The sequence below is a fragment of the Rhipicephalus sanguineus genome, chromosome 5 (assembly GCF_013339695.2).
Source record: "Rhipicephalus sanguineus isolate Rsan-2018 chromosome 5, BIME_Rsan_1.4, whole genome shotgun sequence".
NCBI classification, from domain to species: domain Eukaryota; kingdom Metazoa; phylum Arthropoda; class Arachnida; order Ixodida; family Ixodidae; genus Rhipicephalus; species Rhipicephalus sanguineus.
Genome location: NC_051180.1, coordinates 140262290 through 140406468, shown reverse-complemented (window position 1 = coordinate 140406468; position 144179 = coordinate 140262290). Strand labels below are relative to the sequence as shown.

General features: G+C 44.3%; 1 long non-coding RNA gene across 1 annotated transcript; it reads right to left on the bottom strand.

Annotated features, from left to right (window-relative positions):
• Positions 1-42420: 42420 nt before the first annotated feature.
• LOC119394282 (uncharacterized) lies at positions 42421-128326 on the bottom strand. Its single transcript, XR_005184092.2, has 3 exons — positions 128216-128326; positions 42833-43164; positions 42421-42730 (listed from the first exon to the last, which is right to left on the bottom strand). It is a non-coding gene; the product is annotated as an uncharacterized LOC119394282 (long non-coding RNA).
• Positions 128327-144179: the final 15853 nt, after the last annotated feature.

Sequence of the window (144179 nt, the reverse complement as noted above, 5' to 3'; positions counted from 1 at the left end):
ACAGGGGACACAAATGCCTAGTATAAACAAAGGTTAAAATTCCAAAGGGAGGTGTTGGTCACAACCCCAGTTATTACCTTTGTTCATTGTTTTTCAGGTAAAGTGTATAACTTTCTGGTAATGAATGACACTATAATTGGAACCGCACTTGAAAAGTCGCACGCTGCGTTTTTTATTATATGACTAGAAAAATAGAACGTTACGTATATTACCGTTAATACGTTTATTACCGGCAGGAGAAACAGATAGATATTTATACACTCGAACGCGCTTACTCTAACAATGAACCTTCGCTTCCAGTACCGTCAAATATTTGTCGGACGCAAAGACATATAGAAACACTGCGAATTCAGCAATTAGGAGAAGCGCACCAAATTTAAAAACAAATGTAAAAGTAGGACACGAAGACGTGTTTCAATGATTCATTGGTTTTACTAGAAGCTTTCCTGACTCTGAGGCAGGCATGAATGCGCATATAATCCGCACTCTGCCTCAGCTTATCTCTGGCTAGTCAGTATATGGAACCAGATTCATAAGAGCGTCATCTCACCGCACTTCTCTTCTCAGGCGAACGAAATAAAGTTTTGTAAACAAAGTTGTCTAATTTGCTAACGTTAGGCGCGTCATTATTGCCCCCCGTCTCAGTTCAATATATATTTTTTGGTTAAAAGTGCGCTGATTCTTGTATAATAGAGAGAATATTACTTCGTGGCACCATTGCATTGTGAGCGTTTCTGCATTTACGCTAGGTTTATCAAAGCTCTCTTCATTTTGAACGAAATATTGGGCACGCGCTGTCGATTGTGTTCTCCGCTATTACTCTACATGCGCAGAGAAAACAGCACGCTACAGCTCTGTGATACCGTACACTTAGGAAAAGTAAGTAAGCGTAACTTACTATCATTAAGAGCCAAGGGCAAGTCGATAAGCTTCGCGCTACGATGTTAAGTGGAAAGATTTTGAGTGACTCGGTTCAAAGGGTGACGGTGAGCTGAAGAGAATGCAGAGACAAGGGCCAAGGTTAATGTGACAGCTTTATTATATTGGTCAATTTTTCTGCTTACATCATGCACACGACATCTCACGCGCTTCCAACTTTGCTCCCAGCGATCTTTTGTGATATTTACAACAAAGCTGTTATGGGCGAGGTTTGCCGTGTGTCGTAGATAGAAAATTATCATCATCATGAACCGGCACGCGCTCAATGACCGCCCAAGCATTCTGTACAAATGGTTAACATGAGAAGCTGAGAAGCTGAAACGTAGGTTCGAATCCAGGGTCGAGCGCTTCGCAAAGTTTTTCGACTTGATGCAACCGCTAATTCACGAACCATATCTATTCTAACTTCCGTTCCTGTTATTTATTGCACGGACTCAACAGGCAAACTAAATAGAAAGTAGAATTGTTCGCAGAGACGCTTGCTTTATTGAGTACGCAATACGATGCTCACTCTTTCCTCTTAGTTAAGTGATGTTCAATGCATCATGTATGCTGTGCTGAGCTGTATACATCACAATTCTGCTTATAGCGCGGGAAACTCAAAGCATGGCCAATAATGGCGCCCTTGACTGACTTCATACAATGAGTTTTCAGTTGTAAATATTCAGCAATTAATTAATAGTAATAAATTATAAATTAGTACTAAGCGTAACTCAAGAAAGTTTATTCTTTTTTTGTAAAGATGGACTCTCCATAGCCAGTAATAAAAATAAACATTGAGCTCAATTTTTCTTCATGTTGAGCTGCGTTTGGGATTTGGTGGGTTGACGTGTGTAGAGACATGAAAGCCATTATGCAGCCGACTGCCATAAGTTCATATATGATGCTCGTCGTGTTGTGTTCACAGCTGCGCGGGAACTCTGAAATTATTTGTTTGCGAAAACGTCGTCTCAAAACAATGCCTACACGAGCAGCGCACAAAGGAGAAGCCAGTCGCCAGGAGAGACAACCAAGAGACACGTGGGACACCTTTGGAGTTGACACACAGAACGCGTGACTAACGTGCACGAGGCGCGAAACCGCGGTGTATCTACGACGGTCACGTTTCTGACGCGCTCTTAATTTTCTCGGCCACAAAGCCTCAACGTCTAAGACCCCACCGCGTTGACAGTTGTGACACGCACTGCCAAGCTTCGGGTGCCAAGCGAGAAGGAACACGCGCACACAAACACAACGCAGTTGAAGAAGCCAGTGCCCTCGGAAACACTGGAATAATAGGAAGGAGAAAAGACTTGGCTGCTGGTCGCGGCGGTAGCAGCAGTAGTAGAAGTACGGGCAGCTAGACGCGCGTCCGCGCTGACATAAATAGGCCCCGGAGAGAAGTAATTAGGTGCGCGAGCTCGCTACTTGGATGGGCGTTGGGCCAAAAAACTTCATCCTCAGCGCCGGAAACCCTGTTCGCCGCCGGCGCCCACGGCCGCGCTCTGCAGCTACCAAGTGACGAATCATGTCCCTGATAAATGGCTGGCCGCGAGAAAACACGATTCTGCCCTTAGGCTGCTGCCCTCGCGCCCCCTCCCGCGCCTTTCATCAGCGTGCTGTGTAGTTCGAGAGGGCGCGCCGGACGGCGCTGCGCTCGCTAGCGACGCCGAAGTTCTTGTTCCGCACTAATCCCGCCACATTAGTGCGGTGCAGCGCTTGGAGAGCTAAAGCGCAGGTCGACCCGCTGAGAAGGGCAACCCCAGCTTGAGCTGCCCGCCATTCAGCAAAGCTTGTGCTTACTCGATGCTACAGTTCCACGGCCAGTCGCGATTGGCACAAACAGGTAAACCAAAAAGGGCCCAATCGCAACTAATTTATGTACACGGCCGGCTTGGCGAATCGGGCTGGCGGTTAGCAGAGCCCAGCTGCAACCTCCGTAGCACTGCACCGTTTTACCAAGAACGTAGAGCCCTCCCAGGGCCGTGGACGATGTAGCCAAAGCAGCACCGGTGTGGCCGTAAGAGTGCACACACACTGAGGGCACGGAGAAACAGAAGGGAAGGGCCCTTCGCCCCGCTAATTGAACCCCAGTGTCAGCCAGGCCATTAGTCTGACCAACAGAGCGGCGCATGCGCGCTTCTCACTTCCTCACCATCTACGAGATTAAAAAGTGCGCGTCCCGCGTGCGTCAGCTAGAATGCTCTCTTCCCCTACACTGAACTCTAAACTCTCTCCTACAGGAAAGAGGGTACAGTTCAGTATATACAAAGCCCTGCGGGTCACGCACTTTCTCAACTAACTTGACGTGCAACGGCACTTTCCTGCTTTCAAATTTCTTTAGTGCTTCTTCATTTCTTTAACCTTGTTTCAAGCTTTCGCTTCTTTAACCTTTTGTGTAGAGGACACCAAGCCATCATTATTTACCTACCGCTCACTATGGGCGTGCTGTCCTGTTACTATACTCCGCCTTGTTACATTCAGGGTTGCTTATGCTTAAAAGAAGCGCCGCACAGTTTCCCTATGATGAAGTTTTTGACCAACGTCAATAGAAGCAGCAAGCTCGGCTCCTTTAAACGGGACACTGCGTAGACGCAGACCTCAAGTGCTTCGTATTACATCATCCTTAGTCCTTGGTGATGTACATTTACAATTACTTTATTGAAAAATTTGTGCAGCCTATTCCCATGTAAAAGTTTAAAAGCCTTTGCTGTTGTTAATGAAAAAATTTCTCAACACGTTTAGTACGGCTTAAGATTTTGGAATACTGCAATTGACCGCAACTTTTTGTCTTTGATCTCTTCAACCAATCTGTAGCCCGCTACCTCGTGTAATGCTTCAGCATATCAAGACCTATCAAGTAAATCAATACCCATTGGCCGCAGTAAGATGTTTTATATTCTGCTGCCGGCGTTTTTGAAGCTACGCCAGTGGATTATTGTATCGAAGAGAGTTCACACATTTCATCATGCGTCGGGTCAGCCCCGAACTACAAATACAAGTTTCCCGAAGTGACGAATGCGCGAGTGCACGTTATGCGCATTGAGCGAAACCCCTTCCCAACTCTTTCCACATAAGGTCCCTCGATTCACCCTGCGCATGCTCAAACAGTAGCGCCAGTTTCGCAAAGTCACACGCCGGCCATGTATCGGAATGCAAGGGAGCGAAACCTGGTGCATATACACTCCGCAGAGACTTTTCGTACAGACAAGCTCAGTTCGCGATTGCATTGCGGCTCGTGATTCACATTGTCCGAGCCAGAGCACGCGCGCAGAAAAGTGCGACGCGTGCAGATTCTGACTGCGCAACCTAATTGTTATACACGGGCACGGAACGAGTATAACACCGAGCGCAAACAGTGCAGCCAGCACCGTGCAGCCACGGTTCGTGACCTATCGCTGCTCCACAGGAGCCAGGGCCCGGCCGCCTCGACCGTCGTTATGTAAACAGCCCAAATCTGCAGCGGAGTTATCGAGTTTGCATAAATGGACCCTCAGCGGAGCCATCAATTCTGCGTGACTTATGCACGGCGCACTGTGTAACGACGCGCAGTGTCAGCCGTGCCAACGTCGGCCGCGCAACAGTCAGTGTGCGTGTAGGCGAAGAAATTGTAGTGTGGGCTTCGGGCCAGATTACAGACTGAATTTGTTTAAACCGCAGAGCGTAGCGTTCTGCCTTTCTTCAATGTTTTAATTGTAAAAAGTTACACTGGGAGTATAGTGACATATCTTCTCCTTCGAAGGACGAAAGAAAAGAATCGTGTACATGCTTACGAATAACATGAACCGTTATCGTAAGCCACGGGTGGTGAGAAAATTACGTTTTTGAAACTTGGTTGATGAGACGATGATCTTGCGTAACGAAATTTATCTTTCCAAGAAATAAGTTGAGGAGATGCGTTGAAACAAAGGGAGGTGGTGATCCTATACGCGTAACAGTAGTGTAAACATGCGAGTAGGCGGTTTACAGACAAAACAACATTTAAAACATGACCGATTGTATAAACAGCTCATTTGAAAAAAAAATAATTATAAAAATAAAGATTAAATGCAAGAAAGAGCAGCCCCCAAGTAAACGCAATTTACAGAGTTCCTCCATTTCTCTGATGTACGTTTACTTGAATATAGGGCAACCTTCATGGAGTTGACGTACGTATATACCGCGCTGCAGTTTCTATGACAGCACTGTTAATGATGCCGTACGCCCATGGCGGTATCGCAATTCTCTGTGCGTCAAGATCTGCATACTTGAGCAGGCATCGAGTCGAAGTGTTAATGCACATCATCCACTATGCCATGAACACGAACAGCTAAAGAGAGCACAATAGAGAATAGAGCTAGGGTAGTTCTCTCTGATAGGCGGAATAGTCGTACGCAGGTTGTGTCCTCTAACCTGGCAGCTTTTACAAACAAAAAGATCATGAAAAAAGAAAAGAACAAGACACACTAAATATCACGGCAGACAGTAAAGCGTGTACACAAATCCATGTCTCAGCAACCCATTCACGGTTGTCGAACACCCCTTAAAGATAGAAGAAACAGCAAGATGGAATGGCGATTTGGTTTCCTTACTCGAAAAGGAAACGATCTGCGTTTTTCACCTTGATAATCCATTTCAAATTTTTTAAAGCGCTATCATTGCTTTGTTCATGGCAAAATGTTGCAGCAAGATCACGTGAAGTGGTCAAGAAAGATGAAAACAAAGAAAAAGCTTCAAGTTTACTGCCAGTTTCCCTTCGTCTGTCACCCCGAGTTAACGAGTGTTTTTCACGCTACAGACATTTACTACCAAAAATAAATACTAATTACGGCCGTCGAACTTCGGAATTTAGAGAAAGTCCAATTTGGAATAGCCTTACTACTAACCTAAAGACAGCCCCGTCTCTTCACTCTTTCCTAGCACAACTAAAAAATTCGCTTCATATCAATTCATAATGCAATAGTCATTTGTATAGTTATTTTCAGATATGTTCTTATTCGCACTTATACATATTACAGAACGAATTCCTGTTGCTTTAATTACATCGCATTATCGTGTCAGTCATGTTTTTATTCTTTAGTAACGGTGACCATTGCCTATGAAACCATATTCTGTCTTGATATCTATGTTTTCTTGTGCTTTTGATAACTAAATATTCCCTTCTGATGCTGTTGCCGTTTAGAGTTTTTGATGTTATAATGCCGTTAGGGACCATTTAACAATTTTGTTGGGTCCCTAAAAGTGTAAATACATGTGCCACAAAAATAATGCTTCAAACTTCAAACTTCAAAAAGCAGAACGCGATAGTGTAATCGGGTTCCGTGCGCATCGCCTTCTCAATCGCTAACCTCGCTTTGCTCCGTGGATACCTAAACCGTGTCTCAAGGAAAGGAACGTCTGTGCGCGTAACATTGACCGTTTCAAATGATGCTATAGAATATGTGCTGCCAGTACAGTTGCGAAGTGCCCTACGACACAGTTCTTTTTTTTTTTTTGAATTGGTGAAGTATACCCGCTACGCCTCCGGGTAAAGTGCCACGCGCACCTGCACTGCTGCACACTTTGTCGATGCCATTGCTGATCTTGATAATTAATTATGCCTGAGCGCTTTGTAATGGTCGAACAGCTTTAAACCACCTAATCGTTGCGTAATTCACATTTTTCACACCTGGCGCGATTCTACGATTCTGCTACGATATATAGTATACACGCGTTAAGGAGACTCTTCCGCCTACATGACATTCGTATAGGTTTTTTTTTTTTTTCCCCGAAACAGATTCAAGCTCTGGCGTGGCTCTGTGTTAGAACACCTGCTTGCCGCGGAGAAGGTCTGGCTTCGATTCTCACTCGAACCGAAGATTTTTATTATTTATTTATTTGCATCTATCTCGAATTTTCGCTCAAAATCAACGTCGATTTTTCGCTCACAACCAACGCCGCCGCCGCCGCCGACGCCGGAATTTCTACGAAACGAGCTCTTTATCCCGTTAAAAATGTAGAGATTAAACAAGCTCATTATTGGGTTGGCGACTCTGCACCAAGGAAAGGGCAAGGGCAGATTATGGTTTTCTAATATAATGTTTGGTCATTTTTCCTTCCCGGTTTGTATAGATAAAAAACGAAATCCGTGTTTCTGTGCGTCTGCGCCCTTCGTTATGTTTACATAACGCTCATCAGTGAATAATGAAGCGAGACCTCGGATGCTACCCTCCGTGCATCAGAAGATTTAATCAGCAAAATGACGCCATATGCGCATGTTAAAATAACGTTGTTGTAGCGAGAGACTCAGATGAAGGCAAATTGGATATATTATTTCTGCGCATACAAGGGAAATGACTATGCTATGCTTTATAGGGAACAATCTGGACAACACAATGCGATTTTGCTGCGAAATTTTAGCAAGTGTGAACCGCGGTATACACGAAATATTTTTTGCTTTTTAAGTTGCAATGCACAATCGTGGGTGTCTGCGTATGATTTATTAGAACTAATACAAATGAAACCTCAGTGAACGTTGCTCCGTCTGCAATTAGGTTCTAATGCAATGATAACTGCGCACTATACTACCACAGCGCGTGTTATAAAAACGCCGCTCTAAGGTGTCTAACATGTCGAAAAAACAAAGCCAGCAACAGAAGACACGACGACAGGTCGCCTCAACGGTCATATGCACGCGCAGATGGGGCAATTTAATTCAGTGTCGAATAGAGATTGTACGTTTTTTTTTTTACTCTTCGCTAATTACTCGGGTTTTTGCATGACACGGAAATATGACAATTTTTAAGCAGCAGTTCTGGTGAAATAGTAGTGCGGAGCAGCAGTTGAGGGCATCGTCGTGGCCTTGACAATATCTCTCTGCGACCCGTAAAGAAAGCGCGAGACCCAAATCTAAAGCTCGTTTTAACGAGCGCATCACAAAAATGAAATCAATCAACGAAATTAAAATAAAAGTGCAGATCTTCGCGCGTGTTTTGTTCAAAACGCTATCGCTGAAACAAGATTATGGCGCAATAGCCAGTGTGAAGCAGAATCAAGCTGATTTCTCAAGGTACACAATAACCGAAAGACGCTGCATTATATAAACTAAGTTATAGAAAACAATAATTTTCAAATGCCTTCCACAGCACAGGTAATACGAGCATGGTATTATCGTGAATTCATGTTGGAATCCACAGATTTCGCACCATCATATTCCTACATGAATTCACGAAGTTCACCCTCAATATTGTAGATAAGCCGGTGACATACTGCTATGTGAATAAACAATTCGATCTGCACATAATGACATATTAGCGCAGTGCCTGCATATGCGACCTGATTCTGCTCATGTTTGTGTAGAGGTACGTAAAAACCATATTGAACAAAAACAACACTTGCCGCTAAGGAGCGAAATGTAAAATATGATGCCGCATGAGTATTCCAGGCGTACATCTGGTATCCGTCGCAAGATTACCCAATTCACTCTACTGACATATTGCTTCTTCCGTTAAAACGTTAGCGTCACATATGTTTTGCACTCCAAGGTTGGTTGCCAGTGTTCACGGGTTATTTTTCTTTCCTTTTGTATTTTAGATTTACAGCTTTATTTCTAAAACGTACTCTCACGTCCATGCGAGCTGGCTTACGTGTTCAGGATTTTATACCCCGGCGCTCCTTAAAAATCTCGAGCCCCGTATATTACATGATAGTTTAAAACATTAAACTTGCCACCTTGTTTCCTTTATTTTCATTCCTTGTCATTCACTTACCTGGATTTCGATCATTATACTCCGTTTCGCATGTCAGGTAGAACGTCATGGAAGCTAGCGAGACTTCTTGCAATAGATGCCTTCGAAAAAAAAAATTGTCCAATGAATTTACCACCCGTAATGTGATTTTTTTTTCGTTCTTAGGCTGTGTAATAAAAGATGATTTGTGCCTAAGAAATAAACGAACCCCGTCATTTACACTGTTGTCGATAGTTTGTCCTAGATCGCTGAGCGTCTTTTTCTTTTTTTTGTATAGTGGCCTCAGTGATTAGCACTGGCAGCGCGCAGCCGTAACTAATCGTGGAGGCCGAGCACAAGACGCGCGGATTTGCCCATTTTGCTGGCCGAACATCTTGCATAGCTTCCACAGCGTTGCACCTGATGTATGGAACGGAGTATAGACATCTGGTTCACACGTCACGAAACGTTGAATACCCGTCAGCATACTTCGCGCACCATAAATAGAAGCGTCGATAATGCAGCCTGTAATTAACAATGAATATGTGCGCACCTGCTAGTTTTCTTGAAATAATTCCTGAATTTTCCATCACTTTTAATTCGTTCTATCCAATGGCTATGATGTTTAGTCAAGGTGCGCGTTATTAGTGCATCAATAAGCTTACGTCAATCGAAATTATTGACTAATTTGTTTTTATTAACCTGAATAAAAGATTTGCCTGGTACATATACAAGGCTTATGTTACAAATACTGTTGAATACAGCTTAAATCAGTAATTTGCGCATACGCCGCGAGCTTGGACATATTGCGCGGATAATACTCTACGTGTGGTAAAGAACGCGAAAACATTTTTTTTTTTTGGTCACAGGCGAAGAAGAATAGTTTGGAACCTAACTATATTATTTAAAAAAAAGGATAAACATGCTTAGGGTTCATCGCAGCAAGCCTCGCAATGGCTCTGCTGTTTAAACATGTTATTTACAATGTTACAAATAACTAAAAATCACCCGCGGATCGTCGTAGCTAACCGCGTGGCGCATCCTGAACCATTTCATAAAGCCTCAGCTGATGGTGTTGTATCAACCATTTTTTAAGCATTTCAGTTCTGAGCAATACGTCTGAAACTAGGAAAGAAACAAGAAAACGTTAATATGGGAGGTTGCCTTCATCAAAATAAGACCTGAACTCTTCTCCGCGTGAGATAATTTGACAAATTGTACCACCAAATTGTACCACCACTTTTGGGCACAGCTTGTCGCATATCACGCCACAAGGACAATCGCCAATATCGCTTTTGTTATACCGTGCTTGACATTCATTGTTTTGCCGTGTGTAACTCCGCTATAATTTCGTTTGTCTAGAGCGCATACACGCAGCTGTTACTCATTAGGTACAGTTATTAATGTGCATTTGGAATCTTCTCACACTGAACGTGCATTAGATTTTGACGTCATTTCATTCGTAGTATGCCTTTCTTATTAACTCATCGCAACGGTGTCGAACGAGAGCACAAACGCTAATTATCTGGTTCTCACGTAATTATGCGGTTCATCAGAATAGATAACTGTGGGAACACGAGACACTGCGTTTATAATAAGTGCGGATATGTATAACAGCCGACGAGGAACGAGATTTTCACCCTACACTTGACCTTCGCGCATGTAAACACTTGTTTTAAAAATCAGTTTAAGGTCGGGTGTTTTGTGAATGGAAGGAAACGCGTGAAATAAAGCGAAATAGAATACAAATTATCCTCGCTGAAGCCTGGTTTCGTAAAAGCAGTGACAGCATTAAACGTAACATTATTTTTTTTAATATTCAAGGGATTCTCTACAATTTATCTTCATCGTAGCGTCGACGTAGCGCCCTTAATTGAATGAAATTTTAATTTTATTTTAATCATTCTTTCTTCGCAAGGTGACTTTCGAGAATTTTTTTCACGCTAAATTTTCAGGCGATTAATGATGAAAAACCTAACTAGGTGACCATGTTTTTATCAGACAGTAAAAGTGCTGGAAAAAAATCGGTCCTGCGACAACATTTTCAGGACCGATTTCTTGCCATCGAGGGGTCACTTGCACCAAATAAAAAAGTTGAAGTCATATAAGTTAGTAAAATATTTTTCACGAACACCGACGGTTTAATTTCGCTTTTCTTTTTGTAGAATGAAAGCGCTACATTTCGGTTTCGAGCAATCGATTCAGGTAACTGCGCAGAGAAGTTTATTAGGCACAAATCCGACAGAAACCAACCTGCACTCAGTTAAAGGGCTCTAGCTTACGGTTTAACAGCAACGCGTGCCGATATACATACTTTGCGAACGAAGAGGCGCCGGCGCTAGCAAGATCGAAATGTAAATCGGTCCACTTACCGCGGGGGGGAACGAGTAATATTATCCAGACAGGGTCACACACACACACGATGCAGTGGTAGGATTTAAAATTGGGTCGTAGCTCTTTCGGAGAACGGCCGCGCAGCCTCCTGACGAGAAGTACTGTCAATCTCGACGGAACCGAACCGGCCCCAGAAGCTCGCCATTTTCTCTTTCCCCGCTCCTTCTTGGAGCGCGCGCGCGCGATTTTCTCTGTTTACTTGCTTCCTCAAAGGATGAAATGACCGTTGAAAAAAAAAGAAAACAAAAAAGAACCTGCCTCGCGCTCGACACTGAAGGAATTCTCACTGGTGCAAACGAAAGAAGGGTGTAATAATTCGGATAAATTTCTACTCGTCGTCTGCAGACAGCGCCCGGTATACCCAAGTTCGAAACCTCGGCGCACCGGCCGAAACGACTCTTTCTTTCAGTCGCGCCAGTGCTTCGCTCTCTCTTTTTCACTCTCTCTCTCTTTCCTTCGAGTCGCGCTGCGTTCGTTTCATCGCGTTCTCCTCGCTTCCAAATGTTGTGAGGAGAGACCAGCTGTTGTCGCTTTTGCTCACAGGCGCATGCACGGATGCTGGTGCGTGCGATGCCACGCAAAAAGAGAATTTCTTTCTTTTTTTTTTACACACGACTACTCAAGCGAGCATGAAAACGAACAAAAGAGTGAGCAAGAGGGAGTTTCGCACTTTTAAAATGCAGGGCACAATTAAACACCGCGTTTTCAGTCGCAGTCACCACCTCGAAGCGCTGCAACAACTACGAGACGACACGATGGATTCGTAAAGTCACGCCCACCTCAAAGTCAGTGGAATGAAGAGCAAGGAAGCAATAATGTCTACAGCCATTGGATTTAAGAATTATTATGCACGACGCATTAAAGCTTCCCCTTGCGTTATTTTAATTGTGTTTGTTATGATTACAAAGGAAAATACACTGTCAGAGGAGTGGCCGGCTCCATGCAGAGGCAGTATACTCTCCCCTTAAGTACATTCATACATAAATCTATCATGCCCAGTACAAGATCACGTCAACACTCGCTAAGATTTGTGGTATGTGCACATGCATGTAAAAGACCGTCAAGTGTTGTTACGATGGAATATATTACAATAAGATGTGTATCTACTACAATAATAAGAGGTTATAAATGGTCACGCCCCCAGAGGATCCTTTAAGATAGTTGACGATGATAATTATTTTTCAACAAAGCACGTATTGATACGGAAGTCTTTTCCTTTTTTATATTCTTTTCGGGTAACGAACAAAATGACTGCGCCGTCACCGTCCTCGTGACAATTGACACCGTCCTCGTGACTTGCAGGGTATGCACATCAAATTTTGTGCGTAGGCCCTATATGTTTGCACAACAATCACCTATCTCAATAGTGGCAGCCTTGTTGCGAATGAACTATGTGTGAACCGCTACTAGCCACTTTGAGAAGTAAAGTTTAATGGTTAAAAATTGGCGTTGTCAATTGTTCACCATTATTTAATCGCGTTTGTCTTCGTGCTGTTATGGCCATGGGTTTTCGTGTCGGGAATTGCACTTCACGGGAAAACCACGCCATGTAGAAACACGAAGAAAGACACGCTTCATTAAGAAAGCTATAGGATACCGTGTTCGTAGGATGCAGGAGGCAGGACAAACGAAAACTTGTTGAGTGTACAGAAGCTTACCTAAACTTTTATGCTGAGAAAGTTTAAGCTCGAGATGTTGTCGGGAACACCACGTTTCGCGCGAAGCGACGGTACATGAGCATCCAGCCGGAGTCTACACGATGTCGTAAATGGGCGGGGGAACTTAGTTGAAAAAGTGAGGCCAGGTGTGCCTGGTTACCTTCGAACTGACGCACTTGCCAAGTATACACGCAGTTTTGCAGATTCCCAATGTACACGGTGACGCGTATGATGAAGCAATACTGTCAGCAGGCTGCATCGAAAGTGACAAGGAAATTATGCTTTTTTTTTCGATTACCGACTTTATTCATCATACCGGAGTCCGCAGCCAGAATATGTATGTCATGACTGTTGAAATACCACCTATGACATCGGCAGGTGTTTCTTGTGACACTTCTGTTTAATTTTCCTAAATCCTGATGTCATGTCAAAAAACATTGTAAGGAATACGATGAAATTTGCATAACATACAGGAGGTGCCAGCCTGGTTAATCGCCTGGTTTGCTACTTCAAGTGTCAGATACGTAATAACCTGCAAATAAGAAAAGCATGAACTGACTGGTTTTGAAGCGCCACATAAAGTAGAGTATGTGAGTTCAATATACACTACAGTGCAGCTACGCTTCTACCTAAGCGGGGCTTCACTGGAGACTACACATAGAAATCTAGATAGTCGGTTGGCATTCGTATGGACAAGTGAAGTACCCATATTCACATTAATTCGAGCTAATGTGTAGTATTATTTAATTATTCAGAGATAGCAATTTCTTCGCTAACAAATAATTTAAAATCAACTTGTATTTGCGCTTGTGTCTCCCTCGTCTCTGTCGTGTGCTATGTTCATATGAAAAAAAAAAGAAAACATGTATTATTGTGTTGTAGAGCAAAATAAGATTCCCTGAACACTGCACACACTGTTGCAAAAAGAAAAAGAGAGACATTTTATTCGGCAAGCAAATGACTACAGTGTGGAACATTGGCCACGAAGTAGTGACGTGTTTGACTAACAGTTGTGCAACCAGATTGGATATGGTTACAACCGACCGTCCTCCCGCCGAGTGCGTGATTACCCGCCAAATACCTTCTGTCTGCTAAGTTAACAGCAGCCGCAACATCAGTAGCAGCAATAGAGTGCATTGCAAAAACAAGTATAGATGTATGTGTATTGAACTATGTTATGCTTACGGGCAATCTTCCAAGTAAAAAAAAGAAGAAAAATGTATCGGAATATATGAGGAATGTCTTTCTTTAGCTTATGTACGAGATATCGCTTAAGACGAAGCGTTTCGAATGGAATTGTTGCTTCGGTTACATCATACAACGAAAATTACAGAATAAAATTAGTAGGCTGAAATTGGGGAGTTAAGCGCGTGTCAACTCAAGCCAATCAACTTATGTAAATTTCCGATCAGATCGAATACAATTGAGCATACGCAATGGTAATACTCTAAGCATAGAGTTACTGACCTTAAACTCGTATCTATACCTTTATATCAATATTGCCTCGCTTAAGTATAAAAGTAGTTGCTGCCACACGCTAACACGCACATCTTTAAGGGTACTCTAATCGTGAAAGTTACGAACAGAAGAGAAAAGAAAAAAATCTGGCAAAATATTGAATGAAACATGTTCTCGTTTCTAAGTAAAGAGAAATACGGCGAGTATTCTAATGGCATGCAAATCAAATGGAAAAAACTACTCGATCAATTCGTATTCGATGTTTCAGATATTCGGAGATTTTTGGACCTTGGATAAAACAGATGATTGCACATCTTCGTACTAAGAGTCATTCTAACGAGGCGTATTGCAGCTTAAGTGTCGCTGTTATTGCAGTCAGTTGATTGCATGAAGTTAGTTCTGTTGGTGCACCAGATGATCCTCGCAGATTTATGAAGCGAGCCATTACTTACGCCTCCCTTGATTCACATTTATTGGTGTATTTGGATTTAGGTTGTTAACCCCACAACGTACACTAATATACAAATCGTACAATGAAAATCATATCTTACAAAAATTGCAGTCATAGTTGCAGCTTTGCTCTAAATTTGATGCGTTAAGCCACGTTGGACTATAATGTTCCAACCGACGTTATTTGCAGATACGAAATTTAAGAAAACGATACGAAACGAAAGAAATTTTAAAAAACGAGGGGAGAATTGAAAATGGAAAGATTTAAATAAAAGTTTACCAAATTCAGCTGAATAAATCTCGAAAGACTGGTTCAGCTGAATTTGCCTTTTGATGTGTTTTTTAACCGTGCCAGATATTCTATTCCCTGTCTTTGAGGAGAAAATTGAGACGCCTAAGCACCACCAGAAAAAAGACGAAGTACAGGAAAAGAGCGTCATTCCTTTGCTCTTTTCCTGTGCTTTGTCTTTTTTTCTGGTGGTGCGGTGGCGCCTAATTTTTTTCCTTAAGGTTAGGTACCAACTAGCCCAGCAACAATTTCTTCTATTTGTCGAACTTAAGGTACCTTCAGAAAAATTTTCTTCAAAATATCGATTGAGTAAAAAATACTATAAATACATGACACCTGTCAAGGTTATCGTCTCTTTTTGATTTCAACGTGCCAATATTTTGAACTTGAAATAAAATAGATGCATTAAAGGATCTGAAATGTTCATGGCATATTAAACTTAAACATTGAGCTCAAATATTGAGCTTTAAATTGACTTTCGCTTAAATGTGCCTTAAAAATCAGTCAAATTACATGCACAAATGCGCACTTCAGAAAAACTGTTGAAATACATATGAACTTTATAATAACATCCGTGTTTGCACCTCAGTATAGCTACAAAACTTTCAATAACAAATGCTCTAGAGATAGATTCTAACCGTGTAAAGCAACACTTGTTTGCCCTCGAAAATTCCTGCACGCAACGTATTAAGCCGCAACTAAGGCATTCTTATTGTCTGGTATAATTAAACAGCCATTAAACGTAGTGTAGTCATTGTAAGGGAAAGGAACAAGTAACTTGTTACCATCAACTTATGCCCCAGGTTTCGTAACTGTTGAAGCCATTTTGTCGACTGTTATGTGCGTATGCATTTTGAGGACCGGTCTTTTAAGTAGTGACTAAACTCATTATGACAATGTAGTTCAAGTAAGGTGGATTATTATTCGACATGAACTACATACAACGACCGATACAACAGTGACAATGTTTATGGAGGGCCCACTTCATTTCGAAATCGTACGGCTAATTCGACTTCGAGGAATATTTAACTTCCGGGAATAAACAGACAAAGAGGACACAAACAACCAGCGCAGTTTTTTCTTGATTTTGCTCTCTTTTTCTCTCTTTGCACATGAACAACCAGTTATGAATCTGTCAAAAAAAATTACAAGGCCGCTGCTACAACTACGTTTGTCATGCGCTAGCGTGATGTCGATCCAAGCAAGACATTCCAAATAAATCAGCATAGCTCTCACTGATGTGCCTACAGCTGTAGGTTCAACCAGTTAAGAAGTGCTGAAGTTTATCTGTATATACGACATTGTACTAAACGCGGCATAACAGCACCTCAGCAAAGGAAACATATGGGAACATGTTATATGAAACCTTCCATGTGAACATCCATAGTTAACCGTAATTTAACCTGTCTCCCTTCCTGTTACCGTCTCCTCCAAACAGACCTCTTTGCATCATTTAAATGCACCATTGTCTCTCTCTTTCTAGTGTGTTTATGTACAAAAATATTCGATACGCTCAGGATAGCCTGATTTATAATTGCTACTGCACAGCTGTACAACGTAGCTATAAATCTCGGCGACCGCTACAGTCCACGCATATATTTTTGATGGTAATTTACGATACTGTAGGACATAAGGTCATTACACAGCGGGTTTCAAGGCATCACAAATATTAACTGCGTGCTACAAGAGTAAATTGCGAATAAATATGAGCTAGAGAAAGCTGGTAAGCTCGTAATTTTAAAAGTAGTATAACGCTTTGGCAATCAATTTTGAGACTTCTAATTCACAAGAAACACTCGAATTCAGAGAGGATATATACATGGCATATGTATCGCTGCAAGTGAAAACAAGAACGTGAAAAGACAGAATAAATACTAATGTTGGCATGATTACAAGTTAAAAAAAATAATTTGTAATAGCAGACAAACATTCAGGTTTATAATGCCATCATCATACGTTTTTCGATGGATTCAGCTGACGTACACTGCATAAGCGATGATGACAGGGCGTTTGAGTCTCCTCCAGTTAGATGTAGCAACGAGTTTGCGTGAATGTCGATATGTAGCTACGGCACAACGAAGATTCACTCATGCTTTCTGTTGAAAGACTGCTTTCCTTTTTCTTTTGGAGAGCTAGATAAGATGCAATATCGACGTTTTAACGTGTTTTAAAGGTATACAGAAATTGCTTTAAACCCAGGTCCACAGAACTGAAATTGCATGACCCGGGTGAACGTTCAGAATGCAATTTTCAATTTGGAATTATTCATACGCTTAACTGTCTAAGGTATTTCAAATTTCTGCAAGGCTCTCTTAAATTAGTCCCCAAGCCAAATGTTGAAAAGGAACTGCAAATGATGTGAAATGGCATGACTAAACTTATTCTTCAACAAGCTTACACATTCATCGCAATAAAGAAGGCACGCGTCTATTTTCGTAGTTTGCGTATATTTGTATCAATTATGAAAACACAGACGTTAGCAAGAGTTGTCAGGAAACGACCACTAACATAGAAAACTGCCGTGATTTGTGTCTCGTTTCTTACACCATTCGTCATGTTCTATAATGATTTAGAAGAATACGCTGGCACTATGCAACCTTCGAAGCTGTACCACGAACAAGTCCGGCATCTACTCTGATACACTGAAATTGACGCCCTCGCGCGAAACGCCGCCACATATTCATCTCAGCGGTAACGCGCGCGCAAGAATAAGTATACACCTTCAAACTGCTTATTCCGGTCACACAACTCAAGACACTCTCAGCGGTTTAACAAACTGCTTTCTGGAATATGCAGGCACCACTCGCGAGCTTGCAGTGCGAGCCGCGCTATAGGTTTTATCTGTCACATTCTTTAAACAAAAGCTATTACTTTTCATCCTAACTTACCGTTGCCCGTTGCAGAGGCTAACTACAACACATAGGTAAAGCACAGAACCGGTTCCAGCGCGAGGCGCAACGGGCGCTTCTTACTATGCCGGCTGCGCCCTCAAAGAGCGCATAATTTATGACCGCCACATAAATTACCTGAAAGCGTGAATTTACTTATAGGGCCGGCGCCGCAAGGTGAAGGTTGGTTTCGATACAGTTTGACGTCTGTGACCTTCGAAACTTGTGGGTGGGCCCGCATGTGTCAGGTGAAAAAAGTTTTAAATGAACTGCGGAAAACCGGCAAGGCAACGAGTCCATCAAGCGGCATACGTGGTGTTGTGAATCAGCGCAGCGGAATCGCTGATGGAAATATGCAACAAACTCGGAACACTTGCGATACTTATGTAAGCGGTGCTTCAGGGACATAATACGCAGCGCTTACAAATAAGCTACTGAGTCCGTCTAATCTACAAATTCCTTTCGTTCCACTGTATTCATTCCTTATTAACGCACTGACAACGATACCAAACTGTAGCACCGCTCGGACAATGGATGAAGAGTGCAAAGAAACGGCATTACAATGTTCTCGCTACGTTATCGCAGCCGAGGAATAATAATTCGTTGCTGCAGCGTTTAGTGTGAATAATCACGTCTAGTGGGAGTGTGGGAGGCATGATGTTATTATAACTCTGCGGTATTCTTTAGTGCAATTTGTGAGGGCGCCATAAAAGAAGGATCTGCCAGCTTGAAGCGTCCAACGCATACCACTTAGATGTAAGTAGGGATGAATCACATCACTTACTAGGTATGCTGCGCAGGGTAAGCTTGCTATATCCTTAATATACGTGTTTGCACAATAAACATTCGAAAGGTCTCGCCTTGTCTCCCCCCCCCCCCTCACTCCTTCTTATTCGCCGATTTGCGCTACGTTATCGGAGTACTTATGGTCTGATAACATGCATTCACTAGCCCAGACGGTATCAACCGACAACTGACTTTTCGCTAACCAGCATAAATTCTGTTTATTACAACTATGCAGCCTATTACAAGTGAAGGAGCATGTGATAGGGGGGGGGGGGGCTAGTTGGTAAGACATTACTATGTGAACTCAAACTGTGGTGCCACGGCCGTTCGACTGTGCTTGGGACGAGACACCAAGTAGAAGTAGACTGGTCTGCTTCTACTCTGGTGTCTCACCCCAGGCGCACGTTAAGTTCTTATAATAGTGTCTATCACAGCTGCTCATATCACGCGTCAGATAACAACGATTCGAGATCATCTCATAGCTTGTAGCGAATGAAGATACATAAACGATCGTTCCACAACACCTGCTGCTGAAACGGTGTATTCAAATTCTATGGTCGCTCGGTCCAACTTATATGCATGACATACTGCCGCGTGAATTTTGTCGCGCGGGTCCGATTACCGAGCTACGTGCTCCTCAGAGCGCTTGGATTTGAATTTATTTACCCATATCGTCCACATACGTGAGAAGCATCTGGATGCCTATCATCATATAGTATTATGAATATATACATAAGCAATAATCGAGAAATATATGCACGCAATACTAATGCCATAGCTTTGATTTATCTTTAATTATTTTAGTGTGTATCACATCCTGTATCGTAGTTATATTTAGACATTTTGTAGAGGTTTTGTGTAGTGATGTATCATGTTATGAACAATGCGTTCACTTTGTGTTAGGGTTCCCTTCGGTTTAACCTAAACAGAAAAACGCATATTTACTCATTCCTGCACCTGTATAGTATAAACTTAAGTTTTGTCTAGTTGATATTAAATATACGGTATAGTAGTAACAACCGAACGATTTCACAGAATTAGGTGCCAGTGAGACTTGTAACTTTCTGGCAAAGAAACTCCCCACTATAATCAAGAAACTATAGATCCCAAGCGACGCTTCAACCTGTGGGTCGTTATAATTAACATCTGCATTTACTTTAACCGCGACGAGCTCGTATATAGACTCCGCTGAGCAGGGCAATTGCACTAATCGACGAACGGAAACATTGGAATGAAACAAAGAGATGAGCGAAATGCTATCGCAGGGCTAAGGTATGCAGATCGATCGAAACAATAATTTCTTAGTGTGACGGTGTACAATGTCTTGAGAAACGTTTTTCCATCACTGAACGCCGTTGCTAATTGAATGTGAAGACGAACGACACAAGCGATGGAGAAGACATAGTGGACAATTATGGCTGGTCCTGATATGAATAAGAAAGGAACAGGAAAACTAAAAACGACAACTTGAGCGCGTGGCAGCTTGAGGAAGTAGCGCACGTGTAGTGAGTCGTGCATATCTCGAGATATGCACGACTCACTACGCGCGCGCTACTCCCTCAAGTTTCCCGCTGCAGGTCCGGGTTAAGAAGAGAGAAAGAAGGAAAACGGCCATATGCCGGCGTAAAAGAAGTATAGGAGGGAGGAGAGAGACGCGAAAGCCGCTTTACGCACAGAAAGGGGAGGCGAAGGTGCATGGTAAGAGCAAAATCGTAACGGAGGTGACGGGTGGGTGGAGTACGGGGAGGGGGGGAGGAGGTTGTGGAGGAGAGTACACTGCACACGGCAAAGTGAGGCAGAGAGCCATGGCGAACACCTCAAAAAAAGGAGAAGCCGTAAACACGCCGTAATCTTTCAATTAGGTGGCGATCTCCGGCGGTCGTAAAATTCGCCGCTCAAATTTATTATCGACGGGTAGCCTCTTTTATGGTTGCCCATAAAAGAGACCTCTGGCGGCTTGTCCTCTTCGCGCCGCCCGCGCCGACCCTTGCTGCCCACGCGTGTACGTACACACACACAGCTCTTGCCGTTGCTGCTGCTGCTGTTCATGGCGCTGTATATATACAGCAGCGGTCGTGAATGAGTGACTGAGGTAAAGAATACACGTGTTTCCGCACCTCGTAGCGGAGTTGGCTCGCAAGAAGGTGTGTGTGCTTGTGTGCACAACTGCCCCCGCTACGTGTGGATGAGCCTCGTTATTCAAAGGCGGTCCGTTCCGTGCGCACGCTGCTGCAGAAAAGAAACACGTGACGTTCGGGATCGGTCCCGTGGCCATACGAATGCCGTTTCAGGAGACTGTACGGAGATCTCAAACTTAGAAATGAGTGACGTCGCGTAAACGGTGGCTCTCATTTCAGCTGAACAGGCTGTGACGAAAGGAAATTTAACACACAATTTCCCATGCTTTAGAGATTCACGTTCAGGCGGTGAGGCATGATGTCATGAGTTAGTGTATTTCACGGTCACTGACTGTTCAACATGTCGCCTTTGCTTTTTTGCTTGTGTTATGACGTTCGTCCAATCCATCAGGGTCTCTTGTAAGCTGAGTCTTCAGAACTTGCCGCAACATTCAGAGAAAGAACTGCGAAGCACTGTTGATGCTAGGTAATTTATTATCAAGTTTCGTGCGTTGAAATGAAGGCCTTTTAAACAATCCCATAGTTACTTAACACTTGAAAAAAAAAAACGGCAATAATTCTTTATGACAGCAGAAAATACGACTGGCTTTATATATCGGTCAGTTTATTGCAAAATAGGTTGATGTCTAAAATGCATTATGCAGTAGCCTACATTTCGATATTTCACTCAGTGCAATGCTATTACGTGTATCAGTCGTGGTGATGCAGGATATCTAAAATCGACGAAGCACATCTCGGGAGTATATGTATGCACGCATCTAGGAGAAACGTTGATTATCACGCGTTTATCGTTTCGTGGTATTATGAGCGTACGCGCGTTATTGCTCGTGCAGTTTATCCACACCGATATATTCACTAGGGCGTCAACGTGAAAAGAACATTGCAATTATTCTCAGACGTCATTTCTCGTTCAGAGGTTGCACGTGTTTCCGACTGTACAATGGCGAATTTGTTCGCCGATGAGACTTTATATAGACCTGGAATAACTGCAGTCTTTATTTTCTGCAATATTAGCAACCTAAAAATTTCGACCTACGGTGAATACAGGCTAGAGTAACTGTAGTTATGCTCATCTGCGTTAACGAACAACTCCTGAGTGCAAATATTCCAAAAGTTGAATATACATTATTTCAGAACTGTACCCATTGAGATGTCCTCATGCTAACACATGATTAAATATACTATTGTAAGATATTTTGTGGTTTCCTTCGTCCGTATTGAGCCCTCAAGAGGAAACGCATTAAGAAAAGGAAACGCCGCATTTGTAACGTGATTGTTGCCTAAGTATCAATACATATTACCGTCAAATAGCTGCAAGCGCAGAAACTAATGCAGTCCAAGCTTTCGATAAGCTAAACAGGTTAAAACTAAGTTCAATCGTTTCGTGAACGATAGCTACAAAGCCCAAGGAACAATGCACTAAGTTCGTTGCTGGCATTGAGATAAGGATTGGAGCTTCAAATATTTTCATTTGCGCACGACCTTCGACATAATGTTATGCACGCATATCGATAGAGTCGGAACTAATAACATAAATGTTGGGGTTTTATGTGCCAAAACAACGATATAATTATGAGGGACGCCGTAGTGGAGGGCTCCGGAAATTTCTACCACCTATGGTGCTCTTTAGACAGAGTCGAAACTTCATCCTAGAAGATCACTAACAGCTTCTGGGAAAAGGTGGATCAATATTTGATCCGAAACGAGGGAACTATATATAACCAGTGTTTCCACAGCATCGAATGAACTATGAATTGACTGTGGGTAAGTGATGGACGAGTTAATGAGAATATGGCAACACTGGCAACTTTAGCGATCAGCTGCCTTCTCTCAACGCTCACGATAACGTTGCCCACCTGGGGTCTTAGAGAGTATTTTAGTGACGCAAATAGCTAGTAAACAAGCATCCAAGAGGGTCTCACTATACCTCGGTCCTACAAGTCGCCTCAGCCAAGGCCACCTAGAAGCCCGTAGGTTTCTCAGACCTTCCTATGTGGATTCTGAAATGAAGTTGTTTCTATCTCTATCTGGACCGGTGAAATTGCTTGAGGGACTTGGGCTACATTCGCTGTCTTGCAAACATAGTAATCGGGGTATACGTGCCTTAACGTGTCCGTACTTGAAAATATATGCCATAAATGCTTATTAAGGAGGCATTCGTGTGTATCAATGAATTCTGCTTTTTTTTTCTAGCCGAATGATATATTTTTATCATATGCCTTCTCGAAATTCGAGGTTCTCTTTTCCTTGTCACGTCGCGTCCTTGGACTCTCCACTGCAAGGGTTATTCTAACGTTTCTCTTTATTAAATCCGAACTAGACGACAAGAAAAAAATTGAACCATTAAAAAAATAAGTAAGAGCAGGTCGTGATGGTTATCACCACTCTGCCACTTTTCGCTAGAAGTGCAGTTTCGGATCGTGAACTGGGAACATGGAACATCTAATTTCTGAACATTACTTCTGATCTTGTGCTTCAAGGCAACAAGATCCCTCACCGTCAAGAGCATGATGGTACACCATGTACCATGCAATCTTCTATGATGTACTTCTCATAATTCTTTTTTACTACGTCGAAAATATTTCTTCAAGGACTTTTCATCGTTTCAAGCTCCCATCACCTTGTGAACTTCTTTGGATTGTTGCTTGGCCGTACCTATTTTATCTTCTTCGACATCTTCAGGTTTGTAATTATTGCGTTGTCACTGCCAATTTACGCCCGATTAGGGATGCTTTTTTTTTCTTTTTTCGAGCGGCATAAACGAACCGTGGTTGCGCCACACGCTACAAATATATCATAGAAATCCATACAACCTCTATGCTGTACTAAGAATTCCGGCACACTTATTGATGCAATCACCAGAATGTACGCCTCAAGAATTCAGAACCAGCAGCTAAAGTTTAACTTTGTTTATACAATAAACGACACTGCCAGAAAGCCAAGAACTCATTCGTTGTTGCAGTATAATGTGACGAAGGCGCACCTCATGAGTAGGAACACATTTATGATGACATTAGTTTCCAGTCCAATTTTTCAAGCACAGAACGCGATGGAGGCTTGCAGCAGCCTGTACATGGTCATAAGTATACTGAACTGGTAGCAGTTTTGAATCTGAATTTTGTGCATGCAGCGCTGCAACAACCATTTTTTAAACTTGACTTTCGTTGTAGAATGTTCGAAAGTAACGAAGTATATTTCATGAAGAATGGGTGTGCTAAGTCCTTACCTAACAAGCGTTTCCGTATCTCTGCATAGCTGCAGTGATCCTATTACAGCACGTTGTTCCCAATGTAACTTCAGGCGTAATATGAAAACTAATAAAACAACGGTGTCAGAAGCACACGAATCTACGACTACAAAAAAAAAATATTTTCGAGAGTGTCATGCCTTTGGGAATATATAAAGAAAGAAGAATTGGTTTTCTTAGAGTTATATTGTTTCAACGTCGGGGCCATGACAGAGCCTATATTTCTCAGGCAATAGCTGACCTATCCAAAGATTGGTAAAACAGCACTATTTCATTGCGGCCAAGGCACATCTGATAAACGGAAACTCTGATCAAACTCAAAGTCTGACAGCACATTTTTTAATGTAACAGCATCCAATTTCTTATTCTGAAGTATGTTGCGTTTCTCCCAGACGTTTTGGCTCGTTTGCGGTTAGTTCTCCTAAAAAGATTGCGTCAATCTACACTCATCACTTTGCATCGAAAGTTATTTCCGACTTTTCTCGCTTAACCTTAGCTAAGCGGTTTGACCTCGAGAATTCGCATGCCTCTCGGAGCCGCTCGCTTATGCCTTACCTAGCCTGATCGTTTCGTCTCCTTGGCAATTTTGTACCACGGCTTCTGATTGTTCTTCACGAATTTGTTACAGTTATTGATATGCCTTTCTTACTGTCACCGGCCAGCGTGTAACAGGGAGCGTGCTCTAAGCAAACTAAGAATGACTATATAAGTTTCGCATTGATTGAAACATGAGACATAAACTTGCCTTGCTGACACCTCTCGACTCGGCAGTGGATGCTGACGACAGCTGTGAATGATGCGACGGCGGCGGTGGCACTCGGTTGATCAGGATGACCCCCACACACGCAAACGGTAGTTCAGTTTGTCTTCTTCTCACACAACAACAGTCTGTCGTGTCGAGTCGTTTCGTCGTGTCGCCTTCGTTGCGCGCGCCTTCCGAGTAGTTTCTGGCACCGTGAAGCGGCGCTCACTGTACTTAAGCGTGCCTCCGTACCGAGCAATGATATCGACCCCGCAACGTTACGTTACGTTGCGTATCACTGCAACACCACGTGCGAACAGGCACTTGGCCCGCCAGCTTTGATTGCGACCTCGTAAAGAAAACTACGTGCCCGAGCCACTCCGGCGCGTGCGCCCAAGAGCTTGTTGTTCGGCCACCGGTGGTCACATGGCGCGTTGACAAACCGCAATGGGCCGTTCGGCGCGCCAGAGAAAAGCACACCCTCCCTTAACGGAGTGCCGCGCCGGCGCCCGCTAAAGTAACTACTACTCGGCAGGGGCTACTCCTCGTAAAAACGACTCAGTTGCGTATGTAACACGGGGAGCCGCCGCGGACAGTGCCGGCGCTCGCCTGCCTCTCTGGCTTCTACGTTCGTTCCGCCATCGCCATCTCTTACTCGTCCAGCGTTCTTTTTTGCATTAATTTTACTCTGCCCAGCTTCCAGCGAGCTCTTCTTTCTTCGTTCGTTCGCTCACCGACCGACAACGGCTCAGCTAAGCGAGTGGGAAGTGGGCAGAAAGGAGGAAACAGCGTTCTCTGTTTATTTCGCTCTCTCTCTCTCACTCTCTCACCAGAGTCCATGGGGTATTTTCATCTCACGTTCGTTCCTTCTGCCCCCTAGCAGTGGGGGGCGCGTTCGACGTGTGTCCCCTTGTATTTCAATTTATTTTCATACACCACCGCTTTCACTGTGGGGAAAGCAAAAGAAGCCCGGGAAAAGCGCGGTGATGCGGGCTTGGGAACGCAGCACACGGGGGCTTCGGGGAGCGTACCCCGCGTAGGGGGTTTCCTAAACTAATTCGAAGCTCGCCTGGCGCGCGCCCGCGCGCGCGCGGGCCGCGCTTGCGGGAGAGACGGGTGCCCGAACGGCGGCTTTGGATTGGCTGCTCAGATCGGTCGCTTCTCAACGTCGTTTCCGGGGCAGTCTGTAAATCAGCCAGTGAGGAGCGGCACAGACCGGCCCCCTCTTCCCGCCGGGAGAGGCATTATGCACCGGGGTTCGCTACACCGGTACTCCTGGCGGCGTTCGGAAGAAACTCGACACGCGGATAGAGAAATAAAAGAAGGAACGGAACGGTGGAGAATCGCCCGGCGTGTTGAGGAGACGCGAGCGGTCGCAGCGCCACCAGACGGTTCAATGCGCTTCCAGCAGTTTCGATTCAGCTTCGCAAAACTTGCTCCTTTCTTTCACTTTCTCATCAGCTCTCCGTTCCATCTTTCGACTCCGCCGCGACGCTGCCTTGCGCGGGCGAATTGAATGCGCCGCTCGGTTCGATCGATAATCGGAGCGAGGGAAGCACATTTCGAACATAATCGGATTACACAGGAAACTATCGATGTGACGTACATTGACCTATACAGCAATGACGGTGAAGTCAGCACTAAATTAGCGTCCTCGTATGCTGATTAATTTAGCAAGGAGTAACGTTGTAAATGTTGTGCAAACAGAGGCTAATAGCTGAGGGAATCAGCAGGCCAACCAATTCGTTATCGAGTAAACGACAAGTGATATCAATTAACTCCATTCAGTGCCCTTCGGTGTTTCGACAAGTGGAAATGCTACAGCTGCAAAGGGCCAGTGGAGTGAGAATCCATCAGCTTTTGTTGATTGGTAGAAAGAAAATTTACGCAAATAATAAGCAACTGCCCGGTTGGGGAATAATACTTATTTCGACTGACTATTATTGTAGTGTATTACAGAACATTACTTTTGTACCATAGAAGCAATAAAGGAAATTTCCAGGAGAATAGATCTGCGAGCCAGACAGCTTGTAAAGATATCATTTGCATCAAATTAAATGGTTTAGGACTAGAACTCTATTTTTTTTTTCGAAGATCGCCTTCACTAACCACTTTGCATATACTATTTTCTTCTTAGGGGTGGAAGCGTTATGTTTCTCTTGCAGTTGTCAGTTGTCTTCTTCTGCCTAGGAGTATCAATGTAATGTTACTGCCCAAAGTAAGCCTTCAGCGTAATTTAAAGCAAAGAAATATGTGTTTGCTACTTGATTTTGGTAACCCCAGCATTAGTATGTTCAGATGCCGGCTATACTTTCGTTCCCCAAGACAGCAATCAAAACCTTTATATATTGTCATGAGTCTTATTTTCATGAAGAAATATATGTGTCTGTATACCTACATCCAAATTACAGCCTCAATCGTTGAATCTCCCTTTATTACGGTCGAATTCAATACCGTTAGCGAAATTTTCAAAAGAGAGAGATAGAGAGAAATTGGATGCGGAAAGGGAGGGATGTTAACCGGAAAATAAATATCCGGTTTGCTACCCTGCATTGGGGAAGGGGTAAGGGGAGAACGAAGAGTGTGGAAGAGAGGAATGAGATAGGGAGGGAGGTAACACGCACAGGAGTGACAAGTGTGTTTATAGCAATAACTACATATGACCATATATATATAGCTACTTGATTGTCATTCCTGTCACTGAAATCTGAAATTACCTTGAAATGGAGAGAGATAGAGAAAGAGCAGAAAAAGAAGGAAGGTTAATCAAATTGCAAATGGTTTGCTGCCCTAAAATCGGGGATAAAATAGTGGCAAGTGGGAAATATGATGTTAAGTTGTGCACACGCATATACTTAAAACGGTACTCTGTGGGCATTCATATGTGGTTGCCGAACACAGTGGCTTTAAAACGTGCTGCCGAAGTTAAGCAACATTCATAATGGGGTCGGAAACAGGAGAAAAATTTAAGACAAAGCAGCAATTGGTCAAAAAGAAGATTAAGACAGCTTCGCACCAGTGGTGACAAGACTGAAGGAAGTGCGGAGCTGGGCGGCCTGCCTTGTTTCTCTCTATTTTCCCCTTTTTTCTTCCTTCCTTTCCTTTTTTCTCTTTTTCTCTTTCTCTCTGTCTTTTTCTACCTCTTTTTTGTCTCTGTTTACTTCTGTCTTTCTCACCCTATTTCTTTCTCTTTCTCGCTATTTGTACCTTTCTTTCTCTTTCTTCCCTTTCCTTCTCCCTCTCTCTCCTTGATTCTCTCTCTATCTTTATTTCTCCCTGTCTTTCCTTGATTTTCTCCCTTTCTCTCTCTTTCTATCTTCGGTCTCTCTTTTCTATCTCATTTTTGTGCCTGTTTCTTTCTGTGTCTTTATATCTTTTTCTGCCTTCCTCCCCTTTCTTTCTTTATATTTCTCTCTCTCTTTCTTTCTCTCTCTTTCTGCAGTCGTTCTCTCGACCATCAGAGTTATTGCATCCCACGCCGGAGAAAGGGGGGGGGGGGGAGTATTCTGGCAGCGAAGCAGAAGATGAAGGAGAGGACGAAGACGAAGAATAGGACGAACTGAGCGCGTGCAGGTTCATGATGATGATAGTTGTCTCCTCGCGCTGGATGAACTAACGGTCTGCTTTAATAGCTTCGCTGTTGAAAGGACTTGTGAAGGCAGTAGTGAAAACGCCGCCAGTGTGTTGAGAAACACAGGTAACCGCATTGTCGTATAGCCAATGGTGGGATTTGGAGTGTTCAAGCCCCCTTGTAATTTTTACGTTATGTATGTATCTATATACACACGACATATAGAAACACACATGCGAACAAACGTGCAGCGGAATCGCGCCCCCTACCTCTCCCGAAATAAACTTTTGGCTAAGCCCCTAGGTAAGATTTCAGAGGAATGAATCGAGTTCAGCAGTGCACGAGGCTGATTGAATTACACAATCAGTCCAAAGAGAAAGAAGATAGTATATGGTCTGATATGACGAGGATAACCTTGCTTAGTGATACGACGTAGTATACATCCCCTTCATCCACGAAATGTGAAGAAGGAGGCAGCGTGTAACATTTCTTTCGGCCCTTCCGTAGGTTCAATGTCGAAAAGAAGCCTCTGGTTGACTACCTGTACAAACAAAGGGAATTTATAACATGTACGTCCTATTGGTACTGTTCCCCAAAAGATCGCGAATAGTTCAAAAGGAGGCCTCATTCTTTTTTTTTTTTTCGAAAGTCTGCCCTTAGGCATAATAATTATTGATTCAAAAATACACATAGGCCTCATTCTTCAAAACTAATATCTACGCCGTACGGAGCTCATAGACAGCTGGCAGGATATTTCCGAGCAGTGAAGCAGACACGCATGTCGCGAAATTGCCGACCTAGATTACAAGGATAAAATACATACAGGGTGTTTCAAGAAATGTGTCCAAAATGCTCAAAAATCAGGGAAATGCGATATTTGTTCGAGGACTTCACAATGGGTTCTTCTGTAGCCGCAAGCATATTAAGATGGCTGAAGACATCATTAGTGGCAGTAATTACGAAAGTTAAATTAATTAACTTTCTGATTAGTGTAGTTGGGCGGTTATGTCAAATGGGAGGATTGAATCTTTGATGCGAAGAACCCGCTGCAGCTTTGAGATTTCCAAAAAGCGGCCTCTAGCAATAACTGCGAAGTAATGAAATTCACCCAAATTCAGCGGCGAAACCGAAACCGAAATTCGGAAGAGCGCTACTGCCATATTTTTCTGAGACGTTTAGAATGAGTAAGCGTCTTACACCTCTTTAATCGTTGTCTTGAACAGTGACGTCATTCTGGTCGTCCGCTTGTTGCGCTCATCGGTGCTTCGGTTTCGCCGTTGAATTTGGGTTGAAGGTCATTACGCCACAATAATTATAGAGGCCGCTTTTCTATATATATCTCCAAGCTGCGATGGGTTCTTCGCATAAATAAGTTCAAGTTTAAACGCAAGGAAGCACACAATAAATACGGGGCTACAACCATTTGTGTCTGTTCTTCAGACATCGATTTATCACTTGCCGGTACGTCCTCAGCTTCTTGACTAGCACTTCCCTGAAGTCGGTGTGTGTTGCTTTGCGTTGGTCATGCGCAACACTAAATGACCGCCATCTTGGCGCTCATTCCGTGTTGATACCGATCCAGTTTTCCGCAGTACGATGTGGTTTCTTTCAATGGGCTTTTTAATGTGGCACATCGTTTGAAAATTGTGATTGCTGGGCAGATTTATCCCTCATTTTTGTGATGAAGAGTACTTGCGTGATTTGTTTAGGGGCAGGTCTACTCGCGCTGAAGACAGCTGAAACAAACGAGCAGTATGGCAACAGAACAGAAGACTATCTGCAGTTAGAAACGTTCTTGATGAAGGTTTAGCCAGCCTATTCAAAATTTCTGCATCATCCATTACTGTAATTATAATGGATTGGATAGTATAAATATAATGGATTGTTTTCCATCATGAAGGTGGATATTGTAGTGGAGATGGTGGAGACAAGTTGGGCATTGTCGTGTGCCTCACTAAATGCATGTTAATTCTGCTTAATCGATCCCCCCCCCCCCCCCCCGCCCCGAGCACATCGGAAACCTCCGTCAGCGTGCAGTTTTGTTTATCCTGAATGGGGATCGAAAAAGAGCAGCAGCTCACAGCAACAGCTGCAAACGGTAAGCGTCTTGTCTAGGCCGGAGGAGACGACTACCGTATCCATCTGTTGATGTGAGCTACTCTGTTTCAGTCGCGCTTTAGAGCAGTGAACTGGATACAGAGGCAAAGTTTTCTCATTTGCTCGAAGGGGACAGAACATCACCCATCATGCCTCCACCATGTCCAGTACAATAATCAGCATTATGGTCGAAGACATTCCATCATTATGGCTTATTATGGTAATGGATGATGGACAAGTTTTACAACCGAGCTGTTAAGCTTTCGTCATGCCGTTAGTCGTCGACACAGCACAGAAAACTGTCATCATCATGAACAGGCACGCACCCTTTTCGTCCTCTTCGTTGCCCTGATTCTTCGGCGCAGTGTTCGCTGCGCCGAACACTGCGCCGATTTGTCCGGCGTGGGATGCAACAACTCTAATGGGCGAGAGAGCGGGTACAGAGACAGAAAGAGAGATAAAGGAAGAGAAAAAGAGAAATTCCTGGCGTGGCGGGATTCGAACCCGCGTACCCACGATCCCCAGGCAAGCGTCCTAGCCACTCGGCTATCGAGGCACGCTGCAGGGTATAGTATAGAGGGTATAGTATATAGTGTATAGTATGGAGGGTAGGAAAGGGAAGTGAGCGCGAGGAGGAGGGAAAGGAAGACGGGAGAAAGTAAAGCATAGCATAGAAAGAAGGAGAAAGAGAGAAGTAAAGAGAAAGAAGGGAAGAAAGCGAAAGATACAGAAAGAAATAAAGATAGCAATAAATAAATAAATATATAGAAACAAACAGACAAAAAACAGAGAGAAGAGAGAAAAAGAAAGAAAGAGAGGAGCAATAAAGAAAATCAAAGAAGTACGTCATCCAGTTCCGCACTTCCTTCTGGATTGGCACCACTAGTGCGAAGCTGTCTTAATTTTTTTAATAGGGCAGCACACAGAAAGTCAACCGATGATTTTGGATACGTGCAGCGATGAGCAATGTTTCTACAGGGAGACTTGTTTTGCTCAGGGTCATCTTTACCTGCTCAGACAAATACGCACATTGCATAAACTTTGGCTGGAAAGGACGACACACTTATTTTAATCTTTATCGCATACCATCTCTTTTCTATATGTCCATAGGAAACCGTCACTGCGATTTTGGGACAGCATAGGTTATGGTGTGTTATTATGCCACATCCTAGCCATAATCCATGGACTTTAACAATAACGAGAACAACCTCATCAACAGCATTTTGCCCAGGTATACCCAATGCAGGACTTCTTCATCTCCATTGCCACTCCTCTCTCGCTCTCTCTCTTGTTTGGTTTGCAGTTAGTAGTCAGCAGATATGTTCTTTCGCTTGTACATCTAAAAAGTGATGCTGTTGAAGATGACTAGAGGGGCTGTGTCTTCTGAACGAACTGAATTGAACTTTATTTGGTCCTGAGAAGAGCGAGTCAGGGCTCGTCCGCGGGCCGCGTCCACGACGGGACCGGGAGGTTAAACTCGACGACCAGGTCGTGGGCTCTCTGGACAGCCCGAAGTTGGTCGTCCTCTTGGGGACTGGTGAGGAGAGTGGTCCATTCTTCTTCAGTGGCTGGAGACCCTGCAGCCGCGCGCAGCATGGGGCATTGCTACAGCATATGTTGTAAATTACATCTCGGGAGCACATTTCATCCTTTTAGATGCGAAGCATCTAAAAGCGTCTTGTAGCGGAGTTCAATCCGGTGGTGGTGGTGGTGGTGTGCAGCGTGACCACCCTTACTGCGCATGCGCGCACCCTGTCCACACACCTCCTCTCCCCCTCCCCACTCCCCTCCTCCTCTCCACTACCCCTCCCACCCTCCTGCGCAACGCCTCGATGAGCGCCAGCGCATGCGCGTCCCCTCTCCCTCTCTCTCCTCTCCTACGCTCCCCCCTCGCGCGCCTGTCGACCGCGTTCCCCGCTCAGCCCTGTGAGAATAAACGGCCAGGCTAGAGGGAAGACACGACGCGCGTAGCGTTCCTCTTTGAGTTCCACGACGCGAGGTCGGTAGCATGCCCAACGAACTTTAACGGAACGAGATCGTGCAAGTGCTCCGGCTTCGCATCGCCTCATGGTCCCCTTTAGCGGGAGATGGTGTAATTTTTATCTCTCATCCTTCCATTTCCATATTTCATTCTTCCAGCACTGGGTAGACAACCAGACACTTTCCTTGTTACGTCACTGCTCTCTTCCTTTCTGTTGCCTTCCATGAAGTATGTATCTTCACTCACACTCATATGTGCTGGCACTACAGGGTGATCACGCATGCCCCTACTCATGTTCGCACATACTTTCCTATCACAGTCACTTGTGTTCGTATTCTCTTTCATTTGCACTTACCAGTATACCACAGTGCCCAATAATGATAATACCTGCCTTCGCTCACACTTATACCAGAACCTATTCAGCTCCACTAACGTTCACCTACTGTACCTATCTGGACAACGTTCGCTGTTAGTGTAGGTTAGCACTGGCTAGCACTGACAAATATTAACTGTTGGGGAGTATTGCCTAATGTTATAGACACATGCACTAAAACTGTCACTGACACGACACTACGTCTCGCTCATACCGACATCCAATCACTCCTTTCATGACTCATTATACCACGCTTGTGAAATAAGTGTGCAGAAAATACGACTCAGTGTGCTCACGAGTGAGTGCACGCCAACATATGTTGCCTTCTTTTCTATACATCCTTTTTCTCTCCCACTATGTCTTTCGTATCAGATCAAACTTCACTTCTTTTGAAATACGAGGATGCGGGAATAAAAGCCGTGAGTGCTTGGAAGACATGCCTGCCCGAACGATGAAACTTAATTGAAACGTAAATATTGGCATGGGAATAGGTAAAAGGCCTGAATGAGGCTTATTCCCATGCCAATATTTACGTTTCAATTACACCCCCCCCCCTCACATGATTCTTTCACGAATCAATAAAGTTGTTTACCTACCTACCTTGGCATGGGAAGGCCAATGCCAAGTCACTGTTGCAATTTCAGGCTGTCCTGGAGGAATGGGAAGGAGTATAAACATCTTCATTTATTCTTCGTATACTTTCTGAAGTTCCCTCATAAGGCAGGGACCTGTCCTTACAACGGCAGGTATAGAGAGATTAAGAATAAAAGAAAGCCAAGGAGGTTAACTACGGCTCGAGCCTGGTAGGCTACCCTGCCCTGGGGAAAGGGGAAGAAAAATGAGAGAGGAGGAGAGAAAAGTCACTGTTTCAGTCGACGTAACAGTTCCGCGTTGTATACGGCAGAAATATATATATAAATGCGTCTATCTGTCTACGACGTCATCATATTCTCACAGCACATTCTGATCTTAAAGGTTCTTGATAATGAGCAAAACTATCCTATTTAAGCTACAGAACTCTCCAAAGGTATATACACAGCGAAACAAGGGTGGAGGCGTAGGTGACAGAAAAAAAAGAATGTGGTCAGTAAGATCAGCTAAGATTAGCTGTATGGCTTTTCTGCACTGTTGCATAGCTTTTATGTGTCTGTCGTGGGTTAATCTAAAATCTTGGGTTAATCTAACTGTCGGTTAATCTAAAAGTTGGGTCTCGCATGATAGGCGCTTTCTAAAAAAACCGTATTCGTTAATAAACTAAAAATAAATAGCTGTTTTCTAATGATGTGCTCCAATATGTGTTCCAAGGCGTGTCCAAGATATCCAAAGATGTGTTAAAGCAGTTTACATGGGATGCCTCTCAGGGATATGAGGATGTAGTTATTGATACTGCTTCTATTTGTAGATTTGAAGGTAGGAAGCACTTTGCCAATTTTCCGTTAGAGAGACGCTGTACTATTAGATAATGATGGCTTGAAGGTGTGGTTCCTGACTAACTTACTAGGAACTATTAGTTTCAGCACCTCATTTCTACCATCAGTCTCAGAAACTTGTAGATACCTCAAGATTTTCTTATTATAGTTTTGCCTTCCACGGTCATATCGATAAGGGTCATGTATATGTAGTTCACACCGTCATTTGTAGAAATGTTTCTTCTTCGATAGAAGAGTTCTCTTTTAGTAAATACAGAGGTAAATTTTTGTTGCAGAAATCATCACATTTATAGCCCAGAATCGGATTTCCGGCTTCTTCTTGAAGTACTATAACAATCGTAGCGCAAGCAGGAGACATGGTACGCCAGAATATTTGGATTGTTGACCGTAATGTACGGCAGATGATGCGCGAAAACATTTTTTTCCTTTACGGACTGCACGGCAGTATTCTGTTACAGGTCTGTGTAGTCGTTTAGCTGAACAGACGCTTTTTCTTATTTTGCAGCTTGCAGAGTGATATATTGCACCAGGGTTTTGACATGTTTAATGAAGATGTGATAAATGGTTGCATAAGCATGAAATAGTGCAGGTAGTTTCTTTTGAAGATGGCCCACATTTCATCATCATTTAGGGCGAAAAAATTAGGAATGAATATGGCGCGAGAAATCTCAAGTTGATTTTCCCTGTAATTCAAAATGCGCTTAGGAGTAAGTGTTCTTGAAAAGGGGAGAAATATTTATCGTTAATTTCTGAATTTTGTGGGTCGCTGAAATCGTTGGTAACAGAAACGGTACTAGTAAGTTGGGCTTTGGACGTAAAAAGCAGGTCGAGTATGTTAGTGTCTTGTTGTGATTGGTCAACAAGTTGCATTTCAGGAAAGTCGAGTACAAGGTCCAAGATTTTCTTTTTTTTTTTAGGGGGTGGGGGAGGGAGGGAGAGATGCGAGAGTTAGATGTAGTTAAAAGTAGTCGAAATAGCCTGGAAAGAAGATATACCCTTTTAGAAATGATCTGCTAGTTCAGTATATAAGAGCCCCACATCGTGTTTTGCACAATAATAAGACAGGACCTCATAATCTCCGATAGCGAAGCGAAGCCATGTCTCCGTCAATATAGCGTGTCACATTCACTCTAAGCTTTCAAGCATGATTCTAGCTCAACGCGTTTTGAAAGGATATTGCGTATATTAGTAAATCAAGAAGATATGAGCGAAGCACGCTGTTGGAGGTTGACAAAGAAGGCTGAGCATAAGTTAAGCTGAGGACTATGCTACGAAAAATGTCAGGCCTAAATATGACAGAGAGCAAGGCAGCTGATAGCCACAGTTGACATTAAGAGGTGGAGATCGAGTACCGGTGGCCCTGTGCAACGCAGGACATGGTGCGATTAGAGTTGCAGAGTACATGTCAAGAAACGAAAGATGCAGTGGAGGGCGGCAAATAATAGGATGGTGTGATAAATCTAGAAAATTTGCAGGTATAAGACGTGATCAGCTAGAGCTAGACAGGGGCGTAGAGATGGCTAGGTGAGGTAATCGTCCTGTAGTAGGTAAAAATAGACTGATGGTGATAGATCGATAATGGGGCTTTTCGATGCGTGGTTAGTCCATTATATCACGCATTCTGAAATATGTGTCAACGCCGTGCGGGAATGAAAGCCCGGAGCTGAGCCCGCACGTGACTTGAATGCAGGTTATGTTCTAGTTTCTGGATAACCTTGTTGGTTCACAGAATAATCACAAGTAACTCCGGGATTCCTCTAAATCCGAGACGGTTGCATACTCTAGTGCTACGAAAATTATAAGCGTGGGAGCCCACGCACGCAACATGAATATTTCGACACGGTTCGTATCGTAACGATGCTTTATCCAATGTTAAATCATTATTACTGTGACGATTAGTACCTTTTCCTTCCATAACAACCTCTTTGATTTCGCAATGTTCGCAAATGCGTGACATCAGTAGCTTACCCATTCCACTGCCTTGAATGCCTCCGATTCCCAGGAACCACGTTGTGGGGGCGCCATGCGTTTTCAGGGTGCGTAATCCACTGTTAACCTCGGACAGGGCTTGTTGCATTCTTGTGGAACGTTGCGTCGCTAGCAACATGTGAGGTCTGGATGCCCCAGCGAGCCTATTTTGAGGACGAAAATCAGAAATAACAAGTAATTTGAGATTGCGCCCAGATCATCGCCGTCATGTGCACTCACAAAACGGTAGCCATCGCTGTCACCACAATGGCAGACAAGGCGCAACGATACTCCATAAAGGAGAAGTTACGTCTCAGTTAACGCATTAGCGTTTCCTTTTTTTGCCTCGAAAAAACTGCGTATTCGTCGCGTGTCTAAGATGGGAAAGGACAACATGTTGTGACAAATGACAAGTACATTAAAATACACTGTATACGTGGTTTGGTGCGAAGGGAAAAAAAGCTGCATTTCACAGCTTGACTGGCCCCTTCACCCAGAAAAAAAAAATCAAAATTACAAAGCTGCTGCTCCGCTTGAAAATTACTGTAGGTAATCACAACCATGACTATCAGGTAATACTGTGTTAGGCCACAGTATGAGGGCCTCCCCAAGCGGCCCCTAATATAATCATGCCCTGCGTGACCTGACTCCATCCAGTGCCTGGACACTTCCTATAGCCTTCAACAACCAGCGCAGAACGGAGAAGGGACAAGAAAGGGAACAGAGACAAGAGCTGTTCCCTTTCTTGTCCCTTGTCCGTTCTGCGCTGGTTGTTGAAGATGGATTACCAACTAGCCCAATCTCAAACTTTACTTCCTAGCCACCTAATATACTCCCGTAATCTACAGCATGTGCCCAATTTGACATTCTGAGATGCCGCCTTTATTGTATTAGACGACGTGCACAGCTCTATTCCTTCCTGTTAGTCTGAACTAGAGTATCCCCCGTGGCTAGTTGCCTTTACGCGAATTAACTAGTCGCTACAAGTGTTCAGGAATGGCCATAATATATAAAGTGGGTCTGTAGAGTTTACGCTATAGTACGTTTCTCAAAAGATAAAAACGTTTGTACAAACTCTACAGAGGCACACTATACTAATCACAAACACTTGTCTTAAGTTGTATTTTTCTAGCTTCAAACACGGCGCCAGGCGTCACTTAACCACATGACACAATAATTTCGAACTGCGTCGGAGATCACGAATGGTGGTCCCTGGTATGATAATGTGCCAATCATAACATTATTTTCGTTGCTCAATATTGACATGGCCACTATAAACTATAATGAAACATAATCATAAAATTCTTTACAGCACTTCCTTCTGCAAAACATGAACCACTCCATAAAATTGGCTGACGCAGAAACACACTGTAGTTTTTAACATTGTATGTCACTGCGCATTACTTTGTCTTTACGACGGTCCATTTACGTCAATGAATTTGCCGAATCAGTCACGTATATGCGATCAAGCGCCAACAGCACCATGCAACCGCCTTCTGTCATGAGTTTACGCACTGCTACCGGTCGCAATGTGTACACCAACCCCGAGAATTAAAAAATTGCGAGGAGGAAAAAAAAGTAGGGCCAATCTCAGGCACACATGGGAATATTTGTGGCACTTTCCTCGCTAACTAGTTAAAGGTCGACAAGTCTCCGCGACCGCTTGTACAACATGGTGCACTACTGCGAGTGTGCGCTATGATTAGTGATCTCTCTCTCTCTCTCTCTCTTCCATTTTTCTCTCTTTCACCCTTTTATCCTTTACTCCCGCTGCTGCAGGGTTGTAAACCAGCCAGCATGTGGTTAACCTTCCTGAATTTCCTTCATTCGCTCTCTCTCTCTCTTTGTGGCGCTTTCACAGAATCTTAATTCTCATTCGTCCTCTCTTATTCTTGCATAGCCCTTTTCCTTTTCCCAATTAAGCGGTGACCAAATAGAGCCGACAGGGATATCAATATGAGCTTGTTGGTTCATCATTGTTGGTTCGCCGAGCCAGCTTGTAGCATATCTACAAGCCAGTTCTGCGTCCTCGTTTGTTTCTGCGCTGTGCTACAAGCCTGTTTACCAAATAGAGATCTCCTCTGGTTAACCTTCATGCCTTTCACTTGCCTTTTCCCACCTCTTTCTCTGTTCAGTGAGGTATTTGACGTTAACGCAAATATGAAAACAAGTGTGAAGCATAGAATGGCTAGTTTGAATGGAAACTTTCAGGTACGTATTGTATACGCAGGATTTATTAGATGCGAAGTATCTTATGGCGGAGTTCAATCCGGTGGTGGTGGTGGTGGTGTGCGGCGTGACCACCCTTACGGCGCATGCGCATACCCTCTCCACTCACCCTCTACCCTCCCCCTCCCCACTCACCCTCTCCACTTCCCCCTCTCCCCTCCTCCTTTCCTCTCTTCCTCTGAAACGCGGGCTAGACATGCCGAAATTCTCTCCTGCGCAACGCTGCGATGAGCACCAGCGCATGCGCGTCCCCTCCCCCTCTCCTCTCCTACGCTGCCCCCCTCTCAGCACGCCTGCCGACCGCGTTCCCCGCTCGCCCTGTGAGAATTAACGGCGAGGCTAGAGGGAAGACAAGACGCGCGTAGCGTTCCTCTTCGCGTTCCACGACGCGAGGTCGGTAGCATGCCCAAAGAACGCCAACGGAACGCGATCGTGCAAGTGCTCCGGCTTCGCATCGCCCCATGGTCCCCTTTAGCGGGAAATGGTGTAATTATTTGCTTGTCTGGCTTTAATGGCATGAAAATAAAAATAATAGTGTGATGAATATGGGTGAAAAAGAAACGTATTTTAGTTCCTTTGCATTGCAAAAAAAAAAGAAAAAAAAGAAAGGTTCACAGATGCTTCGTGGTTTTGGAGGTAATGTCAGCACAATTTTCAAAATTGGATCTGCGCAGACCAACGATGACATCTGAGGGAGTCACACGACTATGTGCGATTCGTCCGGGAAGCCTGATAGTACATATTCAAATAAGTTGCCGTCATTTCCGACATACTTCGCAGCTTTTTTTTTCGTCCTTCGTTGATATATTGCGCCATTTCTCATTCGGTGACAGGCATTTACGAGGCCGCCAAACTAACGTGTCAAAAGCCTTTTATGCCTTTGCATCCTGACGCACACAGACATGGCAATGTATGCATGCACAAGCACGCTCCTTATCTTCACGTAAAGAATGGAAATCACCTCAAAAAGTGTCTACAAGAAGCAAATAGGAAAAGAAAACGAAACAAAGCAATACATACATACATACATACATACATACATACATACATACATACATACATACATACATACATACATACATACATACATACATACATACATACATACATACATACATACATACATACATACATACACAAATGCAAAATGAAAGGTAAGCTTGGAAAGCGAGCGTGCTTCCACAAATCCGTGGGAGTCAAGAACTTTGCTTGCACGTATTTACCTCTTCTGTCGAGGTCGCCGCCTCTTTCTTCCAGAAGAAGAAACTCGGCCTCCGTGAGGAAGCTTCGGCGAGCATGAAGCCACGAAGAAGTCGGGAGGGAACAGAGCAGGCCCCGGACATTCTCTACTTTTATTTTCTTTCTTCCGCACGAGTCAGCAGGCAGGCAGGCAGGCAGGCTGGCTACCATGCTTCCCAGCGAAGTCAAAGCGTTGGCACTCCTTTTCTTTTATTTCTTTTCTCCACTCGTTTTTCTCGCAGAAGGCGCGTCGGGCCGGCGTAGCCCGTTGGCTCCCGGGGTCGGTTCGGGGAGACGACGTGGCTGGAATATTTATTCATAAATTTAGCTCTCAAGCGCGCCGCCATAAATATCTCGGCCGACGTCGCTCGGGATTTACGGGCGCAAACCCCTCGTCGCCGCCGTCCCCGCAGTCCCTCGCGCACGTCGGGTTAGCACAGCACAGCCATGGAGCTCGCTCCGTCCCACGAGGCCGCCGCGACTACCGCAAGAGCAGCGGGAGAGCCGGAGTCCGTCGCGCACACCGGTCGTGACGGCTGTACCCGACCCGAGCTCTAGTGCGGAAGCCCCCTCCCTGAGCGCGCAAGCCGCGACCTCTTAAAAACAGGCGTTCACATCTCCTCAACGCCCGCCGCCCATTCCTCGCTTCTGCCTAAATCCTTCGCTTTATCCACGCTTCCGCGGCGCCCACGCAAAACACCGCAGTGGCACTGTTTTTGTTTTCTAGAGCATGCAGAGTTTATGTACGGACGCGCACGTACTCCTTAGAGAGCGCATATCTAACACGGTCGAGGGCGCTCGCGTATTCTGCCTAGTATAGAAAGCGCGTTTTTACGAAGGGGATGGGCGATATGCAAGGCAGCACATAAGGAAGCGGTCAGCGAAGGTACTCATATAATAGCCCTCGTGCTTTTCGAGTCGACAAGATTATAGCGCTATTTACACGGGAGTGTAGTGTTGAGCGTAGAGAAACGATGGCACGCGTGCATGCATCACATGCAAGTTTTAATTGAAATGTTATTTAATTTTTAGTGAGAGTGGACAAGCGATGACAAAACACCCAGGGTATGCACGTTTTCACTGCCTAATGTATATATGGGGATCATCACGCCGGATATAAGATGACTGAAAAGTCCTCTTGCTTCTTAATTACACTTTTTATATAAGAATATTCTGCTAGGTCTCAAGTTAGAGGTGTGATTATCCCATTTTCCTGGAAAGGGGGGGGGAGGGGGGGGGAGTACGAAGCTAAAGTAGCTGTTTCTATAGTGAGGGGCCACATAAACTAAATCATTGTTGCGATCAAAATTTGAAGTTTACTTACGGAACCTTCGTACCTAACCGTACTATACGCGCCTGTAGTGTGAAACGGGGTAACTCACGTAATGTTTGAAATAGGTTGTTCGTGAAGTTTTTTTTTTTTCACTGTGCATATAAGCATCATTACTGCACGAACGTGTCAATCAAGCTTATATTTAAAGCCACGACAAAGGGGCAACATGCGAGGTATACACCACTGCACAGCGTTAAAGAATGCAGACCTCAGAAGCAACAGGTACAGAATCTCCCGTTCTCCTTTTCATAGTCCATCCTGTGTTTCATCCTGAGCTTTGAACTCATCCCTAACTTATATCACAACATACTGATTAAGGAAGGGCAAATGCGAAGCTCTATTTCAATTACAGTAATGTGCGATATTATTAGCATTTTTTCATCGGGTGTTGACGAAGTGCTAGGCATAGAGTCGAATTAAACAATGCGCACAGAAAGAATCACACGAATTTACTAACTCTGAATGTAATCTCACGCAGTGCCCAGCAATTAAAAATACCGCGATATAGAAGTTTGAAACTGTCAAAAAACTGTATGGTGTCGTACAGTCAAAACAGCAGGATAACAGTGACATAACCACGCACTTGAAAACACTACATATCCAGACAGTATTTCGGAACCCCTTCGCTAAGATGCAGTCCTGAAACATTTATTCAGCAGAGGCAGAAAAGATTAGAAGTGACAGTACACTCTGCATCACATGCATTAAAAATTAAGTAACGTCTTCCCATGAGACAACCTTGCTAAATTACTGCGTACAGCTCTAGGCAATGTTTTAAAAAAATGTTTATTTAAGTGAGAAAAATGCAATGTCACAGGAATGTGTAAATGTCAACCTCTCTTCGACCCCACTCACAGAGAAGTATGGTGTTCATTAACTTCTATTTATTCTTTCACTATATTATTTCACCGAAACGTAATTCACGTAATGCTGGAGTTCCTGAAGCCGACAGACTTCACCGAGCGACAGTAAGTGGGTGTGTTACGCGAGGTAGCTTGTACTAATGGGGAGTCTACGGGGACAGCGATCGTCTCCATCTTCTCTTGCCGGTGCAATTTTGGCGCGGGTTAAAAATGACTAACGATAGTTTTGAGGTGCACCTCCGGGTGGAGTGGCGCTCTCAATGTCATTTCATCTTGGCCTCCATGTTTCCCACCTTTAAAATTTTTCCTGTGCTTATTGGTAATAAAGCGGATGTGCTGTCGGCTGACCTCCCTTCTTATCTTTCCTTTCCTGTCGCTTATTTAAACTCTGTATTAAGAGACCTGACTACTAGTGTTTTACTTCCGAAAAAGTTTACTTCCACAATAACTGTACCCTGCAGCTTATCGTCGTTAGTTTTCCCATGCAAAGCGGGACTTGAAGATTAGCCATTTTAGTGTTCCTGGCTATTATAATTATTCCTGATGGGCTTGGAGGGATTTTTGTCGACCTACAATATTAACGCCGTTGAATTTCCACTTCCTAACTTCGCGATATAAGTGTGGTCAACCTTGCAAGCCTGCAAGCGGTCTGCGATTTACGGGCATGTTTATTGACAAACCTTTAGGCTTTTATTTCTCCATTTACACGGCATTAATTAAACGTGCACGACAGTGCATGCACTCACAGGCGTTGCCGGGACCGCCGTCGCCTCGGTCGGCAAGCACGGGCAAGGTCGTCACTGTCGTCGGTCTACAGCTGCAGGCAAGCTGGCGCCGCCGCTCACTTTTAAAGGGGGGCAGGAAAAAGGTCGACATGGCCCGCCTCCTTCGTCACCGGGGTTGGCTGGGGCGAGGATCGTTCCCTTTGCGGCGTTCGATGCTACTCTTGTCTTGGCTCGGCTTGAGTCGAGGTTGCTCGGCTTCATTCGCCTCCTGCGCATTTGCAATAAATAAGAACAAGAGGAGCACACGTTAGCACACACGCTGCCAGAGGAGAGCGATCGCCTTCTCGGAATGTGTCGCATCATGTCTCACCGCTTCCATGCCGAGATAGCAAGGGGCATCCCTCCCTCGGTGCCGGCTGGTAGGCGAGAGGCCGAAGCAAGATGAATCGTTCACGACACTTGGCCGCGGAGGGAGTCTTCGAGAAGAGGCCACGGCTGCAGCAGGAGACGGCATTCGAGCCGGAACAGCCATCCGTGGGGCGGTTTTTCGTCTGGGTCAGGGAGGTGCATGTGCTGTCCTGGTAGGCTGCTGCGCTCAAGACGCCGCGCGCGCTCGCAGTTCGCGTCGAGGAAACGGCAGCTTGATAGATGCGTCCAGCACGGTTGCGCCGTGGGATACGCTTTCGCTGTGGCCCTTTCGAGCTGCAAGACCAAGGCACGCGGTTAGAATCGGAGAGAAAATCCATGGTTGTTTCTTACGCCGGTGACATTGGGCGGCCGGTGTCGCACGCTGGGAGGGCGAATAGAAAGAATGGGATGTTAATATTCGATGTTGGAAAAAGAAAGCGAAACCGGGAGTTTTATCAGCGAGCGAGGGCCGCCCGGAGGGAGGCAGTATAAGGAGCGCAGGTTGCAATTCGCAGTCAATATCCCGAGTGTTGTGTCCAGCTGCCTCGCCGACTACGTTGACTCAGAGTTCTGGAAGTTGCAATCGTATGGATAGGCCCTCCTAAAAAAAATAATCGAGCGAATTAAGTGTAGCGTTCTGAGAGAGAGATAAACATTTTAATGAAGCTGAAGATGTTTGCCTGGCTGTTCGCCTGACGCACACTTTTGTTTGCTACGTCAGAACAGGATATGGTATAGCAACTGTTGGACCGTGAAATATTTTCGTGTTTGGTGTGGCGTGAATCATTGTCGTGTCAAGTGTGTTGAATGAGAGGGGACACCCGCCTCAGGGCTTGCACGCTGTTATAATTTTTTTTTTTAATTTTGCGTGGCCGAGGACGTATGTCGAAGGAGTGATAGGTGTGCCGGTCTGGGTAGCACTTTTCTGTATACTCAGAAGCCCCGGAGTAAAGGCTTTCTGTAATAGGGCATTTCACGCGTTTATTACTTATTTGTAATCTAAATCATGTAGATTTATGCTTATTTCATGCAGTCATAGAAAGCAATCCTAGATAGTGCCTATAGTTGGTCGGTTTAGGTAGTTTAACATCCCAAAGAGGCTGTTGCCACGAGAGACGCCGTATATGTCCACTGACACACAGTGCACGGACTTCTAGCATTTTGCCTCCAGTGAAATTGGACGGCTGTAACCGGAATCTAACCCGCTTCTCATGGGTCAGCAGTAGAGCACCATGACCACTGAGCCACCATGGCGTTAAAGCACCTTCATTAGGCCAATTGATTACTGTAAAAGTGCGGGGTTTCATGCTTTGACATAGCGAGTGATCGCGAAAGGAGGAGGCATTGTGGGTCGTGTGGCGAAAAATATTGCCTTCTACCGCAACCTTCTTTTTACTCTTGGTAAACAAAAAGTGTCTGATCTGATGGCTTAATAACCTCAATTTAGCTTAGTGAAAGATATTTGACGCCCCATGACCATTATCAGCGCAAACGATTTTCGATGCATCTACTCACAGTGAGCTCAATCAGTGAGTCAGTGCACAGATCGTCTGTGATTTGGCGCTATAGCGTACACCATTAGAAACTTTAGTTTTGAAGGCAGAACACAGTATTAGTAACATATCCTAGAGAGCAACGAGCCCCTTAATAAAAATGTGATGTAAAACTAAGTTGCGCATATGCTTCTCCGATTCCCCTATCGACACCGGCAGCGTAAATTTTTCACCTAGTCCTTCAGCTGCACCAGTATGGCAGCTCGCTCTCGGCCACTCGTTTCTGTCGTCGTATACAATCTGCAACAACAGATCCTCTATATAAGCGTGCCCGCGTAAAGCGTTCAATGCGGAGTCAAAGAGCCCCTCCCCGGCGAGGCTCTAGTTTCCACGACACGAAGCTCAGCTCGACCGAAGGTGCGGCTCGACTCGACGCGTCGTTTGTTTGTGGCACAGAAGGAAGATTCAGGGCGTTTTAAACAGCCATAACCTTCGAAAAGATGTTGTCGCCGCCGGAGCTTTGTGCGAGGCCGTCGTCTGTGTCTACAGTGCGTGAATAGCCGTGGTCGAAGCCATCCGACACCCCCGATTTGCCTGGCTGGTCGGGGCCTCCACCCTACGGATGTCCACGGCATCCCTGTTCTCAAGGCAAAGAGAGCATCCCTAAGGTCCTTGCGTATTTGTCTGCATACCTTATACGGTCGAACGATCGCATAAGCGCGCGGCCTCCTTGAGCCGATGTCGCCGCCGTCACCGATCCCTTCCTACGCGAGGAAATCCCCACGTTGTAGAGGCGGAAGTCGACGGCTGGCAACAATGGTGCGCTTGAAAGGAGAGGCGACGCTTTTCGCGAAGGAAAGCGATGCCTTCAGAGGACAGCCCGGCTGATTTACAGCGCCCTCGGGAACCACGCTGCGCTTTGAAACGCTGCTGCAGCGCAGTCGGCGTGCTGCGCGGGAGAAGTCGGTTAGAGAAAGCTGCGGCATGCTGTACTGGTGCTTACGATGCTGTTACGGAGAGATCGGGCAGGGCCGGCAGGTGGCGCAGCTCTAGCCATGCGTCTGAAAAGGAAACAAAAAGTTGGCCGCCTTCGAAAGACGAGGGTGGGAGAAGTTCGGCCGTGAAGTCCTAAAAGGAAAAGCTCAAAAAGGCATACAGCCTCTTTAGTACATGCGAAAAGCAAGACTCGAGTTTGAGCTTTGTGACTTGTGGTTTGTGGAATGCAGATTTCAGGATAAACGTGTGAACGCTCTTAGGATTTGAAGTTGGAGGTCAAAATCTCATGAATTGAAGCATTGGTGCCTGCTCATCAGTATTGTTGTCATAAACACAGGGCTATTTGCGTTTACTTTGTGCTTGGCAGATTAGTATCTACAGTATTTCGCCTTACGCACGAGTCAACAAAGCTTGTGATACACGTACTCTAATTACCACTTGGTTTGCATTGTGTTTCAATCTATCATTAGGCACGTCACATTTCAAACATCTATAGTTTATCCGTTTTGTAGTGCAGATAGTGCAACTGCGAATATTCCGTAAAATTCGTGTTGCAGACGGGAAGCGTTGTCATTCAAGCTGTGCAATTCAGAACATCATCTATACACCGCGAAAAATCGTGAGAAAGGCGAAAAATTAGTGCGAACACAAGAGAAAAGAAGTGCACCTTATGTGAAATATACTGTTACGTGACGGGACTATTTTTTTTCGTGTTGTCACATTAATGGACTTACATGAACTGTGCCTGGCTGCTCTTTTATGTATTTTTTTTCTCTTCAATGCTGTGATTTTCACGTATCCTCTTATTCGGGAAAAGGAGTAGTCGGTGCTATACAAAAGCGCCAACGTCTCCTAAACACCATATAATAAAAAAAAATAATCGTGAGAGTGGCTGAGATACACTTTTTTCGGAACAATGTTCTGCTTCCTACTATTTTTTCTTATTTTACTGCGAGTTGTTGCCAAGCGTTTTCTTTACTGTGACCCTTGATCCTATGTACAGTACTCATGGATTCAAACGCGACATCAATTTTTATTTAGTATAACGACTGGTATACGCAATTGCTCGAGCTAACCACTTCATGTCGCGACGAATGTGGTCTCTAAAGACAATGTTGGCTCTGATCTACGCGTTCGAGTCCAAATTACGCCGATATGACCCGAAATGAAGACGGTATAAACATAAGTATGTGGGTTGCTTAGCCCTAAATTGTCCTGTTTCAATCCCTGAGTACTGTACATCGCTGATGGTCCGTAATGATCCAGTGATATTGCCAGTGAAGCAGAAACATATTCAGCTATCACCGGATACAGTGGAGACAACGGAAAAATTTGTGTGTTTAGAAACTCAGTAGAGTCAACACACATGTCAAACGCTGCAAATGAATGCAGTGGTTGTTCGAAAGAATTGCCACTGCATTCATATGAACGAAACTGAGCAGTTTCAATGATATCTAATAGGCACAATCTGTTTTCGTGTCGTTGAGGGAAACAGGCGAGCGCAAAAGGAGCAGAGGTTGCTTAGCTGTCCTGGTTTCAGCTCGTAAATTAATATATACATAAGGTATGGACACCAAAACATGTGATATTCAATTTGGAGGTAAATATATAACGTATGTTCACACAAACCCCTGCGCCTCATGTTTCAATTTGGAATACCAAGTGTTGGATGGCTTACTCTTTATTCTTGCTTTCTTTTCTTTCCGCCTCACTATTCTGTGCGTCTGCAAGCCCATTCAGCGCTACAGTAGAATACATAGACTAAGCTTTTTTTTTTATTATTTCTTGCTTGAGAAGCCTTATTAAAAAAATAACACATGGGTTAGTTGTTTTCTTTTTCTTTTTGCAACTTCGGACTACAGTTGTGTCGAAGACAGTTTTTGCCTTTCGTGGACTTTCTTTCACCTTTCGAGATTCGGCAGAATTGATTTGCCAAATTTATGAGCGAACAAACTGTATGCAACAAAGGCATTATCGCCATTTTCCAACTTTATCTCCAGAGTGTAATTTTTTTGTTACCATTACAAACATACAGAATGTCATAAGCCAGATAACGTTTATTCTTGGCTTTATTTCTTTCGTGTTTTTTTTTATAATTAACACGTTGTTGACATATCACCTTACACAAAGTGTCCAAAGTGTCAAGGCACATTTTCGTGTAGCGAGCGATTGTGCTCATATATTGTGTCAGACAATCGTGTGTGTTTAGAGCTTTGGTACTTGAAGAGTAAGTTTTCACGTCCTTCATGCAGAAATCCAGGAGTTGACCTAGCCGGCGCAGTCAATGCATCTCACGGTCGAACTTCGACGATCCACGATGCAGTCCCGTGCCACTCGTCCCGGTTCCTCATGGCCCCTGGGTCTTCGTTGACTTCTTACGCAGACAAGAAAACTTCCCATTCTATCGATATCCCACCGACAAGACAACCTGAATGATTCCAACACGTGTAGCTCTAGTGGCCATTGGTTACAGAAAGAGTTTGTATTCTCGAAATTAGTAGTTCACGCATATTTGCGGAAACATTGTGAGAAATGTAAAAATATAAGCATATTCATGTGCAGGCGGTTATAATGGATCAGTTATTCCAATCACAAAGTGTATGTCGAGCTGCCTAATGCTGTTCTTTGCATGTCTAAAAATAAATGAAGTAATATTGGTCATATTAGTGCTTTTGTCAACAGGCGAGGTGACAATTTCTTCAAATATTTAAATAAGGTGATATGTATAGTTCTGCGGCCTCGGAGGACTCCCATGCGACAAATGTTGCGGCAGTGAGACCTTCCATGTCCAGTTAATTGACATGTTGAAAACTCATTCTTAGGGAGTCAATGTTCGTTGCTGGTGGATGCAGTCAGAAAAATAGTTTCATTAAACGTTATTTTTCCTTTCAGTGTGATTTCAAAATTCAGCAACAGTTGAAGTATGAATGCGCTGTCAACTCAAATGCAGCCTTGTAGTTACAATTAATCAGCGAAAAATTTTTAGAACATGTTGCTTCTGTGCATGTTGGTGGGAAGGAACGTAAAATCGTGTTTTGAATTTGACAGAAATAAAATATTAGAAGCAGGATATACTGAGTGGACTCCCTTCTTCTGGCGACACAGCAGCAAGGGGCTATAGTATTTCCTGGTTAGGTGGTATGGCACGAGGAAATGTGCGAAATAAACTTTCTCATAATTACGTAGGGTTATCACGTATGAATAAATGCTATAGATGTCACACCACGACTATATTCAGCAGGCCCAGTTGTAAGAATGCGAGGCACAAGACAGCCTTCTGTTCTAAATAAAGACATCATGGGTTTCACCATGCACGCTACGAGTCTTCCTATTGGGCTCAAATAAACAACGCGATTGGCTCTTCTCATTTTGCGGGCACCAAAACATAACCAAAATATTTATAGCGTTCTTCGCGTCTTCTACGCGAAAATGCGGCGCCAAGTATCCGCGTTCCACAATTTAACGCTAGAGTTATCACCCCGAATTTTGTTCGGTGTAATTATACACCGCATGTCTCTTCGAAGTCAGGAGCGCATGATTACCACAGAAAGTATCGGTGCTAATACCCGGGCTTTAACCAAGAACACCTATTACGACAGGCTGTGTATTTTGCAGCACTGCTTTCAAAATCTCAAGGATGTTTCAAGTTGCTGAGCCCTGCTTTGACCGGCTCTTATTAGGTTAGTTTTATACTCATCGATTCAAAGCTGCTCAGATGTCTACTCGAACAGAGGCTGCGTCGTTTGACGCACACATTTCAGAAACACAAAATCTTTTGCATCTCCAGCTCTTTACTACAACTGCAAGCCTCTACGTCTTCACTAACTATGAAGAGTAAGAATCAAAAGAAAAAAAAAAAAAAGAAATGAGGAAGGAGAGAAGGCGTTCGTTATGAAGCCATCTTCTTAGTCGTGAAGCAATTTCACAGAACCTCGCCCTCACTGCGAAAGCTCGCCTTCTGAAATGATTGCAAACAGCGCCTAAGGCCACATGCAAATGCTGTAAGCAGAAAAGGGACGCCTGTTTTCGGCCCATCACATTTCTTGAGTAAACCTGAGAGGGGTTTTTTTTTAACGATCTTAAAAGAACGAGAACAGGAAAGGAAACGACGTGCCGACATTTCTGTTGCTCTTTGGGGGCTCCAAAGGAGCGTTAGTATAAGGCACATATATCCTCACTGGTGGCTTTATCGTCACATCTGTCTTCAAGTCTTCACAGGTAGAGAGAGAGAGAGAGAGAGAGAGAGAGAAAGAAAAGCTCAGCGGGCTAAATTACGTCACTTCACTGCCGCAGGCGCCGGCGCTTGGACGGAGTGGAAACGCTTACGTAAAAGCCCCGAAAGCCTTGCGGCACAACGAGCATTCAGCTGCCCCCCTTGCCACTCTTTTACAGTTCACCTTGCTCTGCCTTCATTACACAATTCCAGGACCACCGCCGAACACGCTGCTTTAAGGGGGGCAGAGAAGCGATGGCTTTCTCGGTATTGCTGTTTGCGGACGGTTCACTGCCTCTGAAGGAATAAGCGCATACACGCAGGCGGTGAGCAAGCGCACGTTATTGACGATGGCATTTTCGTAAGCCACGGAATCCTTATGCGGGTTAAGTTTGAGGAAACAAGAACTGAGAAAGAAATAACTTCTAACGAGCACTGTTGCCCCATCAACCCCTGGTGACCATCGAGAGAAAGGAAGCAGAAAGGTTAAGATAAGCGAATACTTTCGAACTGTACAAACGTGTACTGAGCTGGGATTATTGGTGTGTTATTATAACGAAATAGAACAGCCCTTCAAACATGGACAAGTGAGGACGATTGGCAGGGCTGCCTGGCCACATTGAAAATCAATCTATGCGACTTGAAATGTGGTGACAGTCGATGCGCTGCGCAGACAAAACAGAATGAAAGAAAACCGTAAGACAACCCTGGTTTGGATGAGTTCTAATTAAGCTTTAGAGTAAAAAAAAAAATTGGTTCACCACCGCTCTCAATACCATGGTAGAGTTACAAGTGAAATCATAAAAAAAAAAAGCATGCAAAAGCAATAACTTCAGGCGAACACTTGTCAAACATAACAGTATTGCATTTTGTTGAACTTAGATGCGATTAAGTGACCGTCATCACAACTGTGTATAAGTGAAGCATGTTCGATACTTTCACACCGACCGCGCGCAACACTACATTGTTAAGCTCGCTTGTAAAAATAGGGGAGAAAAGGTTGAGGAAAGTACCGTAAAAGGATTAACATTTGTGTTTTACATACATTTGAGTTCCTTATGCGTTGGATTGATAACGTTGTTCTTGTTCGTTCATCTGAAGGTGTGCGTGGCTTAAACTTAGTGAACCATTTTGATATTACCAAATTAAAACGTAATCACTGGCTCGACAGTTGCAAACAGCGACTGGAAGGCAGTGCAATAATCATGATGAAAATATTGTCCTGGAGGAAATCACGCGTGAACATCAAGTGCTACCAGTTTACAGGCAGATAACTTATTCTTAACTTTCACCTCGGAGAAAATCTTGGGATCGTGATCTGCAGCATGCAACTACAAAATGCTAGGCTTGCAAACACGGACACAAAAGATAAGTCAAGACACAGGTGTTATGCTCAATCCTGGTAGTTTTTTTCTAATATATCTTTTCCTTCTCTTTGTTTTCACTAGGTCATTTGGCGGACTTTCAGACTCAAAGGATTGCGTGCATCAGTGCTAGTTCTCTATTTCGAAAAAAAAAAAGTAAATAAAAAAAACCAAGAACGAATCGCTAGAACAGGGACACGTAAGCAGATATAGAGTGAAACGTATGAAGAAAGAATGAAATGGAGGATGGGTGGAGGGGCAGTGAAAATCCCCGGAGGGTTCGCGGAAGATCACGCGCAGATATCTCAATTCCGCTCGCAAAAGGAGCGCACGCAAAACTCAAAAGGACGCCGAGCCACGGCGAAGATAACCGAATTCAAAAGCAAGCGACACCGGAGCGTATAACTGCGTAACGAAAAGCGGCACCGAAGAAACAGCAACAACCAAACAACGAAGTACAGAATCCACAAAAATAACAGACCGAAAAGCAAGAAAAGAAGCCCACGAGCCGTACTGTGCTCGTTAAACTTTTACGACCCATTCGAGTATAATGCGGAGAGGCGCGCGCGGCGGCGGACACTCGCGCTGTACACAAAGGGAAAGAAAAAGGGGGGGGGGGTAGAAAGAAACGGCGCCGGACAACACCCCGCGCACTCGCCTCACGTAAGACTAGAGCGGACCCTCGGGGCTGTTTTTGTTGAGCTCCTACAGTGTCTTCGTGCAAGGTGGCGTCGATATTGCTATACTTTTTGCTTTTCACTAAAGCTGTTCACGCAAGGTTCAGCAATCGCCAATTCTTCCTCCTTTTTTTTTTTTTCCGAGTACTGCGACCTCCACCTTTGCGCCGCGGGAAAGGGAAACCCCTCCCGAGTCGCTCCTACACCTCCGATTGATTGACAGCTGCCAAACCTTTTGTCGATGTCTAGATTGACGCGCCATCATCCTTTCAAGCGGTACAACCGTATTCTTATTTCCCTCTCCCTCGCTTCTCTCACATTTCGTTACGTCACTGGCACCTGTCCTATTCAATAAAGAAGTCGTCTGCATAAGTGACGTTGTCACTCACTCGCCGTGTGGTCTACCCTCTCTCGTATCGGCTTTTACGACCTGTCCTCCCCTCTCTCTTTCCGTACGTCATGTCGTCATTATACGACATGTCACGTGAACAGGTTTTATGGCAATACGTCTTCGTCCCTGTCGCCCCCTCAGCCTTCAGGAACAGTAGAAGATTCCAATATGGCGGATGAGGCATGTTCCCCGAAAACAGCGTGACGTTAATTTGTGATGATACGCATAGTTGCGTAAGGAATACGTATCACTTATCGACTGTGCGATGTGTATGGACAGTTAGTTATTCGAGTGCTACGGGAAGCTGGATCGCGGATCCTACGGTTGAAGACGATATGTGAACGCGATTTGTCTGCTACGAATGTTGACATTATCGTAACGTATCATGTGGAGTGTCGTTGAGTGCCGTCTGCGAATGAATTAGCAATCTGAGATCATCAACCCGTGCAACGGCGTTGAATACACGCAGTGGATTGCGGACAAGCTGACGTAAAAGGTGAGTGTGTGCGCATAGCACGGGATATTTTTGAACTGCGGTCCATGCAACATCTGACAGTGATTTATTAATTTTCGTTTTACTTCTACGCACGTTATTACTTAACCAGTCAATTTCATGGTCTTCCTCTGTAAACGTAACGCGAAATGTTAGAGTTTGAATATATAAAATATCACTTTATTTACTGTTCGTGCATCCTTTTGAAAGAGAAATATTTTGCAGAGCTTCCAATATAGATGGAATGTTTCGCTATTAAAATTCTCATGCTAGGTCAAAGCACGGTTTTAGTTATAACGCATCACGTTAGTTGTGTATAATCGAATAATCTTTTTTTTCTGTAACCATTCTACAGAAAATATATGCCTTAAATTTCATGATTACGCAGACTTTTTAGTTGAAGCGCAACGTCATGGACGGCAGCGTAACCAGTAGCCAAGAAAACTGCTGCCATATTTTTCCAATGACATTTAAAAAAAAAAAAAATCTTTAATCTGTTGTCTGGCTAATCTGCGCAAAATTTCTTGAGAAAGGCAAGCTACGCGAAAGTGCAGTGTTTAAAGAAAAACCTACTTGATGCTTAGAGGCATTGTGTAACGGAGCTCCATACATTAACTGAGACCATCATGTAAATATATATATAATATAATTTTTCAGAAACAACCGAAATGTTTTGTCATCCAAAAGATCTCACTCTGCTTTGACTTGCGCCAAAGCAGAGTGAGAAATACCGTAACGTAAACATAAACTACTGCTAAAACACCAAACGGACAATTTCGGCCAAAGCGCACAGGTCTGCCTCCCGAAATTTACAATCTGTTCCACATTATTTGTAGAGGTGGAGGCGAAATGATGGTGTGCACAGTATGTATGAGTACCTGTGACAATATTTAAAAAAAAAAGTAGCTCAAGAAAATTTTCCCGCAGGAAGATTAGGAAAGCCTACCTAGCTCGTGTCGTGCGGCATGCATCATCTGTTGAAAAAGGTGCCGGCTTAGTGTAATGTGAAAAAAAAAAAGTGACCTTTGACAAATTTTTCAGCTGACAACAGTTGAAATCCTTGAAGGCAATAAACGCGAGGTGTCCAAGGAGCAACAGAAACATTCCTGGAAATACTATTAATAAATTGCAGGTAACTTAAGCTCTCGAATTGTACACAGATATATTTCTAAATTGCAACTGATTGACGTTCTTGGCACAGCAGTGGTCGTTCTATGTATACTATAGCTTTCACCGTCAACTGTCACGTTAACGTAAAAGCTATCGGATGAAGTTAACAGCATAACATAGAACTGCAAACCGTGCTCATTTATTCCAATGGCTCATTATTAATAAGGTTGTGGCTCGGTTATACCGTGTTAAAAGAATAGGTACAAACACGCGAACGCGTTTGGTGTCAGCAGAGGGCCAACATAAGAAGACGCAATAATTAATTATTGCACAGCAGCAGGAGTAAACGCGGCTGCTCTGCAAGAATTCTTTTTCTGCCTTTAGGGACAATAAAATCATATGTTAGCCATGTAAACATGAACTCTTGCAGGACTGAATTTTAAAACAATTTTTCAAGCTTATATACTGGATCTAATGGTCATAGCATGTCTAAATTATTGCCTGAATATTTGTATCAGACTGCGCAGATTGTGATTGCTTTCTTTGCACTAACTTAGTAACACTGAATCCAACTGAACGTATACGACCTACAGGCTGCATGATGTGACAAAAAAAAAAAAAAATTCAAACCGTCGCATTCCATTAGTTATAGTAACATCATCGAGGCTTCGTGATGCTTACATGGCATAGAAAAGAAAAGGTATAGGTATTGAACGAAGAAGATTGCAGAATGCTTCCGCCGATTGTCACTTATGCCACACAGGCGACAGATATCAAATATGGTTTTTCCAAACTTTATGTATCCATGCGTATCCGGAAAAAGCGCACAGGGCGTGTCGTGCGCTTGCGAAATATAAATGAAACGAAAGAAATAAACGTATGCCGGTTCTTCACCTGCGCAAGACTGAAAAAGAGGAAAAAAGAACAAAAATGTTGCTGACGTGTGGAAATGTGTTAATATTAGCCATATAATATCCCTTCCGTTGATGTGACAATGACTTGCACGATTACAATGTGTGCGTAGTTATTGTATTTAAAGGATTCTCAGGTCAGGCGGAACATGACATTTTGTTCCAAAATACGTTACTAAAGCTCTTAACTTCTTAACGTCGGGGTTCTTAATTAACGTGCAAAGCGCGTGACTTCGGAACTCGTGGATGACCGTACCAATCGACTGCAACATAAGGCTTCAAAATGTTAGTTCCGAATTAACAGTAATGTAGTAAGTAAAAAAAGCATACGACGAAAGAAATCGGAATGACAAATGCTTGTGAATGTATCAGCAGGTATGTTTAAGCAAGCACACGCTGTCACTGTTCAGTATATAATTCATACAGGAAAGATGAAATAGAAAAGCACGATACAGATCAAGTGATAAGCTTCGACCTTTATTTTTTAATATAAAAAAGTCCCATCACCGGATGAGATGCTTCAAGAAAAAGTGTGAAACTTTAACTTCAGCTAGTGACGCTGAGAAGTAAGCAAGATAAAAGTAAGAAAGGCTTAAGGGAAGGGAATGGGGGGGGGGGGGGGGTAGACGGAGGGAGGGTTGAGCAACTGTCGGAATATTAAGAATAATGCCCGATTCCCAAACCGCAACAAACCAGTCGGCGAACGAAACTCCATATGCCCGAGAATTCCTTTGCATTCGAGGCTCGTGACTTTCATTTATAACCTTTTTTTTTTTTTTGTTAGTGTACGTCTGAATTGCGACGGGTACACGCGTGCACACGGTTCCCCAAACAGACGCGCACGATGCCGCACGCACTGTACGAATGTACGCACACAAGCATAGCCGCTCACACACACAGACGAACACACACACTTGCTGCAGCGGCGAACCGGAAAGTGTAACGGCGCTCCGGGGAGCCATAGCATTCCGTCTTCTCCCAGAGTGTGGCTGCCCGGTCAAGCTAGGACCCAGGGTGGGAGCTCGCGGAGAAAGAAACGTGCGAGACGTGCAGCCTTGCGTGCGGCTCTGTACGAAAGCTACACACGACGCTCGCGCGTCTGTTATTCCAAAACGGAAAACTCCCTCCCCTCCCACCGACTCCTTGAACAATTGATTATTCCGCCCCGCCGTGGCCATTATTTTAAATTAAAGTCCACGAAAGTAAACATCCCTGGCGTAAGGCGGACCCTTCGTCATTTAACTTGTAGGTGGGCAGTGCGATATACAGGCACGTTCCCTTTCTCTGCGAGCTAGAGGGGAAGAAAGGTAGGAGAGAGAGAGAGGGAAGGTAAACCAGACATGCGTCTGGTTTGTTACCCTACATTAGACCTAGTGTCTTTTTCCTCTCCTCTAATAAATAATCACTGTATATATATATATATATATATATATATATATATATATATATATATGTGTGTGTGTGTGTGTGTGTGTGAGAGAGAGAGAGAGAGAATGATGACTATCGGCTATTAAAAGAGAGCTGTAGCTTGTTTTTGAAGTATTCCTTGAAAATTTTCGGGATATTTAGCTTCCACTCATGTTGCGTGGTGTGAAAATGTTTTTATACTGGGAACGGGAGTTTGTATTGGATCCAGGATTGTGTCATCACTGAGAGAAATATGTTTGTATACCCTCTCAATTGTCTTGGAACATAGTTTTTGACATAGTTTTTGATAAAAAGCGGTGCTCTGCGCACAACAATATTTCGTTTTTGTTGAGCCAAATGGACATGCGAGTACTATAGAGTGAATGTGGACACTTAGAGTATATAAAGAATAAGGTTCGCGTTTCAGCTACGCATTCGAAGTAACCGCGCATCCTGTTTTTGGAGCGTTCGCATTGGCTGGATCATGTTTGTTGGTGGTATTCACAAAAAAGTATGCAACACCCATCCTTTAAGCTCTGCCATTTAAATAACAATATGATGCGGGAGGTTGGCCTAGCGTCTGTCTCTTCCGTATAGGATAACCGAAGCCTTTGAAATGGAATTCAACACACTTACACAGTGAAACTATCTGCGAGTAGGTTGGTTGCACACGGTGAATAAATTTTATGAAACGTTAATCTGGAAAGATAGAGTGTCTTGCATGAAAGGTTAAACCATAATGCAAATGCAGTTGCAAGAATTCCTCCCTTGCACGTACGTCACGCCACTTGAAAACGGTATGCGTAGCCGACATTCTAATTATAAAACAAAAATTAAGTTGCAGCGTCGGCGTACCAGTAAAGAAAAATTGTGAAGGCGCCACACCATGCATGGCACAAATGCAAAGGTACACAGATAACGTGACCGGATGGCCTCGTGTGAGAATGGGGCGATATACCCTGTTCCCTTGTCCTGTAGAAAATGGTGCATCAACCAGAACAGGGGAAGTTTAAATAGCAGTTTAGTGAACCACTGAGCCTCGTCAAAAAGGCTGTTGTCTTCCAATGTATGCCGACATTGTAAAGTGTCCCAACATAAACAGCTGTGCACAATAGACTTATTATCTCTAGTTGACACGCAAACGTAAGACTGAGCAGAAAATTACCGAGGCATTCTTTAGTTAGATGTCTGATAGCTTGTGCGCTCTGAAAGCGTCTGCGATCCGATACTCCAGGCACGGCCGCTCGATAAAAGAAAAAAGAAAAACAAAATGTGCGGCATGTTGCGTGCCCGGAAAACAGCGGGAACTGCCCAGCAGAACAGCTGTGGTGCCACAAGACAGATCTAACAAAGGTGGTTTAAAGAGCGCATGGGTATATTTGCGTCGCGGGTTTTCTTTAGGAGCTCGAACTCTTGGAAAACATTATTTGGGATCATGTCACCAACACTCCTCTGGACGCACTATTTTTTTTTTTTTCGGAAACAACGATATCTTATTTTAGTGTAAGGACTTTTAACGACATTCAGTGTCACACGGAAATTCGTGGTACCCGATGTCAGGCACGTAGCCAGAACTTTTTTTCGGGGGGGGGGGGGGGGCCAAAAGCCTAAATGTTCGAAAGAAAGTCTTTCCACGGCAAAAAGAAAAAAAGTTGCCCAGGCACATAGAAGGCTGGACGAATTTCGGGGGGGGGCCCGGGCCCCCCGGCCCCCCCCCCCCCCCCCCCTTGCCTACGTGCCTGCCCGATGTTGACATTCTTATTGTCGTTTTAAGACACCATGAAACGCGGCGGCTCCTCGGCATGCCCATATATGACGGCATACAATGACTCGCGCGTGCCACAATCTTGGCCACAACCCTTTTTTCTGTCTCTCTTTTTTTTTTTTGTTCTAAATGCGCGTGGCTGTATACGTCTACTAGCGCCTATGCGGACAGTACTGTCAACTGCAGCGTTCCCGCTTGTGTCCGTGTGTTTCAGCGCGGTGCAACAGGCCACACTTTTTTTTTTTTTTTAATATCGAGAGGCTGTGGTAGGGTAAATGTAGCCTTCGCAGTAGCCTAATCATGAAAGTGTTCGAAAGCGTCACACAAGCGTAACCTGCCGTGTTTCTCAGTTTCCTGGGGCCTGCCAAATGTGTAACCTCAATTTAAGCTTTCAAGGGATAACAAGCCTTGTTTGAGCATCGTGATAAATTACATATTGCACTACTAAAAGGCATTATGTATAGGCGTCACGCACGTGGTTTGCTCGCGTCCCACCGGAACAAAATGAAACGCTGAGCTTAAATTTCTAGGAAAAGGTAGGCCCTGCAACGGGCACATGTGGGGAACGTTCAAAGTGACGTTTAATTACCAACTGAAAAGTTCTTAATACACTGTCAATACCTGTCTTGTGTCGTTTGGCTCGCTCCCTTGTAAGTGCTTTTAACAGTATAATACAACTTCTTGAAAGAAACGACTTCGCTAGAAAGTCGAAATCGGACAAGTGCGCCATACTCGTTTATTCGTTATTTTTATGTGTTCTTCGAGCACAAGCACAGAATAAAGTGACCTCGGAGCGTATTATAATAAGTTATGTGGCCAGTTGGTTATTGTCCGTGCCGTTAAAAGTGCACGGATGAGCTATTTTCCCGTAAAATCGAAAGGTAATAATACGAAAGATAATATTAATTTTTTTTTTTTTTGGGGGGGGGGGGTGATGTAAGTAACGAGCTTCGGTTAGCTCTGGCAATAGGGAATGTCCAGACAAATATAAATCTCCCAGGTACGTTCGTCGTTTGCATTATGTGCCCACATTACCATGCACGCACGCTGCCTGCGTACGTGCAAGACTTTCAAGTCTGACAGCTACATGTCGCTAATGTGGAAAACTGGAGCATGAAAAAGAGACACAAGAACAGAAGACAAAAACAAAAGACAAATGCTGGCCTTTTGCGAGCCTGTCTGTGTGCCTGTTGCGCTAATTCTCCAAATCAGCTGTGCCATACCAAATACTGAGAAGTTCGCCCTTATAATGCACGTAAAGACTCCCTATAGCTCAAGAAAACGTTCGCGCGTTTGGCTGCCACAGTACATACTGGTACGCTAGCTCACGTGATACGCAGGCGACGTTTGAAGGCGGCACGACAGATTGCTCCTTTTCGCGAGCGATGAGCCCAATCGGCGCCTTTGTTTTCGAGGGGGCCTTTTGTTATCACTCTACGCAACACAGAACCGGCCCTAAGTATACTGCTTCAGCATCCCGTAATTCAACGTGTCTCTGACAGCACCTCTCTCATGGCTGTTCCTCGTCGAAAACTGGCGTGTTTTATTATCGAACGACCACGCTTTTATATGCGTCATGCTACGCAGCCTGACACTGATGTCGAAATGAACACAGACACATTCAAGCATTAAAATCAGCCAAGCGCGGTAGCTGCTACTAGACATTAGTCCCATTCGTTCCTTTTCTTTTTTTTCCACCGCACCACCAAATCATGTGGACAGGGAAGCATTCAAAGGGAACCGTGCAAGAGAGAGAGAGAGAGAGAGGGAGAGAGCGCTGGCTTTGAAGGCTAGATGTCATTGGCGTAAGTGAGACTCCGTGCCTCCACTAAGGAGCGCCTACACTAAGCGGCAGTAGCGGTTAAGTGACAAGAGCATAACAGGACGAACACCGAAGCCACAGGAGAGGCAAGTCAACAGTGCGCTTCGGCACGAGCGCTAACGTTTCAATCAACGGTGAGACGGAACTCCCACCACGTATCAGTAAGTGCTCACTCGCGCTTTAGATGATGGCGCCTAACAGCAGAGAAAAAGAAGCTAAGTAAGTAAAACAGACGAAGAGAGAGCACGTCCGGCTTTTCAGTGCGCAATGAATGGCCACTGCGGGTACACGTTATCCAGATAAACGACCCGCTTCGGCTGAGCTTCTCTTCTTCTGAGAAGTAAGCAAAAGCCCACCGACTAGTGCCGCTTGCTCGACTCGAGAAAAAGCATTCCATGCCGACGAACGCAGGTATATATATACGCGACTAGCAACCACAAGAGGCAGGCTACGAGAACAGAAAGCAACGAAAGGCACGCCTACAGAAAGAAAAAAAAAAAGCAAGGAAAAAAAGTATGCAGTGGTTCGTAAGAGCTGTGAGCTAGGTGAGCGGATCAGTCGCAAGCGGAGTGGATGTAACAGCGATCGGCAGCCCGCTCCCCGCTCTTTTTGTTATTTTTTTTTGCCCGTACTTGTGACGACCGGCCATCTGTCACGCTAACAAAACAAGACTCAGCTGCCTTCGGTCCAACACCGCTGGTACAAGCGGCTGCTGCTGCTGTCGAAGAAAAGAAACGCTCCGCTCCTTTTGATAGACGGCGTTTCATCTTTTGGCCTTTATCGGGACAGTGTACGTAGACCACGGCGCCTAGACTCCCAGCAGTGTGCTCTCGCTCGCTCGCGCGCGAGCGGGAAAGCTAAAAGCAAAACCGCGAAGAGAGACTTTTAATTGATGTCCGACGCGACAAGATACACTGCCACATAGGGGAGCCCGAGCAGCGCAGGCGGAGTTAGAGAGATAGGGGGAGAGAGGGGAGAAGAGGCAATGAGCTGAGAAATGCTGGGTAGACAGCCAGGTAAGGCCTCGAAAGGTTGGGCTCCTGCGCGGCGGCACACAGGGCAACGGGCCGGCCGTTCGCGTCTTTTGTAGAAAACGCGACCGGGCGAATGAAGCAGTCAAGACCGCGGGAAAAGGCGGGGACAACCGTCACAATGACTCATAGAGCGCCACACTGCGGGTGAAAGAGGGAAAAGGAACGGGAGAGGTTGAAGAGATTGAAAAGAGACCGTGGCGGGCGCCGGAAGAATAATTGAAAAGGCCGTGAAAAGCAAGCAAGCTGTCGCCAAAGAAGAACGCCCGAACAACAAACCGCGCGAGGCGGCGTGAGATGAGAGAGCGAGCGAGAGAGAATGAAAGAAGTGGGAGAGGGAGAGACCAACCTGGAGTCGCAGATGCTCGCATTGTGATAGGTCCACGCATGCGCGTTACGTTCGCATTCACACAAAGACCGAAGCTCCCTATACGAAGCATAGATAAATACCTCCGTTCAGTTTGTCTTTTTGTGAAATTTCGGTTCGACCCGTGCTTCGTCCCATGAACCAACAAAGAAATCCGGTCCTTCGACAATGCTAGGCGTCTCGAGTGTCCGTGATAATGGCGACTAATGCCGGTGGCCTCGAGCGTCGTCTTACGAAGGTTAACCGTTCACGACGCGTTATTGAAGGGCTGCGACGACGTAATCCTACTGTGTTACGTCTTTTAAGACGCCCTTCAAAGGCTCCTTTCAGCGACAGTTCCCATGTGTAGCAGGAAAACTTAGCGACGTTTTTTTTTATTTCTTCTTCTTCTCCAGAGCGAAACGACCGCAAGCAAAGCGTAATACCTTAATTTCCCAAGTCAACTCTTTCAAGGGTCTCGAGCAGTTGTAGCAATGTGATGGAGGACCATTCCTGTCACAAAAGGCTAAAATTTTGCCAAAGGACACATACAAAGAACCAATTTGAGTCAGGCTGCAGGAAGCGGATCTCTTGAGCACTTTCTATCAAACACGAGAAATTATCCAGTAATGTGTTCATTTACTGCTGTGGAGCTGTCGCAAACGGCCTGTAAGGCCACTGAGGCAAGAACACCCATATGAAATAACGAAAATGGATACGCGTAAGAAAGACTGGAAAACGTGCCATGCGAAGCAACCGGTGTAGTTAAGGTTTACTAGGAGGAGGAGGATACTAGCAATCCAGATTGCGCCCCTGGTGAATGAAAATAATGCCATTGCGCCCACATTTCGTTGTTCGATTAATTCAGGCGTTTTCTACACAGGTGGGGTCAGCCTGGCAAAGTGGGGTTGGTGATTGTTCTTGTTAGACTCTTGCAATGTTTACGAATCTACTACGTAATGTCTACAAGCTCAGTGTCCTGTATAGATATTCCATTAGAAAACGTAACCCCCCCCCCCTCCCTCCTCCTTGCGAACTGTTCCCTGTCCTTCAGGCAACATCATCTCTAGTACACGTGCATTCTCAAATCCTCTATCTTTAAGTTGCCAAGCCAAGCCTTCCTTTCAGCACTGCATGCGCTGGTAGGAGCGTATGAAGTCCTCTAGAACGCCAGTTTTGTCCCGTGTGTAGTGAACTAGGTATATGATTTCAGAAAGCAGGTTTCCCATAAAAATATCGTAATTTAGTTAAAAATCGTTATGTTACGCAGATACGAAAAATATGCCATCGCTGACTTATATAGATCATTTCTCTGTTGCTACAACTGTATAAATTAACCGCTTCTTGCCTTTTCGCATTTGAAAAAAAAAATAATGAGAATAAGAAAGGGCTAAATAGGTGCGACTCCTTGCTGGTCAGCGTGGCATTGCGAGCACGGTGTTCTAAAGAAAAAAGAAACAAAAAAAAACAAGAGAACTAAGTTTTATTCGAAGCTGCAAGATTCAACCACACGCTACATATCTTCCTCTAATTTTATCAGGGCCTCTTCTCTGCACTTAAATTAAGAGCACAATTCCAACCCGATTATCTATTGCTTGAGCTGTTTAGTTCTTAAGGAAGTTCTTAAATGTGAACTGTGGATCCCTTTGACGAACTAAAAAAATGAAAGTTTATGTGCTTCTATTTTCTGGACACTGCAGTACCCGTCATGGGCGCCAGGAATGTCGGATGGAAAAAAAATAGTAATCATGAGCGTAAGAACCCGCAGCTTGTGTTCCAACACGTAGTAAAACACAAAGAGAAGAATAGACGCAGGGTTGCCGAGGTAACAGCATGGCAGAAAAGTGAAAAACAAGAGTTTAAGCCGTCGCCCACAAAACAGCGTTAAGTACAGTTCAGAATACCTCAACATTCATAGGCGTCAGTTAGGGGACGGGGGGTACGTGGTTCGGCTCCCAAAAATATGCCCCGTTACCTCCACCTAGGGACAGTGGCCCTCCAACAGAGTTCAAACGGCAGCTCTCGCGAAGTGAGCGTAGGTGTTTACGTCACCGGACAAAGCTCAATGGCACTTGGTGGTGTGCGAATTGACATCACTCAACGGATTTCGGTGTGGTTGCGGTCCCACTATGGGTGGCCCACGTATGTCTGCTGAAGAGCAGTGTGAGCACGAGCAGTGTCAAAAGGATAAGTGATGGCAGTACGACTAACGACGGCGCACTGCTTAAACGCGACGAAATTCGTGCACGAGACATCGAACGGAAGCGACAAGACATGGATGACCCGAATTTCAGTTCCAAAGAAGTTCAGCACAAGCGCCCAGTACGGACGACTACAATTACTCGAAAGCAACAATAAAAGTATCACAACCGTCGAGAGTTCTACGGAATAGCGTCTGTTCAGGTAAATGCATTCTTAATAAGCAGGTCAGTGACCTGCTAATTAATAAAGGTATTACAACAGCAGTTGTGGTGGTGCTTGTCTAACAGCTTTGCTCTACATCTACTTTCACGGCGTGGAATGAAGGCGGAACTTTTTTTATAGTCATTGTTTGCTATGTGTTTCCACCTTTCGCTTAATTCGCATTAGTCGTAGTCACAAGCGTTTATTTGGGAACCAAATATTGAACTAAACGGAATTAACATTCATAATGCCACACACACAAGGAAGCGTCAACCTTGCATGTGAGGATTCCCGACTAGGTGGCTTTCCCACACGAAGTATCTTTGTGCGGAGAAGACTGCTTTACGTGCCTGAGAGGTCCTTGGTTTTGCGTTGAGCATGTTGGTGTAATAATAATAATAATAATAATAATAATAATAATAATAATAATAATAATAATAATAATAATAATAATAATAATAATAATAATAATAATAATAATAATAATAATAATAATAATAATAAAAGTCACAGTTTCGCCTCAAGCGCGAAGCAATGAATGCGATAGCAAGAAATTGGAATGTCACAGGAAGAACGGCAAGCAGCTAGAAACTTGGCTCTAGTTGGTACATATTTCGGAGGCTAAAATTACAGCGCAAACGCACTTCTTTGTCCTTCTTACTACTACTTTACTTCTTTGTCCCTGCACCCATATGAATATGATTTCATATGCCTTCATGCATCTAATACACTATCATCCTTGTTACACGTTTTGGTTTAGAGCCATTACTGTGTGCGCATGTGCGATAAGGTTGGCTTGGGCTTATATATGCATTGGTGTATGACAGAATAAAGCGGTTGTTAGTCAGCGCTTATGTCGGTACGTTTCTTTTCTTCGTCGGTGTCTTGTGCGTTTGCGCTGTAATTTTAGCCTCAGGATTCTGATCGTGGTGTAACATATACTGTGACTTCTGGTTCAGCCGTCTCGTTTTTTCCCTCCTGTGGCAAAAGTCTACAAGAGCCAAAGCATTCCCACTAGATCGCGCCACCACTAGCCACGGGACGCTCTTCTTTTTCCCTGGCCGACTGGCCACGAGTGGCGTGGCGCTACAACCCCAAAATGGAAAAACTATCGTGGGTCGCAGCGATACGACGCAAACGCAGCGCGGGCAACGATGCAGCACTGGTTCGCGTCTCTGATAATTTTAGTTTCGCCACGTGTGGCGTCCCGTGCGTTTAACCCAAAGCCGCGTGCGTTTGTATTCTGCCGTTAGTATCCTGGAGAACGAATGTGAGTGTAATTCTAAAGCGATGAATTCTATTGTATTGAATGACAATATTCGATGGCATTATTCCCATGCATTAAAGTAAAAAAAATGAAATGAGGTATGGCGTAATTGTCTAAGGCCGCGAGCTGCGGAGCGAGGGGTCGCAGGTTCGAAACCTCGGTCGAGCGCTTCGGAATTTGTTCTTCTGAATTATGTTTATTTGTGGCCTTCATATACATATATATATATATATATATAACAGGGACACGACGGCGACGGCAAAAATTTGCCGAGAGTGTCCATATTGATATCGCAATAAAAGACTGAGTACAAAAGGAAGCACGCATCCATATATGAAGTTCCAGAAAGATTTCCTATTCTGCATTGGCTATCTTCCATCACAGCATTCATAAAAGCACATTATATGCTTCCGTTCTAGCAGCAAGCTCTTAAGTAATGAGATAGTTGAAAGCGTGAAACAGGGATGTCATGAATTCAAGTTACACATTTAACGCCCACTCGCCATGTTATAAAACTGTACCGCAGAAGCAAGCATTTCTGTGCAGCAGAGGCACCTTTATTTGCATAGCAGATTTACATACCGAATCCGAACCCATGGTATCGACTATCGAATTAAAAGAAAATAAAAAATAAAAAATAAATGAAATAAATAAATAAATAAATAAATAAATAAATAAATAAATAAATAAATAAATAAATAAATAAATAAATAAATAAATAAATAAATAAGGTTGTGCTTAAGTGTTTGTTGCTTGCCACATGCACCTGTGTATCTGGAACTACAAGTTTCACTGCAACAAAATAATTTACGGTTCATAACGGTGCATCTGTGTATCTCGAAGTACAACTTTTACTGCTACTGTAAGAGAACAGCACCGATTGTTCGCAACCACGTGAACAAGGTACTGTTTTTTTTTCATAGAGCAAGTTTTATCACCATCATTCCTTGCTACAATGGATCAAATATTACGACGTGAGTTGACAGCTGGTTAACTGTCACACTGAAAATTTGCTGCTGAAGTAAATGGCTAAAAATTTAGACTTAATAAACACAACTTCTTCTTTATTACTGTAAAACAAATTCAGTCGATTAATAATTAGACATATTATTCAGCAATACGATAACGATAAGACTTCCCACAATAGTGCTTCTGCATGTGTTTTGCGAGGAGTAGATTCTGAGTTCGCCCACAACCAAAACAAAGGCTACAATAAAACATTGCTGATCAAAACCACAGTTTACCTAAGTTTTGCTGCGTATCGTTATTATTTTGGGGGCAGGCATGCAAAAATGATATGCACTACCACCGTTCTGCCCGCCTATCGATACCGTAATTAATATTATGCACTTCGGCCCAGTACAGTCAAAGTTTTTATGTAAAAAAGTCTAAGATCAAATCGTGAAGCTCTCTTTGTTGGTAATCAATATATGTATTAAACACATCTTTGAACTTCTGCACGTTTTAGGGCACAAACATTCTCCTCTTTAACGAGTGTATCGCTGATTATAACATGCACAGACAGACGAACGATACAATAAAATACTTCATCGACATCAAGCTATCGTAATTAATCAGCACAGGTGCCAACCACGAACCTTTTGTAGAGTACGTGGCCTTGACTATATTCTCAGAGACAGGCCCGTAGCCAGGGGGGCGGGGGGCCTAGGGGCCTGTTCTCCCCCCCCCCCTTCGCGAAGTTCTGATGAAGCAGGTGTTTTTACCAAAAATAAATATTAAAAATGAGTGTTTATCTCAAAAAGTCAAAGTTTTCAGCAAGTGACCCCCCCCCCCCCCCGAAAAAAATTCCTGGCTACGGCCCTGCTCAGAGAGGGAGAGTTCACTTCAACTTAAGTGACAGGAAACGTAGCGACGTGACTGCCGAATATGGAGCTTAAAACTGAACATGACTCCTCATAAGCCAGATTCGCGTCTGGCAGCTGAAATCGAAAAGTAGGACATCCATATGTCACCGAAAACGAAGAAATTAACAGGAAAAGTAGGGATCTAAAAACAGGTGTCAAGAAGTGTTGCGCAGGCACGTAAAACCGTAAGTCTGAGCATCTTGAGCTACAGAAAGATTCAAAGTTCTACACCATCTGCTTCATATTTCGGCACACTCAAACTGGATGGTGTTTTTTTTTTTATGGTAAAATAAAAACGTTACGGTTCCGCATGAGTTCTAGAGAAGAACATTTGAATGGTGTATATACAGAGGAGTACACAATCAATACAGCTTTCAGCAACCGATTCGGACACGCCGAACAGGGGAAAGCTCTCACGAGTGCCTTGTACGCCCTGTAGTTCAGGCAGCACGGCACAACTGGCGCGCAAGCAGGCAAAGCCAGCGGCGCAGCGGCACCGCAGTGCAATACGAGCTGCGTCGCCTATGGGAGAGCGGGGTCGAGGGGGGTAGCCGGAGAAGAATGGGCCTCATCGGAGAGGTGCGGCACATGCATCAGGCGGCGCCGACAGCCGGTCACCGTGAACAGAGCCGCGGTGCAGGCAAGAGAGAGAGGACCGGGAGGGTGGAGGCGGAGGTGCACAAGCCGCGCTTAAATTAAGACTAACAGCGCCGAGGCGTAATTAAAACAGATATGAAAATGTCCACCGACGTGGCATAAATCTGGCCGACCCGGCCGCGTCGACGTGTTTTTTGTGCCGCGTTTCTCTCTTTCCTCCGCCGCTGCTTCTTCCTTCACTCTCCTCCGACAACGTCAGAACCACCACTACGGGAGTAAGAGAAAAGTTCTGGACGGAAACACGGGGCTTCTGGGCAACGCAGGCACACGGCGCGCGGAAAAGTCTCCTTTCTGCAATAAAAGGGGTTTTGCCTCGGCCCCAGTGTCTCCGGCGTTATAAATCATTCGGCTGCGCAGTTGAAAAAACAGTACTCGTTTCACGTGGTGTCTACTGCATTCACGCTCTTCTTTTAGAGTGCGAGCGCACGCGGAAAGGAATGGCTGGTGAAAGTATGCCTGCTATGCGGAACGGGTGAGAATGGCGCGGCTAGCTGGAGACGCTGTGTGGTGACGGGGGAAGACGAAGCACTCGTTATTGTTCCTCTCATGCGGAGGAGCCCGTCCCGAAGTCGGGGATTAGAACGGCGTTGTTTTCAATTACGCGAATACGTGTACCGTGGCGCTTGCTGTTTCGCGCTCGCGAAGGCTGGAAAGCGAACTTGATATAGAAACGGTAAACAGTTGCTTCTGGATTTGTGTGCCGCCATTTCCTTCCTCTTAGGACACATCTTGTGCAATCGTTGCTTCTGTTTAGCTCTTATTCACGCGCTGTGTAAGTCAGAACGCGTCAAATGAATTTCCTTACGGTGCTAGCTGATGCACCACGCTGAATATGTGATCGTGTTAAGAGAGCTAGAAATAAATAAATAAATAAATAAATAAATAAAAAGAGTGCAACAAAGGTTTAACTTGTGCCTGTGTCTTCCTGTCTTTAAAGGGACACTAAAGAAAAAAACGATTTTTCGCAGATCAGAAAGTTGCAATTTTACAATACCGAGAACACCATTGTTTTCGCGAGAAGACGCTTGGTAAGCGAGAAAACGCACGAAAAGAAAATACGGGCGGCGGCACCACGTTGCAGTTCCCGCACCAAACGCCGTGACGTCATAGATTTTGACGGCGTCTACTAGGTCATACGTAGGTCCTAATCGGTAAAAGTGAAGTGCATTGTCCTCTGAGGGAGCCGTAGACTTAACATACCAAGTTTCAGGAAATTTCTTTGAGCCAATATCACCAAAATACGAAAAATACACTTCGAAATCCATGACGTCATGCACGGAGAATTCAGCGCGAAATTTAGGAATGAAACCTTGCTATTAATTTTCTCCTCCATTACTAAAAATATGATGATGAAATTAACAACATTAGAACTCTCAGAGTACAAACTTTCAATCTAAACAGATTCATTGTTTCACTTTAGTGTTGCTTTAATGAGCTGTTACCAGCCTTAATTAGGCCAGGCTGCCCCAGCCTAAACGATATGTTATTTTTTGTATCAAGAACGTTTCGATTCCTGCAAACCTGAGTTTTTTGTGTGTGTGTGTGTGTGTTTGTGTCTGCATCACTGGGCGGACCTTGTTATAGGCATTGGAAGCTCAGTGCAACGTTGAAGTTGATACACCACATGATGCTTCTAATGCAAACTAAGTATCTGCCCCGGAACGTTCACGTCGTTCGTCAAAATCTTCTATGCCATAACATTTCTTAAATCTCAGTTTTCAAACCCAAGATCGCAAGGGTATATCCGTACTTCGCGTATTCGTGCAGCTTGAGAAGGACGAAAATTCGTTCTTCAACCCTTGCCCCATATCATCGCTTTTACATCAAACATCTCCGTGTTTCTTTCAGTTAAAGAGTGCGCCATTCTTATTGGCGAGATCTCTTTGGCAGCTAATATATATATAAAAAGTGGGGCCAGGGAGGAGGTATTTCCGCCAGAACAGAAACTGCTCCGCGCAGAGAGCGAATTTCTCTAGGGAAGCACCCCGGCTTAGATACCGAGAGGCGTTCGCACAAGTCTATGTATCACACAGCACGTCCAGAACAGCGTGGTAGAACGGAAGAAAAAAAGAAAGGAAATGCTAGGGTGTGGTGAGAGAGGGTAAAAAGAAAAGATATACGCGAGATGCAACTCGACTAAGGAAGGCAGTGGGACGGAGAGAGGCGAGCAGCGGCTAAGCGCGAGGCCAGACTTGCAGCTGAGGAAAGCGTGTCACGTTCGACCACCGCTCGCGCCTTGCTTCGCCGGCCGCCTCAGAGCCGTGCGGGGAAGCGTGCAGCCGCACAGGCATCAGAGCTGGGAAGATGCGGAGAGAGAGAGAGAGAGAGCTAAGGGGAGACCAACGAACGTGGGATACAGAGCAAAGCCAGGCTTCGCCGCGACGTGGTGCTTTCTCCACACTCGCACACGGTCCTACGGAGCTCAGATGAGCGAGGGAGAGGGAAGGGGAGAGGTGGGGGCGGAGGAGGAGGGCGAGACGGAGAGCTCTGCCGGGCGTCGGTCCCCAGAGCTGCAGGCGTCCGCCATATTTCAAAATTTGCGCGTGTAATCGAGTTTCGCCGGAGAATTATTTCGATTCTGGACGCGTGCGCCTCCAGTAATTAATCTCCATAAATAACGCCGGCGGCAGCGCCCTGGTCCGAGGATATCGCGGGGTTCTCTCCTCCGAGCCCTCTTCGCCTCTCCTCCCACCTCCTTATACGCGATCGTGCTTTCGCTCCTTCTTCTTCCATTCGTGCGCCTGCTTCGGGGAATTCCCGCAAGGCCCGGCCTTGAGTCCTTGCTCTCTCCTCACGTCGTCGTCTTCCTCATCTTCCTCTGTTTAGACGCTAACATTTATTGTTTTATTCCCTAGTATGATTCGCTTTCGTGCTATCTACTGTCTAGGAGGATGTTAGTTTCGTTGGTCTACGCAAGGCGGCGGTGCAGTTGTAGCTGCCAGCCTGATGGCGTTTCTCCCGCACAGGTCTTATCCCCCTTCGCTGCCCAGCAGAGAGAGTTTTGGTTATGTCGGCTCAGCAGGAAATAGCTCACCATTAACGGGTGAGGAACAAAATGATTTTCCTCACGAGTGTTGGCAGAAGAGCGGCTACAAAATAAAGTGGAAGTCGTTCGACGATGTGAGCGTTCGGAGACGCAAGGATTACAAGCACTTATCGCTTTACGGTATCTTCACGTTTCTCTGTAAATTTGTATATTAGCGCAAAACACGTAAAGCGTGCATAGATGTTTCGTTAATGTTTCATGCGGTGTTCGTGTCAGATGTCCGCGTGCTTCGCTTTCGTGCGTACAGTAAGTGCCTTTGGAATATTCCAGCTCGTTTTATAACTATCAAAATAGGCAAACAATATAGTTTTAAGATAAATGCCGCTCCGTTTAATGACGGCTGTAGTTTTGCTGGAACACGTCGAAGTATTATTTAAAGTTGTGATGTTTTCCCCAGTTCGGCGTATTGTAATGGCACTGATTACAAGAATACATGATTAGGTATTGCGTCTAAAAGGTCACGACGTTACCTTTTATCTAGGAAAAATGAAATGAGCTAAAGTACCGCTCAGAGGCTGCGAAAGACGTCATAGAGGGCAAGAAAGGCGAAAGTGGGTGGGGGGGGGGATGTAAGTTGTGAAGGAAACGTAAAGAGCGTTCACGCGGCAGACTACCCTCTAGATTTATTTCGATTACCTACCGTTCGTTAACGTGTACCCAAAGCGAAGATACAGAAGCATTTTTTTGACCTCACGTTGCATCTATCTGAATGTGGCCGCCGCTAGCGTGAAGCAAAATACGCGATGTCAGGCTCATAAACGTCATATTGCATAAGCTATCGTGGAGCGCCGATTATAATTAAACCTAAAGCTCCCCACAACCGTCGTGCGACTTTTCTTCGATATTACTTGCTCCACGAAGAAGTCAAAAAGGGAACCAAATCATTTCGCAGTCAAAGTCGGTCAGTTCGCGAGAAAGCCCAAGATGCTTCAAAAGGCCACTGATTTTCCTCTTCCCGCCATCCAAGGTATCACCAGTCGTAACGCCACTTGGGAAACGTTAGAAATATATGCCTCGGGACTTTCGGTATACGGTTCTAGGTGCAGAACAAAGCGTTCATGTCGACCAGCCATAATCCCCTTTAATCCCCATTTTCAGAGCAATAGTAAGCACGTGTTCACGCTGCTTCGTAAGGACATAAAGCCGTAAAGAACTCGTTCTTCCGGCTTCCCGCAAAGACCATAGCGCCGTTCCCGCAGACATTCTCAAAGTGTATATGCACGCCTGCACAAGCAGAGCCAAGCAAGTGACGCATAGTGGCAAAACCCACCGCACGCCCAGACAGGCGTGCGAAAAGAAGAAAAAAAAAGAAAGAAAAGAAACGCGAGAGCAGGCACAGTTTGCACTCGGCAAACACGAAACACATCAGCAGCGCCAGCAGTATCGAGGGAAGGTCGATCGGCGAGCGCGCTTCGACAAACAACGAGCTAGCACTCCTGGAGGAACGAGGCGTAGCAAGCCGCTTTCCCGCGAAAGAAGACAATTCTTCAGCGCAGGGAAGCGGCATCAACAGCGCTCCCCTCCCGGAATCCAATCGATGATACCCGAAAACGTTTCTTACGCGCAATTTACCCCTCCTAATCCGTAATCCTGCATCCCGGTGCCAGGGCCGGGAGTATAGGCGCGTACGTCACCGTATCCTAGACCCCCTCCACCTCCAGTTCCCCCCGGGGCTCTGCAATCTTTCTCCCCAGCCCAGTTCTTCGCTTGCTACACATCCCAGCGGCTCTTTCAATCCGGGATCGTCTTCTTCGCCGGAGAAAGCGAGTGGGGCCTGCTAGGACTACGATTCCAGAAGCAGTACATATAGGGACAGAGACGCGGGCTTTAGCAGCCTTGGGGAGAACGGTGGTGGTAGTGTGTGTGGGGGGGGGGATAGCGCGAAGCAGAGCGTAGGCTTAGCGACGCGCAGCATTGCGGAGAAGACCAAAGTAAAGAGACGTGGGAGGCTGGAGGGGTGCAGGGAAGGATGGCGGGCGAGTATTGGGGAGAAAGAGACCGGTTGCCTTGTCTCACGCCCGCCTCCACACGTGTATCCACTGGAAGTTTGTCTTCTTCTTCACGTTACCAGAGCAAAACTCTCGTCCTGATAACTTCCCCGGCGCGTGGGTTCCCTACCCGCGTTCTGTGTCTGCCCCGCAACGCACGCACGAATTGGCAGCACTGGCAGTGGAGGCAGGCAGGAAGACACAGAGCGTTTGGCAACAGAGAACCCGGTGGTGGAGCGGGAGAAAAAAAAAAGAACAGAAGGCCAGAGACAGGCTACCGAGGCCCGTTCATTCGATCGATTCCCTTTCTGTCCGCAAAACGAAGCTAAAGAATCGCACATGGCGAACGCCTCCTTTTTATTTATCTTTCTTTTTTCAGGTCTTCTCCAACCGGCCTTCCTTCCTTCCTTCCTGGGCGAGATAGGGCGTCACCGGAACCCAGGAAAAACCCATTACCCCGAAAGATATTTTTATTCTCTTGTTCCTCCAGCAGCCAGACAGACATGAAGGGCAGGAAAAGAAACTAAGAGGGACACGGAGAACTCCGCGCTGGGAGCACGAACAGAGCAGGAGCACACAACGGAGTCGCGGCAAGACACCGTGCACCAACAAAACGGCAATAAAAAAAAAGATATATTTCAGAAAACACAAAGTTGCGCACTGCTGGCCTTGCCTGGCCTAGCAAGAGCCGCAGGAACCACGTTCGCGCGCGCGAGCACAAACGCACGTACACTCACACGCATCTCGCTACGTACTCTTTTGATTTCCTTTTGTCACTCAGTTCTTTCTACCAATCCGAATCTCGACGTACAACCGCGCTCTCCTCACTTTCCGAGCGCCGCCGTCGCCCTTCCTTTATCGCGGAGACGCGTATCCAGAGGAAGGTATCGTTCACGCGGCATAATTCCATTCTTGCCGCGCTGCAGTGTGTGGCGCTTCCTCTTGCAGAGAATTTCCTCCTCCTCTCTTACCCCCCTCCCCCCCATCCACTATTCGTACAGAACCATCCGTTTGCCACCAGCAGCCAATCTTTCCTTAGCGTTGCTCTTTTATCTAGCATTCGCCCGCGCCAGCCAGCCCGCCCGCCCGCCAGGGTCGGTTCCAGAAGAAGAGACGCATCTTCCTTTATCGGGAACAAGAAGAGTTACTGGAAGAAGAGGTAGACCCCCCCCCCCCCTTCTTCCTCCCTATCGCCCGCACAGTTCGTTTTCCCCCGGAGCAGTTTTCACTGCCAGTGCCGCCTCCGTCTCGCTCCATAGTTCCTCACGCTGCCATTAATAGCATCTGCTGCAGCAGTGAAGTCGCCCCCGGGCTGCAGGGTCCCGTTGTTGGACCTTTTCTATATCTCCTCTTTGTGGATTCTCCTCTTTCATTCGTCGCGTGAACACACGGCTGAAGCCCTCCCCACGGCGAATTACTTTTGCCTCGAAATAGAAAATAGCAAAGAACGCATCATTCTCGTGTGCGCAGCATTCAATTTATCGGATGTTAGTTGGGCAATTCTTCCACAGCCTCCTTCGATAGACGTCACAGCCTTTTTAACAGATGAATGCTGGAGCAACTGAATAGCCTTCCAAAGAATTATTATGAACAAATTGTGCCTCACTTCTGGATACGAAATGATTTATATTTCAATCGATTCAATCTGCCACGATGCAATTAAAGTAGCTATGCTTGGTGTTCTTTTTGTTTTTGTTTTTATAGCACACGCCTGTATTGTAGAGCACGACGCCCAATGACAAGAGGAGAGCGCCATCCTTTGAGTTTGCGATTCTGCTATTTATGTAATATTTAACGTCATCTGCGATCGTGCCCATGCATGCCCTTCCAGATACAGTCTGTTCATATGTTTTGTCTCAGTGAACAAAGCTGCACCAACTTTATATTGATTCCAGTAGTTGTTGCTGACGCAAGCAAGAATTCACTCCCCGTACACTCCGGATTTCATTCTTCAAAGAGAGAAGTGGAGTGCAAGAGAAAGAGAAGAGAGAGATAATGAATGAAGGAAAGACAGAGAGGTTAGCTAGAGTTGTTACCAGTTTGGCACCCTACCAGTGGTGTAACCAGATAGGACGGCGCCCATGGCAAATATATTTCCGCGCCCTTCATGATGGTAATGATAGTGATTATTATTATTATTATTATTATTATTATTATTATTATTATTATTATTATTATTATTATTATTATTATTATTATTATTATGTGCATGAAAAAGCCATCTGGCTGTTCTGGGCAAGCGAATGAGCGGTTCCTTGATTGATTGTTCACCACAGTGGACTAAAGCCGTCTTGCACATCCATGCATCGTACGACACACCACAAGTCCACAAGGTTAGAAAAAATGTGAAAGATGAAATGGTTGTCGTCTCGCTTTGCAAGAAGAGTTCGTAAATTACATACAACCACACAAAAGAGATCGACGAAGTAGGCACGTAAACGGTTCTTATGGTCTTTTTGGATATACATCACCATGAAATGTATTGTTCAAAATTATTTATTGCGTGCATCAAATCTGCATACTATGCGTACATTTTTTTTTATCAATGCTAATGATGCATTCACAAATTCGTTCCGGCAAACCCTGTTGTCGCACATATTATTGCCTTTTCGCGGCGCCAGTGCTCATTTTGATTTTGAACAATGGTTGCCAAGAAAAACGCGTTCTTTATATTTGACATGGCGCACGCGCATTAAGAAAGGAGCATTTTCGCCGTCGGCTGCAGTCTAGACCAGGGGTCTCAAACACGCGGCCCTCGGACCTCACGCTAGCGAACAGCGGCCCGCACGTGACTGTCTTCGTGGCATGTTTTTTTAATTATCATTATTTTCTTAAGTGCGGTCATGAGCTACAAAGGCATGACTTGTCTAAAGCATTTTCCTCTTGTGGGAGCCCCTGCGGTCAACATGAGTTGATACATAACCGTGAAGCAAAACTATATTTCAGAATCGTCGTCCAGGTTTTAAGTCATTTTGGAGGTAGATATATGTTGTTGGAATCGCGGCGCCAAATCGACTTCAGAAATGACCCATATATGAGATAGGGGAAAGTTATTTCAAACGGCAACGTTATCCATTTGAAACATTAGCCTTTTTTTGTGTGAGTTTTGTGCCTCATCCAGAGTCTATATCGACCAGATGACGCTGATACCATAACCCGTTTACATGAAACATAAAACGCAAAATCTTGAGCTCAGAAAATGAAGTGTCATTGTAGCTTACCGCCTCATTGAAGCCGACAGTGAAGTCGATGTTCGTGATCCGCCCTCTCCCCCGAGGTAGTGGGTAAAACATGACCGTATAGATCTTTTTCTGGTGCAACGTTCCTGCTTGGGCGTCCGATACGCACAGTCAGTTAGGAACCTTAGAGGTACGCTGAAATATGAAGTTGAGGTGGAATGAGCAGAGGCATTGAAGAATGTGTACAGGTTGGGTGTGAAAAGATAAGTTATTAGCGGTGATAAGGCCATAAGCGAAGACCGAATATCTCTTACTCAATTTCTCTCGCCCCAAAGTCAGTGCTGAAGCGATATTGTCACGAATCTGATTGCTCTCAGCGAATAAGAAAGCTCCATCACACGTCACCACGCGTGCAATTGGCCGCTGCTTGGCCGCGGTGCAGTGAAGCCGCGGCTTTCATGATTGCCGCAATAGATGTTGTTGCAGATTTATAGCCTCGCAGCGAAGATCCCAACATGGAAGCAGGATTGCATTTCAGTGAGTCTGCAATGATCCACAGTGCTTTCGCGGCGGCGGCGGCAGCTCTTTCTGCGTACGAAACCTGGCTCCAACCGGCGGAAAGCGAAGCGTCGTTTTCGTCCACGGCATGCGAGGCCTCCGATTACCATATACTGCTTATGTTCTCGCGTATTTCATTTTTCGTTTTTATTAATGGCGTTTTCCTTTTGGAGAACTCGAGCAGAGGCGCCATGCCGCGAAGAGAGCCGCGGCAGAGCAGGGCTATGCAGGGACACTCAATCCGCCCGTGGAATGCTGCACTCATGCTAAGAGCAGGAGGGAGGGTACCAGTGAGGAGAAATTTACCATGAGATCAAAACCATCGAAGCCCCCATAGTTCTGCTGCAGTCGACATGCTACGACATCACGATCGCGTGATGTCACCTTGCTTCACCGAACCTTGCTCGAAAGACGGGAAGCCGGCGGCCCGAGCAAGTTTTTTTCTTTGAGATTCCCCCTTCAATCAGCCTCGTCTCACAACCAGTTCATGTGCACTGCCATCTAGAAACAACAAGAGGTTGGAAAGCGTGACCAATGTTTTCGGGGATGCTGTGTGACACAATTAGTGCACACAGCAATTGGGGGAGTTGAACCCCCCCCTCCCCCCAAAATTTTTCGATTTTGCATGTGGTTATACACGCACACATATAAACGCACGCACGAACATACAAAAAGGATGGTTGAACCCCCCCCCCCCCCGATAAAAATTTCTGGCTACGTTTCTGCCGCGCATGCAAAAAGAGCAGGGTGTAATTTCACATTTACGGTTTTAGTTCAAGGATAACGAACATCACGACGCATGGCTAATAAAGCTAGCTTAGAAGGGGCAATGAGCCGAAGTCCTGCGCACGTGTTTGCAGCAAGCACTTCCGAGAAGGCGACTTTGTTTGCAGACTAGGAACGCAAATGTTAATTTGGTGAGCGACAGTGAGTTCACACGTGACACTTCCCTCTTCACGTGAAGACGCCCACACCACGAAGTCTTCTCAAAAATTACTTCGGGGTCGTCATTCCTCAGTCAACCCCATCCTACGCACGCTGATCGGGGCAAATGTCGTGGGGAAGGTACCGATAGACAGAGAAAAATGACGAGGGGTGACGCAATTTGATGGCAGAAAGCAGTCTGTGAACGAGTTTCTGATTTGAAAAAGACAAGAAAGAAACTTAAAGCCCATACTTAGTTTTTTTTTTTTTTTTTCATTTCGTTATTTCATCCCGACGTCTGCCCATGACAGCTCGTCGTAAGCTTGGAGGCTGACATGTCAGATGACTTGGTAAAGAGCTGCTCGATCGCAACCTTTAAGCAACAAGACCATGGGCAACGCTTTCCCTTTCCGATTTTCACTACGGTTACTACGTGTGGAAGAACCAAGGTGGTTTGGGCCGAACCAGAAGAAAACGAACATTTCAATTCGCAGTGAAACAGCGCCGGCGAAAACAACAGACCAGACGAGGAGAAGGACACGTAACACAAGGCGCTGCGAACATGAACCAACTATAACCACTGCGAATATGAACCAACTAGCCCAGAAGTACATCTTGACAAGGAACATTTCAAGCGATAAGTTCCGTGGCGAAGCTTGAAGGAGGTTTGGAAGGTTCAACCTCCCACCGCACCGACACTATCACATTTTGTATATGAATGTATGTGCATCATCATCATCATCATCATCAGCCTGTCTACGCCCACTGCAGGGCAAAGGCCTCTCCCATGTTCCGCCAATCAACCCGGTCCTGTGCTTTCTGCTGCCACGTTACACCTGCAAACTTCTTAATCTCATCTACCCACCTAATTTTTTGTCTCCCCCTCACGCGTTTGCCATCTCTTGGAATCCAGTCAGTTACCCTTAATGACCACCGGTTATCCTGCCGACGTGCTACGTGGCCGGCCCATATCCATTTCTTCTTCTTAATTTCAACTATGATATCCTTAACCCCCGTTTGTTCCCTGACCCACTCTGCTCTCTTCCTGTCTCTTAAGGTTACACCTATCATTTTCCTTTCCATCGCTCGCTGCGTCGTCCTCAATTTAAGTTGAACCCTCTTTGTAAGTCTCCAGGTTTCTGCTCCGTAGGTAAGTACCGGTAAGATGCAGCTGTTATATACCTTCCTCTTGAGAGATAGTGGTAGACTACCATTCATGATTTGATAGTGCTTGCCGAATGAGGCCCATCCCATCCTTATTCTCCTAGTTATTTCACTCTCATGGTTCGGCTCTGCGGTTACTACCTGTCCTAAGTAGACGTACTCCTTTACAACTTCCAGCGTCTCGCCACCTATCGCAAAGCGCTGTTCTCTGCCAAGATTGTTCCACATTACTTTAGTTTTATGCATATTAATTTTCAGACCTACTCTTCTACTTTCCGTATCCAGTTCAGTAATCATGAGCTGTAATTCGTCTCCCGCGTTACTCATCAATGCAATGTCATCAGCGAATCGCAGGTTACTGAGATACTCTCCATTAACTCTTATCCCTAATTCTTCCCAATCTAGAGCCCTGAAAACCTCCTGTAAACACGCGGTGAATAGCATTGGAGAGATCGTGTCTCCCTGTCGTACGCCCTTCTTTATTGGGATTCTGTCGCTTTCTTTATGAAGGACTATAGTGGCTGTGGATGCGCTGTAGATGTCTTCCATTATGTTTATATAGGCTTCGTCGATGCCCTGATTCCGCAGTGCTTGCATGACTGCTGATGTCTCCAGCGCCCCGTTTGTGCTGTATGTGCATACACATACCAAAACATGCCAGATCACACATAAAGGGAAGTCAGAACCCTAGAAAAAAAGCTTTTGTCTACGACCCTGGACAGGTAGGTCCATGGTTAAAATCATGCTTATCTGGAAACGGGCTTACACCGACCCTCTTATCTTATTGCTTTCATGGGCTTGGATATGAGCAAAAAAATAAAAAAATAAAAGGGGGGGAGAGAACGAGACATTCCGTAGTCGTCGCGCAGAGACGTGCTCATACAAGGGCTACAGAATATAGCGCTAGCCTTCACCTCCTCGAGAACAATTTCAAGGCAAAGATAGGCTGGACCAGATGAAAAAAAGGCAGTGCTGCTTACGCAGACAAAGCGCCGACAAGATTGAACGTCGAAAGCCACAGGCTTCCAAAATTGGTTTCGTTTGTTGAAGGAAAGGAGCACCATTTCTAGTGAAAGGATGTGCCCCCTCCCAAGTGGCACCCGGGTTCCTTTTTCTTTTGCCTAACGAGTAACGTATTTAGTTACTTTTTTTCGGCAACGCATACAACACTACTCACAGCTAATCAGTCCACAAAGCAATACGAGCCCTTCTGCAAAGCTCGAAGGCAAATGACTAAAGTTTGAGTCTGTAGCTACGCTGGACTGTGCATATGAGGTGTGAACTATCTGTGCTCATTCCACAAATTCTGTTTCACAAAGCAATGCGGCATACGACCTCCGGCTACGCTCCTATTTAGCTCACTTGACATTTCTCCTCGGCCATGCAACTCACGCACCGCTGACGTTGTTAAGACTTTGAAAGGGCTCCAACTAAAAAATGGATTGATTTTCCGACGTTTCGGAATCCACTCGATTACTTCTTCAACCCAACCAGTCAGGCAACTCTGTCAAGCTGTCCAGGTTTACGCTTACATTGTGTGTTTTGCGCGTCTTGGGCTTTATCCAAGGAACAAAATTCGCCACGTACATGAGTCACGCGAAGCTGACAACTCTACGTTCTTATTAATGACTATAATTTACCCCATAACGCCTCACTGTGTTTGCCAAGGTGTGCTACCAGACTCACAGGTAGGGAGACTTGTCTGAACCTTAATGACGAACAGAATTTTGTCTTAAGGGCAAGCCTTTATCGCAACAACAACAAAAAAACTGTTTCTAAAACTTTTTTGTTTGCTTTTGTTTCTGAAAATCATTTGTGGGGTTTTATGGGCCAAACACGCCGAAGTGGACGCCTCCGGAAATTTCGACCATCTGGTGTTCTTTAACGTGCACTGACATCGCACATGATTTCGCCTCCATCAAAAAGCGACCGCCGCGGCCGCGATCGGACACGCGACTTTTGGGTCAGCAGTCGAGCACCGCAACCACTGTATCACCGCGGCGGACGTCTCAGAAACCATGTTCTCTGTACATGCGAGACTTGTCTGAATGTATGACACAACCTTTCGCTTAAGTGTGCATGCTTCCTACACACAACACAAAAGCCCCCAAAATGTAACAGGAGCCAAATTTCATTCCTTTAAAACTGCGTAGGAATCGGATACCAGGTTGACAAACGCGTCCGTATACACAAGGGCAATTGCCTCTTTTTCCTAACAATCGATTTTCTGTGTAATTTCGTCGAAGATTTGCAACGCCCAGACGCTTGTTTTGTTTCCCTTTCTCTTTCGAGAGGAAGAAGCGGCACCCATTAAGCCGAATTGGTACATCTTTCTACTGCAAACCCCGACCCGTTGTCTCGTTCCCATCGAAACAGAGTCAGCGCTGCCCTTTGTCCCGACTGGATGACTGCCATTGGTCACTTTATTTCTCTATTTTATTTGGTCCCAGCGCTTCTCGATGGTGCACCCAATGTCACACGTGGCTCGATCCCCATCCTCATCTGAGCAGGCGCAGTCCTTCCTTGATCTCCGAAGAGAACACCCTCGGGACGTGTCCCCTGCTTTCTTTTTATTCGCTGAGCACTTCTATCAAGCCACTTAATGCTAGACTTTCCTGTTTATTTGTTTCAATTCACGGTTGTGTTTTGCTTCGTCTGGTGGATGCCGTGATATCTGCCAGCGTGGCATTTCAGGACTGCTTTCTCAGAAAGACGAGCGAATAAATCAGTGTGGCAGCAAAACAAGAATACTCATTAATATCGTTCTGCCCCACACGCTCTGGCTTTAATAGGCAGATATACAAGTTTTAGCTGCAATCGAATAACGCCGGAATGCAAAAATACATCCTGCAGCGCGCTTTGAGTTCACGACAAAGAACACCAGGTTGCTAAAAAATCATTCGGATGTTCTTCTCCTTCACTGCAACGCCTCGCAAAAGCCGCTTGTTGCTTTTAACTGCAGGGCGTTGAGCCTGAACAATAAAAAGTCACCGAATTCCACAATAGTATAATTAAGGTTAACTGATGTAATTTAAATAGAGAACATAGAATAACACCGCGGGTGGCTAAATAATGGCTAGAAATGTTTTGTCAAGGTCGTTTGTTCCTTTAGCAAGCAAATAAACCTACTACAAATTCACTAGAACTTGCGCATGCTGGAGTAAATTTCGTTATCCCTGCTTTGAATAAAACAATATAGCTTACATTTGAGATTCATTCAAGGTGAATAAATACTATTGCACCAGTATTTGCGTCACTATACACATGCGCTCAGTCTCTTTTGAGGATTTTCATCTGCACCTCCTAACAATGTATTTTTTTCTTTTTTTTTCTGAGCATTGTGAACTATTACGAGGCAAGTGTTGAAACTGGCGTTCGTCGCCTCGATGCTGGCATTTGTCCCGACGTCGGACCACCGTCAACCTCTTATAAATCTTCGCGTCTTCGTCTCCGTAAATGGACTTCGCGATAAGATAAGCACGCATACGTGCAAACGTGTCCCGGGCCGATAACGCCCGCATTTCGGATGGATGCCAGGCAGATGCGGAAACAAATCTGTCGAAGGAAATCGTTATCGACGATGCATGGCCGGCTTATATGGGCATAACTCAGCGGAGCTCGTGATCTTCGCGTTTCCTTATAATCTAGTTCTTACCGCGTTAGTTGCAGTAGAAGAAAATCTGGCGTCACCGTACACGCGGGTTTCCTAACGGGATCTGTGCCACCATGAAAATGCCGAGATACGGGTTGCACGGCTTGTCTTGAACGTGGCTTGGGCTAAACCATTGTCCTGGCTGCACAAACGATGCCACTCTTAAGAGTGTAGTTTAAGTCAGGAAGTCTTGGCTCTCTATAACGTAACGCGACGTGGAAAGTGACCCTCAGTAGTAGCTTAGCGGCTAACGTGCTTCGCTGCTAAGCTCTAGGAAGCGAGTTCGATACCCAGGTAAGGACCCAGCATGTCGAAGGGGCGAAATGAAAAAAAAAGAACAGAAAAAACAACCAATCCTGTTCTTAGATTTACGTGCAAGGTAAAAGAACCCAACATGGTCTAAATTATTCCGGAGCCCTGTAATGTACGGCGCCCTTAATAATAACATAAGATCCATTTTCTTTTCTCTTTTTCTTGTTCGATACGGGGTTGAAAAGAGGGGCGACTAAGGTCGCATCAATAACAATCTCATCAGCTATCTTCCCGGCTCATTACCACTGCTAGTTGTATGTAAATAAAAACTTATAATCCGGCGCAGCATATTTGTTTGTTAAGTCAGACGTAGCTCAACAACGCTGTCTCCGTTGCCAAAATCATTACCCTATGTTATGCTTAGTACAGCAAGAAAGCGTGAAAAATAAGTCAGAACCTAGGTACAATGAACGCGTAGATTCTTTATCCCCCCAATGAAAGCAACCGCAAATCGGCCACCAAAATTGCTCGTGTGAATTTCTCTTGCAAATTTATTTTGCAAATATTACTTTTTACATATGCACCACTCCGAAGTTCCAGTAGGGCTGCGAACCCTTCAAACCATCTACGCAGGCAGCTGCTCATCACATACCTCTCCGTGTGTGTTTTGTGTAGACAGTAAAGTAAAGATTACATGTGATTTGATCTGAAAGTAGTAAAAGTAAAGCAACCACCCGTAAATGTTACTGAAAGGTGGACACGGACACAGGGAGGGACGTCCAGGACAGTAAAACATCGACCACACAACCTCCCGAGCATTAAGTGATCTAACCACCGGTGGCTCACAAGTAATACCAATGCACATTTCAGCGCATGTACTTAAAAAAAAGTACACTTCTGCACTAACGAAAAGAACAAAATCTTTTCGCGTCATAGAGATTCAACTATGGTGGAGGACGGATGCTATTCGCTAGCTGCACATTAGAAGGCCTTGGGGATTACATGCATGTTGAGGGCATCCTGACCCCTGGAAATAGTGGGAAAACATCGGCAGGTTGTTGGAATTCATATATGGTGAACAGGTAGCGCTATAGCCCAAAACAGATTGAAGAAGGATCACAAATTCGCTATAAATTGGGAAATCCGGTAGAAACTATTAGCGGTCCGCTGACAGTACGCAGTCGCACGCGTCATTCGAACATTGTTAATTAGTTCCACTAGTGGCCAGCTTATTTTCCCCCGTCACTTCTCTTATTCCTCGTTAATGATAATTTGAATTATAAACACGGATTATTCCCTCCGTGCTTTAATTGGCTTCAGTGCCGTTTGCTGCCATTTGAAAATATAATAGGGGCTGGTTGTTTAATGTCCGACTCAGAAGTTCTAAACGATCACAAGCATTGCAACGACGCATTTCAGAGAGAAATAGGTGATCTAAAACACCAAAATACCACGCATTGTGGTGAAGCCACAAATTACTTCACCCTGTCCATTTACTGACCATGCACGTTTTCCTACATCGCATCGGAGCAATGCAGAGAAATAATCACCAAATCTTCTTTTAACCGCTGTCTGAGGCAACATAGCAAGCGAACGCCGCCCCCTTTCCCCTTTTCTTCAGGCTTAGAGTTACTAAGAAAAGAGGAGTCCCAATGACACAAGCTGTCAAATTAAAAAAAAAACACAAAAAACACTAATACTTTATTACACATTTTATATTACCATGCCCCATATTGCTATATCAGGGGTCTGCACTGGCTATTGTGCGTACGTTACAGAAATATCTTGCAGCGATGGAATCATTATTCCCGCCTAACTATTCATAAATCCGGAACGACACGTGACGTGCTACAGAACCTATGAGGGGACAATGCAAGTAGTTACAATGATTTCGGTAATTTACCGTGGTAACACACGTGCATACAAACTTTCTAAGGATAGGTATGTTATACGTAGCTATCTGCGCGTGTAGGCCCAGTAGCACGTTAGGTGCTCCGATTTCACCAATGGCGCGAGAATAAGCGTTTTGTTACGGCTATCACTCCACACACAGGCACATGTTCCCACGGATGAAAGGTAAATAACCCCACTGCTGGCCACAAGCACGTAACGAGCACCGCGCGAAATACCTGTAAGCACCGCCGCGCCTCGTTCGAGACGTATACGATCCCAGCTTAAATAAAGGAGCCGAGGGCTACCACGTTGGAGACCGCGACAAAAGGCGTCACCCATTGAGCCATGAATGAAGACCTCTCGAGTGGGGCCTACGGGGCGCTGCCACAAACTGCTGTTTTGCCGTATACGACGATCCCGACGCATTAAAGAGCCGTTCGGTGGACATTTCGCGGTCCGCCGAGCTCGAACTGACAGTAGGCAGGCGCTCCAAGTGTAAGAAGGTGTCACGCTATGCGACCAGGAATAAACTGGCCGTTAAGGGGGTCTCCCGTGAGAGAGCTCGCTTGCGCCACCTATATGGCGAGCACGGCTATAGGCACGCGGGGAAGGACGTCGGAGATCGTAAAAGTGCACCCCACCGCCCTGTGGGCCCTCCCTGAACACGCGTGGCGTCGTAACGGGGAAAACCTTTTGAAAGGCTGCGCCTGTTATACCCGGCACTTCACGCGAGCTCGTGTTTTTTCCCGTAAGAGACCCTCGAGCTGTTACCTAAACAATACATCCGCGTTGCGCGTTTAGAGAGAAATAAAACGCCCCCGGCCAGCGTAGCCGATGAAAAGCGTGAAAGCGTTTTAGAGCCGGTCTTACTCCTCATTGGGCGCTTTAGTGAGGTGCGCCTTGAGGTGTGACGTCATTTTCTTGAGGTGAGTCAGAGCGTGAGAAGTGGGTGTGTACTAAGGAACCAAAGCAATAAGAACTCGAAAAACACGATGATGGAGCAGTGGTACGTGAATGGTGAGGCTAATAAGGCATATTCAAATGAATGAGAAAATGAATTATAAGATGGCTGAGCAGTATGACTGATGAACTTGAGGTCGTGCAGCTAAAATATAAGCGAGACGGAAGAGAACATCAAACAATGAAACAACAAACGAACAGCCATGTCATTCCATTCCACAAAACCTTGTCAGTGCTGTGGCTGGCGCATTACGTAGATATCCTTTTAAAACAGTGATTCGCGTTAGTATGTTACAAGTTAAAATAAATGTTGTGTACTTGGCATAGTGCATTCTTTCACGTGTCAATGTAAGCCTATAGGATTGTTTTGTCTTCAAAGAGAGCACGGCATTTAAACAGTCTGTCAGGCTATTTCAAGGATAGTGAAACGCGTTCTCAAACTGGAATTTGAAAGTTACGCGAAGCGGTGCACCGCATTGTGGTTGCTCGGCACAGTCGTTGAGCAGGGGCTACGACATAGTTCATTTTTATATCTAATGCACAGCGTTCGCCTGGCACTGTGTGAAAAGTTACGTTTCAAGCCACCTTTTTCTGCTTGTGGTTTGTACGTTGGCATGCCGAACGTACTTTACGCTTTTTCGCTCAGCACTACAGGCCTTGACAAATATCGCTCATTACTGCAGTGGAGCTGCATGGTCTGACGTGTTCGACGCTGCCACTGAAATGTATGCGCAAAATACGCAAAAGCGCAACATATTTGTCCAATACTTTGTGGTGATGCCACGTGAGGTTTCATGCTGCATGCTCAGAGCATGCAAAACCAAGGCCAATCCTGTCACAAAATCGACAAGTTTCTCCCGTCTCTCTTTATCGTCATTTACAGGAAACGCGTCAACTGTGCCGACGACTGGCTACAACACGTGCTCTCGTTGTTGCCCCAATTACGAAAGGGATGAAGCCGAGTAGAGGAGGTAAGTGCAGAATCGAAAAAAAAAATAAGAACAAGAAGAAAGAACAAAAGAACCGAGAAATAAAGGCAATCCGACAATTGCAAGAAATTGTCACCGAGTTGCGTTGCGAGACTTGCAAATGAAGAATGCACACCCGGTCATAAACCGTGTGCTAAAGCAATAACATCCTGCACTATGTAATCGGTCTTTTTTTTTTTCGTTGGTTCTTCAATATCGAGCGCAGGTTATGTAATCTTATCGGGATTTTCAAGCGTGGTTTCATAGTTATCCCGCCAGCATCAAATTCGCCCAGTAAGTACCTACAAAAAGCTTTAGGTACACCAGCCAGCCACGTTGGTCTAGTGGTTATGGTGCTCGACTGCTGACCCGCAGGTCGCGGGATCGAATCCCAGCCGCGGCGGCCGCATTTTCAATGGAGGCGAAAATGCTTGAGGCCCATGTACAGCCGTCATTTTTATGAAAGGGAACACGCGAGCGCGTGGCGAATAGCCTCGTACCGCACATGTGGCGCGGTGCTGTGGCGAAATGTGTAAACTGAAAGGAGAGAGCGGTGCCGTTCCGTGTATTGCCTGCACCCCTTCTTGCAGTTTTCCTTCTTTTTGTGGCTTTATTTTGTTGCTCAAGTCTGATCTACGCCAAATTTGTTTTGCTTTTCGTTTCTCCCGAATGCTTCCGAAGCTGTGATAACAATCCTTATCGAAAGCAATCATTGTTCGCTGAAATGTCCTAACAAAACATAGATATCAAGAAGAAAGCGTAAAATAAAGACACGTTCGTGACGGGAGTGCAGGCAGTAGTCGGGAATGGCAACACTCTTTCCTTTTATTTTCATATTTCGCCACTGCACCGCGCCACACAGGCGGCGTGAGGCTATCTGCCACGCGCTCGCGTGTTCCCTTTCATAAAAATGACGGCTGTACTTAGGTGCACGTTAAACACCAGATGGTCAAAACTTCCGGAGCCCTCCACTACGGCGTCTCTCATAATCAAATCGTGGTTTTGAGACGTGAAACACCAACAACTAGTATTGTATTTAAGCACTCGATTAGTTCACCTGTGCTTTCGAAGGTGCGATATTGGTCGAAGCAAGGTGCGAGATTTGGTCATTCACGAAGCTTTTCTCTGACAGCTTGTGAAAAGCTCACTCCTGGTTCTGTAATCGAAAGCACTTGATTTGGTTTTCCAAGCGGTGCAGCTTGTGAAAGTTTCACCGAAATATTCAGCCACGTGATTTAAACAAGTGAAATACAAACCTCACTGCTTTCACATATTCTACTCGTATAGTTTTTTGACCGTGTGGTGCCATCAATACTGCGCAAGCAACCTTTTTAGGGGCGAAGCTTCTTAAAGCGGCACCCGTTCGTCCCTCGTAGTTGTCGTAGTCGTAGTGCGTAACCAGTCTTAACGCTAGTACCAGATCTTGACCTCCAAGGTGGTGCCGGTGGGAGGTTTTTCCTGTGCGTTGTTGAACAATAAAAAATTCGCAGCGTGCGCGTTAACTAAAAGCCGAATTCTTCTGTCTCTCATTCCCCATTAGCAGCCATTGGCATGTTCCAGTAGGAAACGTTAGTAGAAGTGTAAGTGTTAGCTAAAAGCCGACTTCTTCTGTCTCTCATTCCCATTAGCAGCCATTGTTTACCTCCAAGGTATTGCCTGGTGAGATTTCTCCTGTGCGTGATTAAACAATAAAAATTTTGTTCAAAACGCCGTTGATTGATGAAATAAACCAACGAAAGACGCCAGATGTTTTCTAAAAGCAAAACGAAAGAACGCCAGATGTTTCTAAAGCAAAACGAAAAGACGCCAGCTGCTTAACGAAAGACGCCAGATGTTTTCTAAAGCAATGGTTTTCTAAACAATGAAAATTCACAGCGTACATGTAAAATTAAAGTGAGCTGCAAGTCGTCATAACTCATCGAACCTTTAGTATAAACGCGCCCGATCTCACGTCGGTGATGATGTACTGGGCAGAATTCACAGAAGATTCACGGTTTACCGATGAACCTCCGCAGCGTCGCCCACTCATCATCATTCACTCCGTGGATATGCTGTGATTTTATCTTGATAAGTTACGGGGCAGGAGGGCGCTAACCCCCCCCCCCCCACCCCTTTTTATAACAAAGAAGCTTCAGGTAAAAAAATAATACTGCCCGTTAGCAGCGTCTGTACAGTTGGCGTAATGAAATTGTTAAGCTGCTTTCAAAATATTAAAAGAAGGCGATAACGTTGTTGATAAGCATTACAGCGCTTAAGTCTCGTATGTTCGACAAAGCTCGATTGAAGAAAATGTACAACGGCCAGCTAGCTCGCTCGCTCGCTCGCTCGCTCGCTCACTCACTCACTCACTCACTCACTCACTCACTCACTCACTCACTCACTCACTCACTCACTCACTCACTCACTCACTCACTCACTCACTCACTCACTCACTCACTCACTCACTCACTCACTCACTCACTCACTCACTCACTCACTCACTCACTCACTCACGCACGCACGCAAAGGCCCAACTTTATTTATCTCAGTTTTAACCACAATGATCTGTAGTGAAGTGGTGCTTGTTCTACAACACGTTCTGGTTAACTGGTTAAATTGCGTCGATATATTTTGTACTGAATACCACAGTTCTCGGTGCGAAAGACCTGACCAAGACACTGGAAAGCCCTGCTGCGAAGAAGCAATGCAGTCGTCTTGGTAAGCGTTTAGATATCGTGCGTCACGAACGTAACTGTTCGGGTGGACACGTTCTTACAAGCCTCTTTCATCAATATGTGGTACTAAATGATGAGCGGTTATGTTCGAAGTCGCCTGAAGTTTTTGAGACATCCACATCTTTTTACTTTGTTTTTCTTCCACAGTTGCTTCGCACGGAAATGAAGGACAACGATGGACCCAGGAGGAACTCCCGCAAGAGGCACGGCATCTCGTCATGGCGATAAATCAGACGATGGATAAATCCAAGTATAGTAAGGCGAGGTATTGTAAGAATGCATATACCATGAAATAACTGACTTTGTTTTTCTATCGTGTAAGCTTCTCACACTACTCTCTGTGGTATGTCGCACATATGGTTTTACGTGTACATTACCCTTTATGAGCGTTCCAGTCAGCGGCTAAGGGTTTCGGTTATGCCCTGACCTTGATTTCTCAAGGGTAATCCAGCCAGCCTACAGTACAGCAAAGCTCACTCCGAATTAAAGTAAGAAAAAAGACGTAGCACATAAACAAGTTAGTGTATAGACAGCGCTTCCAAACAAATCACGATAATACATTTCAATCAAAGCAAAAATAGCACTGCGATCTAAACCTTATACTTTACGCCTTCTGCCCGTTGTAACGTCAGTGTGAACATTTCATCGTAGTTAAGAATGAGTGCCAATATCACAAGTTGAATGTGTGATACGGGACGTCGAGGTACATGCGTATAATATGCCAAAAAATAAGATGAAGAAAGGCATTCGTACTTTGAGCGCACGCAGGAAAGGCAGTAGCTATACACTGCATGGGACCTCGGCTCTGTGACACTACGCAGCGATCAATGCACTTGCAGTTACTCGGCTATTTAATCATTTGCTATTCCAATTTCATGCCCATTCCAGGCAAGCTTATCAACAGCACTACTTCAACAGATTGTCGTGGTCATCAATTTCCTGCTCTCTCTCGAACGACCCATGGTTACACGATAACCGCGTTGTGTCCTGCAACACTGTCAAACACGCTTACGCAAAATAAGAAAATATTGCACGGTCGAGCGCGTAGCTCGGACGTCGACTAGAAACAGTGTAAACTTTGCAACGACGTGCGTAATCGGCTACATAAGTGCAATCGCTTGATTCTTACTTAGAATGAAACACGCTGCCAGAATTATAAGAGAGAACCAGTGCCATGCGACGCATCTTGCCTTATCAACGGCGAGAAAGAGAAAATGCGAGGAACTAGCAACGTGCCCAAGAGTATAGCCGAAGTTCAGTGGCGCATAGATTAACGTAGAGCGCTCCCGTGACCTTTCGTCGCGCACTCAAATAGATACAGTGAAGTAAGGGATCGAAATACAAGGCGGAGAGAGTGAGCGGCTCTCCAGGGTAAAAGCTTAAATGCTCCGCATCTCCCAAAAAGGCGGGCACCAAACTTTGTCGCACAGAGTGGAGCGCGCGCTTATCAGGCGACGCATTCCGCTAACATTTCATATTGCAGCTCGGCGCCAGGATGACCCTCCTCAAGAACGAATGCACCGGCAGTGGACAGAACACGCTCCGCATACCCAAACAGGGGGCAGCGCCAATCGCCGCACAAACCAAGCGCCCAAGCACGCACAGACTCTCTCTCTCTCCCCCCCCATCAGTGTACGCCCTGCCTGTCCCTCTTATAGATTTCCTCTAACGCCATCGGTCTCTCGTTGTACTATATACACAATATATGGGAGCCGCTCCACTGATCTGCAGACCCCCGAGTTCGCTAGGACGCCGCGTGGGTTGGTGACGGCCAAGCATGGGGCGAAGGTATGGGAGGGAGGGCACACGACGTTTGCTCCGCGGCACACCGAAAAGAGCACGGCCAGCAGAGGCACGGACGGTGAAGGAGAGAAAGGGGGAAATAGAGAGCGAGAGAGAAAGGCGGCCGACTCCCTTTGCTCGCCCTCCCAAGATTTACATTTGTAATCCGGGCCCATAAATCGCGGGCCCGAATTAAGGAGAACGCGCGCTCTGTCTCATCGATCGGCGGCGGGCGCAAGCCTACGGCTTCTGCCGCTGCTCGCCTTGCTTGCTTGCAGCGAGAGAGAGGGAGATGGGAAAAGCTCGGTCTCGGCGCTCCGAGGAAACGGCGGCTCGACATCGCCATTCATCATCGCGCTTTCCCGAGATGTATCGCAACTGTATCAGCGCCCGCGCTGCGGCACCGAGAACCTCCCCGCAGCGGCCGTCGCTTGGGGAGAAAGGCGCTGGCTAGCATGCTAGCTGATTTCGATGGCTCGCTGCCCTGCCGGCACACTCAGCGCTGAGCCCTGCGTTGCACTCCTTCTAAATGTCCTCCGCAGAGCCAAGCTTCAAGCATAGAGCATGCAGGGAACAGGGGGATGAACAGACAACTGCTGAGTTCGCAACCACTGGCAAAGATTTCCGTCCGTTCCAATCTTGCTCTCATTTATTTCCTTTCTTTTTGTCGGCGTATTTCATTGCCTCTTGTTCCTTCCTTAAAATTTCGTTTCCGATTCGCTGGCTTTATCTCGCGCTATAGTTTCTCAGAACTTTTCCCCTGATTCGAAAAAGTGCTGTCTGCGAGAAAAAGAGGAAGGAACCTCGAAATTTACGGCCCGTGAACACGACGTTTGTTCTCTGTATAAGACTGCGCTACGCCTCAGCCCTTTCCCGCCCCCACCCCCCTCGCTCCATGAAAGGAATATCGACTGAGCCGTTGTTCTGTGTCCTGGTTGATAAGTGATGCGCGTTGCCTGTGTTCGCAAATACCGAATCGCAGACGAATGAAATTTGCGCAATGAGGGCAGTGTCCTTCGTTGAAATAAAGGGCAAATTCGTGCACTGGGCTACTGTACACAACTGAATGCGTGTGCAAGGTGGATGGCCGATGGGTGCACAACTCGCGAATATCATGTGCATGCGCCTCGGCGTTGGCAGGAAGGAAGGAAAACAGAAGAGAGAGGGAAGGCAGGGATGCCAACCAATTTAGCATAAACGATATGCTGCGCTAGACAGGGGAAAGGGATGGGAGAGTTTGAAAGAACAGTAAAGAAAGAGAGAAAGAGAGGGGAGCACACACACAACGTCACAGTCTTGTTGCAGTTTACGGCATCAGTATCAGTCTACATTCTCGTTATTTGTGACAGACACACGCAAATAACCTAAAATTAAAGATATTTGAAATAGGTTAGCACTGGGCCATGACAGTGTAGAACACTTAGTGCCTGTTTAGCCTATGCAAAACCTAAGAGCATGATCAATTTTTCCATGGCGAAAGCTCTAGACAGTCAAATTCATAACCAAATGAATAATAATAATAATAATAATAATTGTTCGGCTTAACCTCCCAAAACCATGAAGTCAGGAACCGGGCAGATTCCTCTGGATGTTTCTATGAGGATTACATTCACCAATTTTATATCGGTCATTGTTCAACCGGTCGAGACTACTCTGTGTAGGCTGTATACATCCCTTGCCCAGCATTGTCCAGCATTTGTCCAGTGCTTTCCTTCTTTTATCAGGCCTTAGCACTCGTTCACCCTAAGCCGCGGACATATTCTCCTTCTGGTTCTTCTTTTGTTCAATTTTTCTTTATCGTAGGATCTGGGCACATGCCTCCGGCTTTCAGTTCAATCAGCTGCACCTCGATCAGCGGGATGCTGCCTTGGTATGCCAACCAGGTGGAACTGGCCCGTGACTTCTTGCAGCAACCCACATTCCTCTAGCAACCTGCCAGCTACAACAGTGGACGCCGTGCAGCAGCGCAACTGCGGAGTACGCACCTCAACGCAGTTTACAACTGGTATACAACATATTTGCAAATCATTTTTTCTAGCTTTCTATTTTTTTCATGTCCGTGATAAGCAATTAAATTGTGCATGTGCTACGCAATGACACGGTACGCATGTCGTTAATCTGCCAAAGCAATGAGAAGGGCATCGCGTTTACTTGAACTACCAAGTTTAAACAGAACTAGACTGTAATCTGGTGCCTTAAAGGGGCCCTGCAACACCTTTCTTTGTTATATTGGAATAGTCCCATTATTGACGTATGACTCTTCACGAGCCATATGCCGCAAAAATTTTTCGAATCCGTCAAGTCTAAGTGGTGTTACCAAATTAGAGAGATCACGTTCCGCAGCTTTCTCTCTCAACTCAACGCAGCGAGCGCGCGGAAAGCTGCGCGCGGCGTGAGGGGAGGGAAGGAGGGTGGAGGTGCGAGGAGGCGACGTCAGCGCCGGCGGCATTTTTTTCATTTTTTTCTCTCTGGCGTCTCGGCGCAACCACGTGGTCTGTGCCGCCACTTCCGGTCGGCTTGCGTCGTTCTCGTCGAGCGGAGTCGATCGCGCTGTGTATCGCGCGTGCTTGAAAACTGCGCGTCGGTTTGGTAATGTTTGGTGTGCACCTCGAACGCCGTAGTGTTTTCATCGCTCTGCCAACCATGGAAGCAAACGTGCGCGCTCGTTTGAAACGAATGACAGCTGAGATCGGTTTCGGCCCATACTCCGATACACCGCCTCGTAAGACGGCACTGGCAGACGACCCGAAGCGCCGCCATTACCGGACGCCAGCATTGTTATCGGAGACACGCTGCGCCCGTGCCTCGGTCGGTCGTGAGAACGTGCCGACGATGCAGTTCTCAGCTGACGAGGCAACACTCGAACGGCTGCCACTCTCAACGGCAACCGGCGATGGTCAAAAGCACAGAAATATTCACGTTTTCGGCACTGCGCATGGCGAAGAAAACGGAACCACGCAACTACGAGCAGACGAGCTGTCGGTGAGACCGGAAGTGCTAATATTAATGTTTGTTCGGTGTTTTTAACGCGATAACATAATATAAACATACATATTATCTACTTATTGAACTAAAAATTAACAACGAAAGTAAAAATGAGGGTGCTATCGTGATTATAACATCAGCCAATGGTGGAACGGCCGACAATCGCGTCATATTTTGCGGACTAATACATCATTTGTCGAGAGAAGAGGGAGCGATTTTCAGCTGACTTTGAGAATTTATTGTAAATTCCAGGCCGTGCGCATCGCTATAATATTTGGCTCGCGTGTTCTCGGGAGCCTCGACTACCGATCGGCAGCGCTTTTTGAGCATGCTCGAAAAGTGTTGCAGGGCCCCTTTAAGTACCAAACTGATGCTGAGATAATGAAGCATGCCTAGGAAAATACTCCAGATTAATTTTTACCACTTGGTGTTCTTTAATGCCCATTTAAATTTCTAGGTTCAAGAGCGATCTTGCGTTTCGCAAAATCTAAATGCGACCGCTGTAGCCGAAAATCAAACACAGGACCTGTTAGTTGGTAAATTAAAAGACATTAATTCAGGTTTATGCTAAGGGACACATTTGCTCAATAATTTAAACCACCAGAAAGACCAATATTAAGTCAGTAATTTAACAATTACATTTCAGTCGAGTGAAATGAAATAAAAAAAAATAAACGTCCGAAAGATGGAGCGTGGAAGAGAGACAGGAGACTGGTAAGGAAGGGCCCGAGTTTACAAAAAAGTGTTTTCTTGTATAGTGCAACAACATTGTGTTGGCGGCGCTGCTGTGATTTCAGCAAGAACTAGGAGGCTCACCAGTAAATATACGGCTTGCAGTGCGGGCGATATGGCAACAAGGAGCATTAAGCGGAAGGTCAGAGAGGCGGAGAGGACTTATTGGATGGCAGCGATGGAAAAGAAGCCGGCTCTGAGTAACTACCGAAAGGGAAAAAACGAAGTAAGGAGCGAAAGGTTTTATGATAATTCAAGGGGAAGCGCTTTGCTGTTTGAAGCAAGGTCGGGCTGCCTTAGAACGCGTAGTTATAAAGCGAGATTCAGTAACGAAGAAGAACAATGTACATGCTGCGGGGGAACTAAGGAAACGATGGAACATGTACTGATTGAATGTGGCGATATTCACCCAGGTATACTTGTGGGCACGAGTCTACAGGAAGCCTTGGGTTTTAGGGACAACAATGGAAAGCTGAACACGTCCGCGATAGAAATAAGTAAGAGACGGTTAGAGTATTGGTGGCAGAAAAGTAGAGATAAAGTACAAAAATAAATAATGGGGAAAAATAAGAGAGATGGACCGTGAATTTATATTTTTTTTTTTGGTATAATAACATAGATTTAATCAGTGTAGATAAGGTATTAAGCCAACTTAAAACAAGGACGTTTTTTTTTTCCCTTCAAGCCTGGTGGCAGACATGTCACCGCCCCGTTATAAAGGGGGCGCTCATAGCATCCATCCATCCATCCGGAATGCTAAGCACATTGTAATAAATGGTACATGCTGACCTTTTACTTTGCGCTCTAAGTCGTCATCTTACTTGCAGATAACGCCGGGCCTTAACCAGCGTGTTCTTCGTCATGAATGTAAGATATTTCCTCAACTTTCAGAAAGCAGTTCCTATATGTCCTGATACAACAGAAGTACATTATCTGTAGCATTCAACAGCACGCGGCAAAATGAAGGCGTTCTACTTTAGGAGAGAATGAGGGTCGATATCGTTTGTGCGTGTATAACACGTCTTCCCTGCTACTGCACGAACGATATGTTTCTAACTTCACCATTTTTATTTACTTTTTCCTTTTTTTTTTGTACAGGTCGTATATTCACACCACCAGTGAACATTCCCAGCAAACTGTGCACAACCACGTCTGAGATCACCTTTTTTTTTTCTTTCCCTTGCCTGTCGTTGTTTCGAAATTCCGGGAATTACATCAGCGAGGAGGCTCTCAGTAGGCATTGCGGCAAAGCTTTGTGAAGGAACATCACGACGTTTTGGCTTCGTAATGAGATGGGATAAGAAATGCGTCGGGATGAAACCAATAGAGTAGGTGGTCAGATGACACGAATTCGTTTTAAGAAAGGAATGACCAACAACCCCAAGAAAAATTTTAAAAAGAACAAAGAAAAAAAATAATCACAATGATCCAATGACAAAGAGGACGCAGGGGGCAGACTTCATAAACCCGGTGACCCCGCGTGAAAATGACACGCAGCTGACATAGAACAACTCGTGTTATCTGAGCTGTGTGAAAGAGGTCGTACACACAAGCCTGCGCTTTCTATGCTTAAATATGTCCATCTTGGCCATGCGAGATAGCCTGCGTATAAGTTATGCACAAGGGCATCTCGCAAGGTCGCTCGCAGCGTATAGGACGTCATTGCGCAAGAGTGACAAATGCGAGCAATTTATGCGGGAAAAGTGGTGTCGTAAGTCGTCGCGAGAGATAAGTAACGAAAGCTGTCGCAATCTCTGCGCGTGTGGCATTGCGATATACTGGATTTGTCCAACCCCGCCCCGCTTGAAAAAAAAAAAAAATCAGCGCCCTTCCACTACTGTGAAGATAGACGCTAGCGAAGCCTGCGACTACGGTGGGTGGTATAGAGAATGTTGCTATAGGGAACTTGTATATTATCGTTATTGACCATATTGAGCGAATAAGAGACGTACACTCAAGAATATCGGTGTTTCTCTTGCGCATGACACAAGTAATCTCATCAACGGTGGCCAACGGCGGTCTCAAAATGAAATGCTGTAGTACATGAGAAACCCAGTTTTTTTCTAACGTACAGAAATGGCATGACGTTCATTTGTTATGCAAGTGGTCTTTTCTTTGAGGCAGAATTGTTCACGTCATTCATGCCATATTGGCGATATCATACACCTTTATGTTTACATATACTCCATGTCCATTTTTTCGACGCCAAAACGCTGTATTAGGCGAGTTAAGCGGTTAGCCAAAAATTGTTGTTCTAAGTGTATTTCGTCCGTGGACGCGACCCGTCAGAACCTGGCATTACACATCTTCGCTGTACAAAAAATTGTCGCACTTAATTTTCTCCGGGGTTGTGGATGTGGGATTTAAGAAGCTATGTCACGTTATACTCTGCCTTCCTTTGTGAATTCTATAGGAGAGCTTCTGTCTTTGTGAAATCTGAAAAAAAGAAAAGGTATAGCTCGCCTTGTACACTTCGCCGTATATATAGAAATATTTCGCTAGAAATGAAGCCACGTCATTAGACAAGAGCCCTCCCTCTCCCATTCGGTGGCGACATACGTCAGCACATGAAGTCACGACGGGACAAAGCTAACCAAATCATATCCCTGCAGGTCAGCCGAGACAAGATCTCCCGGAATGGCTAGATATGAAGTTTCAAAACAAGACAAGGCAAGAACGACTGGGCCGAGAAGGGGGCAAGCACAAACTTCCAGGTAAGTTGCAAAGGAGTAAGCATTTAAGCACGGTATTCAGAAAAATATAAGGAAAGCAAATAAGGAATCATTACGTCCTATTGAGCTGGTTGCAGAAAATGTGTTCTCTGAATGATAATGAGAGCAGCATTTTGGGCTTGTTGGTGATCCATGACAGCAAAGAAATAGTGCGACGAAAACACGGACAGATGAAGACAAGTACAGACACAAAATGCGATAAATAATGAGCGAATAAATAATGAAAATAATGACACGCTATCAAGCAGGTTAGTAGATCTCTGTTGTCACCGCAATTTATCTGGTGTGCCCAATTATGCGCAGCTATACATGTAATGCTGTGGTTTGCACCAAGAGGTGCGACATTGAACTTCCAAGAGACTGCTAATATTCCGACTTTTCTATGCTGACGCAGACGAATGTTCAAGAAGATGGACGCCAAGGTATACACTTCAAGAAATATGCAGGATGAAAATTCGAGCATTTGAATTTCATCTGAGCAAATCATCTGAACATTTGATCTTTATTTTTTAATGCTTAGTCACAGCTATCCACCTATGACACCGATGTTTAACAACCAATTAGTCTGCGCACAACCGTTAGTTGAATTTCATGCGTTGAGGAATTATCAAACGCCACGAAGTTCACCATCGTAAATAAATAGTGAACGCTACAATACAGTAAGTCTAACGCGCTGGTTGTATATCCGCCAGTTGGGACAGAATCAGCACAATCTTTCATTCACCTCAGGACAAGCATACCCAGCTGAGGTACCAGAAACTTGCGAAGCAATAAAAAAGACAAAAAAAAAAAGTTGTTCTACTGCACGGTCGATACGCTAACAGCATTTCCAGTTCGCAGTGTCAAATGCCTCTTGCGAGATCAGAAGGTTAGTCAAATTAATAAAATGTTTTCCCCTCCTAGATGTTGAAAGCGTCCGTATTACGTTTTAATTCACTGTGTTGAAACAAATCTAGATTTCCTTATTTATTTTGCACTTCACACATGAGTTGATGATCATGCATTCGTGGCAGAAAAGTAAGCCCACTAATGTCGCTGTAGACAAGGAGATAATCGGTGTCAGTTCCCACGTACGTTTAACGACAACTTGTACTGTACTTAGCGACAAAGAAGAATTTGTAATCCCAATTTTATCACCGCAATCTTGTCTCTCACACAACTCCTATCCCTGTTTAGCGAATAGACCCGAACAAATATTTCTGATAACAAGTATGGACCAAGACTTGTAAAGATAATATTAACACTAAAACGGTACTTTACGTGCTTTATTATACATTGGACCAACATCACGCAAATATTGAAGAAGTCGCAGGGATTGTTTTCATAATTGTTTTGAATAATATCGCCAATTAATGCTACACTGTACAGAGTGGAAGTTTGGCCAAGTTTTCAGATGATCGCAAACATGCTTTAGAAATACACTTAGTCGGCTGGTAAGAGTAATAATATCCAATACTTTGTCAACTCTTTTTAGGGTGGTCACTTCCCTTTTATTTTCCTTTTGTTTTTGTTTTAGCGCATTAACTATAGACATATCTTGCCCTCACGGCTCATCATTTCACATATGCAACATTCTTGCAGTAATTCTCGCCCATTGTATTATTTAGCTTCTGGATTACTACACATTCATCAAAGTATCTACAAAATGTATTTAAACAAATCAGACTTTAGAATAAACACCACAGTTCGAGAAAAAATATCCCTGTTTTTTTATAACATATAAAAAAGATATCAGATACGTGCAGGTACCTTCCTTTTACACACATCACAGCAACGATGCTTGACACTTCTATATACATGTGTGTTTATGATTGTACGTATTATTTGTGTGCATGTGTGATCATTGTATATATCATAGTCGCCACCAGACACCTGGAGCAGCAAGCCAGGCGATAAACCAGGCTAACATCTTCGAGGATATCATTAAAATTGCTATCTATCTATTGTTTCACCGACTTTGAATGCTGAATGTAATCAACTTCATGGCAGTGGAAAAATAACCCTAGATGTTATGCAGGTATTTAAGCAAAATTGTCATAGGTAAACGCATCTGTTTCTTTGCTACTTTTCGGGATATTAATTAAACTGAAGCGACAATATGCATAGCCCATCAATACCTCTTTAAACAGCCGTAATGTAGCTGCCGTAAAACAGCCGTAGCTGAAATTGCAGATGCTCAAAAAATATTTGCAGCTGCCTGAGGCAGTGGGACTGCCTCATATAAGCTCCTCGGTACCCTTCATTGAAAGCAAGTTTAGATTGTTCAGCATGTGAATATAAATGGCCTCATAGAATGAAAAAAAAAAGAAACCTAAACAAACAGTTTAACTTAGGATGACATCATTTAGACACCATTGGGCTATTTTAAGAAAATGACACAAGAGGTATAAAAAACACATTCGAGGTATAGGTGTTATAGGATGACAAGATTGCAGATGATTCCATTGCAGAGAAAGTAACTTGATTCGTATCAATTGAGAAATGCTGGTAACAAAGCAGCGCGACTTTAGGCAAATATGAAAACATGAGTGGTGTAGTAAAGGAGTGTTTCAGGTTGGATTGAGATAATAAGCAAAAGTAGCGCATTACATTCAAAACATGCAAGTTACGAACCCTGCCGGAAGCATGAATGCAGAAAAAGGCTGTGGAAATGAAACCAATATACCACATAAAACAGGGGCGTAGCCAGAAATTTTTTTCGGGGGGGGGGGGGGGGGGCAACCATACTTTATGTATGTTCGTGCGTGTGTTTGTATGAGCGCGTGTATATATACGCAAGCAAAACTGAAAAATTTCGGGGGGGGGGGGGGGGGGTTGAACCCCCCCAACCCCCCGCCCCCTGGGTACGCCTCTGACATAAAAGTGTCTGAACTAAAGAAAAAAAGCGCCCACGAAGGTAACGTATTAATTATGTTAGGATTACAATATAGTATTGGTGTTTTTTGATAATGTGCTCAATCGCTTTTTGATAGAGACGTACGTCTCATCTCGTATCTAGTTTTTTTTTTTTTTTATTGACATGATGTAAGGAGATGTTGGCGCACAAGTAAGGCGCCGGCAACTCCTTAGCTCTTGGAGTACATAGCGTCCAGTCATTTTTGGAATATCATTTGTTTTCAACGTTCCCAAACGCTTAGACCAGTCTGTCAGTGTTTCTGACATAGAAAAAAAAACTTGATCGATTTATCCGCTTTGTCATATCTTAATCCTTTCTTGCCCGCCGCCCAAAAGTCGCGCGATCGGACAATTAACCAACATCTAACAAATAAAAGAGCTGGATTGCAACTATTGCATTGAAGGGACACCTAAGGCAAATGTTAAGTCAACGTTGATTGCTGAAATAACGTTAATAACGTTTCAGAAACATCGTTGTGATTGTTTCGTGCCAAGGAAATGCTTATTCCGAATGCAAATCACGCTTGAGTGGTCCGCACAGCGTTAGCGCAGTTCAAGTCGCCCGCCTGAAAGGCCTCCTGACGTAGCGTTTGCCTTGCCCAACGTTGCCCGCTTTCACTGCCTCGCTTCCGACGCTGCGGTTTCTGCTCTGAAGGGCACATTACAAGCCTTGCCCAAGTTGCGGTTGATCTCGTAATCCTCTGCACGAAAGTGCAGCGAGCACACACGCAGATTTCTTGGTTGTTTAGAACACTGTCGCAGAGGCACGGCAGTCAGCTACTTCGGCGTAGTGGTTACTTGCGGCACCCATTGGAAAGTCGCGTCGGTTTCTTTGCTGCAGATGCTGTTGCTTAAGCGGCACACACCATTCAGGCATCCGGCAACATAACAGGGACGCGGCATATTGTCGAACTTTCCATTAGAGCGACTTTCATGAGCGTGCAACAGTACGCAGCATTTTATTACGTCTTGTAATGTGCGGAATGTTATTTTTTATTGCAAGTAGTTTGAGTACAAGTAGTTAATTGTACTCTGGACTTTTGACGTCATCGGGCTCATTCTAAAAGGTCCCACCGGTGGCGCTTATCGTGTCATTCCCTTACCTTATTTTCTCGATTAGTAGAGCACGGCTGTTGATAATGCTGACGTTTTAGCCGTATACTCAAACAATCATCTTTCACTTTGATATAAACTGTTATTTGCCTTTAGTGTCGCTTTAACACGACCCCAGAGGTACACTTCGACATTTTTACTATTCTTAAAGGCGAGAATTACTAAATAACTGTTCAGCTTTCACCGAGTACATTGTACCAATACTGCGTGTGTCTACGCAAGACACACGTCTATAACGTTGCTACAACGTCTATCGCTGCTACAGCAGGAAATCGCCGATATATTTGTGCCGCTCCGTACAACAATGGGGAATACGCGTGAAAACGGTTATCACCAGTGTTACAGATCAAGTAAGCAAAAAAAAAAAAACTGCTTACTACACCTCTCCCTCTCTTTTTGTTTGCCGTTTCCAACAAGATAACACCAACCGGCAAGCTTTCCTGCTTCTGGCCTGCTTTCCATGCAAATATCTGATCACACAGAAACGTTTTAAGAATGTATATATGGTCGGCACACTCCGTTAAATGTACCTACAAACACAAAGAGGGCAAGAACAAAACAAATGTCCGAAGCTGGTATACAAGAGCTACTCCCTGAAGCAGGGTGAATGCTTGTGCCTAAAAATAAGTAAATACAATAAAAAATACAACGCGAACCAAATAAAATCAAAACAGCCAGCCGCACAAAGATCCATAGATGAACGCCGGGCTCAAGTTCGGAGGCTGCATAGAAGGAACGGAGATTACGTACGAACCGTCGAGTAAGCTCGCCATGGCAACGGCTCAGCTGCGGCAGCTGAGATGGGAGCTTCAACAGCGACGCCTGGTGAAAGCGACAATCTGCATTCAGCTCATTTCTATGGGCTGAAACGGGAAGTAAGCCTTTCTTCCTTTGCCAGCTAGATCCCCCGCATAAAAGGGAACAGAGAAAGCGACCGAGAAAAAAGATATATACGAAAGAGAACGGAGATTTATGCCTTGCCTCCCGCGAGCATAAATTATCGGGCGCGCGACAGCCTCGGTTTTTTTTTTTTTTTTTTCAGGCACTGACACGTGTGAGAAGGTATACACACATTGGCGCGCACATAGCACAGCGCGTGCTGCGCGCCTGAGTGGGTGTTTGACTGCAATGACGGTTTCGCGTACGAGCGGTAGCCTTCGCGCCATTTGCGGACACGGCGAGGCATGCAAAGACCACGCTCTCGGTAACATGTTTACCCACACAAGAACCCTTCTCGCGTACCGCTACAGGTTAAAATGCGTCGCTTATGGTTAAGTTATCGGAGAGGCTGGAAAAACTGCCAGCGCAGTTTACTGACGAAGGCGTGTTGATAGGAGAAGCCCAGAACAAGTTATGTGTTTATAACTGCGGGGCTAATTGAAATACAAACGTCGCGTTCATGTTTGACGTTTTGCAGAGTACTACGCCGATGAATAGCCTGACGGGTGGCTCGAAGTCTATGAACAGCAGAAGGTAAGAGAGGAGAAAGAAATAGCACCGCTTGCAATTGTATTTGGGAGCTGTTGTCATCACTCGAATTGGTTCGCGAGGTAGGTGACAAAGAAAAATTACATGAGGGAACATTTTTTAAAAGAACAAACTATGACACGAGGAACGCACCGTCGCGGCACAGTACATTATAATGACAATTTCGCGTGCGCGTGTATTGCGAGACTTAGTGTGCTGCTTTGCCTACAGCGCTTGGCTCCTGCTTTAGCAGTGTGCGTCAGGACCCCTAAGCCTCCAGCTTGTCAGACAGCCATTTTGTTGTAATACCTCACTTTTCCCAATAGGGAGCTTCGTTGACACACTAGTACGTACATGCCTTACAATGAGGCACTCTCTTATGTACATATACAATAAGCAGCACACACAAGTCAAATACACAGATAACTGTCGCAGTTCATCTTTCTGCTTAATTTGGAACTATTGTTCTCACACCCTTTCGTTCGTAACGAGCCAACCAGAGTCCCAGTTGGTTGTCCAAAGGGTTTTACTGGCCTTTTCCGTAGTCGACAAAAGACGGTCACAGGCATGCCTCAACGTACTGGACCATGGGAACGGTACCCGAAACAATACATACACCGCCCGACCGGACTGGTGCTTTGAGCGACGCAACGAACCATTACGAAAAGCGCGCCGTTTCCTACGGCCGCACACTTGCGGCTGCCAACGATAGATGGCAGACGAGTCGCAAGCGGCGTGCGCGAGCGGCTGCCGCCGCCGCGAAGCGGCCGCGTCATCGAGGCGTTCCCGGCTGCGCCGACGCGAGCGGCGAAGCCCCACCCAGCGGAGCGTACGAGAAGCGCCAGTGGCCCGCCGTTTCGTTCCGGCGGGCCATGATAAATGTGGCCGAGCGCAACGCGCTCCCGAACACGCCGTTTGTCTTGATAAGTCGATTTTTATGCTTCGCTAGTGCAAAGGCCTCCCCTCCCCGGGTTCTTCAGACCGCATCCCCGCTCCCTCTCTCCCTTTCCGGGTGCAGCGGCATATTGCGAAGCAGCGGAGTCCAATGCTCAAAGCGTGCGACCGGCGCTCTCTGAATCACGCTTGCGCGGCCGCGCAGTCTCTTTGTTGCGTTCCAACTCGCTGGGAAGGAAGGAGGGAAGGAATTGGCGCTGGGGAACGACTGCGCGCACGTTTTCGAATGGCCGTTTCTTTCCCCATGATATTATATTTTTTTTTCGCTGTTCGATACACTTGCGGCTGCCGCATTCTGCGTTTTGAAAAACCCCAACGTCCACGTGCTTCTGAATGTATGCGACCTCTAACGGGGGCATGTCGTGCGGTGGAGGCCGACGCACCGTGCGGGCTGGCGGAGGCCGGGCGCATAGCGGTGAACAAAAGCGCTCGCTCTCGTTTACAGCGCATGCGCGGGAACAGTGATTATTTACCCAACGTATGCATGTGCTTTCCGCAGTCCTGACATAACCAGACGTGCATTTTGTGGGTTGCACTGCGTCGTTTGAGGTAAGATGAATAAAGGGCAGTGTGCTGAGAAGAACCGAAGTTAATTACAGAGTTTGAAGTGTGTCGAGATTTCATTAAGGTGATTTCAAATTAATACAGTCTGCCTGTAGCACGCCATCAGCTGAGAAATATGCAAAACGAACCGCTAAATCGAACGTGGTAGTTATTGCACACACTGTCTTCACGATAGAGCCTGCTGCACTCTACAGTACTTTGCATTACACTATGATCGCTAAATATAGACCGTTTTCACGGGGAGGAGGAGCGTAGCCTCGAACCGGTGTATTTTTGCCGCTCTCTCTCTCTCCACCTCGGCCGACCGCTGCCGCTGGTGTGTGCGGATTCCCGAGTTTTGCACTGCGTGGTGCATGAGAGGTCAGCGTGTTTCCATTTTTCGACGCGCTAAAGAAATTGTGCTGCCACAAGTCGAAATGTCGAACGAGAACAGATTGACCAGCTACCACTGCGCTGTGTTTGGCTGCGGCAACATCTACGAAAGCGTAAAAGACTGGCAGCCGAAACATGCGAAGTGCACAATCCTTTTAAATGACTTCGCTTCTCTTAGGTCGCACGCCTTCTTCTCCCGCAAATAGTATATTATATGTGGTGTCTTCACTTATGGCAATTTTTTTCAGGTCATCACACCAGCTTGTGATTGTGCTTGGGTGCTGGTACACTTTGTCATCAGCACCAGATTAATACACAAAATGTTTGGCCGAGAGTTGTTCTCTCATAACATCAACCTCTCTGATTTCTAGGCAATAGCACGTGATTACAATGCCTGCGGCTAGAAAAAGTTCCATCTTTGTGCGTGCAATTTCGAGATTCTCGAATTAGCACTTTCCAATCTACATGACAGAAAGGCCCGCATGACATGTGTGCTTTGGCGCAGGTACGCGTCTGTAACGTTTCGTCGCGAGCACGTTCTTTCTCGACTTGTCAATTTTGTGACGATAAGTGGGGTAGCGTTATGACAACCGCATCTTTTTTTTTTTTTTTTTTTTTTTTTTTGTCGAGTGCAGCCTGGGTGTCGTGAATAATCGGCCCACATTCGTTAAAGCCAGGTCGTTACCTGGACACGTGCGCTCGTCGTAATGCTTCTCAAATATTCGCCAGAAAAACTGACAATAATATTACCAAAAACGGGCGCCCTTTCGGCGTATCGCTAGTGGCGGCGTATCGCCGAAGCGAACTTACGCCATGACATGCTTCCAGATGTGCAACAGGCTTATTTTCATTTGATCATCGTGGTGTTTCTACGCCGAATTTTGAGCTCACCCGTCGTACATCTGTTTTTTTTTTTTTTTTTATCCTGTGCAACGATCAGAGGCCACAAGCTTTTAACTACGACGGCGACACGAATGAACACAGGCATCGGTGTTTGTGCTTCTGTCGTTCCATGAACATTGTACTGCGACGTGCTAAGCGCAACCAAATGGTCTGTTAGGGATTAGAGTTATGTTTAACTTGAATATTCACGGCACGGAAACCCGACAGTCATCTTAAACACTAATTCGCGCACCTATCGCGCAGCCGGACATACGGGTTCGCTAGTCTCCATTTACGTTTCTCCGATTACTTCAAGGATTGCCCTAAATCTTAACGCTCTCTTATAGTGCATATTCCAAGAACCACACAAGGCCAGATATAACAAAACATACAAAGCAATTGCCAATTTACAGATGCTGCTTAAGAACTGCATTGGCATTCTACTCATCGTCGGCACTGCTGCGGGAACGTCTCGTGGGCCGCCGCTGCTTGCTGTTTCAGCAATTTTGAAGCTGACAGCTAAGCGATTATTTACCAGCGCCTTTACACTCGCGAAGCGTTGCTGTGTTTTGCCCGTGTACCGCGAAGAACAGCAATACCTTGTGAACTGAGCGTATACGCTGCATACATCGCCGCAGAACCCCACACACCGGAAGGGCGGCGAAACATGGCAGACGTAGACGCGTGCGGCGATGGAGAGCTTTCAAAATGGCAGCCTCCTTGTGAAATTGGGTATATTAACCAGCATTTTCTTTGCAGTAGTTGGTCACGTATGGCAGAGGTACAGGTGGGTGTAACTGAGTCAATGTCTGCTTATTTTTTAAAGTCGGCATGCATCGCCCAATTAATAACGAGGTCTGTAATGGAGCTCTTTGTTTCTCGTAAATAAATTTTCTCAACATTTTGTCATATACACTATTTGAAAAAATCTAGTCTTTGTACCACGCGACTTTAATCGTCATCTGTCTCACGTGCTTTCCTTGCGATATCACCACGGTCCCGCGGCATTTTCAGGTTCCGAACGACGTGCTCACTATTACCGTGACATAGCATTTTCATAGAAAGCGGTGAGAGCCGAGTTTTCAAGAAACGAAGCCAAAGCAAGCCAAATGACGATTATTGTTCCGCAGCTGAAATGCCTCCAAATCTTCGATGTTTTCTTAGAGTGTAAGCATGTATGACTGTTAATACGACAGTCGACATATTTTGGCGGGCATAATGCCATTATTGGTAACGCTTCTCTTTTAATATTCTGTTATGGTTTGTTTCGTCCGTCAGGTATAGAATAAATAAATAAATAAATAAATAAATAAATAAATAAATAAATAAATAAATAAATAAATAAAGTCATCATCGTTATCCATATAAAGAGCGCTGCTGATCGGTACGTGACACACAGCTCCCTGTGAGCGGCAACGTGCTGCTGGTGGCGCCATCCTTGGAGATGCCAGCGAAAGTGTGACTAGAGCAGCGATCGCTAGGTGGCGCCACCTAAAATTTATTGATCGTTTTGCATGGGCGTGGGCACTCCAAGCAGGCTCTCTCCCTGTCTATTCTACTCCCCTGCTCAATACTCCCTCCGTCATTGCAGTTTTGAATTAACCTGCAGTAATCCACACTTATGACATAGTATACAGTATTTATAGTATACAGTATTTCAAGACTGTAATGCAGCTTATTCTTTGCTATCGGGTCCAATGATGTCCGTTGCAATGACGATCACTTAATTCTGACAAAGAGTATACGACGAGTTGAGTTAAAGCTTAATTCACATCTTTCAGATGTTGAGAAAGCAATCGGAAATCTCTATGGACATAACGTTTGATACTCAAACGCTCTAAGAAAAAGAAAGGAAACTTCCTTTTTCTTTAACTCGAAAAAAGAAAAGGAGTCGTTTGACTCTGATGGGAGTCCTGACTTGGCAAATATGTAACACTCTCTTTAAACAAGTGATTTGTTATATCTCCATAGTAGATATGACAGTGACGATGCAATAGAAAAACTTAGGCAAGCTGAAAGAACATCTTACCGGCATTGACAGTGCCGTATATATAGGAAATATTCATTATCACGAATTATGTAAACATACATAAAATATCTCGCAGAGGGAAAAAGAGCCTCGCTGGTGAATGTCTCGTGAAAAGGATACCATGCCGTGCGGAAGCTGAAGAACGGATGGTGACGAAAAAAAAAGAAAAGAAAGGCAAATAAAGAAACGTAAAACAAAATAATGGGGGGAGGGGACAGTATAGTCTGCAAGCTTGACAACAATCGCAACACAGCAGAAGCCAATAAGGTATTTCGCGGTTCTTGCTCGCCTCCATCCCTTTTCAGCTGAAACAGTCTAAGTAAGTGTAGTCAAGGACAAGAACCTTAAAAGGCAGCCCTCTTCACTCCTGCCCCAACAAAAGAAGGCTGACGGTTGGTGGCATGCAAAAACGAAGTCATCACTTAAAGTTCTCTCCCGGTCAAAAACTGCAAAAAAACAATGAAACGGCTACATTCGCTCGGCGAGCTGAGTTTCGTGCCCACACACTGCGGAGCCCTCAAAATGATTTCCTGCCGGCGTCGTTCTCGCTCACCGAGGAGCACGCTGCTGCAGTCCTGCGGGCCACATTGGACTGTCACGCGGCGCCCCGGTAATAAACGGGTCCATTCATTTCCCCGGGGCGGTCAGCGGCGGCCACGAGGGCCGTCCATCTCGACAAGCCCCCGCGGGTGCGAAGGTGCAACGCCGAGGACGAAGAAAAGGCGATTAAAAGCCGCCCTCGCGAACGCTTGAGGAGGACGCGGCAGTAGCGAGCGCATAGGCACAGCGAGCACTTGGCGATGACAAAAAAGAAATGGCCGAGTTCGGGGAAGAGGACGATGCCGTGACGAGAAGCAGGCGCCAGACATGCATGCTCCTTCTCTGCCGTCGCCCGCATGCAGATATGCCTAGTACATGCCCCACGTTGTCGATTCCAAGGGCCATTCGTTCGGGAGGCGACGTCGTTTTCGTGAACTTCAATGACAGACGCGAGCAGCTGCAAAAGGACGGCCCCATCCTCGCGGCGTTGCATGATGACGGACCGAGATAGTGGATCTAACGCCGGAACTCAGTGTGGCTCAGGGGGTCAGATGCCACAACGGAAAGAGCTGATTAGGTGGACCGTTGCTCTGTTCAGCACCGCTGGGAGGGCAACCTCACTATCCGAATAAACACTCCGGCAGAGTTGGTTGGTGAGTGAGTGAGCAGAAGTAAGCAAAGGAGGAAGTAAAGGCAGGTGTAGTTAACCAACCTTCCTTTCTGTGTCCATCGCCTTTTTTAACGCTGTTAAATAAATCAACAAGCAGGTTAACAAAGCTCCCCGTTTGTGACCCTCAACACGCGGAAGGCGAGAGCTGTGAAGGAAGAGCCCGAAGAAACGTTGGCTGCTATTGCTAGAAACGATCCTGAAGTCCAGTCCTCTTCAAAACCGCAACTGTGTATTCGTGGCTGTTTGCATGCCTGAACGACACCCAGGCCAAGGTTCAAGGATGTATTTTCTTCTGAGAATTGTCGTGCCTAAGCGGATGAAGCTGTATAGCAAGGAGAAAGCCTCGTTGACCGGAAGCGGGTGCATATGGCACTGTGGTCAATCACACTGAGTTTGTATGCCTTTGTTTGTAGCTGTGGGTAAACGTAGCATTCACACACTCATGCAGATATCGCAAAGGTATGGCAGATTCACCCATGTGCGCTAACTGCAAATGTGCCGCTGTTCCCAATTTGGCCAACATCGCCACACTCTTCAGTGTGCCTTGAGCAGATTTGATAATCGACCTTTTACTCTAGAAAGGAATCTTGGGAGCCTGGCCTCACAGTTCACCAGCCCAGAAAGCCAAACGAGCCCCTCTGCAGTTTTTGAAGGCAGCTGACTGGGATAGCGTGTTGATACTCTGCATTGCACATGTGTGTAGTGACTCGTGCACACTTATGATTTCTCTCTTTCTCTCTTGTACCCCTCTCTTCTACCCCTCACTCCCCTCCCCACATGTGGGGTAGCAAACCAGACATACTCTAGTTAACTTCCTGCATTTCCTATATTCTCGCTCTCCCTCCTTATATGGTAGCTTTGATATTTACGCAAGCAATTAATATTTTCTTCAAGAGTAACGAGCTTATTTCGGTCATCATGCTTAACTCTTTATAACTTACTAGTGCATGATACCGAACGGTTTTCGTGGCGAGGTGCTTGATCGTTTTTTTTTTTTTTTTCAGATACACTCTCAAAAGCTCAACAACCCATCACTAAGCACTAACAGGGTTACGTACTTCATCAGGCATGTCAATACTGAAGTTCCGGGATTATTCCTCATAAGCATTCCGCTGTCTCTTAAACTCTTCATAGACACCGAGGCAACTAAGGCATTTATTCGGTTTTCTTGCAAGTCGGTTTTTATTACTTACTGGTATTTTAGGCACATAAAAATATTTCCGTTTAAATATCGTGGTTATATGCTGAAAACATATTCGCATATTCTCCAAGTACGTGATCAAAGTGACCGCCTTCTTACGTATGAAAAAAAAAGGCTTTATTTGCATAAACACGGAGATGAAGATAAACACGGAGATGAACATATAACGGCAGCGGCGTGACGTTATTACATCAAAGGGTTTCCGAGGAAACATCACGGAAGTCATAGCATTATGATGTGAATGGGGCCTAAAAAATGTACTTCAGTGAAACCCTTTACACGGCGTAATTGTTGGCAGGGTTCTCTTCGAGTAAATGCTGTAACAGCACAGATGTCTAACTATATCAAAGTATCACCAATATTCTCGGATGATAACGGCAAGACTGTGAGTAAAACGCTTCGATATACTTCCACTTGCATATAAAATCAATCATATTCCGGATCAATATTTTACTTAGGCACTTCACTTCCGAGATAACTGTAAAGGTCACGGAAGACATTTACAGTTCATTATGATGGGAATGGGGCCTAAAAAATAGCGACTATTTGCCGTAGATGTTGAAAGTAAGGAAACCCTCAGGTATACAGACGACCGCTTCGTAATTGTTGGCAATGTTAATCGATGATAACAACTTGAAGGTAAATCAACAACTACCCCATTCCAACTTTCCTGTGACCAATCAACATAGAATTATAACATTAGAAGGAACATAAAGGTTGTGTCACGAGGTTGTATCACGTGCTTATAGCCGTTCATACGCGACAGCTCACGAGATGTAGTGCATCGTCATTGAAATGCGTGGGCGTGTGATCCTTATATCATCTAGCCCCGAAAGATTCAAACAAACGTATATTAACCCTTCGTAGGTTTGCCTATAATGTTGACACGATCATATAAAAACCGGCTCTGGTACATTGATATAAACTACAAAGAAATAGTATAAAACAAATTTCATCAAAATCAAGCCAGTCACTTTACTGCAAAAAAGTGGGACACATATGTGCCACTGACTCATGAGAGTGTGTTCAAAAAGTGGGAAAACATTGTCCCAATGACTCATGAAGGCCCCATCTCGAAATTGCATCAACCGATATTTCGGATGAAACGGCCGAAGCAAATGGCACAGAGTAGCACTCCTCAAGTTATTCTGAGGGAAGTTGTGAGAAAGTTATTCTGAGAAAGTTATTCTGCGGAAAGTTTCCAGCAGTAGACCACCACCTGCGCCTCTTGTGAGCCTTCGTAGCGGTTTGGTCTGTTCCTGTAAAGCTTACTTCACCGCATGCACGAACCATTTTTTTCTTCATTTTGCCTGTCCTTGATTTGGCTGTCGAAATTGTCGAGTGCGGCTGTTGTCTCTGAATATGTGCCTATTTTTTAAGAGGTATATGATATAAAGAAAAATATTTCCACGCACCGATATCCGCAATTACGCTGAAGGATGAGCGTGGCAATTTCACAGGGGATTGTATTTCGATGCATTTTTCGGTCAAATTATTGCGCAAATTCTCAAAAACACGCCTCTCTGAAATGGCCTCTCTGAAAAACCAGAAAAAGAGGAAATTATCCGGCATTTTGATTGGTAAGTCTTACTGAAGAAGAGGAAAATCCAGAAGCTATCATAAAAAGATCGAAATTCAACACCATTGTGACACTACTACCGCCCTTCGAAAGCGTGGTAAAAGAATTTTCTCGACATTAAAAGACTTAGGTAAGACATGAGTGACTTAGCGTTGCGGTAATTGCAACGGGTGATGTGGGAGAAAATTTTTTTCTGCAGACGGAAAGGTGGGACGTGTGTGTCCCGCTGTCGCACAATGGGTTAAAATGCGTAAAATTTAAAACTTAGTTCTTACATAATTATCGAATGGCTGATAAGAATTCACATATACACAATCATAATATCAGTCAGGAAGCCATATTTTGCGCCCAATTTTAGTATTTCGTATTCATTCATAGTCATCTGTCCTATTCTAACGATTCCTGGAGAGTTACGTTCGAAAAAATGTTGAACATATTTGACAATTGAAAGAAACTTGCACTGCGAACAATTATGTATTATATCCGTGAAGAATACGCCAGGATTTCTTCCATAAAAGAACATATCAGCTAGCGGCAAACTGCACGTGTATGCGAAGTTGTTTAGCGTCCATATTGTCAGGTAAAGCCATTGCCTACATCCGCCCACATTTTATACCTTCTCACGTCAACGGAAACCACAGACATGACATTAAAATTTTTTTTTGAAGCCACACGGGTATCCGGTGTGCGTCTGTAACCCCAATGATTTGCGAGGTCAAATTTCACGTAACTGTCATTACGGGCACTAAAGGCTCACAATATTCACTAAGTTATTTATAATAAAAAAGACATAAATGCGAGTGCTTAACAGTCCTTTATATTTCCTAAAGTTCATTTAACATAACCTATGTGCTCACACTGCAGCCAACCTACACGAGCGAATATTTTACCATATAGTGTTCGAAATATTCGGTACCCGATTGATCTTCTACATTTTTCTTAGGAATTTTCCATTTAGATGGCTCGTTTTTTGCGGCTATTTCACTGTCATCAATCAATTACAAGATGTGCGATAGTTTAAATCATTTCTCTATAAAACTCCATTTTGTTTTCGTATATAATTTCTTTTTTTACACCGTTCTTTAGAAATTTCTGCTGCGTGTAATCATATCGTACTGTTGCGACCATGCGATTTGACAATACGGGATCAAACAGCTATGAATGGGCTGACTTTAAATGACGATCTAGAAGTAGATTAGGAGACGCTGTCGATATAACTTGGCGTGAGTCCGCAAGCCATACGCATGCTTTCCTTTGTAATCAATTCGAAACGCATGCTGATGTTGAACTGCTTAACAGAACGCAGAACTTGTCAGTTTCCATGTCGTCTTTATGGTGGTCATTCATTGAAAATTTCTGCAGTGAGAGGGATTAGCACCTAATCCTCACACAGTCGGTCTGTGATTTTTGATAGGTGGAAGAGAAATGTTGAAAAAAGTAACTATGTGCATGTGTATTTGCGTGGGGATGTGAGAAAAGTAGCTGAATGCACCGCGAGTAAGAAGAATAATATGCTTCTAGTCAATTAAAAAGGATGGAAACACAAAGGCAAGGAGGTTAGGCTGGCATGGAGGTCAACCAGAGAAATATGTGAAACAAGTGCAGCACAAAGCTCACACGTTTTCGTTAAGAATTGGGAAGAGGCTCAGGGCGCCATCCTGTCGTTTTTCTGAAATAACGCTGATCTGAAACTGAAAAGATGTATAGATTGTTCACTTACATGCAAGAAATGTTGATAATTATAATAACAATAAAGGTATTACGTGCCAAAACCATGATATGATTATGAGGCAACACCGTAGCGGAGGGTTCCGGAAAGTTCGACAATCTGGCGTTTTTTTAACGTGCACTGATATCGCACAGTACAGGTGCCTCTAGCATTTCGTCTCATCGAAGCGCGACATCCGCGGCCCTGATCGAACCCGAAACTTACGGTTCAGTAGCCGAACACCATAAGAGCAGTATCACCGTGGCGCACTAAACGATGCTGATGGTAATATGTGATGCCGATAGGAATATTATACAGACAAAGTGCCAACTGGAATTGACAATAAAGTAAGTAAGCTAAAAGACTACTTGAAGAGGGTCCCGTTCACATAGAAATTTTCGCTCGCGCGATGAAAAACAGCGATCTCAAACAGATATGCACACCCCTACTTGATACACGTGTAAAGTCACAACAAAGTTATACTGCAGGCAATGGCCATTTTTTTCTTCCTTTCCTCAAGTGGCGCTTGAATGCATGCCCATCACGTCAGCGAGGTGCGAATTTGTCCATCTGTCGCCTAGGTTCGCAAGCTGCTGTAGGCACCCGCATACGAAGTGCCCGTAAACAGCACATACCGCCTCGTCGTCATCGGCACAACGTGCCTGTCCTGGATCAACGAACTATCGGCGCATAGTTCACTCCACTGCGGTTCAAGGACGGAACTTGCGTCGTGTTGTCACCGAACCTGTTTTCAGGCAGCGCCTAGCACGAGTGAAACAGGAAAAATAAAAAGAATAGGCTTTCCTTTTTATCGCTTGCCGAAAGCACCGAGCACAGCGGCATTCCTGAGCAGCAAAACAATATAAAAAATACTAGTAATAGAATAAAAAAACCGCACCTCTACGGTATTTCCGCTCACCCAAATTAGCAGCACGTCATCACCAAGATCTATAGTTATATTGTCGGGTGGAAGTGTGTTTTAATACAAGCAGGCTTCTGTTCAGCGAAAATAAATGCACACCCATTAGGCTAATTCTTACTTTGGCTGGCTGTGTGAAACTGCATTTTACTGCATCGTGAGTCATTGCTCTATGGATAGCTTTACGCTCTACCATAGTAAAGTATCCTCTAAATCATCTAAAAAAGTTTTTTTGACCACAGATAGACTTGCACTACGCTGTTTCTCATAGTTGTGCGGAATGTTGAAAGGCAACTCGGGCGATTTTTTATGTCCACTGATCTCAACAAAAATTTTCAATAAACGTCATTTTTGGTACTTTAGTGATCTATGCCAAACAACACGACTGCACGCCATTTATGTTATTTATGAATTTTAGAGACTATTAGTGAGTTCCCGGATAATGCCTTTGAATGCGGGCCACCCTGCGTTTGTGACCTCATAGCTGCATTGCTGCCTCCCCGAGCTGGCGGTCAAAAAAGGAAACTGCGATCTTTCAGCATTGAAATTATCCCTGAAATCACCGCTGTCAAGTTTCGAAAAGCTGGCACAGCTCGATGCATCGTCAGATAATATCACCAATATATCTCGCGCTAGCTCAATGTGTACTGCAGTATGTTTATATTACGGCGGGGTATTCTGTGACGTCACCGTAAACATTGCACGAAGCAGCTATGCCCGTTTCGGTTTCGACAAATCCTTTGTTAGTTGTTTAAAATTATCGATGCGTTTCTTAGCCAAGTTGATAATAATAATAATAATCAATCAATCAATCATTTATTTAACGTGCCCAGGAACAACCGTAAGGTCTTTGTGCAGGCGCACAGTAATAATAATAATAATAATAATAATAATAATAATAATAATAATAATAATAATAATAATAATAATATAATATCTGGGGTTTAACGTCTCAAAATCAAGATATGATTATGAGAGACGCCGTAGTGGAGGGCTCCGGAAATTTCCACCAGCTGGGGTTCGTTAACGTGCACCTAAATTTATAAGTACACGGGCCTTAAGCCAAGTTGAACCACCCTTCCTGTTACAAGACTTTCAATATCATTTGGAAACGGCGGTATCATAACATCGTTAGAAAAATAATAAATAAAAAACACGGACTTAATTCTGGTAAGACAGAAAACTTGCTCAGAAATCAGTATTTTCGAGCAAATGTGCATATCTCCTTCAACATTATATGACATATTGACGGCCCGAAAGAAACTAATATGTGGCGACTCTGTCCCGACTGTAAGAAATACCATAGCAAATAATTAGAAATAATTGCATAAAGAACAAATAATGGACGTGCATTATCCCAGGTAGTTCGAAACAATAGACCATTCGTAGCATAGTTAGCACTTTAGATTAGTTTCTGGAATATCACGTGCCGAATTCGCTATTTGATTACGAAAAAGGCTGTGAGAGAACAAGGATGTTAAGGGGGGCAGAGGTTGGAGGTCTCCCGATTAATCTTGATCCCCGAGGCGGCCTTAATTTCAAATGCAACTATAAGCATAGATGGACATTTCTGAAATAATTTCGTCCATCAGAAGATGCGAATCGAACCCATTTCCTCGAGCTCAGCAGCGCGAAGCCACAGTCAGCATATAGCTCACCCTGGCGGGTTCCAACAGAGTTAATATGTAAACGTATAGTTTACCGGATGGCTCATGACTGTTGACATGTGGGGAAACATTTTAAAACTTCATAAGGTCGCCCTCACGTCCTGCTGTAACATACACAGCAGTTGTCATTCTTTCTTTTCTCCAAACGTTTCCTCCCTTTGTCCGTTCCACAGTGCAGGGTATCCAACTGGGTTCAGCTCCGGTTAACTTTACTGTCCTTGATTCTAAAAGACTTAGTTACTTTTAGAATCGCTTACTATTACATCGCGAATTCAACCAGCTTCTGGAACATATTTGCATTCGCCGCCTTTCTTTCATGTTTTTCATCCTCCATGCGCTCAAGAGACAAGGCATGCCTAAGTAGGTGCTCTGTTTCATAAACGCGACTTCATATACAAGGTGTTTCAAGAAATGTGTCTGAAAATTCTAAAAAAGTAAGGAACAAGGAATACTTTCACGCTGCCGTCACAATTGCTTTTTTTTAGTGGCGGCAGGCATCTCAAGATGAGTACAGGTATGAATGACAACAGAAATTAATTAATATTTTAATTAGAGGAGAGAGGCGGTCGGGTCATATAGGAAAATTGCAGCTCTTTCTCGCGGACACTGTGAGCCTTTATGGTTCCTAATTACCGTGTACGTCAGTCTACATCATTTCTTCTATAACAGTTTTTGTGAAACGTGAACCGAGTTATGTTTTTTGTTGTTGGCGGGTAACTTCACCATCTCAAACTTTACATGTGGTGTCGCTCGGCGCATGTCGTGCATAAATGTACCGTATCCTTCCAGTATGTTTTTGATTGTCATATTATAATCAGAGTGCAAACACGACGCGAATACTGTAGTGTATTCTGGAACGCACGCGAGCACCAACGACCATGGGTGTATACTGTGACTGATGGCGTTAGATCCGTAGATCAGACTTTCGACGACCGACGACAAGTGCTCGCCGCTGTCATTACACCGCGAGTGCAACATCCTTTGCTCGGCAGAAGCTTGCCCAATAAAGAGTTGTGTGCAAATCACCGACAGTTATCTATACAATAGAACTGTCATGCAAGTGCCAACTTAATTTACGACACAAACTAATTCCTGGAATAAGGTGCATATGCAAAAGAAAAAAAAAGCCGTGAAGAAAAAAAAAAGTCCGGCAGGAGGCACTGCCACCAGCAGATTCTCGTCTCTACCACTACGCCACGCCCCAACGCAGCTGCCAGAATGCCTCAAATTAATATGAACATGCCAATTCGCGTCTTTAACACACAGGCAGCGACATTCAATAACCTGTTTTATAGCTACACCCGCACAGCGCCCGTGAGACGACGCGATAGGTGCAATAATATGCCAAACACCACTCAAGAAAGTAGTCATGTTAATTAGCCACGGTTTTTTTAGTGCGCTCGGCGGCTTTCGGTGGCTTCCGGGTGCGTTTGCTAGCGGCGTCGTAGATGCCCTGCTCGCCTGACACGGAAACAAATTAAGTAACCCCAGAAGCGCCGACCTACACACGGATCGGCAGGTGCGCTAACCTTCGCTGGGGTTTAGCACCACCGTTGACGAAGGTTACAAAGAGCTTTTCACTGTTACATTACAATGAAACCAAGGTGAACGAAAGTTTCGCCAGAGATGCGCTTGCATTGTGGTTATGGACCGGCGTTGCTTTTCTGGCGTACGTGCCGCGCCTGCCGCGGCACCGCCGTCGGACGCCAGATAGAAGCCAAGAAAAGCAAGTGTATTTGTAAGCATCTCACTTGGGCGTGAGCGGCTGTAGAACTTTGGCTGATATTTGGAATTTCAGATGAAAAACGACAATAGGGGCATCCCAATATATCGAAACGTGTTGCGTTAATCTGCTGTGTCAACACGCACAAAGTGAGAAAGAATGGAGTCGGGTATATGGTTGTGTGCAGCGCCAGAAAACTGTGTTGTGTATATAGTGTGCGGGTGTGTGTTCTGTGTATGTGGGGCGCGGCCAAGTGTCATTGTAGCGGATTTCTTTTTTTCCTTTTTTTTAAACGACGCAGAACGGAGGCAGCATGCGGCTGCAAGGGTACTCCACTTGCGACTCTGGCGAAGCTTGTTCAGTCAGCCAGAGTACCACAACTCCGATGCACGCCTCGCTGAAAAGGGAGTGAAATATGGGACAAGCATGCGAAGAGAAACTCTCTTGCCGCTGTGATAGACGGTCGGGCCGTAAAAGCAGCACTTTATACAGGCGCGAAATAACCTTCGATAACGTACGAGCGCCCTTCCTCACATATGCCAAGCACGCTTGAATACGGAAACCAGGAAGCTGAAAAAGAGAAGGAAAAAAAGAAAGAAAAAGAAATATGCAGAGAAAAGTGAAGGAACGCTTATGTTAAAGAAAGCTGCGCGAAGAGCTTCTTTCAAGGCAGATAAATGAAAGGCGTGTGGGGAAAAAAAGAGTTGAAGCAAGGAGTCATTGGCGCCTTTCCATGAGCGACCGCGAATGTCACTGTAAAATGGCGACCCGAGAGAGACGTCTCTGCACGTGGTTTATTTCTCTTTCATTTGTGTATTTATTTACTTGAAGGACTACGGCTGCGTAACGCGCTGTCACCTCCTTCAGAGGTTGTAAAGTATGCAAGAAGAGGTGCAGAAGCAGCTAGCGCAGTCAAGGACGTGCAAAATTGTATATAATCAGGCTCACAATCGCACAGAATAACTGGCATTATTAGCAATTCGAATGGAAAAGTCAAATTGAAAAGAAAAAGCTAGAAAGATTGAGAAAGCTTGAAAAGAGAAACTCAGGTGATGTCTGCGCTCCTCCTGTCCTCCTGCGCAGTTGTAACTCAGTTTGAAAAAAAAGAAAGGTATAAATATGGAAGTTTCATTAAAATAAGAAGTTTTCTGATCTTTCATGTTGTGCGCTGATGCTTGAGAAGTACCGTGGGGCTTCTTCCATTGGCAATAATGGCTCATATGCTGCGAAATCTACTAGTCGCTGCAACCCACTTAGCGGGACCTTTCCGGAAAATTCCGACTTCTCTAGAAGCTGACGTAGGGGCCGGCTGTCTTTGCTCCAGAATGCCGCATTTCAACCACGCCATCTCGGCATACACGTTGACTACCCTCATCAAGACTGCAGAAAATACATTTCAAAGCATGATATTGAAGAATTAACTTGTGTTGCACCTCATATGATCTATTTCTCACTAGCGGTGGAGTTAATAACACCGGTAATAAGCCATAAGCGTTGTGATGTAATCTTGGTGTTACAGCCTTGCACAAGCATCTCCCTGTAATATCAAAATATCAGATTTATTCCACGCACTCATCAGTCTCGACCTTGATGGAACCTCAAACGAGGTGGTTTAATATGGCGACGGTAAATATGACATACGAAGGCGGAGAAGTGCCCTAACAGCCCTTAGTGGCGAGAAATTTGCACCAGGCCGCATATTTTCGAGCCAAATCGGGTAATTTTAGCCGCCGATCATCGGTTTCGCAGCTAGCGCCATCTCACCACCAACGCTGGAGTTGCGCGAGAAAGCAAAACCGATAAAAATGGAGCGACCGCCCCAAAGAGGAGGAGCATGCACAAGCGAGCGCACTGGCGCCATCCAGTGTAGTGAAGGTAAACTGAGACGACCCGGCTCCCTGGTGCCATCTCGCGGAAACCAGAGGAATGTAAATGAACGCTGATGCTGTCGTCTAGCGGCGGAAACGGGAAGTGCAGCCCACTTTCGGTTCTGGTTTCGCTTTTCACGCTGGCGCGCGGGTCCTATGGAGGGGTCTTTCTCTCTCTGTCGCGCTATTTCTTTTTCTTTTTTTTTTTTACGGGGTAGCTTCCACGCAGTCGGTGGGCATGATGTTACGAACGGCTATAAAATTCCGCATTTAAATATTGTTCGCAACAGTTGTATCTCTCTGAAAAAGAAAACACGCAAATTGCCAAGATTGAAGGTATTAAGGCAAATAAATAATACAGGAAATACATCTTACTAAAAGTTTAAGCGCCACTCCTGCGTGTCTGGTTAAATTATTTCTCTTTCATTTGTGTATTTATTTACTTGAAGGACTACGGCTGCGTAACGCGCTGTCACCTCCTTCAGAGGTTGTAAAGTATGCAAGAAGAGGTGAGGTAGTGAGGAGTCTGAGCTACATTTAAATTGCGGCTTACCCCCTTCGATGACATGTATCTGCTAATTGTGTTGGTCGATGGAGAACAATTATTCTAATAAACGAAGCACTCATAATTACGGTATGTCAGAGCAAGAATAAACGAGAAAACTGAAATTCGGTGGACTCGGGGGACATGTTAGGCGTAAAACATGCATGAACATAATTATTGGAGGCCTCGTTTGTACATCGTTTTTTTTTAATGAGTTGTAGAATGTCAGTATCAGTTTCTCCTGTAAGTTGTTTATTTCTTACACTTTAATTCATCCCGTTTATGTCATAATTACTACACTGCAGCATAAAAATGCAAATAATTTCCCCTATGCTTTCCTTCGCGTCACTGGCTGTAGTCATTATCACGTTGTGTGTAACTAAGAAGCGAACCCTCGATCCATTCCCTTTTCTATGAACAAAACAGGCACCAGTTAATGTTTGGTGACCGAAAGCGCAAACTTACGTCGGTTAATATCAACGTTACCAATAAATTACGCACGCAAGCGCTGCGGAGTGTTATAACCTTATGAATGGCACACAATCTTGGTACTTGTGAACGGCTCGGAATATTGGTAAGGCTTCAAACAGGAGAGCGATGTGCGAGCAACGTTTTAAATTCGGTGATTTAATTAGGGTCAATTAAATGTGTTATCGCAACTTCCGAAGAGAAACAGCCTCACGGGAAATTCAATGTGATACTTTGATGATGCATAAATTAAGTCTGCCGAGCTGTTTGTCCCTGCAGTACTTGACAACAAATAATTCAACTACGCGCACAGCAAAGGAATAAGATTGCTTAACCATATAAGCCCAAACTCAGAAAAAATGGCAGAACAAAATTTTTTTTTCACAAAAAGTGTACTTCTACCCTCAAAAGGAAGCACAAGTTCTTTATTTACTGCCAGGTAAACGCAACACTGTTTTACAAGCCGTCCTATACATATAGGATACTGGGCATTAGGGTAGCTATGTGGGGTGGGGTAAGCCTTGAGCATTTCACGTGCACACCGACGTTGCACTTCTTCCTCTCCATGACGTATTTCATACAAAGAACGCGTTTGCCCGAAGAAAGCGGTCGGCACATGGCAGCATGAAAAGCAAGCAATGTCTAGGCTTGCACACGTTGAGAATGAGGCCTGCTTGATGTGCTGTAGGTGACGCTAGTCATCAGCTAAAGAAATAGCGATGTTAAAGTGCATCAAAGAAGCGTGCTATATGTAGGACACTGGGCATATATGGGTTAAGTTCAGTATATCATTGTCTTATCAGAGCAGTGACAGGAGCAAGAGGACGTAGCTCTTGCGGCACTGTTGCTACTTCCTGTTTGCGAAGAATAATGCTCAGAATAATGCGTAGAAGCTATCGGATGACATTTTTCCTTTTGCTCTTTGTCATTAATTCACACGCGCATACACGTGCGTTCGGTCTATTTTATTACTCGGCTTTCGCGCAAAATGCGACGAAAAAAATGAAAAAGACACACAAGGGAACTTGGGTAGACTTGGGCATGCACGGAGACGTAAACCGGTCGCTTCAAGGGCAACCCGTAAATTAGGAGCAGCTGTGGCGGCGCCGACGTGCGCGACCAACTCAGCTTCTTTTGTGCTATTCAGTTTCTTATGACGAAAGCTTTTGCTCGCGCTGAGGGTTACAAAATGCGCGTGTCAGAGCACTTGCTACATCTGTAACTAGGGGGCTTCCGCCTCGAAGAGGCCACTACGGGTCCTTCAGCTGCAGTGAAGACATTTGTTTATCCAGTTCTTGATATTTTTTGGTTGGTTCTACGTACATTGCGCAGTGTTTTATTTAATTACTCGTATTGCCTCAGGAGCAATGAGTGAAAATGGCTACAAAGAAAAAAACACAGACCCTGCATGCTGGTGTCAAGCGACTGCAGTATAAACAGATCTGTGGCGACGTTGCATGACCTGGCAGCCCCATTCACACAACCGAAGAGACTTTTACGTAAGCAATTCTTAATATTTATATTTCCTTGGGCGCCACTGTGTGCTCTCGTAACTTCGGGCTCACTGAAATACATCTCGGATTTGATTTTTGTTTCTGAAGCTTTTAGGGCGGTGTATTAAGCCGATGTTATGCTACAATAAAACACACTGTATACAGTTTGTCAGAACAACATGAACAGCACGTTACAAGCAGCAATAATGCTACAGATGTACTTTATGTTAAAGAAAACCGTGAGAACTGTGATCTTGCAGGGATACTTCGACAGCTGGCTCATAACTGTTTAGCGCAGTATGATATTCAGCGAGACTGACAAAAGTTAAGTGTCATGTGCTGTTAAAAACTAAGCACCATTCAGCATATTGCACATAAGGATCAAAGGAGCATGTGGAGTTTTGCTAATCAGCAATGGTCGAAGGAAACAAAGAGAAATAGAAAATAAGATAAAGCACAATAAAGACAGCGAAATTAAAAAGCTGATACCGTCGCCTGGACATCCTATACTAGGAAAAGGGAAAAAAAAAGACAGAAGATGCGAGAGAAAGGAGGGAAGCATGAAAAATTTCTTTAACGAAATGTTTTCCGCCTAAAAGTCACTAAAAAAATGAGTAAGTTCGAATACAAGCCCAAGGATAAAATATAAGAACGTAATAAACGGTGGCTTGGAGCTCATCGAAGTGCATTTTGTACGCTGACGACACAACTATATTTAATTCAAACGATTATGTGACAGCACTTACAAGCAAGCTAAATGATGATCTTGTGAAGATCTCCAAGTTGTGTGAACGTAATAAGTTGAATATTAATCGTACTAAAACAAATTTTGTCATCTTTACTTCGCATAAGCGATCTCCTGAATACCTTCACTTCATTTCCACTAAGAATCGCCTTATTACAGATTTTGATAATTGTACCTACTATTTAGGCATGAAATTGGATCGCCACCTTAAATTTCACCTTCACATTGCTAACGTAAGAAAGAAAATGGCTTATTTAATACGTGTTGTCCTTAAAGTTCGTTCATATTTCTCTCTTTCAACTATTTTGCCACTTTATTATGCCTGTGTTCATTCTCATGTTAACTATAACATTGAATCCTGGGGAAACACATATAACAGTCACCTAACGTAAGTAACGTAGCAAGTAATTCAAACTCGAGCAGTTCGTTTAATTAATAACATTTTCATACGTAGCACTATAGCGAATGAATTATTACATGCGTATAATATTTTGTCTGTGAATGATGTCGTTTTTATTTTAAGATACTAAACCATAATGTTCCAGCGCCCATCGCTCCACAGATGTCCCTCATTAATACTAATAATATTTGATTTTCTGAAAACTCAAACTATATCATACCTAGCATTTGCACCAACAACGGCAAGCAGTCCTTACATTTTCAGTATTATTACTCCGAAACATATTACCATTAAGTTTAAAATTACCGAAAGCCCATCGGTTTAATATTGAACTTAAGAACTTCGTCTCAATTTCCACAGACTCACCTTGATAATTATATTAAGTTCTTTTTGTCCCTTTGCGATTAATTTTGTACCTTTATATTTCTTTCCCGCATTTTTTGTGCTTTGTAAAACGCTGTTTTTGTATCATAGATAGGTAAATCGACAGCCTTGAACTTCTGTATAAATTAAACTGTTTTTCTGTTCCTTTATGTGATGCCTGCTAATTAATTTCATTATTGTCAAATTTACATATTGCCATTAGTGTTTGTTATAATAATTCTTGTCATTATGCACAGAAGGTCCCATTTTAAGTTTCTAACTATGGGATCTCCTCCTATGTATACATATCATGGAATTATCACAGTTTATTAACATGAATAAAATGATTCCGATAAGACAAAGAATGCGTTCGGTCTCACGAGAAAGTCAAAAAAGGCAAAACTTTAAAATGGAGCACTCTTACGTTAACGATGTGCTCTGAATGGAAAACAGTGAGCAAATCTTTCACAATGTGTAGCCAGCCTATGATGTCAGAAAAACTGCTCCTGTGTTTGTGTGCAGTAGATCACGGGGCAATGGATAGAAACTGGAAAACAATGAACACCTCATGCCAACTTTATCCTATTTTGTATTGGGGGGGGGGGGGGGGGGGGGGGTCGCTATATGCAGGCCCTCCTGTAATATTCGCGTAAAACCTCGTCTAGAAACTTCTGTGTGCCATAATATAGAAACGTTACAAACACGTATGATTGTTGTGCGTGTACTCCTGAGGGCCAAGGGCTGATGTTTATGATTTGAAAATATTACACACTGCCGTACATATATAGGACACTTGTCTACAGACAAACAGCTATCAGCGCATTGCTCTACAGGGCTGTGTTAACGAATAAGTAGAAGTAATGATCGTGCAAGCAATACTCATTCTTTAAATATCCCTGATTATGCACGAGAAATCAGCTACCTGTCATAGGAAATATCACTGAAGTATATTTCCACTTAAGAAGTTAGCTGGTCAGCTGCTATTGTATGTGAGTGATTTGTTCATTTATTTTTATGATAAGTCTACATACAACGACAAGATTTTTATAGATAACACCGGCTCAACGTTTCCACAAAGCTAGTCGTTCCTGGTATAGCCGAATGTCCAAACCAATCATGCAACAATACAGATTTTTCGCATGTTCCGATTAAGACAAAGAGCTCAAACTGCTGACTGAAAAGAGCGATTAAGATCCCTCATGCTGCGCCATAAATTGCGTGCCTTTAGAAGGATGAAACTTACACAGAAGCCAACTCAGGGGCTCTGTAAAGCAAAGCGCCAATAGATACAAACTTGAGTTGCAACTTGCTGTTCTTTATCGATAGAACCAAGGGATAAACTGGGGCGTTTAGCGTAGCGAAGCGTCACAATGGGCTATGAATGGGTGAAGTAGTGGGCTATGAATTGGTGACTCGTCTTTAAAAAAAAATTGCTGTCATTTATGAGTTCCTTCGCGTAGTACAGTATGAACATTTACTTTGCGAGACAGCTATTTAAGAACGACGCAACCGTGAGACCCTCAGCATAAATGTGCATGTTCTCGACAATGGCGCATTTCGCGACGTTGTGGATGTGGCCCCCAGAGGATGCAATATAGGTTTTCACTTGTATAGCCTATTCGTAAAACAACTTCACGAGGCACCTCTACAGAGATTTTGCTCTATAGTGACGACTATGCTGCCTATTCAGTAAGATCCTGCATAGGGCACGGGATTAAGCAAAAGATATGTGAGTTCCTAAAGGTTTGTACTGCAAGTGTACCATTCATACATGTCAACGATGTAACTGTATGCGCACTCTGCATTAAGTGCAGCATGTTGGAAATATTGTCTCACAGGGCAAAAACTTGAAGCACGTCTTCAAAAAGCTTAACGTAGAGACGCACCGATAGAAGCTCATTAGACAAAAGCTCGTCTTTTGTATTAGATTTTATGCTGCATTACAAATATCAGATATGCACAGCTCAGGAAAAATAGAAAACAAAAGAAGTAAATAACACTGAAAACGAAATTAAGGAAACACATCGACAGAAAGCACATTGTTTGTGCCGGCCTTAATCCTCCATCCAACTACGTGTTTTCCGCGACGCTAATTTGCGCTAATCTCATTAGTATAACAGACAGAAATTCGCCTTCTCGGCCGCATTACAATCGCGTCTCGGCACAACCGCAACTTCCAAGTAATTGACCCGATCCCATACATTAGTGCACCTACAAGCGCGCCCTGAAGGGATAGGCAGCAAATAGCGACTCGAATGCTGCCATTCCAGCCGAGCACGCTCTCATTCCATATATGCCTCACAGATACGTTGCTTCCGCCGCGTACACGCAGCGCACGCCGTGCCATTCATGGGCGGCTCCGAAATTGGCCCCGCAAGAAGAACAATGGCGTAGCGCCGCCCTTGCGCAACAACGCTTATCGGCGCCGACTCATCTGCAATAAATGTTCGGCTATACAATTACTGCGCAGCGGCGTGGCCGTGCTTGGAATGACTCACGAGGCGCTTCGCTGAGCCCGTCTGTGTGTGCATAAAAAGACAAGTAACCCTGGGGGGGCCGTTATCAAGAGGGCCGTGTATATACCTCCTCCCGCCTAGTGCGCGTGACCCGAATGCTGCTCGTTAATTTCGTAACAGTACACAGAAGCTCGTTCCGTTCCAGACTCAACACAGACTGTCCCCTCCCTGCCCCCTTCGTCGCGTCCTTTGTACTGCATTCGACGGCGTTGACGGCTCGTGGCCTGCCGAATTCACCTGCACTCTTATACTAGCATATGCCGCTGCAGTGCAGGCTGCCACTGAACGACATCTGATAGTGCTCTTAGCTCGTTTCAAGCACCGTGGCCCATGGAGGCAGCACGTCGCGCCGGTAATGTAAGAAGGAGCAAATTGTATTACCTCTGCACCGGTAACAGGGAGAGAGGAATACGATACTGCGTTAAGAGGGATGCCTGTAGTGTTGGCGGGGCCGGTGTCTTAACGACAGTATGCTGCGACCAGCCGCAATTGCATTCTGCGAAAGATCACGCACGGGGCCAACGTACGAAACGCGACCGATAGCAACGTGAGACCACAAATAGCGGGCACGAATTAGCGACTGATAGGAAATGCGAAGAGGACCACAGTGCAACAAACTAAGCACGAGGTCGTCCTAAATGGGGGGTAAAAAAACAGATAAAAAACGGCTAAGCTTGCACTAAGTCGCGCAAGCCTTGAAACAGCGAAGCTGGACGATTCTGAAGTCTAATCTGGTTGCTTCTAGGTTTTTTCTAGGCCATAGTTAGGTGATGCATGTTGTTTCTAAGTTGCTTCTAGGTCGTTGATAGGCTTTTGCTAGGTGATGCTAGGTTGTTTCTAGGTTGCTTGTCAGCGCAGAGAGGTTCGAGTTAAACCCCAGACAGTCACAGACACGACACAGATGTCCAAACTCCAGAGACAGAAACTCGCGCTGAAACGCAGCGTTCGCACCTCCCATAGATCTACGAGCACGCCTTCGTTCGAGTAAGGCTTCCATAGCTTGGGGGTCTTCTCGCAGTCGCCGTTGCCTTTCCCATTCCCTAGTATTCCATCGTTGTGCGTACCGCTGAAGCACTCCGTACAGATGTTTCAGCGAAGCTGGAACATGCGGTCATGGTTTTTATCACTGGGTTAATCCCGACAGTTTATTAAAGCTCTTCTCAATTACTGGTTACGTCCGTCTAGAAATTTCAATTGGTGTATGCCGCCTGTCTGTTGCCTTCTTCATTTTTTAGTGGACCAGCGGTGAGTAGTGGGATTTGCCCAATTTCTGTGGCACAAGCCCGTTCATGACGACGATAGTTTTTTGTACAGACCAAAGTTTTTACAGCCGGCTTAAGCAGCTTCGCTGTTAAAAACGTGGATAAAGGACATGTCATGGCAGAGGCGAAGGATTTAAACCGACCTGCGCGGTCTGACGAAGAACGAAAGTGACGTAGATGAGATTTTGTAGACGATAGAAGTAGAAGACAGTAATGAATGAATTGATTTACTGCCAGTTCAAATGTCAGACGTTAGGTATGGTTGGGCGGTACAATATAGAAATTATACGGTATGTAAAGGAACAATATCACTTATGAAGAAAAAATTGTAGTGCAAAACGACACAAGGACAGACAGATACACGGGACAGACAGGTGTACACGGGAATGGCACAATCAATCAGCGATCAGGCAGGCGAACGAGCGAATACAGAACCCGCGTGCGCTTAGAAATCGTCGAGCGTAGCCTCGACGCACGCACTGCACCGCCTAGTGTGCCAGAAGCAGCTTTCGAACAGAGCTCCGGCATGTCGATAAAATTTGTGCGTACTAGTGAAAGTGAAGCGCAAAACTCCAGGTGGACAAAATCACTCGGGAGCGCTTTATTACAGTGTACTTTGCTGAAAACCCCACAGCTGTACAAGCGAAACTCCTCCTGGATTTAATGACCACCTCAATTCGATTTCTTAACCGACAATTTATTACAGCAAAGCATTAAACTTCTTCCGTGATAAACGACAGACCGCGGAAGGACGACAGAACGTACAACGAAGCTGTTATGTCGTCGCCTATAAAATGCTATGACAGAGAAACAGCAGCAATTTAAGCGAAAGAATAAAACGTAATGTCGTGACCAATACGAGCTGGAACACCGAATTCATGTTTATATACAACTGTTACTACTTGTAATGCACTGATATGAATGTAACGTATTTAATTGCCAGAGATACCTTTCCGCTTGAACTTTTAGTGTCATTAACATTTTTTGGCTTGCCAAATGCGTTTAGTCGCTATGACCTTTAAAAGGTAATTTCATGTGTTCTATCTCATATTGCTCCCGCCTGTACAAGTCACTTCACACAGTGTACACGAAATTCGCAAAAGACGGAGGAACACACACAACAGGACGGGTTTGTCTCCTGTTGCATGTGTTCTTTCGTATTCGTCTCTTGCGTGCTTCATATTTCATGAAGACTGCCAAGAACTAATTAGCCCAAATCAAGGTACTGTTGCAAGGAACCACTGTACACGTTTTGCATTTCATAGCCTTAACAAATCATAAATTTAATAACTTTCACTTCACGCAGGCGCTTGGGGAACGTTATCAGAAATTGTGTAAATCATGAAGTAAATACAATGGCGCGTTTTCGGTAACACACACTTATCTGGAAAAATGGACGCCAAGGCCAACGAAAACAGCTAAAATTCAGCAGTACATTTTCACGCTTAGTCGCCATCAATCTGACGGCCAACGGGCGAGAAAGGTGTGGCTCAGTACTGTCGCATTAAGCATTCATACCAAATCTTTCCCGCCAAAAACCGTCCGCCTTTTACGTGCAACGGAACAAGGGCCTCAGCAATTCTACGCTCTTCCTGCACACGCGTATCGCTACGTAAGCGCAATATCAAATAAATCAGAGGGTCATACGAAATAATTGGCTCACCTTCAGTGTTTGTGCATTGCTGCGTGTCGCCGCTCGGAGGTCCTGCTACTTCATGCGCACAAAAGCTTCAGCATACTGCTAACATAACCCGCATTTATAACCGAATACACCACTGCCTGCATCACTGCATCATGTGCAACGCCCCAAAAACACACCCGAAAGTAGGTTCGTACGTTCCGCGTCCGACAGAGTCTCGCGTAATGGCAGACATCGGCTTCATTGCTGCCGCTGGTGCTGCTCCAACGACAGTTTGGTTTTTTGTACTAAAAAAACATTAAAAAGAGAGACAGCTGCGCAGTCGCGAAACTTTCCGAGAATTGCACGTGCTTGGAACATGTTTGCTTTCGGACGGTTTGGGACAGAAAGCTCGACGCACTTGTATGTAGTACAAGGCTGTTCATCCAATGGCAACAACGTCGCATTGTGTCGCCCTTTTCCCTCACCCCGTAGAAGCTTCAGACCCAATTCCTAGCCATAAAGCATTCGTGGAAGCAAGGCAGTTTCGTATACAGCAGCTTTTGCTGTCACTGAGTTGCTGTCGCCTCGGGCGATGTGCACTTTTAAAGTGTGTTCTGGACAGGCTGGCTCCTGCAGGCGGGTGCACGTTGAGAGAGCATCGTTTTGACGAAAGATAAGCGGTATTCTTGGACTGGCAACCAGCGCATGCTCGTTGTAAACGGTAGCGCTAGTACTCTTGGACAAACGAACATGATACACATATGAATAAAACAGCACTTAGTATGACATATCAGTATACCAGCGTGAAACACTTTGAAGTTCATGAAAAACTCCCTCAGGACTTTCCCTCCACGTCGCCAGCTTTCGTATAGCAATGATAATCAACAATCCTCTACGCGCAAAATCACGATATGAATATTTGGCAAGATGTAGTGAGGGAATGCGAAATAATTTTGGCAACCTGGCGTTCCTTAACAATAAGTCAACAAGCTCCTAAATCTATGTAGACGGCTGTTCTTGCATTTCTAACCCTTTGAAACGCCGCCGCTTCAGCCGGGAATCGAACCCGCGTCCTCGAGTTTAGCAGCGCGACACGCGGGTTTCCGAATATGACCCGACTGGTGTATTCGTGAAGCAAGCAAGCGGCTTGGAATACTGCCTCCTAACGTATGTGCGTGCAAACTGATATAGGAATAGGAGCGAAGCAGCACTGGTATACACATGGTATCGCGTTAGTAAATTCTCAATCACATGCCGAAATCTAAGAGATAATCAATCTAGATAAGACCAAGAAATAAAGGACAAGAGGGATAAACGGCGTGCTTCTACGTCTGCTTCCCATTTCGCCGCCAGAAAACAGTTATGGTTTATCGTGTTCAGCATTGATGACGATGAAAGCTTCTTCCACTATTTTAAAAATGTTGCTCTTTGCGCATCCGATATACTTTTTCTATAGAAGAGACTATTTTCAAGAGGCCTGCAGCTAATGTTACGCCTTGGCTATAGTGGGCTTAAATGTTTGAATGAACGACGAAGCGTAGCGAGATATATAGCGAGAAAGCGAGGTTAACATTTGTGAAGGTCCAACACTTGAACAGATTTTCTTCCGTTCTCGCTCGCAAAGTTGTACTGCCCATGACTGTCGAATATAGGAAAAAAAGAAGGACAAACGGATAGTGCTTAAATGTCCACCAAAAAGCTATAATGCAAATGTTGACGAAGTAAGTTTTTATTCTGAGAGGAATATTTGGCAAATTATCCTGAGATTATTCAAATTTATAGCCCAATTAAGTCATGTGATACGTTGAACATGTTGATAGGGATATTTAGAGTGATGGATTATGAAATGAACATTTGTATCAATTTATATTATTGACCCTGATACATAATAAAAGCAATATCGGAGGGATATAGAAGCGAAATCCAATAAATAATTGCTGATCCTGCTGTTCTTGGTATGGCGATTGCAAATAATAACCTGAAAAGCATGTGACACTCAGGTGAAATCCTTCAAAACGCAAAACCCGCACAACAATTAATTTTTTCCTTGTAATACAGCTGGTTTACCCACAATGCAGTAACCGTGTAGAATGCTTCCTTCGATGCACCCGAGGTGCTTATAATGTTGAGAATTTATCTGCGCATCAAGCATCACTAAAACGGTTCGTAAAAGTCGGAACGTGTGCATTATCAGTTCACCAGGACAATTCTCACCTCCCTTTCTGAAAATTTCCCAGCAAATAAAATTGCAGTATAATTCGGAACCAAGAAAAGCTGTCAGCTGTCTTCAACAGAATAGGTCGCCATCAGACTTGACCCTGGAGTGTTTTTAAGGAAGTCGAACACAAAACAATTCACGTTTTCACTGCGAATGCATTCAGTAGACTTTAAATAGCACTACTCAGATGACAGTGAGCCGAGTTTACTGCGAAATCAAATTACAATAACGTTGCTATACAGTGCATCAAATGAGAATTTTAATAATGATTTCATCTCTCTACACTGTTGGCGACTATTTCCCTTTGCGCACGGGCACTACATACGATATCCAATTAGTGCAATTTACCTAAATATTGCGGGCTGGATATCAGACGCATTTCTTCTAGCAGCACGCTAAATTTCAATTTCCAATGCTTAATAATCCTGTAGACTTCCCTATAATAGAAGTTATTCACAGAAATTATTAATAATCTTTTTGCCTTTGTTTCCATTAGAGACTACACCAGCCTGTACAGTAAAGTTTTCATGTTTGATTTTACGCAAGTACGGCTTCCTACTGAGACAAACAGGCCTTGGCTCCACAGAATCTTATATGGGGGCGGCATGTATACACATCATATTTCAACTAGTACCGCAACACTATCTCTTTCAGAATAAACAGCTCAATCCTGCAACACCGTGGTCCTGCAGCTACATCTAACGGAAATATGTTATAATACATCCCTCAATCGTGAAATTATATGTCCGACATCAATTATCACCATTACAGCGGTGATTTTGTTCAGCGTTGTTTCACCAAGAGATTCTCTTTGAATAGAATTTTCAGGAATAGACAGCACTCACGAACACTGTAAGGATATTTTTTTGTGTCCACCACTGATCTGAGGTCGGTAGACCCATTCTGTATGGGCTTGACTGAAGGAAATGCTTTCTGGTTTTCGGCATTTTATTTCACCAGAGCTAAGCCTCTCTCTTATAAGTACCGACAGTTCCTAAGCAAGATTTCAGAAGAAGCTCTCACAGCTGATCACATGCCACACGCAGCTTATCGAAAGAATGAATTATCGCTATTACACCATTAGCGGCGAATGATGCCCAAGTTTTATTGAACAAACAATGCATTCGATTGTGCAAGAAAGTTTTTCTTGTAAATGGTGCACAAACATTCCAATTATGTAACACTGACTCTGCAATAAAATTCCATATACCGGTTAAAATCATCCAACCGGTGGAAACAATTTCATAGGCTTCGGCTAAGCACTGCTTAAGAGCTTTCTGCGTAGGATAAGAAAGGCCGAGAGATTTACATGATCACGTGAAGAGGACGAAGAAGGCATTGAGCTCCTTCTTCTGAAGTATAAAAAGCTATGATACTCTCCGTAAGAAACTTTTGAAAATAGCACGTAGCTTGAATAGGTGGCCACCATCATTAAAAAATTTTGGGTTCATTGGCAATCAGAAAAAAATTCAAAATATCGCTGCACACGCACTAATACCCTTCTTGGAGGAATAAAAAATAACATAAAGACACTAGATAAGATAAATATTCTTGCTCGCATTGTAATTGCTTTTCTTTTAAAATAGCAGGTACTCTTGGTTACATGTTTGCTGTATTTTCGTGCTTTTGTTACATTTCTGTCTGCGATGTTGTAATTAGAGTGCAACAATCAAGAGAGATCCAATTCTCAAGTTCCCAATACTTGCTGCTCGAACATTTCGGTGTTGTGAACGTTTATACGAGGTGTGGCATAAAAAAACGACACTACGTTTGTAGCTTGAAAAAAGAGGGGAGTTGGCAACAACTGTTTTGCTGACGTCACCCCCGCACACCTCCTCTATCCATGCGGCCAGTTTCGACCTAAGCGATTACGCCAGTTGGGGGGGCTGCGTCATTGAGTGAGCACGTGCAACTGCATTCTGCCAGAAAAATGTCTAATGTAAAAACCGAACAGCAAGTCAACATCAAGCTTCTTTCGAAACGAGACATCGGCCATGGTAACATTCCAAATGTTAATCGAGGCTTATGGAGATGAAACTTTGTCTCATTCACGTGTATTTGAATGGCATAAGTGGTTTTCAGGAGAAAGGGAAAATGTGGAAGACGTGAACGTGCTGGGCGCCAACGATTACAGACCAAAACATTGCCAAAGTTCTTGATGTGATATGTAGTGACCGAAGATAAAGTGTTCGTGCCGGGGCGGAGTTGTTAACTTGGATAGGAAAGGTGTTCGACGCATTTTAACTGACGAATTACATATGAGGAAGATTTGTGTGAAGGTTGTTCCAAAAGTTCTGTCCGATGACCAAAAACAGTGCCGTAAAGACGTGTGTGTGGACATGTTTGAACGCATTGCGAACGAGCCAAATTTGTTGGAATCGGCTGTAACATGTGATGAAACATGGATTTTTATCTATCACCCAGAAAGTAAGCGCCAGTCGATGCAGTGGAAGTCTCCAGGATCCCCAACACCCAAAAAAGTACGCATGTGAAAATCAAAATTCAAGGCAATGTTAATCGTCGTCTTCGACATTTATAGAATTGTAATGAATGAATGGGCTTCCAGTGGTCACACTGTTGATCAACACTACTACATTGAAGTACTAAAAAGACTTCGTGAAAGAATTAGGAAAAAAAGACCACAGTTGTGGAGTAATGGATAGCTGTCGCACCAGGACAATGCACCCGCTCACATGGCTCTCTCTGCCACGCAGTTTCTGACCAGCAAAAACATCACTGTGATAATGTATCCTCATATTCACCTGATTTAGCTCCATGGGATTTTTTTTTATTTCCCTAACGATAAAGCTAGCTTAAAGGGGGCCCATTTTACCCCAGCTGAAGAGGTTCAGGCCAAAACGGAGAATCTCCTCAGGGGCCTTCCAAAAACTTTGTTCCAGAACTGTTATCAGCAATGGCAGCACCGAATGCAGAAGTGTGTGAATGCTGAATGGGCCTACTTTGAAGGTGATAATGTCACGGAGAACTGATTCTGTAACTACAGTGAACTATTGGACAAGTCTCGTTGTTTTTTTTTTTTGTCACACCTCGTATGTTGTGTGAACTCTCCTTTATCACGAAACATGCGTTTTTACTGCATCAAAACTGCATGGACATTGACCTATTTTCTCCTCAGGTGCGTGATTTCGAACTGAGGTTCAGTCATTTCTTATCGTCGATCTCGCGGTTGCCTTATCGTCGTTAATACGGTTTGCATGTGTTTAGAATTCATCATGTCGATGTACACAATCACGTTCACCTGTGTTCGACTCTTAATATACCGGTAGTGCTCGGCCAGAAAGTGAGTTCCTTAAATATTTACGTAAGGCCTTTTTGCTGCGGGTGCTTATAACAAACTCGATCGGCTCCGTTTTATGCAAAGTACAGTGTGCACCACCCAATCCAAAACAATAAAAACTGCTTCATATAATCTATTGGAGCAATCAAAGCAGTTCAAGGTGCTTCGATTACTACAGTGACAGTACGTATATCGCAAGTCAAACTTATTCCCCAACAATTGTTCAGTTTATATGCTATAACTAAAAAATGGCGAACAGGACAGGGTGTATGATCGAATTGCAGGACTGCTTCATCCGGCGGAAGTATGGTCGGCTGATCGAAAGCATGGCGCCGGTCGAAGGCCGTGATCTGAGCGTTTCTCAGGCTGAGATTATTTGCCCAGCTTCAGGGAGACTCGACAAGAAAACAAACTACAGCCTCAGAGCTAGAAGGCCAGCTACGGGTGAAGACGCGAGACGCTTGCAGCGAACCTTGGCTCCGCCGGCCTGGATGTTACAGCCATAAGGGAGCGATCGCTTCCTTTGCCACACACAGGCTTCAGAAAACGACGAAGCGAGAGATCGCGGCTGCAAAAGGGGATGCCGCAATGTAGCGACGACGCACCTGCCAAAGAGGATCGCATGCATGCAAGACTCCGCGGCGTTTTGAATGAGCCATTCAGAACCGAGAACGCCGGGGCAGTACGTGTATACACACTCACCACGCCACGCTATGTGTCGCCCTTGCAGATATCATCCCCCTGCATCGCCGACCTCCACGGCTTGCTCGCCATTTGTTGCCACTTCTTTCTTCTTCGTTAGTTGTTTGTCTCTCAAGCGTGACGCCAATGCAAACGTTAGGTTACGCCGCGAGTCGTTTGAAGACGCCGCCTCGCAGAGGCTATGCCGCGCTCGCCTTCCAGATGCAAGATGATACCAGGAGATAACAAAGACGACAAATGAGCAGGGTGCCGCTGATAAAAGGAGGAAAAGAAAACGAATGTCGATTGAATATTTTTTGTCTATTTTAATTTTTCCGTACGTCGAATGTCGACATCTTCTTTCTCTACCTCTCTCTCTGTCTCCCCACACCTGCAACCAGCACGCTCGGAATGCAGCTGTTGCGGCGTGACTCGTCTGAAATCTGCACAGAAGAGCTTCGGGAGAGACAGCCTGCTGTCCGCAGCGTACTCCACGTCCCAGCGTGAAAAGCGCAGTTATTGAGGCGCACTACAACGGAAAAGCCCTTCCCTAAGAGACGCGATAAAAGATATGAGGACATCTATTTGGGCTACCATTTGTAAAGTTTGTCAATTATAAGTTCACAACACAGAATTTTGTTGTTGGGCACGTTGGTTGACTATTATGCAACCCACGGTAGAGAATTAATAAAACGAAGACTTAAATTGCGGATCTGTGTCTTCCAACATACTCTTTCTTAAAAGCTTGTCTTATTCTTTCCCAACTACATGTTTCATAAGTTTCAGTACTCAGAAGCCAGAAACAGGTGAAAGAAACGGAACACATGCCCATTAGCGCCAAATGAAAGGATTCGCGAACTTTATAAATACCGAGAAGCAGTATGCAATGATCGCTGAAGGCTACATTCAAATATTGAAAAAAAAAAAGAATATACAGCCCCAAAAAGTACAGGCTTGGCTCGCTTAGGCTTTTGGAAAGGTACGGTGACCCTTCCATCACCTTGGACATCCCCCATATTCAGATGTGGTGCCTGTAGGATTTAGCGAGAATAAGAAATAAGCAATTTTGAAACAGTGTAACGCACGTATTTGGTTTCAGTGCATGCATCACTTATAAGGACGGTAGCGGTAAAATGTTACAGGTCATGGATTGAATGAATTAGGTCCGAGAATAAAGGCAAGAGAAGCGAGTTTGTGAATTGACAGATGGAGTTGTGGTTCTGATGTAAGACACAAAGTTCCGCTTACAGTGTCTCAAAGAAGTGCAACACTAACTGCTCTATTCAATAACACATGATCATATTCAGGTATGCCGATTGCTTTTTAAATCAAAGAGGACAGTGAGTTGTCAGGAAATCACCAAGGATAAGTTGTTTGTGCGCGTCACCCTTTCGCACTTTTCTGCGCCGTTCTATAAAAACCTTAGGTCATAAGGTCATAATTCATTGCTTGATTGATAACATATATACCCCTGATTCCTCAGAACGACAGAATCTGAAGGCGGGACTACACACACACACACACACACACACACACACACACACACACATATATATATATATATATAAACATATATATATATATATATATATATATATATATATATATATATATATATATATATATATATATATATATATATATATATATATATATATATATATATATATATATATATATATACCATGCTGACCATGCATCTCAGTGATGACCCAGTTACTCCATTTCAGCAGAAGTATAGAAGCTGTGCTTATAAAAAAATGAATATGTTACTTGTCGATGAATGCGCGGTATGATCAATAATTCAGTGAAATTGTTATTAGTAGGTAGTTTAATCTTTGAAGTGTATAAGTCGACTTTTCTTACTGAAAAATTCTGACTTTCACATCACCAGGTGCAGCAATGTGCTGCACGGATCGCCCTTCTCGTCATAAACTCAAGAAAGCCAGGTCTTCGTATTTTGATAATTCAGCCTTCAAGACAGTGTTTGCGTTTTTTTTCTTCTCTAGTATATCTGTGAGTGAACGGGCGCATTCATTCGTAGCATCACTTTCTGCGTTCCTTACAATATTCCAAACCAATGGTAAAATCGGCCGGTATAAAAACACATGGTAAACAATTGAAAAGATATCTTTAGGAAATGCTTCTTTCCTTTAATTAGACGTTATATCAAGCCTATCTTAAGGCTCGATATATAGCTAAGGGTGCTCTCCTGCGGATACGTTCAGTTTTCCAGTAGGGGACTCCGTGGTATCTCCCTTCTATGTTTTGGGCGAAGGTGTCAATTGGCAATGTTAGAGAGCTACATAGTGCGATAATCAATGACCCTACATGTTAAATCTTATTCTATTAGGACCTTACTAAACACCTGGGGTAATTTTCAATATTCAATTTTCAATTTATTTCCCATCTTACAAATACAGATGGAGGGGTTGTAGGTAAAAGCTGCTTAAAGGCAGCTTTTACCTTACCTTAAAGCAGCTTTTACCTTAAAGGCAGCTAACAAATCAAATATTCTTGGGCTACAAAAGTGAAGCACGTAAATCTGAATTCTTCAAGCAATTCTCACAAGTAGTTTGCGTGAAGTCACCAATTTGTATGGATTATTGTGGTTGTTCTGTAATTTGCAATATTTTTTAGTCATGATCAACGGTGTCTAATGAATGTACTTTAAATTTATGAATTTTTGCCCGAGCATAGTTGCAGCGGTGCGTGAAGCCGATATCGAAGGAATTTTTTTGCCACTTCGTTAGCATCGGACACGTAGCGGTATATGTCACACATATATTGAATGCCCGGCCGGTGAAGAACCTCAATGCTCTTTCTGTGTACGCATCATCCTCCCTACACCTCAAGAACACGGTCATGTACGCCGAACAACGATATAACACGAAAACTGCGTCAGTTGTCTTTTTTTTCTGCTTCGTAAATTAGCATTCTCCCACAACCGATACATCGACTATGACTTTGCTATGGCACTACCAATCCTCAGAACTCGATTTCAATTGGGTAACCTGTTCTAAACCACCTAATGCAAGCTTGTGTGAGTTGTGTCCGTAGACACTACTTATGTAAATACACACAAATAGTAGATTAAAGAATGAATTATTGACAGACGATTACTCGGGCTAAAATATTTACCTAAGTCGACTGTTGTTTCCAAATGATGAGCATATAAACAGTGTCGTGTGCATGCTGCGCGCTTTAATCGGAAGCCACAAAGAATTTTCATAGAGGGTGCGCAATTGGCAAAGTGCACCTAATTATATTTGGAAGCGTGTATTAGTAACACTAGACACGAAGAACTACCACAAAACCATTACTAACCTCATTATTTGAAGCTCACCGTGAATCTTTTTTAGAACAAAATCGCTATTGCAAGCGAAGACACGAGAATTGGAGGTAACAAAAGAGGCACTCACAAACTGGGCACAGACTTCGAGATATAGATCACGAGAATGTGAATATAAATAACGTATCCGTGTTCCGCGTGACATTACGCGGAAATACGTGAAGAACACTACGAAATAAAACATATCTCTGCGTATGAGATTTTAAAAAATATTCGAACTGGTTCATTACCCCTGAATAGACATGTCACAAGCGACAAGTGGCCCCAGTAGTACGATTCACCATCAGTTATCATTACCAGCTCGTTTTATGTCCACTGCAACACGAAGGCTTCTGCCAATGACCTCCAATTTACCCTGTCTAATGCGAGTTGACTCGATATTTTTCTTTCTTTCCTGCGAACCTTTTTTTCTCCGACGTTTTTAATTTTCTGACTCCATATAACTTACAAGGGTTTAATTACGTTTCAAGGTAGTGGGGTCAAACAGAACGCTTTAATTTATTTTGTTTGTTAGAAATAACTACTCATTTCTTCGCCTTCTCTTATGAAAGTAAGACGTAAAGAAATACCCTACCTGCATTACACCATTTTGGGGAATTTTTTTATCAGTCGTCAGGGCACCCAGTGACAATGGTTAGTCATGCGCAGAAATTCTTACATGAAAGAAAAATGCCTTGATTCCCGGAAGAAACACATCTAAATTTTGCACCGAAACGATAAAGTATGATTAAGTGTAACAAAACGAAGCACATGCGGACCCTACAAGGCTTCGCTAGGAAACGCTGATCCAATATAAATGAAGTGGTCAACAAAATATTGCCTCTTTTATAAACACCAAGCCATTTATTGGAAGCGCCACTTTTCTTATTTTAAAGTGAACAGTTTTTGATCTACACTCAACGAAACACAGGAGCAATTATCAGGACAATAAAACAACATTAAGATGGTAAAAACAGCGCATACACAATTAGGAAACGGGACAGGAGAAGAAGAGGCAAACGATCTATTACCGCGCGAAGGTTTGCGTGGCTGTGAGGGATTACCTCAATGAAATCAATCGGTTAACTAGATAATCTATATTATTATCCTTCTGTGTCAACGCATGTATATATTTTAAAAATTCGGGCATTGATTTATTTTATTTTATTATTGTTTTTTTTTCATATTTGACCAAGTTTCAAAATTTCCTATAAAATTTATAATGTTTCTATTCCGTAAGCTCCCTTCTAAAGTAATATAACATTTTATAAAACCACTCAATTCTTGGCCAATCCCCCACAGTGGGTGTGAGCCAAAGTTGAAGGTGAACAAGAACAAGAACAAGAAATAAATGTATCCTTATCAACTCGCCCAAGCTTCAACTCCTACAATACAACATTAACTGCGATTCATACTTGCGTAGAAGTCATGAAACACAATCGTGCATTCGTGCAACGATGATAATGTTGGAGTTTTGTTAAAGTATGCTTTGTTCATGAGCCGACTAAGGAGATGTTGATAAGAAGACATCAAAAGCTGTTGATAGGCACACCTACCGAGGAATGCTCCTGCGTACGATTATACGTGCAATGTTATCGCATCAATCGTATATATAATTACTACATGCATATATAGTTTGACTGGAAGATTTCTTACAGGAACCTTTTTTTTTTCAATGTGATAGCAAAGTTGCCAAGGTGACATTTCACGAGACCGATGGAGTTTCCTAAGGACTAATTAAATGCGTTTATTTTAAATAATTCTTATACATATTGCACAACGGGAATGTCTAACCGGCGCGCTGCGCATTCTAACCAATCCCTTAAGCTAATACTTGACACTTCACAGCACTAAGGTGTACTTTTTACATATATGTCTAATCGCCACACTGAATCCTGAATCATTCTTGACAGCCAATTTAAAAGCCCCTTTAGCAAGTCAGAAGGCGGCTGCTAACTGTAATGAATTACACACCATAAGACCACTATTATGCGTCTGAGAGCACTAATTAAAACGCCTTTGTGAGAATATGCTAACAAATTTAATAATCACCTCCTACGAACGTTTCCTTTTCGCAGATACCCCAAGACGACGGCTTATAACAAGACGTCGTGTATACTTCTACACGAGAAGACGACTGAGACGGAAACGGTGAGAAATGCTCTCGCGATATTCAATTTCCTACGGCCTAATATCCCGAACTTTAATGCTCGGGACGGTCGAGGCATAACTTCCAAATAAATACATACAAATAATTCGTAAAGCCCTGGTTAAAAAATTGAAGCAGCTTCACTGACCTATAACGTCGCGAAGACTGGTTAAACAGCAGAGATGGTGCCATCATACTGTTATTCCATTGCTTGACTTTGCTCTTAAAGTTTAGTGGACCCGAGGTGAGTAGTGGGGCTTGCCGAATTTCTGTGGCACATGACCACTAGGCCAGCTATATACAGGTTGTTTATTTTTTAGTCAACCGGAGGTGAGTAGCAGGGGTTGCCCAATTTCTGTGGCACATATCCGTTAGGTGTTGCGTGACATTCCGCAGGTATTAACGTCGACCTAAACAGCCCCGCTGTTAAAAATAAACCTCGTCGAACGCTCGCTGTGAATGACCAATAAAACCGACAAATGAAATCATCAAGCCCCATTTTCTCCCTTCAGCAAGCTTTGTTCAAATATGTCAGTGAGGCGCGCGTATTTCAGTGGCTTTTAGATTAAGTGGTCAATATAAGCAACCCTGTGATTGCAGCACAATAACGCGAAGTGTTTGCTGCAACCCTAGAATTTCCTTGACAGCTCTAACCTTACACACCTCGCTTTATTTCCTCACATCATAAGCACACTGCATGTGCTTGCAGCCTATAGTGGTCCGTCATTAAGTCTTTCTCTTGTACATTTGCTAGTGACAGTGGGGAATTGAGTAGCTACGCGTACAGATTACTCAGTTATCAACTACTTAGTGTTATTCAAGTTATTCAGTGCAAATGCTCTGTTTAAGAAGCCGCGACTACTAAAGATAAGGATCATGTTCGATAAGTATACCGGAAGAGAGAAAAGTCTTTATTATGTAGCGGGAAGGGTGTTTAGTTTCGGAGACATTACTTACAAGTCTTGTACCTCTAACACATACAAGAAGCATATCTCACGCTTACTAATCATTGTGACACTATAAAGTACTTAATTCAAATAAGCACAGCAACTTCTACATTAATAATGCGCAAAACCCAAGTCGGTCAACTCGATAGAGTGCTTTGTGCTTTCTTTACAGCAAAAGACAGTAGAAATGTGGTACCATTCTCGCATAAGCTTGCAAAGTAAAGCATCGCAAACTGGGGCGCTAGAAATTTTTCAAGCTGCACAGCTTTGAAAAGCGATTCCAGTGGTTTCCAAGTCAATGCGGAATCAAAGAAAATTAGATAGCGGATGCACTGGCAAAAGATTCTGATGAGTATACAGAAACACAGTGTGATTGCCATGTCACGAAATAACATGCACAGCATTTTACAAGGACTGGAGCAAGAACAGTGTGTGTCAAAGTGGTTCAGAGAGAGTTAGAAAAGAACCAATCTTATATGCAGTTGACCCCCATCTTGAGTACGAGCTAGACCTTCACCTGTCACGACGTATCTACACCCTCATACATCACCTTCGTAACGGAGCTACTTACACAAAGTACTTTTGATTCAGTATTCGGCGTTCGTCATCTCCAACATGTTCTCGCGGCCACGACTTGCTGTTTGGCTGTTCCAGACACATTACACAAAGATAGCGACAAAAACAAGTGTTCATTTTAATTGATCAAGATCGAATTTCTCGCTTGTCAATGTATCACGCCCATTGTCGTAAAAAAATCAAACACTACTGAGCACTGAAAGTAGCCTGACGCTCCTTCAGAGATGATGACATTTGCGAAGAGTGCTGACTCGACTACAACGTGCGTGTGCCACGCAGTTGAATGGTTTGACATTCGCCGACTTTTTTACAACGAGAACTCTCAAAAACAGTTCTTGCTATACCGAGCATGAATCTTCACCTCCCTCTAAAACTTTTTTTTTGTAATATTAATAACCAAGTGAAAAGCGGTTGCAGTCGTCAGCAAACTGCAACAACTCCGTTTAATTTTATTTCAATAAAAAGAAGTGCTAGTGCAGCAGCTGTGACAAACGTTACACACAGTAAGCCTACGTTCTGTTTGATACACAGTAGCCAATTAGAGCCATCAACTTTGAGCTCAGAGTCTCTATGAATGGAAGAAAAAAAGCTATACATCATTTCATCGAGCCTTTGCATTCTATGTGGTTCTATAGAAAAAGCATTATTACTTTAGGAGAATGATCATGCAGTTTTCAACAGTATGCAGCACAAAGGTTTCTCGCACTAAACGCAGCCCATATATCCTATACCCACAACAGTGAACTATAAAAAATCCTAAAACCTGTCATGGCTATTTTACTATAGAAGGAAGACATGTTCATTAAAGTGTCCGGAGCAAAACTCATTCGTTATGTATAACCAACCTGCCCAAGATTACCACACTGGCCATAGAATATATGTAACTCCTTTATGAAATAAGCCCTTGCATGCAAGCACGAAAGACTGCAAATGTTCTGCCGGAGAGACTGAACCCCAGATTCAGCAGTTTTCTAAAACAACCTCATTCCATTTTGTTTAGAAACGCATTGCGTCTAAACCAGCGCCTGAGGAGATGAAGCTCAGATCAGCAACCTTTGAAGGAAAATCAAAGGATACAGTTTTTTCTACAGTAGGACACTCGCCCTCGCATAACTGTATAGCTTCAGAGTTTAAGGACATATAGTATTCCTCCTCTGCATGAAAAGCATTGCAAGAGATATTTATTCTTTAGTCTAGAAATTAGTGTTAGATTCTACCATTGTTGAAAGATGAGAATTGCTGCAGCAGTGCGCATGCTTTGAAACGAGATTTTAACGCGGTATTTGATAGATACTTCGCACTGCACCTCTCGTTAAATTGCGTGGCATGTTATGAAAGCTGTCAAACTGAATACAAGTACCAACAGTCTAAGTTGCGACGGTTGCGGGCTCAGTCCCCATCGGCTTTGGGCTGTTATTTTGTCCACTTTAGTTCACTTGTTATTTATGGCATAATTGCTATACTTCCTACTGATAGTTGCCCTATAAAATAAAGATGCGCTGTGTTCTACCTGTTGACGCTCAATGCTGAAAAATTAGAGGTGCCAACCTCTCTTATACAAGATTTCAATTAAATGAAAAATAAAAACATGCGGGTGAAGCAAAATTCTTCACTCGAATGCACTTCCGTACATGTTTGCCTTTGATAATTACAGATATACGCTCACTAGTTGTTCTTTTTTTCTGTCGGTGCCTCTGAAAAATATGTAGTAGGAGATATGGCATAAGCTGCAAGTATGTTTTCCTAAGATTTATTTGCATTGAAATAAGAATAGAGGCATGTGAAGCTGCCGCCATTCTCTGGACTACCCCTTTTACTTCGTTATCAGTAAAATAATAATAATAATAATAATAATAATAATAATAATAATAATAATAATAATAATAATAATAATAATAATAATAATAATAATAATAAGAAGAAGAAGAAGAAGAAGAAGAAGAAGAAGAAGAAGAAGGAGAAGAAGAAAAAGAAGAAGAAGGAAATTTATAAATGCGTCTGTTAGGTGTGTGAACTAATGAACTTTAACTCCCCACAACTTTTTTGACCTAGTTAAGATGATGGACTGCAGGCTAGAATCGTAATTAAGGTGTCAACATACAGGCTGGTGTCCTCATTAATTTCTCTCCAGCGATTCTCCGAACACACAGTCCGGAGCTTTCAAACTGTGCGAGTCAACACTGTCTTACTATTGGAAACACGGCTATCCTGGTTATAACAAAATATGTGTGTGGGAAAGCACGCTTACGCAATTTTGCATACCGCTTTTTTAATCAATAAGTGATATACAAAAACAGTACTGCTTTATGACTACGTTGTAATTTAGAGTCGCAATATGGCCTCGCTTGCGTGCTGTGACAAATTTTGGCAAATTGCGCTGTGCGCTATGAAATCTACACGATAAAAACTGGCTACCCTGAATAACCAACATTTTCGTTTTCATTACGTTATCCCACAGAGCAGGTTTGAAGCAGGTAAACTCACTTAAACAAGAATTTCACGGTATTCAAATTTCGCACGGCAAAAACATCGTACGACAAAACAGCTTTTGCAAAATGTGCTATCTGCAAAATTTAGAATTAACTTCTGGGATCTAACACAATAAAACCAGGGTATGATCATCAGGCACCCCGTAGTGGGGAACTTCGGATTAATTTTGGGCACTTGGGTTACCTTCACGTGCACCTAAATTCAAGCATACGGTCGTTTTTTTTTTTTTTTTTGTATGTCTACCCATCCAAATGCTACCGCCATGGCTGGGAACTGAACCCGCGTCCTCAAGCTTAGCAGCCCTTAGCCACTAAGC